The sequence below is a fragment of the Dicentrarchus labrax genome, unplaced genomic scaffold, assembly GCF_905237075.1.
Source record: "Dicentrarchus labrax unplaced genomic scaffold, dlabrax2021, whole genome shotgun sequence".
NCBI lineage: Eukaryota > Metazoa > Chordata > Actinopteri > Moronidae > Dicentrarchus > Dicentrarchus labrax.
The window spans coordinates 18,137,487-18,241,997 of NW_026136706.1; the positions used below are offsets into that span (position 1 = coordinate 18,137,487).

A 104,511-nucleotide genomic window follows, 5' to 3' on the forward strand; every position below is an offset into this window, starting at 1 on the left:
AGTATAATGTATCTGTATCTGTTGTGTGTATTTGAAACTAGTTTATTATAACCTTCCTGTTCATTTGTTGATTTGGTTTATGAGGCATAGGTGTAATAGTAACCCAATCATGGGAACATTTGTTTGTACTAAGCTATTTAGCCATTTAAGTATATCTGGTTACTTGAATTCATATACATTGCATCCGGAGAGTATTCACAGCGCTTCACCTTTTCCACATTTTGTTATGTTACAGCCTTATTCCAAAATGGATTAAATTCATTACTATACAATACTGTGCTGTTGTGTTAAGATAAAATCAGTAAAAAAAAAGTTAACTGTGCATCCCCATTATTCAGCCAACACTAAAGTCCAGAGTACTGAATATATAGAGTTTGACTGACATTTACATCATTATTAAAGTCGATATATTATGGCATCTGCATCACCATCACCAGTTTAGCTTTAAAGATTGAAAAGCAAATAGTGGTGTAAAAACTGACTAACATTTTTTGAAATATATTAACATTTATTAAGTTAACTAGAGTATAAGAGATATAATGATTCCACTGTTTCCACTATTTCTTCATATGTTGCATAAAGTTAAATACTGAAAGGTAGGTTCCAACTTACAATATACGTTACCTTTGCTGAACTTAACATCCTTGTTGTCCACCAGCAGAGTGCATCATTAGGGATCACTGGCAGTTGTCAGATGTTGAGACATTATTGTTATCAATGCTGCTTTGAATCTTAATTGGAAAAATGTCACAGCATACAAAAACACAACAGAGGAACAGATTATATGTCTGTATTTATTTTCATCAGAACACAATTTTAATCATTGTAGCAGTAGTTTTCATACTTTTCGAAAAGATCATGACTTGTGAGACTGTTTTATAAATCATTTCATCAAAGTTGTTTGTAAAAAAATTAAAGAAGTTACTTGAACTAAAGCATCTATAATATTACAATATACTGGTAGTATAATAGTAATCATAATAATCATAATCGCAATGATACTTCTATATGACTTTGAACCTTTTTCATTTCTATAATCATAAATCTTTCGCTTTCACACACACAGAACCACAACCTTTCACAATAAGGTTGCAAAGCTGAGGACAAGTCTATTGGTTAAACCTCACCACATTCTCTTTTAACATCAATGATTTCAGACGCTTAAAATAAAAAAAGAATTAGAAGAAGAAGAAGAAGGAAGTAACGGCATGACATCAACTCAAAATACACAAGAAAACCTGGACGCAAAGACATACATTGTTCAGCATACTAGGGAACGTATTTACAACCAAAAAAGGAATGGGCTTCTGCATAGATCCACAGGATAGAGAACGGAACTATTGTGAGAACAGAGAGAGGCTGAGAGGGAGTGAAAGAGGGCAATATTTGTGTACATACCATTTGGTGGTGGGTGCACAGGGGGTTAGGGGCAAGAGGCATACATAGTATATATGTGCAGGGGTAAAACACAAAATTAGTTTTTGTAGGTTGGTATGTTATGAAATGTGACAGACCATACCCTACGACTGCTACAGACCATTGTCGGGGATCTAGACTGAATCTAAAGGACCCTACACAATTTCTCAGTATAATGCAGTAAAAAATTAACAAACCAAAACACACAACAAATAGAATTATAACAGCAGAGTAACTGTTGCGTGCATGCCTGCATTACCAATAAAAGTCAAATCAGAGATTTACATCAGTCAAATGTAATTCTAGTATTGTTTGGGAGAAATCTTGCACACAAAAATGTCCATCCTTGGTGCAAGCATGTCTGAAAGGGGTATGAAGGACAACACATATGCACAGCATTCGTACCCATGCAACCATGGCGAGGATGCATTTCTGCATGTAAAGCATACATGGCCTTTGAATGACTTTTGAATGCAGGTTTACCATGTGAATACATGTCCAACAGTTGGTGTGTGATGGTACATCACAGCATGACCGCTGACATGATGAATGAAATCACATGTACAGAATGTCTTCCAGAGATCCCTTACATGTGTTTTAGGTGAGCGTTGTGCGAGGCTTATGAGGTGCAGTCCATATATTGGCTAACATGGCACATTTCTACGACACTGACAGACCCTGTTTTCCTCCTGTTGTCCCACTATGTTTGGTCATGAAAAACAGCATGTCATATCAGATTTGAATTCAGTTTATGTTACGCAATGCAAGGTTTGCTTTGGCACCAGTTTCAGGTCATTGTCCACTTCTGTGCACTGCCTCTGACATCTTCTATCTCATTTCAGACAAGGTTTGGGGGAATATTCAATTAGACAGATGCAGGGAAAACATAGATCTACCCCTATCCTAGTCTGTTTTGATTCTTGGGGCACTGACACAGTTATTACACATTGTACAGTACAATGGTTTCATCTTACAGTCCATGCAGCTTTGGGGCTGCAGTGAATAATGAGACCACTAATGCAGCAGGTCCCTGTGGGGCTTAAGGACAGTGGTGGTTTGCCACACTTGTCCTGCAGGCCCCAAGGTCGTGGCAATGCTAATGAGTTCTCCAGAGAACACACAGCAATTAGCGACAAACACACATCTCTGCATACGCAGACGTACGCAGACGCAGACATTACACACACACGCACGCACAACAGCACACTTTTTTCCGCCGGCCCATCACCTTGTCTTCCAGAACTTGGCTTTCCTGAATCCTGTGTATATGACAGTCCTTGTGTGGTAGGTCTTCAGCAGCAGTAGCAATATAAAAGAATAAAAATATCTCCATCTACTGGTCGCCAATAGAATAGCAGCATTTTTCTATCACTGGATGCGGTCATCCAAGATGGGCATGGGTGTGCTGTGCTGAATGACAATGAGCAGTTATGTATTTCATGCAAGCAGGAATGGTGAAGTCTAGAGTGGGGCAGGGTCTAAACAGCATAAGTGTCAAAAGAAGCCAACATTCTGGTTATATAGACATGGCGTGATTAATGATGAATTTTAAATCCCCATATAAGTTATATAATAAAATTGACATCAGATATTGGATTGGACATCTCATTTAAGTAATCAACATACTTGAGAGTGAAAAAAAATGCATTCAGCAACATCTGTTTATCTTCAAATACCTGATCTCACAGCCTTGTTCATCGAAGAGACCAAAGAAAATCTAAAAACTAAAAGAAGAAGTCAGCCCTTAAGGTCACACCATTCCTTTCTGTTCACATGCTGGTCAACATTTGTAAAATAAACAGTGTCAGCTGACTTAGACGATTATCAGATTAGGCCATTAGTGCTTACACAAACAGTGACGCGCTCCTCTCTCTGGATTTGTTTCTGTTCCTGCTCTCCACTGCTCTCCAGCTAACAGCCAGTGGAACACCTCTGTACTGCAGGTGTATAGGAAAAAAAAAAAAAAAAAACGGAAATGAGCCACGTTATTTTAACTTTTCTCTGCTAACAATTTGGATGTGCATGTTGTCAAGTGTGTCTGACCATGTTGATGGTAATGTCTGTACTGTATATCTTAATAAGCCCTTTACTCAATGAGACATTTGAAGAGAAAAGTACAAGACGGTGGGCGTGCTACAGGAGCTGATTTGGGATCAGATGTGGTGTGGATTGGGGCTGAGAACAAAAATCAACAAAAGAGACCGTGATAACCTTTCAGAGAGCCTCCACATGCAGTTCCTGAAAATGGATTACACATTTTGTTTCAACAGAAACAAACTGACCATTTTGAACAAATTGTGTCTGTTGGTGTGATGTAGAATGTCATTATTGTATAACCAGTCTAATATTAATGTTATGGGTTTTTTCCTTTATACTGCAGGTAGCATGCTACCTTTCCTAGCAAAATGTTGATATTAGCTTCATTATAACTGCATGGAAATTACAGTTCAGTTCAATCATAATAAAAAGTCCTTAAGTCATGTTTCCTGTGGATAAAAAGGCCTGAGGTTAAAATGACACCACTCATACAGACGTCAGCGTTGGTTCAAGGGCAAACAGTAAATTGAGTTATTTGCAGTAGTGGTGATAGAATAAAATGAAATATACTTGAACTGCTTTTTACATTTGATTATTAATCAAATGCCACCAGCAGGGAGACAGAAAATAACTGAGGCTTTTGAGGCAGAGAAGACAGAAGAACCTTCAGTAACCATCTTTTTTATGTTACAACATTATTTTGATTGGATTCTACCTTTAAACTCTAAAATAACAAAAGCTTTGTCATCTGCAGCTAAAATCCACTGCTAAAATCCTGATGTCAGTTAACTTTGCTCAGCAACGTTGCTGAAAAGTGACCAGAATCTGAATGAGGTTTTGGTAAAATGCCTGAAATCACATCTTTGGTTAAGACAAGCTTAACACAATTTCATGTTTTGTTCTGTGAGATAAAAATATTCTGTGTGCTTATTTAGCTTTCATGTGCACTAATTAGTGAGCTAGTGCCTTTAATAGTAATAGTAATAGCATTATTAAATGGTAGTGAATAAAATATTTACCAACACCAGCGTAGCGGTTCCCTGACCCTCCTATATTTGCTGATGTCACAATGTTTACTTCCAATTACTTTTTGTTAATTCAAAACACAGCAGAGTGCAACACGAGGAAGGCTAATGCTTTAGTTTAGCAGCGTTAAACCATGTTAATTCAACATATAATAATCAATCAATAATTATTTATGGTCAATTTGTAATGATTTTAAATTATTCTGATGCTTATTTTGTTTATATGACCCGGTCCTATCATAGTAATAGCCTGAAACTTAAAGGATCCTTCTGGTTTATTACAGCTTGCATCTTACTTTTGTAGTTATGGCCATCATTTCTTTTTTTTATAATAACATTTTTCTCAACAACTACTGATCAACATTGCTGCAATGAAATTTATTGGGGAAAGAATTCAGTTTAGCCAGATTATCTAAATAAGAGTGCACTGTGCAGATTGCACAGGATGTGTGCACACTCAGTCTTAAGTTGACTAACCAGAGGTTTGTTTAAACAGTGAATGCTAGTGTCTCTTCACTGTGAGATCTCATTTTATCACTGTCGTCCCACTTTCTGAAAGCAAGTGAATACAGTGCTGTGATAGGAATCAAGATATCCTTCGAGACACTGAGCATTGGTAACATTGGAAGTATGCATCCCATTTGTTCCCCATGTTTTTTCACAGTTTAGCCAGGTGTTAGCTTTTCACTAATGCTAATTATAGAAATGTTTTGATCCTCGAAAAGGGTGTTAATAGGTAAATATTATTATACTTCCTAGCAGTGCCCGATATGCCATTTTTTCTAGATAGTGAATTTATGACCTACTCTGACAAAGGGTTTGACCTAAGCCAGGCCATACAACAAAGATAGCAATCATACAGGTTAGTTAATAAATATTTACTGTATATCTATTTCAAAACGCGCATGTATCGGACTGATATTTGCTGTCAGCCGATACGCAAAATTCAGGTATCGGAATCAATGAGGAAAAAATAGTATAGGAACATCTATAAATATTATCTCACAAAACAAAGTGAGGGAAAACCATAAACCTGTGTTAAACACAGTGCTTATGATGGACATCCGAACCCCATTCAAAACCCAATGAAATCTTAATGGGATTGTGGCCAACAAACCAGCATGGCAGAGCTAAGTGACATCTGAGGAGGGGGGCGGTGGGGGCATCATCGCTGCACCAGCCTGTTAGGTAGACTTTTAGGGTCCATGTCAGCAACACATTCATCCTCTCTCTCTCTCTTACACACACACACACACACACACACACACACGTAAAGACATGCACACAAGCACACACACGCCCATGCATGCTCGTACACACACACAGCAAAATCTAGAGACAGAAACAATCACACACTCACCACTTGCAGCTAATTATTTTTTTTACACATTATCTGTCTTATTTAGAGAACACATTTTCTTCCTGTATGAGAGACCCCAAAACAAACACAAAGGATGAACATAAGAAAGAGAATATGATTGTGTTATTCCATAGTCAGCCAGTGCAACAGAAACCAATAATTGGAACACAGTGTAAAAAAGCGTAGTGAGAGAAACTCAGCCATGAGGAAGCCGACCTTCCCACTCAACAAAGGCTGTGGCATTGTCCCCTTTCTATCTAAGGGACTGGTTGAGTCCCTTAGTATGTCTGTTTGTTTACGTATTTGTTTATTTTGATTGATTTGTGTGTCTTTCGTCTCAAAGCGTCCCACATTTCCCATTTGCCAGAAAGCGTTGCAGAATGTCCACAGGCACACAGCTCCAGCCGTTAGCACAACTGTGGATGTATTTTTCCACACTTGGTTGCCATGGCGAGGGAATCCCCCACCCCAACAACCTCACCTCCTCCTGGCAGCTCTATCACTCCTCGTTGGCAGGGCTCTCCTCCAGAGGCGTGATGGCGGGGAGGCCCAGTCCTGTTGCATTGTGGGATGCAGTGAGGCTGGCAACAGTGTGTAGGAGGACGAGGACCAGCAGGCAGAGTTTGAGCCGGCTGTTACACAGTCTGCAGGCTGCCGAGGAGCTGAGGGAGGTACGGTGCTGGCATGGCGGGTGAGTTCTTTTCAGGGTACCCCGGGAACGGTTGTCCACTTTCAAGTCCCACCGCACGTCACAGCACTCTGCATCTGGGTCCACACCTGATGGATAGTCCTCCAGCAGCCCTGGGGGTTGTTTTGGGGGAAGGGGGTTGGTGGTGGTGGTGGAGATATAAACAGTTAGCTCACAGCTCACATGTTGCCTTAAAGATTTTTAAATCCTGTACTTGCTTCCTGTCAGTAAAAGAGTATTGCTGCTTGTCCTGCTTCCCCCACAAGCACTGCTTTGAGAATCAAAAGATATAAAAGACAATAACAACAACAGTCTTCAGTGAGAAGGAATTTCTATGAACTTGTTCATTTTCAAGTTGAAATTATGGTTGAAAAGCACCGCAGCCATACAGCTCAGAGCACTACAATGTAAGAAAACAAAACAAAACAAAAAAAACACACAGACACAAAGACATCCTCTGCAAATACAGGAAACACTGCAAGTCATACATAACAAATCGTAACTGAGTTAACAACACAAAAGAAGTTTTCAGGTAACTCTAAAAAATAAGGAATTATAGTAATTAGGAAAAGGCTGACTTTGACTCCTCTCTTTTCTGTTCTGCTCTGCAATTCAATTAAATAACTAAAGACAACTTTGACTTTGTGACTAAGCCTTTAGACACAATACAGAAGTGCTTTTTATGTATGGAGACTACCAAAATACCAAAAATGTAAAGCAACAAACAAGAAACATGGAAACACAAAGTACAGTACATACTAAAGATACATTCAACATAGCAACAAAAGCATTATGTATCAAAGTATGCTTCATCGACATAAGGACTGACATCACAAACACCTATCTGACACTGTCTTCACTGACATTATAAGCAAACAGGGTTGGTCACGGCCTGTGTGCATGCTAATGTGAGAATAGAAAGTTGAAGAACTGTGCGCCCACTCAGCACAGTTTGACTGTCAACAGCTTAAATGTGACAAGAGGAACCATGTAATTACTGCATGTTTCTGACAAATATGCATTTAGAGTGACCATGTTTGCAAAGTTATTGATATAAAAGTGCCAAAAACAATATCTTGTATTTTTCATCTTTTCAGAAAAACCCATGAAAAGACTAAAACCAATTAAAGGTCCAGTGTGTAACATTTAGGAGGATCTATTGGCAGAACTGGAATATATTATTCATAACTATTTTTTCATTAGTGTATATTTACCTGAATACAGGAAGGCCTTTTTTTAATCTACAGACACCACAGGTCGCCTTCTGCGGAGTCCGCCATGTAGAACCACCACCAGATGCCATTCAATTCTACACACTGAACCTATTAGTGATCCTACTAACAAGTATCTGTGTAGTCAAATCCTGATGTTTACTCTTACGCCTTTGACCTCACCTCCAATTGTCTAAAAATGATTAAAAATGCATCACTAAGCTACACCGTTGCACTGGATGACATGTTCCCTCATTAAGATGAACACGGGCACTGTAGTTTATTTTGAATTCCACATACAGTTACATACTGCTGCTGCTAACACTCACTAGTGTATTGATCTACAGCTGAAAACTCTAACAAATGTACCATTTACTCCTGCCAAGAACTACAGCACCCAGCTGTTTTAGAAAATGATTTTTAAATGTAAAAGTATCGATATGTGATGCATTTTTAAAGATTTCTTCAGATGGAACGAATTGACTTCAGCTACAAAACTATACAGCATTGCCAGCCTTTAATGTCAAATTCAAAGAGTGATAAAAGCAACCTTATTTAATATTCTTCATAAATACATACATTTTTTAACACAAATAACAAACATTTACATTGAATTTCTTCTGTCATACTGTACATGAATGTAACCTGATGCTCAACAAGACCACCAGAGGGCAGCATTAACATGTGAGTTAAGTGTTTGTCTTTGTTTTAATCATGTTTCAGGGACAAAAATCTGCTCACACAGTAATACTGTGGGTGTCTCAACTTACATGTACATGGAGACAAGGTTAACCATTTATTTAAGATTCAGATTTGTATGCGTGTGTGTGTGTGTGTGTGTGTGTGTGTGTGTGTGTGTGTGTGTGTGTGTGTGTGTGTGTGTGTGTGTGTGTGTGTGTGTGTGTGTGTGTGTGTGTGTGTGTCGGGTTGAAAGTAAGCATTGCATTCACTAACCAACACTGACCCACAGAGTGCTATATGCTGTTCAGTACAGACCGAGCAGACTTTCTGTCACAGTGCTCAACTGTTCTGCTGCCTCTTGGTGCTGTGAATAATTGGCAACAATTTCTTTCTTCTTTCGATGGTGTATCACCCTGTTAGTCCAGTGATTAGACAGAACATCCTGTAACTGTAAAGTCACAAGTGTTCACTGTGTGTCCATCAGAGATTTTGTGTCCTATTGAAGTATCATGAGCATGACGCTATGCTCCCTACTGTATGTGCTCACTCATTGAATAGTAAGTTACTTAAGGCAAGAGCATGATCTACAGTACATGAGGTGGATAGAGAAGCTTGTTACTGGTAGTTTCGAATCCAGGGATTAGGGGAAGTAATGCTCTTTTAACACTCAAATAGTCAACGAAGCTCTCCTCTACCCAGTCAAAGTTAGTTACACTAGGCAGCTATATGTAGGCCAATGCCTAGGAAAACAAACACAGGACATACAAACAAAAAGAAGAATGAATTGTAAGATGATTTCTTATACCTGTGCATATAAAACTGGGGCTGCCTCCATGAATGAGATCATCATTGTCGGGCAGGACGAAGGGGCACCGCTGCTGCACCTCCAGGCAGTACTGACCACAGGGGATTCGCTTACTGCAGTGCATCTGGGTGGTCTGGAAGTACTGAGAACACAGCCACGGCTTATACACCATCTAGGTGGGAGACACAGAGGTGAGGGCAGGGGAGAAAGCGAGAGAAAGATGGAGGGGGTGCAGAGAGAGGATATTGATGGGTTAGGGAGGGGTGCGTTGGATAGTATGCATACACACATGCACACTCTCACATGTACAGAAAATGCACCATCCATGACCTCTACAGCTATTGATTCACACAGGAATGAGCAGATATCCTGGTGATCCTAATACCCACTGGTTAATGAATGTGGCTGTTGCTGGGAAGTCATCAATTTGTCAGACAACATACAGTATTACCCAACCTCCCCTTCAGAATCACTGTGGACTGGATAAATCCTGTTTTTATATGCAATGATCTGAAGTGTTTAAAGTCACAATCTATACTGTAATCCTACTGTAAACATGTACACCCACCACCAAAAATCACATCAGTAACAAAAGATCTCAAAGTCCTCACTCTCACATTAATACATATATATACATTTAAGTTATTTAGGATTATATATATATACAGTCTAATAATTTATTACAATCCACAGAATCAAACATGACAGCTGTGCAAAAATCAACACTATCATCCGACAAAGTAATACTGATTTTATTCCTGAATTTAACAAAAAGTCCAGTATGTGCCTGCATTGGTTTCTCATAAACCCCCATGAGTATGCAATTTTATACCTACATGGGAGAGGTTAGAAACAATAAAAACTATAAAGAGAGACATTTACACTGTGCACATACAGTGAATGGCTATTGCTGAAAAAAAAAGCAGACCAGAACTAATCTTTAAAAAAATAAAAATAAAAAAGTATTATACCTTGAAAGGAACTAAATGTAAATTACAAACAGTGTTGATTGACAGCTCTTTAAATACAATATCAACAGCAGTAATGTTTGTAAACACAGCACAAAAAGTGTCGTCAGGTTACAAATATCCAATAACGCAAGCTACAGTATACGGTCAAAACAGGGCCATTACGTAATGTTGATGTCTGTGTGCGGTAATTTGGTAATATTTTCTCACCCATTTTCTCAACTCCACAAGTGCACAAGTGGGGACAAATGATTTACTTAGCACCTTATTTTTCTTTTCTCATGCGATAAGGTGGTCGCCTCATTGTGTGGCGTTATCACCTGCAGCAATTAGCTGGTATTTCCTGTGAAACACTCCAGGGGCTGTGAGGCAAACTAGCACCTGCTGTGAGCTAATCATCGCACCTAAAACAGTGCACTAAACCATAGATCGTATCACTCCTCCAAAGATATTTACATGTTCCTATTTTAGTTATGCATGTATGTATGTGTGCATATGTGTGTGTGCTAGAGAGAGAAGGGAGCAAGACAGTGTGTGTATGAATATATATTTTCTCAATGACGCACATAAATACCAATGAAATCCTTGAACACATCAAAGAAGAAATATACACAAGTGCAAAAAATGTAATAAAAAAACACAAAAGACAGCATGGATGTACAATATATAAAAGCTTGCTTTCTGAATGGATTTTTTAGATGCTACATGGAGTTGCTAACATGCTTCTTTTTGCGTGGCACACTTAATCCCCCTCTTTTTCTTCCATGCAAAGATGTTAGTTGTCCTTGACTGCTCTGTAATATGGCATAAAACGTTTGTCTCTCATTTTACAACTTAGCCTGCATATAAATAAGCAAAAAAGAAGGAAATAATTTATTTAAATGAGGAAAAAAATTATGCAAAATAGGAAACTATTCTTAGAAATCGTCTGTCTTTGATTCATGTAAATTACCGAGATTTTGAGTTGGGGAACATTACTGTAGTTTAAAATGTTGCTAGAATAACAAAGAGAAGTTTAACAGTCGTCTTTACTGAGACAATTACCTATTGTCTGGTACTCAAATATCTATTGTGCTTGTGATGGCCACTGTGAGGTGTCATTTTCTGAAATGTATTATATCATTATATCATTATATAAATATTGATTCAAAAAAACATCCTTACAGTTGGGCTGAATCATCTGTCATGCATATTGTAGAGTGAGATAAGAATGCGATGCATGACTGAACACGTGCACATGCAGACATTCTGCACACAGATGCCGTACTGTAAATTGCTGTGTGCTAATAATTAGATTTCCAGTCTAAGATAAGGTTGGTTACTGAGAACACCCAATACACACTCTCACACTCACACGCACACACACTGTCCTTCTCTCTAATTTATTACTGTGAATGTCACTAATTAAAATGTGGTCACATGACCTAAATTATGTATTGTACACACACATATTTATATTTCTGAATTATTAACAGTGATTCTGTGTATGTGTGAATATAAGTGTCCACGTGTGTGTGTGTGAGAGTTAGTACACGGTTGTCTTTTGCATTTTGCTTGTGCAACACATTTTCCATTTTTATGTCCTCCTGTTCCCAGTGCAGCTCATCCTGTAGCTGTCAGCATGCGGAGATAAAGACAAACTGAGCCAAATTCTACAACGTATCACATTACACTAACAATGTCATTGGCAATAAGCGTCAGTAGTGTCAAGTGTTTTGGTATCAGACATTTCCCCTACACAGCAGAATCTCAGAAAACCGTGTTAAAGCCAAGGTCTGTCTGGTCATTTGCACTGAGGCTCAGACACATATAAAAAATCAAAAGCTGAATAATCAATAACATCACAACTGAAGAGATTATCTTTAAACACCGCCTGAAGCAGCTCCTTGGCTTTCACCTGAGTATCATTTTTCGATCCGTTTCACATTTATTTATATCATAATAGTGTATAGTAATCAAGGTGTGACACTTGAGACCCCCTGAATGCCTCAACAGCACAATTTTTGGAGGGAAACCTTTAAAAATGTATTTGTTACTTGTCACCAATGTCTTTTTTAATCTATTTCCAGTATTCATTATTCAAATTGCAAAATATTGATTGCCAATAAATACCAGGTTGTTTCTAGTAAGGCCATGAGCACTGTTGCAAATGGGTTAGGGTTGAAATGCCTGAAATGCTTTTTTTTTCTGCCTCAACATTATGGTTACACTCAACTCGGTTAAAAACACAGACTCAGTACGCATCAAGTCGGAAAAACATGTCAAAGAGAAAGCAAAGTTCATTACTTACTAACTAAGTTGAAAAATTGTACAGTGACACACAAGTATGCGTGTGTTGGGTTTAGGTTGTGGCCGTGTGTACATGGGTTAGAGAGACAGAGGCAAGTGTGCTGTGTGGATTCTGTTAAAGGGCATAGTTGTGTGGTTGTGTGGTTGTGGCCTTATTGTTAACAATATTGTTAGTAGTTGATTGCCTTGTATTTTGCGTCTGTGCAACAGTGGAGCACCAGGTAGGGGGGGCCCCCTGATTACCAGCAGGTATTTCACAGACTGATAGTACTGCTTATCTGCAAGGACAAAGAACTACAGAAGGTTGGATCTAGGTGACACCCACACCAAGAGACTAGAACAAAAAAGGGCAAGTGTGCCCTTTGAGCCTGCCAGTCTGCAGAACATCTGTCTGAAATGAAACAGATGTGGCGAGAAACTATGGCTGTTTTTGGCCCTTTGCCACGCAGTCATGTCCTTTCGCACTCAGTCCTAGTTAGTGAAGCCCACTGCTGCTGCTGCATACAAGATCTCTACTCCCTCAATCATCAGTCTACTGTAGACGCATGACTGGTAGGTAGTTTATCATCCTGCTGTCAAATCTCACAGAGGGAGATAGAGACAACGAGTGAGAGAAATAGTGGAGAGCAGTGTCATGATAGAAATAGTGGTAGGATGGACTCTTTCTCTCCTTTATATAACTTTTTCCCAATCTGCTGTGTTCTCTTAACCCCCTTGGGGAGGGAGTAAAATACTGCCTTCTTCTCAATCACCGACTCAGTGAGTTAGAGGTCAGCCAGCTGGCTTTCAAGTTTTTACTCTCCTTTTTCTGTTACCTTTCACTTCCTTTTACATCTCCCATTCGACTTTGCTGTTTTAACTCTGTATCATCGTTCCCGTTGAGGGTGTGACTGCGATACACTCTCAGATGGTTTGATTTGCTAGTGATGCTGATTTACCGTAAATTCGGAGAGAAAAAATACTAAATTTATTTTCAAATAATGACGAAGTCTGAACTAAAAGCCTGAGTTACTAGCTGAATTTCTCTTCTAAACAGAACTGCTCTTCTCACTTATGAATTACTTACAATCGCTTCTACTTTGACGGTTTTTCTTTTCTATCGCTGTTAAGCTACTATCAATAAAACCAAAACCAGGAAGGGGAAGGATTATCCCATTTGAGTTGCTCGGAGACTTTAAATGTGAAACATCTATGCAGGACGTGTTAATATTAATAAACACCGATCAAAAAAATGGTAAGTTCAGTCAACTGGAATAAACAAATGACTGAGATGATTTCTCTTAAACAAAGAATTTTGGACCAAGGATGCAGTGACTATGATGTGACTGTGTTGTTGTGCTGATTAAATTAATGCTGTGTAATAGGCTTTATCCTAAATGTATTAAGATGTAACAGGTAAGCATGAAGGAGGTTTTGAGTTCAGAGCTCTTCATTAACACCAAAATACCATTTGTCTTAGTCAAAGCAATAAAGCTCTCTAATATAAGACTGTTTTATTTAAAGGCCTGGTTCTCTCAAATATGAAATCTTAAAAGGTAAGAAAAATAACCAGCAATCATCTTCAGTGGACACAGTGGATATAAATAGGCGTGCTCTAGGCACTGTGAAAAAAATCTTGGAGATGACAACAACAACTCATAGACTATATAAAGACCCATATCAGCAGCTAAGAGAGGGTCTTAGGGAAAATTAGAGAAACTGGAGCTCCTGGTTTATCTGAAAATGTGTCTGTTTGCTTTGAGCTATCATCACACAGAGTTGGTGCTTGTTGTCGCTGCAAAAAAAAACTTGCAACTCGCTTTCAAAACCCTTCAGTGGTCAAAGCGAGATGAAAGTTTGCTTTTGAAATGTTTAAATAAACCAGTTTAAAAGATATAGCTGACACTAACAGTTCACTCTCCAGCTCTCCATACAATCTGTATACTTTTTGAATTGCAAAAATATAATGCCACAATATTCTATTACACCTCACTCCCTCTCTGTTCTCCACTGGTTTTCTTGCCTGCTAGTGATCTGCAGAGTTGAGACTCAGCTGTCTCCTGGATTGGATTATTTCATAACGATTAGGCTAATAAGGTTGTAATTGATGGAGGGCCATACCCTGCCCTGTGGTATTGGTTTAAAGTGGCCCCGGATGGCCCTGCCTTGTCAGTGCCTCGTCTTTCATGGTTTATCTGGACTTGTGGTTGTGGCTAACCTGCTGACAGAGGCTGAGGGAGCTATAGCAACACACCGGATCACTGCAACTCATCGCTCGTCAACATGCAGACCAGTATGGCACCGCTACAGAGAGGCACAGACACACATAAACACACAAAGACTCTCATGAGCTGCCCTGTCAATTACAACTAACACAACCATTCATTGCTTCGCTGAATTTAGGCTATCATGTTTTCTTTTATCCTCTTTTCTGCTCTGTTTATTTAAATGATTCTTAAATAATGGTTCAGGACAAGTGTACAGTACAATAGCATGGTATTAGCATAAGTTTGAGTTGTGTCAGACTGGGGCATGGGTGTAAAACAACTGAAGGAACTGAAGTTAAGCCTCATCATCTCGGCTTTGTACAGATTTTTTTCTCCCCGCACCAAAACGTTGTTAGGTCTCCTGCTGATAAAAAAGTACTTTGCAGTCAAGTACAGCTAAGAAAATCTAAGAATGACCACCCAAATGCACCATATTCCCTGAGTATGTAAAATAACTAGAAATGGTTAAAGTAGAGAATGCTTTTAGATTATGTGACTTTTTCTGGTGAGTTTCACACTTTAAATATTGTACATAAATAGATAATTCTTTTTTATACTGAAATTAATGTATGGACCCCATGCACTGTATACTGTCCACAAATAAGATGTAATTTTCTATACCCTGTCCACAGAAGCACAGATTATTATTCTGCATGCTCTCCACAGAGTTGGACAAAATGAGCAGTCCATTCAAGCTGTGACACTAAGGCAGTTCGAGATGTAAGGGGTCAAATAGAGGGTGTTCTTTAGTAGGAGCCAGCCTGTAAACTATCATTTCAATTCCTACAGCAGCAGGCACAGCAATGCCCCATGGGAGCTCCACTACAAGATGGGCCTGAAGGGTCGAATAGCAAAGGTTACACCAACTCTAATCTGAAAAACAACATCCACATACGCAAACAAACGAGTGTGCATGGCTAAACATGTCGGTACTAAGTCAATGAATGTAATCAAGCGTGAATTCAAACACAAAGAAAAAACAAACCATTGGTCTTTGCAAGGGAAGTGCACGTATAATCAGCTCAGTATCAATGCAGAACTACCCTGCTAGCAGATAACATTTAATTGGCTGTGATGTACTTATGTGCATTTCCTTGTGTGTACAGTTCAAAAATGCATGCGTGTATATTGACTCGCCCGGGGCGCCAGCACCTGGCAAGCATACACACAGTGTCAACAGCATTTATGCAGAGAAAATGTAACATAGCTCTTAACAGAAAGACAGACATGAAAAATACAGGCAGGTTTAGCCAAGATGGTTAGATGAGCCAATGAGAGTGTAATAGTAAGACAAAAGGAGGAGCCAGGCTGAAGACACATCACAATACACTGATTGAAAGTGAAGTGACGCGGAAAGCACTCATGCAACTCCCTGAGAGGCACCTATTCAATTACATTCATGTTACATTTGAATAACTCTGTGGACACAGACAGCTCTGGTTTCTCAATAATGACCCACCTGCTGTTTGTGGCAGATGCACAACAAAAATATTCACACCTACAGCAAAGACATGCACGCAATCAACGTCAGCTAAACAGCACTTTTAATATGGCCTGCTCATTTGGCAAACAAAAGCCATGCTAATGTTATTACCACACTGCAAGGACATAGAGTATTAAACTGAGTGAGGTTATTAAAAGGAGAATATAGGCAAACAAATAGAGAGACAGAAGGGGACGTGTAAAAATAGAATAATGTCAGACTACAGACGGCTCAAAGTTCACCAGACTGTTATGCTGAGACGTTTGACAGACCATGTTTCCATGTAGTGTGATTCTCAGTGCAAAGGAAAAAATACCACAAGAATTATGAGTGCTGAATTGCAGAATAGCAGCGGTACAGGGTTACATGAAAATTGAATGAATGAAAGATGCGGTCATGGCAGTGTGTGAATTAATAATGAAAGGATGAATTTCCTCCATGCAGAAGGTGTTCACTGCCTATAAGAGTGTGTCAGGTGGTGCTCTGTGCCCCCCCTCTCTGAGCCTGCAAGACGATTCGTTTCAGGTCCTCATGTCAGGGTGTCATTCTGTCTGGACCACTTGATAATGTCATCATCCAGCACCCATCTCAGACACACACACACACACACACACGCACACACACACACATATACACACACATTTATGAACTGTGTGACAAAAAAGATGCCGTTTTCAAACACAGTGTCTTTCACTGTAATTCTATTAAGGTGATGATTGTACAGTATAACATGTCTCAGCGGTTCGTGTGACTTTCCTTCCCTTTCTATCTCTGCCTGCTGCCTGCGTGTGTGATTGGTGTGGAGTTCTGATTCGGGAGCCAATAAGCACAGTGCTGGAGGACATGAAGAAATGGTCATTCATTAATTTGGGCGACTGTTCTTGGGAAGCCATTAGGAAATCATCACTCATCCAGACACACCAACAGTTTAATGCTGATCTGATCCTTCCCTGCACATCTGGACCACTTCACATTGATATTAACAGGATATCTATGTCCTTCCTGGCCAATATACTCTTGGCACTCAGCAGCTCTGAGTTGCTCAGTAAGATGTCAGTATGACCTGCCAAAACAATATATTATGTGTGTTCAGCAGCTCTGTAATTTTTCCCCTGTAGTGTGCATGTTAGCATGTTGACGTTCGCATTTAACTCAAAGCATCGCTGTGTCCAAGTACAGCCTCGCAGAGCTGCTTCTGTCGCCTCCACCAGCTAGTCTGACATTCATCCACTCACTGCATCCATTACTGCCATTCCAACACATTATTCTGTTATAGTCTATTTTATCTTTAGGCACTAGGGGGCAGTGATAAACTCTGTAAACACAATATTGACATACTATTATATGCTAAGTTAATATAGTTTGTTTAGAGCTTTTCCAGTAAAAAAACAAATCAATTATGTTCCAGAATCTGAAGACACTAACCATTGATGAGAGTCTCAGGCTGTAAGAACAAAGAATGAGTCTAAAAAACAAAACAGAGGACATTTCTGACCCAGCTAAAGTTAACAGATTACAAACTATATCTCATCATACATCACCTGTCTCATAGAGTGAAAGAAAAACATGAATAAAATCATGTGGACGCTGTACTACTTCATCCTGGCTAGTTTACATCCACAGCTCACCATGTGCTGAGCCCACCTACTGTAGACAGACAACCTCACCTTCAGACTTGATAAGGTAAGAGGAACAAAACCTCCTCTAGGAGAATACAGAAAGCAGAGAGAAGTTATGGATGTGAGGATGGAGATGGATGAGGAAGACAGGGGACATTTCCTACAGGAAGCACATCCAAATGCACAAAACATTTGCCCTAAAACTCATTTTGTTGATTAATCAAGGTTATCTGGATGTAATTCATCGGCACTGTCATGCTGACACTTACACTGATAATTAATTTGACAAAGATAATTATCAGCAAGATGGGCCTACTGTGAGTGAGAGTGATGAATCAACACCCACTGCAGTCATACAGCCTGCTGTTAGCTCTACCAGACCATACTTGTATGCATGCGCGTGTACCTGCAGCTCAGTTATCAACTCTCTCTGCCTCTGTGGGGTCAAATTCCTGCATCCACAGCCATGCAAAGCTTCTAAATAATGTAAGTAATCCCAGCAACAGACAACTGTTCACCATAACTGCACAGGATCACAGAAAAATGCCTTTCTCTTCACATAACTGCTATCTCTCCTGCTGCTATCCATGCCACCACCCCCCCACCATCTCACCTTACCCCCACTCCACCACCCTGTCTCCCTCTGCAGTGTGTACTGCAGCAGTTGGATAAAAAATGGCCTGGAAGGGGGGGCTGGCGCAAGGTTGCCAGCAGAGACATAACAGATATACACACTCACCTTCAGACACACACACCGTGCTCTCTTTCTAACTTTGCTGTGCTATTTCTCTAGCTTGCTCTCTTTCTGTCTCTTTTACAGGTAAGTAACGCACACACACACACACACACACACACACACACAGAGAGAGAAGAACAAAAGTGAATAAGAGAAAGAGTTAGAGACAGACAAGGAGGGACGGTGGTGTCAGCAGGTTTTTACAGTATTAATAAGCCACAGTTGTCAGTAGCTTGTTATCAGGGGGTTTTCTTCCCACGAGTGCCACTGACCCAGCCAGGCCAGCCATGTCAGGCCGCTCAATATTAAGTCCATGTCCTAAATTGGCCTCGTAGTTTTTCAGTTGAATACCTTTTTTGCTTTAAAGGCACATAAAGCAAATGGGCACAGCGTGTATCTTTCGCAGCGTTAGTATCTACAGTTTAGAGATGTGAAATCCACACTGCAGATAATTGATTAAAAATGTACATATTCTATTTTATATATGCATATACAAATATAAACATGCATATTTGTGCAAACCTTTCCTTCAGTAATTTCCCTCCGATGTTTTTGCTATTTGCATCTTCATAAAAAGAAAATCGGTCCATCCATGTTCATCAGGCATAGGCATGAAAGATTGAAGTCAGAGAGAAAGGAGGCAGGAATCTACAAAGGGTGTCACTGAAGTTTATCTCTGCATTTGATTGGGGGAGCTTTCTTCAAAGCAGCGCAGAAGGGAAAAAGCTGCATCTTTTAATTAAAATCTAATGTAAAGGTGAGTGCCATGGAAAGAAGGTAGAGGGACAGGTAATGAACAAGTAAATTGAATGTCCACAAGACCTATAAGAACTCATGGCTATTACTCTACAGCACTGTTAATGATATGTAGACAAGCACATAAACACAGAAAGGAACGGAGGATCACAGAAATTTGTCACTCCTACAATTTGTAATTACGATGGCTCTAAAATTTAAATGAAAGCTAAATTCTGCCCTTAATATTCAGTGTTTAACTCACTCCAAAATACAGCAAATGCTCACTGAAGTCCTCCTGCTTCATGCTGGTGTTCATGTCAACCAGCCTGAGTCGTGCCAACATGTTTGGTCTTTCTGTATCCTGTGGACGCAGTGCACAGATCTCTGATAGAAGTTGATCACTGCTGCACAAGTCAAACACAGTCTGCTTAAATTGTAATCATGTTATATATAAACCAGTGTGTGTTACTGCTGATTTGAATTTCACTCAAAAATAAAAAAATATATAAAAAATAGTTGATTTGTCACTAAACTGTGAACCAAACAGGTTATCATTGTTGGTTTGGTGGCCAAAACACACACACACACACACACACACACTGTGTGTGTGTGTGTGTGTGTGTGAGGTCACATGACACAGCGAGTCAAAGCAGAGTTAGAGTGAATAAAAGTCCTCCCTTTATCTAAAAATGAACATATCCTGCTCCTGCTGTTAAATATGCCCATTATAGCACACATCTCCCATTGGACCTACAAAGCTACACAGAGAAACAGAAACTGAGAAAGACAAACATGCCGTCTGCTCTGCATGCCTACAAGTGCAGAAAAGAGCACTCTTCCATTTGGCAAGTTTAAAACCCATGAATTCCTAAATATAAGTGAAAAGATGTAGCAAAAATAGTCAGTGCTTCATGCTAAGAATGATTACATTATTAACGTTCTATCAGACAGATTTTGTTTTGTCAAAAATGAATTATTCATATCAAAGTTACTGATTACTTTATGTGAAGTGAACATTATTTTGCCTCTGGTACCTTAATTCACCTGTAATTTGAAAACAGATTCTATCTTCAAAGTCACCCTCTTACTTGGATCTTATGTACCTCTACTTGAAAAAAGCACCAATAAGCACCAGCTGATAACGAATGTCAAACAGGAATGCACTGATTGGGAAATTCGAGGTAGATATAATTTAAAATAACAATACAGCTGGTGGGTATTGTTGTTATTTATTCACCCCTTTGTGCCAGGGAAACAAAGAAAATCGAGAAATATAAGCATCTCTGTTAGTTGCAGCTCAGTATATTTCTCACTATTCTCTCTATTTCAAAATCTAAGAGTGTTGTCTTTACTCCCATCCCAACATTACTAATATGACCTTTAAAAGTCACCCTCTCACCCCAAATTACATTTAAGCTGATAAAATGCTGACAGGAATTAATGTAATAAAGAATACTAGAATCATATAAATACGTTTTCTATAACATTTTGTCTGTCCTGTTATAAATGACCTCCATATACACAAGCTTAACGGTTTTGCCAAATATATGGAAATATAATTACTGTGTGAATTATGTTCTGTATATTCACTTATCAAATGGCTCCAACGTTTATGCACACTATTAGTGTATGGAAGTTTAACAGTATTGCACATAATGTCCTTAAAAACAGTTTTAGAATGAGATGAATTGTATAATGAGTTAACTCGATTACTGCTGAGTGTGAGTAGATTTGGTTTTACATGAATTCAAGGTGCTGACAGTATAAAGCCTGAAACATGTGAAATACAAAAACTAAAACTGATGCTTGTTGAACAGCCATACAAAAGTACAAGTACATATATCCACGCACACGTATGTGCACAATCTCTTGGTACACAGCAGAAAATCAGCACTATAAGCTGTTTAATTATCAGATAAACAGCTATCAGAGGTATTGATAATGGAGGTCTTGTCTGGGCTGGTCCAACCATAGTCAGCTGTGAACCCAAGGCAGCTGCTAAAGTACACTGCATGCCCACACACACACACGCACACACACAAATACACACACTGTGTAGAGGCCAGCTCCACTGACAAGATGTTTGACTCTGAACTTCTCAGAGAATCCAGCTGGAATTAAATTAACTGTGAGTGAGTTAGTAAGTGAGTGATCAGGCATATAACCTGATTTTAAGTAAATATAATATAGTAGTTGAAGTAAAATTGCTGAGAAATGCTTTAGCCTTGGGTGGTATGATAAATTTGACACTGACTTAATTTGTGTTCTCATATTAAATGTTGAATCAAATCAAATGCAATTAAATTAAAAACTGAAGTGTTAGAACCAATTACCCAAATTATATGATTTCACTGTGATCAAATGAAATTGTCAAGGAATAATTTTCTGATTATATTTGATCAGCCTGACATTTATTTATCACGAAATTTAAACAAGTTGTTTACTTGCCACTGATTCTTTAAACTCATTGCTGCACTAACCCACTTCCATGCATTTCAAAATTAACATTATGTGCTATTGAAAATGTCATCCCAGAGGGACTGTGCAGATGCAGATTTACATCTTGCAAGGAACATAGCAGAGTGTGATGATTTCTGACAGAAATGATGGAATCAACATCATCTTTTTTGCTAGTTACATGACAAACACAAAGGACAAACCTGTGCAATTCAATGAGTGCATGTTGTATTTAAAGAAATTTGACTGAATATGATGGAGGTGCCATTGAGTTGAGTTAAATAATGTGACCTTGAAAGCAACCTTTAATTAAAGGTGGTAGAGATAGCAAAAATCAAATTAACCATGAATGCACCATATCATTTGATAGCTATCGATTCCACCCCTCATATCAGATTATAGGCTACTATGGTGCACTTAGTATTCACAGTGACTGTGCCTATTGGCTGTGTATAAAAATACGGAGCCTGTTTTTCCATTTTTATGCTGCCAAATGAACATCAAGGTAAAGGCTGAACAGAAAGGATCTGTTGGTCATATCCACATATTTTAATACAGTTTAAACTTCCTTTTCAAAGTTAAAGCACTGTATAAATCTTTTGTTTAGTTCTGAGAGAATTTGCATGCCAGATGCAGCTGTCACATAAATGAGCATTTTTTTCTACTGACACTGCAGGTCGCCTCCCATAAAGTCTGTCATGTTTAATCGCCATATTTCTACAGTAGCCCAAAACGGACAAATGAAACACTGGTTCTAGTTAGGGCCGTTCACGTTTGTCGGCCAATATATAACCAAGGGAGTTGCAATCTGCAACTACCCCACTAGATGCCACTAAATACTACACATTGGACCTTTAAAGTGACTGGTTTCAAAAATGAAACTACACATGAACACAGCAGAAGCATGGCTGGAATAAGGATGATATGCACATAGGTCTGAAATTTTTTCTTAGTCTTGTATCCAAACAGAGGATGATGCATTTGGACCACCAGTCTTACATTGATATACACGCTTGAAATGCTTTGTAAGTTCAGTCAGTTGGTGTTGCTTTCTACACAGACGCTATGGAGAGGTGTGTATGACTTATTTTATTATTACTTTATGGGAAACATTTCGTGATCAAAGGTAAAGTGAGAAGCTGCCATGACATAGCTTGTATCTGGGATGCTGTTCTTCTAACTAATATGTCTCAATATTTTCGGGTGGGTAAAAGGGGCAGGAAAAATATGTGTTTATTTAGGGTATTTCTGGAACAGCTCAGGTCAAGCAAAACATGCTTTGTCAGCAATGCTTCTGAGAAGATTAATTTCTAAAATGATTATCCCACAAAGAAGGAGCAAACTCAAGGGCAATGCTCTATGTTTATGTATTTATGTATGCACATGCACACACAGATATACAGTAGGTACACACACATGCATTCACGGACACTATGTGGAATGGGTCATTGCAGTGAACTCAAGCTCTTTGCTCTGCAGCTGTTGCAGTTTGAATCATCATATAACCTGGAGCTTACAAAGCATTGCGCTGATCAAGCTTTCCATTCCCACAGAGAAAAATGCCATGGTCCCTGTGGGAATCACTCCCAGTGGTGCAGGGTCTCCATGGAGCCAGAGAGGTCAGCAGAGCCTGTTTTGACCTCGATAAATCATTAACCTCAGTCACAACCCCCTCAATCCTTCCTTCCTTCTTTTCCTGTCACTCTGCCCACCTTTCCTCACATTCTCATCTTTACTAGTTTCTCTGGTTGGTGAGGCATCTCTTCTCTCTCACACATCCATCATCATCCAAAGCACACACCTATTGACTCATTCACTTGTACACAGAGACTGCATTTTTGACCTTTTCTAGCAACAGCACTATACTGTAGCATACTGCTAGTGTTTCGTCTCCATCAGTTTTGCCCAGCTCCCTCTCTATCACAGATTTCCATCTTTTCATGTTCTCTCTGAAGTTCTCTTTTTTATCACACATATGGAGGGGAAAGTGGGCCAGGATTGGCCAATGTTTGAAATGCAGGACAAAATTAGAAGGGAATGGTAGAATCCGATGGGGTCACATCGTCTGGGCCAAGCCTGAGACATAGCCGCTTTGCTGCTCCCAATTAGACTAAAAACTACAGGCAGAAAGTATGATATATTCAACCAGGCCACATTCCGCCCCTGTGCTTCTATCTGTCAGAGAAAGAAAGGAAGTGGGAGAGCAAGAGAGAAATGGGGAGATGCAAACATTAGAAGAGGAGGAAGGAGAGACTGAAGATAATTTGGTCAGCCCTCCCCCCGCCTCTCTCCCTCCCTCTGCCTCTCTCTCGGGACTGCTGTGTGCGAGACTGCAGATAGATTCTGATGTTCTCATTTATGTCTTAATGATTGGGTTAGTATGCAGCTTGTGCTCTGCAATGCTGCGCTTAGACAGAAAGCAAGATCACAGAGGCACACAAGCATACATGGACACTTATACACACATACACTGCAAGATGAAAGGATTAACACAGAGTTCTAATGCATGCAGTGGCATATACGTAGATGTATGTTTCGGTTGAACAACAGAGATGGCACTATATTTTGCAAAGCACACTTGGTGTATACATTTGATCAGCATTAAGCTGTGTATCCGTTGGTATTCTGCAGTACATTATTCTAAAATACACCACAACTGAAGGGAAAGTATGTGCATGTCGCACACACGACCTAAAAGTGCACTCGCATGCAAAGGGGCGATGGGGTGAGAGAGAGGGAGTCAGAGAGGGAGAGAGATGGTAATTGTAATGACATGTCATATCATCATGGGTGGTTAATGCTTGAAATTCCAGGATGAGTATCCTTTTAGTAAACAGCCGTATCATTTGAATATTTCATTGAGGACAATTACTAGCTTGTTTACTTATTAATCTGATTGCTGTTGCCAGAATAAGCTGCAGCTCTGTATCATGGAGAGAACGAGAGCTTCTGCAAGCAGAGGAGAACAGAACAGAGCAGCCCCCACACTGCTAGTAGGCCTACTGCAGGGAAAAACATCAAGTTTACACTGAATTATAATGATAGCTTGTGTTATTATGATCGAGTCAAGAATTCAAGGTCCCTTAAAGATATGCACCTAAAAGAGTGTATCCATGACCACCATAAACTTGTCAGCCTAGGTAGAGAACCTACTGCTATACAAAAACACTGAAAGCACAAACAGCAATGAATACAAAGTTGACATTTCAGAATTATAAGACTAACAGACCGTTTGCTGAAGCCCAGCAATTGTCCAATCATAGCTGAGCAACTAGGCACGGTAGGCTTCTCAAGCTTTTGATTTCTAATGATGTTGAAGCTGTGTGCGTGGGGCTCTATACCGGCTATTGAAAGAGGTTAAAAAGGTTTTTTTTAATTACTTTTCCAAAACTGAAAATATAAGAGCAAACCTTTAAGGAATGGAATAAACACGAAACACATTAAACCCTTTATCGGCTCTAATGCAAACCCCTAATGTTAACATCACTGGCTGACATTAGTAAGGTTTAGTAACTTTGGTATACTATCTGGCATAGATTCTTTGTGGTAGCTAACAGATGCTATTAGGACAGAGTTAGCAGCTCTGTCCTGCTCTGTATGGGGAAGTTGAGATGAGTTTGAAATCATTAGTTCTCAAAGCTTTTTCTCATGTGAAAGTGAAACATATTGTTTGAAAATACAATGAAGCATAATTCTAACCTTTGTGTTTGCATCTCTCAGTATCTTTGGTATTTCTGCAGTAGACCTGCAGCTTCTTTCCTATGTGTTTCTTAATACTGTAACTACTCGGGCTCTGCGATACAAGAACAATGCTTCTTCTTTATTTGCATGTCTTACACAGGGATCATCGCCTGGTGAAGATACGTTATAATAAAGAACCCTTTCAGCTTCTTTTGTATCATTACACATGCTGATTAGAATAGCCATCGGACACATATGAAGACCCTTTTCTATGGTTTTCATTGTCATACGAGTCAATAAAAAGTCAATTAGTGAAATCAAGGACCTTTTATTTAAAAAAATGTTTACCATGTCATCATGTAAACTTCATATTTGCAAAGGGAGAGTGGAAAGGCTGAATGTCACAGCAACCGCAACTAAAGGGGGGCAGGGCGTTACTACTGGTCAAAAATAGTGCATGCCTTAGTTCAGCGTATAATAATGAGTAATATTAATAATAACAGGCTGAGTGAAGTAGGACAAGATGCAAACTTTAAAGATTAGTCAGGATAAAACAAGATGTTTAGTGTTAATTAACTGCTTTCACACATCAGCAGGAAATTCTAAAACAAAAACTGAAAACATCTGCTTGAGTTTTTTTTTTGTTGTTGTTGTTGCTTAGCTGCTGAAAAATAGATTTGAACTGTACAGTATATGCACTAAAATTCAATAAATGTTCCTCAGGTAAATGCGGACCATATGTTCAGAGCAAGCAATGACAGGTCCATTAATCTAAGCCATATATCCCATTACAAGAGGCTGTGTAGGAACGTGGTTGTGTCCCATTACCTGCTGGCTTATTACAACTCAAGGGCCCACTCAAACCACCTCAACTGTCATCTCATATCATCGATCTACACCATGATATCACATGTAACAGAATGCATGTCATACATTCACATTTAGAGCTCACAAGAGGAAAACAGAGATAATGGGCAAGACTGGCAGAGAGGGGTGCACTACGGTATATTCCTTCAAGGCTTCCTTCCTCACATCCAATATTTATCCAGACAGGAACATGGCTATAATTCCATTGGGCTGTGATGACAAAATGGATCATCTAATAGCGTCATTGGCTGGAAGAGAGCTCGCCTCAGGGCCCAGCTCACCACTGCTTAGGGGAGTTGATATATGAGAGGATGAGAGGAGAGCAGAAGGGAGGAGAGGAGCTTAGGGGCAGCAGCAGCTTCCCATAATAGTAACACTGCAATACCTGCAATACCCATGATCATTATGTTGTGTGTATAGCGCAGGTGCACAGGCATAGCAGAGTTTTACATAAATGGGGTGAGTGGAGCATGTGTGTAGTGGTGTGTGTGTGTGTGTGTGTGTGTGTGTGTGTGTGTGTGTGTGTGTGTGTGTGTGTGTGTGTGTGTGTGTGCATGTGTGCATGTCCCTGGGTCAGGCTCTTCATAATCCAGAGATTTTACACTCTGCTGCCTCCATTGTGAGGAGGGGAGAACACAGGAACTCTTGGTGTACTCTGCTCCACTTGCAAACACACGCTCCATGTAACACAGGCTAATACTACACTTCAGCCTCATCAAGTATATGTGTCCTCTTCAGCACTAATCACTGTCACCCACTCATGGAGGGCTTGCTTAATGAGGAACATTCTCACCAACTGTCTGCTGTGATGAAAGTACAACACTCTTTTCTGTGCACAGCAATAATAGATAACCCATATCTCACTTCAATAATTGATAGCCTCTGTCTCCCTACAGTTCAAGGTCCACTCAGCAGGAAGTTAGAGCTCAGGGCTTTTCACATAAATCCTCCAAGAATAGGGGTTCGAGCCAGACTGTAGAAGGATCACAAGTCGGGTCACATGACCATATTAATTTCCGAATTAGCTGTAAATGATAATGCTGGCAATATTCTGTATCACATGAAGAGACCAAATCCAACAATCCCTTAGTCCATCTCTCAATGCTTTCTGACTTGCTGTGTCTGTTACTGTTAGCAACAAGTCCATTCATCTCTATTGAATAAATAACTCTTTAAATATGGGTCTGAACACTGTATATACATTTATTCTGTTACTGTTACTCAAACAGGAGTAAATAGAGCCATTGTTTGGGCCAATTTTAGTAGCAATTTTGATGTGCAAATTATGATTTACGGCAGCAGGATCATGCACATTCTCAAATTAGCCGCCTGCATTCTCGATAATGAAGGCGTCACCCAGTGCAACAGTGTGGCTCATCGATGTGTTCTAAATTGTTTTTGGACAACTATGGAGGTGTATTGCACAGGAGGAATAAACTGAACCAGGCTTTGGCTACAAAGACAACTTACAATTGTTGACAATAAGAAACCTTCTTTCTTTTCGTCTATGCACACAATTTGTATATGTCAGCATGTTCATTCCTTGAGGACAACCTTGAAAATGAGATGGTTCATCTCAAGGGGTTATTCCTAATAATAAAGAATTTCCAACATTCACATTGACCTGCCTTCAATTACTGCAAGCATTTGCTAAAAAATAGTCAAGAACCCAAAGTTTTCAAAGGAACAAAATATGTCAGGCAGGATTTGAAAGATATTTGTATGCGATTATGCAAAGATATCCCTGAATCGATATAAGTAAAACACCTTTTGAGTATGTGGCTCTCTGATCTATATAGATAATTTAATCAACATCTTTAATGGTCAATAAATTTGGTACGAAGTTTGGCCACAATGGTCTTCTACCCATGAGGTAATGATCATTCACTGTACTGTTCGAAATATCCCCCAGTGAAAAGAACCATCTGTGGGTAATAGACTGTACATTTGGCACTTAACCTACAATTATAAATTTCCATTCTGTTCCATTGATCTCCCAGTGTTGCACTCACCCACGTTTGTGTTTTTTCTTTTTTTTCCTGACCTCCACTATTACTAGCTGTCATCTTTTCCCAATGTCAGTTCCACCTTTTTTTTTTTTACCATTTTCCATCGCCTTCATGTTCTCTTATATTTCCTTTGCTCATTCTCTTCTTCTAATTTGCTATTCCTTACAATCCTACAAATAAAGGGGGGCGTAAGGATGATAAATTCTGTGTGGCAGAGTAGTATCTGAGTATGGAAACACAGCTTGCTGAGCCATGACAATGTGTTTTATGAAATTGAAATTTAGAGCATATTTCTGCAGAGTCACAATCCCCAATGAGCCTGTTCTATTCCATTATGTAAATGAGTCTGTAAGACTTACTCCTGGGAATTTAGGAAAGCGGGGCAGAAACTTATAAAGAGCATATATATGCTGACGGCCTCCGCTGGACTGACTGCAGAGGCCAGACTTGTAGCTAACAGAGTTAAGTGTGACATTATGAATAGACAGTAACCAAGAGCTTTTGAAAATATGACAAAGCTGCACGCTGTTGCTGGCACAAAGAGTATAGTGACCTTCTTCATGTCATTCTCTTCTGCAGCTATAATGATCCCACCAGGTCCTGCCCTTGGAGATCTTTACTCACAACAACCAAACCTGGGTAATATACTCAGGCCTTCAAACATCCCTGCACACTTTCCCCTCTTCTCTCTCTGCACTCTTATACAAGATCACACTCCCAATATTTGCATTGAAATTGGAAACAGAGTAAGTAATTCCTTAATTCCCTGAGTATCCACAGTCCCACATGACCCCACTCCACAGTGTCCTCCCACTCACATCTACAAGAACAGAACAATCTTTTCCTGGATACCACTGCGTGCTTGACACCTCCTCTTCCTCCCCCACATACTATGCACAAAAGGGTGTGCATACACGTGCGCGCATGCACATACATGAATAAACTGCATGAGCATCCTCGTATGCACACAAAGCCATGTCAGCCAGAAGAGGACGTGAGGATTTATGTTGTCATTAGGGGGAACACAATGACTCCGGCAATGCAGTGAGCTTTTTGCTTTCTTAGTGATGAGTCTATAATTTGGGCAGCAGGAGTGATCTGAGGACACCCTTTGTCTACTGAATCTGATCAACCAGCGAACTGATGCTGAAGAAGACACAATTAACTGACACAATATGTAGGGAGTCCCTTTCTACCATACTGACATAATTTTAAATGGATTCAATCACAGCACAAAATGAATATAGCCAGGCTACTGCTTTTGACAATCTGCTGAAACACATATATCTGTGTACCCCCTGCTTACACTCATCTTCTAGGCTTGATATCTGTTTGTAGATTGTAAAGCTCTCTAAGGGTTACATAAAAAAAATTATTTCATATTATTAAACTGACCCAAACGCCCCCTGGAAGCAAAACTTTTTTTGAAAGTGTCATTTCTTTAATATGGTGCACTGCAGACGGGAGATTTGAAGTGTCAGCAGTGTTGTCACCCGTGTTTCACCCCTGTGGTATGCAGGAATAAAATGTCAAGTTCAATGGTCTGTTCAGTAATCTGTCCCATATCTGGTGACTAGTTTGACGTATAGATAACTACTCATGTGTATAATGTTCATATGTCAGTCAGCTAACTCATATGGAATAGATTGTATGTGAATGTAGAACATGTTCGGCGTTAATGCTGGCACCTAGGCTCTGACCTTGTCACTAATCACAAGGGAACATCCAGCTCAGTGCAGTATGGATTGGGGAGCAACGATACTAACGTCCCCCTCTAGGGAAAGGTAGACTCAGAGAGTACAGGTGCATGCTGGGGTGGAGGTGGGGCTTTTGAAACACTGTATGAGCAGCTGCAGTGGAGGCAGTGGTAGCAGCCAGCAACAGAATGGCTTTTCAAAAGCAGCATGGCAGCAGGGATGCAGTAAAAGAGCACTAATGGGTACACTGCCATGATTAAAAGGGTGCATTGGACATACAGGATGTAGCATTGAGAGGAGTATGGCATGTGAGTGTAGCAGCAAAACGTTTTTTGTACATATATTTCAACAATTGCATCCTTACTAAATTACTGGTCACACTGAAGAATTCTCTCATGAAGGTCTTCTTTGCTTGTTTGTATTTTTGTAATTTCAACTTAACAAAGTCTGAGTGGATCTCGTGACATGATACATTCACTGCTCACTGGGCCACCAAAAACATTTAGGGTGTTTAAAAACACGTGCATCTGCTGTCTCTGGTGAAGCGTGGCCTTAAATGTTCCACAGTGTACAAGCAGTTACATAACACAGAAATGCCAGGATGTGTCTTGCCTCCCTTCCCGCTGGTCTTTGTAAGTGCCAGCTTTGTGGCATCACAGCGAATTGTGTCATCTGTACGTGACTGGCTCCCCACCACCACCACCGCTGTCTGCCTGCCTGGCAGCTCTGACCTGCCTGCAGATCTGCTGAACAGCATGCTGGAGCATAAACACCAGCAGGCTTCATTTCTCCTCTCATTTAACTCCATGATCACATCACATCTCATCCTCAGAATCGCTGTGATTTTTCACCACAGAAAAATATATGTGTAACTTAACAACTCAGACATATCAAAACAGAAACAAATCATTGAAGGTGTCTGCAAACCCTCCCAGCTCTTTCAATCTATTTTCAGCTTTACCTGTTTGACAGAGCACACAGAGAAGTGTATTTTTCAATACAAGCAGGGTGTGAAAGCCCTCTATCAACTTTAAAAAATAATACACAGCAGGCACTGGTATGGAGTTATTTTTCCTCTTAAATGGAGCTTATTCCTGGGACTGCCTCTGAAAATGATGCAGTGATGACAAATATGTATGATAATAGAGCAAACAAGCATGTCTCTTGGGGATTCACTCTACTTCTGCACATTATTCGGTTTGATATTATGACTTTGGTCTGCTAGCTTACAGCCACGTCTTAATGTCTCTATCATCTAAATAAGGTCCCCTGACTCCCTACTCCGCTAAATGTCATCAGCATGCGAATGCAGTAGCCACAAACCTCCCATAAGTGGCTTCTGCCTCTAAGCCTTGAAGGAAAAGGTTCCTGCCTTAATATGCTAAGTAAAGATGAGCGCCCCTGTGCTCTCCTGGCCCATATCAATTATTAATAAAACAGCTAAGAGGTCCACTCTCTGGGGTTCTGATCAATGCTGAATCGCTTAATGTAGTTTAGTGGACGTGTGTGTGTGTGTGTGTGTGTGTGTGTGTGTGTGTGTGTGTGTGTGTGTGTGTGTGTGTGTGTGTGTGTGTGTGTGTGAGCACATGAGCCTCTGTGCGTGTGTTTGTGTGTATGAGTGTGCTTGCATGCCAACATGTCTGTTTATGTGGTTCAGATTTGTTCTTAAGTGAACTTGATACCTGGGCTGTAATTAAGAAGTTTGACATGCAAAATGAGATGTTGCATACATAATTGTAGACTGACTCTATACTCAATGCAAACAATGTACATCTTCAGAATTGAATCAAATTACACCAAAACTTGGAAAAACAAATAAAGTAAAATCTCCTTGACTGAGGCTGTCTTGGTATCATGAGCACGCTTGAAATAAATTGCTCAATTCTCATTTTAGTTCTAGGCTCGTAATACATAATACAAGCCTTTGTAGGTTTGTAGCAAGTATATCAAAGGAGGGGTGTTGTGAGGTGGTATTTAGTTAAAAAGGGAAAAAATACTCTCCTCATCAGTAGTTGAGATGCCAACATTTGACAACTGTTGAGAGAAAAAGCGTGGATCAGAAGAGGATAAGGATGCACCATGGTCAAAATAAATAAACCCATGGGTGTTTTTAGCTGACAAAGAGACCAGCTGCCTCTAAGACTTCTCACCGCCAAACAACCCAACTCGGGTGAAATCTGCCCATTCATTTTCTCAGCTGCTCCTGGTGCTGTTTAGAAATGTTAGCTACAGTAGCAGGTTATCACTCCCTTGGCACACATAAACAAACCAACATCACAGGCCAGCGTGATACCAGTAAGCTACATTGCTTCCAGCTCCTGAAGGTGTGCAAATGTGTGTGCGGGTTTGTGTTTGCAAACTAGGTCTGTTTATACTATAAAGTGTGTGTAATGCGTATGAGTCCTACTTTCTATTTCAATCCTTTCCAATTCATATTTATTTATGTATTTAAATATTTATATTTTTCAGGTTATTTCAGATATTATTCTCTAGGAACAAAATACATTATTAACGAATTGTTTGAAATGATCCATTCCTGTTTTGTAAGTGTAATATATTTATACATTTATCTGCGTATCTTCCCTTAAAGCCCCCGTAGCTCTGAGGTAAACAAGCATCAGATGAGCCACAGCTGCTTGTCTCAGATGAAGACAAGTAAACACAGAGAGATCATAGTTCCTGGACCATTATTTGATCAAATTAGTTTTTCTGTTGTTTTGTGTCTTGGTCTGTCCCAATGCCCAGCTACAAAGAGTGTGACTGCAGTGTTTACTTTGGTTGGTAAAGCAATTGTTTATCTAGCAGCTCCTGAGCTGAGATACTGAGATCTAAATTAGCAGTGTGTGTATGTCCTTCTTCTTATAAAAACTGAAAAATCCTTGGTTTTCTTGATTTTGGCAACACCTTTGGTTATTCATTGCTTTGATGTTTTGCAGCAGCTCCCCATCCCCAACAAAACAACCACCAGTTGTACTAGTGAAGTGATGGGAAATGACATAATAGTAGCAAGTAAGGCAAATTATGTAATTAATTTGCCAAATGAGACTGTCCTCACAAAAGTAACGACAGTCAGTAGTTCCAACAAGTGCCCCAATGCAACATATGTTTAAATTCAAGTGACAAAACCCACTAGGAGCCATATATATTATGACTGAGAGGCAAAGTCCCCGTAAGGAAGGGGATGGACTTTAATAATTATGTTGTTTTTATTTTTAAAGCATGACCACAATCATTCCCTAACTTTAACCACATCTTTATTATTGTATCCATGATGACGAAGGTCCCCTAGTCTTCACAAATTGGTTATTTTAACCTATTTTATTATGAGGTTTCCTTGATCTGAACAAAGTACTACAATCTTTTCCTAAACCGAACTAAGTCATTTTGAGCCTGAACCTAAGCAGACCGATCATTAAACAGATTTCACTTGTCAACAGTGCTTTGTAAGTATTTTGGAAGGCAAGAAGAAATTATTTCGTCCTGCCGCTTCTATGTGGTGTTCGAGAGGATATGGACAAACAACGTACTTTGTTGAATTTGTAAGATTTGTAAACCCGCGTATTTTCTAAAGCAACTGTCAGTTGTCTCTCAAAAATGGCTAACAACCCATCCAAATCAAAGCACTAGAACTAGTGTTTGATGTTAGAGGGTATGGATCAATATGACCAAGTTTCAAGGTAAATCAAGGTTACTGTGGTAAAATACAATATATAGTTGTAGTATAAGTAGGATATACTATATCCTACAGGTATTGGTATCAGTTATAAACAGCAGCAATTAATTCTCAATCACAGAAATGCTTCAGTATGATTGCAGAATACCACCTGTTCCATTAACTATTCTTAAGTTGAAAAAAAAAATCCTGTGAAGCAACAACAGATTGTACCCACCATACACAGAGCTGAATCTCCAAAAATAAATTCACAACCAGAGTTTTTTGTTGTTTAACAAAATAAGTCAAACCTCTCAAGGGCATCCTTGTTTAATGACACTCATACAAGAACTTTTCCTAAACAAAATTATTATTTCTGATCAAAGTACTGGAGGAATATGTAAAAACATTTACTGCAAACTTTCAGTACTTGACATTTTTAGCCACGCTATAGCAGCATGGAATGGCAATTTTGGCCAGGTTCACCATTTTGGTCCAGACTTAGAAATCTCATGGATTGCCATGAAGATTGCTACACACATTCAAGTGGTCACCAGAAGCTTCATGCAGCACCACCATCAGGTAAAAACTCAGATTTGTCCCAAACTTTGTTTTATGTCCACATAAAAGCACAATGCTGGTAGCATGGCTGTAAACTAGAGTCTTGCTCAGTATACTCCATCTATATATATATATATATATATATATACACACATATAAAATCAGTACACTGGTCACATGAATAGGGTCACTAAATCAATGTATATTTCAAGTATTGTGTGTGTACAGTAACCACTGTTTGTGTACGTGTGTTTGCATGTGTGCCTGTTTTGATGTATGCGTTGTCTGTCTGTACTTCAAAGCTGAGTGTGAGAGAGAATAATAAGTCTGATGCTCTGTAGAGTGAGAGAGAGACACAGAGAAAGAGTGACAGTGAGAGAACATGTGTGAGAGGGAGAGATGGGGGGTTAGCTCTCACAGAATGCACAATGGAGCAAGCAATGAGACAGGAATGTCAATATACCCTGTGAGCGTTGCCTGGAATACCTAAACATGGTGCCAAGTAGAGACACAGTAGGACAGTCTCAGCCTTGAGGTGGTGTGTGTGTGTGAGTCTGTATTGCAGCATTGTACCCTCTCTGTGTGTACGTCAACAGCTACCAGCACTGACAGCACTTCCCTTACACACAGACCTTCCTGAAACCTGCACACACTAGACTGTGTGACATCCAAGATACTCTCTCAGTATCTTGCAAGGTCAAGCCACAATTTTCTTGTCATCCAAAATGTAATAGAGTCAAACTGTAAGACAGCAGTAGGACAAATAACCAGAAAACACAATCACACACACGCATACATACACCAAAACACGCATGTGCAGCGCTTGTGTAATGACTGAGTGAGGGAGACAGATGGTGACTCATACCCCACTTTAGATTGCCAAGCACTACATTTCCCATGAGGCCACTCGTAACGCCTGCTGTCAGAGGCAATGTTCTTCCTGTTTTTCTGTGATTGGAGTGCAGCCTCATGGGAAAAGGTCAGATGTCAGAGCAAGAGAGGGTGACCAGAAGCGGTACGTCACAGAGGAAGATTACAAATAGCATCAATTAGTTATGTTCAACGGAGTCCAGAAGTGATTTTCAAATTGAATGATCTAATTTATTCTTTCTGTCGTGCCTGTTTCATGTAGTTCTCCTGCTGTGCTTTCATTCCTTACATTTCCCAAATTGACTTTCAGTAACCTCTAAAGAGAATGGCTAAACATGTTCCACTTTGCTGTGTTTGACTTATCTATTTTCTGTACAATAATGCATATTTAACAATGGGTTTTTATTTGTTTAGAAGGTATTCATAATTAAGATTTACCTCATTATACATGGGGGTTTATGTGTTAGTGACTGTATAATAATAATGTGGCCAGTCCAGACTGAGTCAAAAGTATGTCTTGTTGATGTGTCCTCTGAGGCAGCTTCCAGTAGAAAGATTAGTATAACTTACTTTTTTATGATGAGTTTGTCACTGTTGAAACGTGCTAGAGAGTCTAGAAAGAAGTAAATAAAAGCTAATATTGATTATTTTCATCATGAATGAATCTGTTGATTATTATTTCCATTACCTGATGAATTGTAATCAATAATTTTTTGTCAATCCACAAATTGATCAACCTTCATCTAGCTCTTGTTCCTTGAGTTCCTCAGTTTGAAAACACGTATTACAAAAGCCTTCTTGTTCTCTGACTGCATACACACACCCAAATCCTTAGAGGTCTTAAGCAACTTACACTCAGCAGGTTCCCCATCCGTCTCACCACTGGGTGCAGGATACTTGTTACAAATATTATCTGGCTAAATTCATCATATTGGTTATTTACTGTAATACGTCACCAAACATAGCGTATTAACCATTATCTGCAAACCACTGCATCATCTCGTTGACTAAAAACATTAAGCAGCCTCTACATTAAAACATGTTAGCCTTTTTGCTCAGATGTGATTCCTGTATAAGACTGGACCTTCAAAAGTATGCACCAATACAATGGTTTAATATGTGCAGCTACAGTATTGAAATCAATCAAAATCAACCAATTCAAAAAACTGTTATGTCATACATTTTTCCTGTTATGCATGAGGATTAGACTGGCATGTTGGCTATGGAGAAGCATGAAGCAGGCTGAAAGGTCTTTCTAGCCACCTTGTAATGCCCTGAGGCTATCACTAAGAGCTTTTTTACATTTCCCTTGAAGGAAGAGTATGGTTGATGCACCAGGAGCACGTGGTTAGTGTGTGTGTGTGTGTGTGTGTGTGTGTGTGTGTGTGTGTGTGTGTGTGTGTGTGTGTGTGTGTGTGTGTGTGTGTGTCAAATATGTCTACAGGGACAGACAGAACCTCACCTTCAGAACTAAGAGCTGACAGCCGCTGGTCAGATACTGTGAGTGCTGAAGAAGACATCAGTCTACCTCCATAAAGGAAAGTGAGCCAGTTGAAGCAAAGAGAAACTATTTCAGCAGTGACAACTCATCCAGATGTGCATGCCCTCCACAGCTGCAGACGAAGAGCCCCCCCAAAAAAAGGATGTCTACATAAAATTTGTTGCTGTTTAAAGTTTGTGCTTGCTGTCAAACTTGTTTCATATTTTCATACTTGGCCTGGTTCCAGGTGATTAAACTGAAATGTCCGAGGGGAGAGCAAACAGGAAGCAATCGTACATCACCCGGCATGAATAGAGCGGTTTCCATGACAACTACAGACCTATATCTACCAACAGCACTTGTTAGGAAGTATGAGTGGTGAAAAGTATGACCATGTTTTCCATGGTTACACTTTTCTGAAAAAGACATAATTTATAATGTGTTAGAGTGTAGACATGAATATAGCACTATTTTCAGTTCCACTGTAATGTTTTATGAACTTTATAAACTACACTGAACCACAGTAAACCAATGTAAAGATTTATGTTACTAAATAATACTTATTTATTATATATTTTTAAATTTAGTTTTAAAAATGAGTTTAAATCAACCTATAACACAGCAGAGATAGCTTTAGATTTAAATATTCACAAGGTAGCTGCTGTGTTACATTACAGTGCAAACAGCTCTTCTACACCAATTGTGGAGTAATGAACCGTGATGTCACTTTACAGTATAAATATTAAATTTTTTTAAAGCAGCAACAAAATGGCAATGTGAAAACTGTATTTGAAAATGAAAAAAGGGGTCTTGAACCTACAGACAATAATTAATGAGTTTAAGCTCATTTTTTAGACTTGTTTTGGTTCACTCTCACCACTTTCCGAGTATCATTTTCAGCAAACATCTCTAAAAATCCATTGTACACTACCTGTTCAGTACCAAACAACAGGTACAGTAAGAGACTAGTCCAACATACTGGAGCATTAGCAGCTTAAGAGCCAGATATTTCCCTCAGGAGTTGGTTTGGACACTAAAAACAGCACAAAAAGTGAATGAAAATTATAATTATGATGTGGCCAGAAACCTGACTCCGAATGAATGATAATGTTGCTCTATAACTGCTAGATGTGTAAATAAGCAACTGTTTGCTAGCAAGTTTTCCATATTAATATCCGCTGCACCCACTGTAAGTGGCAAAAGAAATAGTTATTGCAGGTTTTGGAAATTTAAAGTCCAATAAACTCCCTCCTGACTCATTTTCTTGCACTGTTCATCAAACTCAGCAAACATTTGCTGGTTATGTGGTAGACTCAGCATATCCCAGCAAGCATATTCAGGTTTTTCATATTTGTGATATGGGCTTATGCCTCATATTGTAAACACAATATGGTGTTTACATGTGCCAAGTTAAATACAGAACATTTGAATATCCAGAAAGTAAATGTGTGTGCAAACACTCAATGGCAGTCATACGACTGAATCTTCCTGCAATCTGAGTGAAGTTTGGAGAGGATTAGGAAAAGAAAGGTTTCACTTGGCTCAGTCCTAAAAACAAACAACTATATCACAACTCAAGATTTTTTAACAGCTTCACAGAATACAGAACTGATTCCCAATTATATCTCATCTTTGTGCTGTTAATCAGACGTAGCCAGCTATGTGCCATGGAGAGCCAACAGTCTGCAGGTTTTCATTCCACCGCAGCTAATTTTACTGACAAGTTCTAACCCTAACCCATAAACAAACATTGATTTGGTATCAGTGCTGACACCAAATCACATCTGAAGGGAAAATAGTAACTGTTATAGGTGACTGTTGAGACTTGCTTGATTGCAAGCAGGCAAGCAAACAGACGCTTAGAGGTTCAATGTGTAGGACTTTGTGGCATCTAGCGGTGTTGTTGCAGGTTGCAACTCTGTCTCTCTACCTTCCCCTTCCAAGCATTAAGGAGAATCTTCGGTGGGAAGGAAAACGCACACAAAATGTGAATGAATCTAGAGCCAGTGTTTGGTTTGTACCTTCTGGGTTAATGTAGCAACATGGTAGTACAACATGGTGGACACTGTACGGTAGCATAAAACATAATGGTTCCCGGGCGCCCGGTTAGCTCCGTCTGTAAAGCTGGTGACCCATATACGCAGCGGCCCAGGTTCAAATCTGACCTGCGGCCCTTTGCTGCGTGTCATCCCTTCTCTCTCTGCCCCCCTTTCCTGTCTATCTCCAGCTGTTTCTCTATCAAATAAAGGCCAAAAAAATAAAATAAACAAAAAACATAATGATTCCTATATTCAAGTGATTTTACACTAATGAACACGTACCATAAAACAGCCACTATGATAGTTAACCAAACTGATATTTACCGCTAAAATTGTCCATGACTATTGGGTGGGCTAATGTCCCTAGCCTTCACACTATTTCACTTATGAAATGATAGTGGCAGTGAAGCTTCAAGAAACATATCAATTCACCAGCAAAAAGCCAAAGAGAAGACTGTTAGGTCAGGGTATTAAAGTATAATAATTTTTTTATGTAAACGTGGTTGTTAACAGTCCATGTTTCAAAATATTGGCCTGAAATGCATTCAGCAAGCTTGTTGGCCTCAAGGATACACACAATCTGTTCTGGTAAGAAATACTGAATGTAAGCACATTATAACTTTGCTTATTTACAAGAAAACTCTTGAAATCCCCACCAGAACACAAATAAAAAGGTGAAAGTCAAGATATGTGTGTGTAGTATTTAGGAGGTTCTTTTGGCAGAAATGTAATACAATATTCATAGGTAGTGTATAATCACCAGAAAAAAAGAATCAATATGTTTTTGTTGCCTTAGAATGAGCCGTTTTTATACGTTCTGCAAAACGCCTTCCATGGAGTCTGCATGTAGAACTACCATGTTTCTATAGTAGCTAAGAATGGACAAACCAAACACTGGCTCTTGACAGGGCCGTTCACTCAGTATCCAGGAAGAACAAATCAATACCACTAGTGAGAATGTGTGATACCAGTAAAGGGAAAGTAAATGAGGCACATTTGGCATTAAATATTAAAAATGAAAAAAGCCATTATGGCACCAGTGGTTTGCATAAAAATACTCCAGGGTTGTATTTATTTCACGCTGATAATTCATGTAAATTCATGATTTAACTGTAGCTCATACATGATGCATATTTGTTTTCCATAATATTACAATCGTAACTACTGACAACACCGAGAATATCTTTCAAAAGTTGCAATCTGCCATCAGGATGAGCTGTTTATAGGTGTAGAGGGAACATGTAAAAGGTTAAAAACAAATTTAATTACATCATATTTAATGATTTCACACTAACACTGTTCACAGATACATTTGCTAGTATTGCTTGACATTTTTTCAAGCATGTCACTAATTGTGCACTTTACTTACAGTAGCTGTCACTGATAGATGAGAAGAGGGATATTTATAAACATGTGATCAATCAGCTTATTAAGCTTATCTGATAACATGGTTCCTCTTAAACACAAGTACACACACAGACACGTAATGCTGGTCATGTTCTTTCCAGCAATCTCCTCTTAGATCAGTCTTGATTCGTGTACTGCAGTCTCTTTTAATACCAGTTAACAAACTGAACCCAAACAAACGCACTATACCGTTATCTAATTCCCCTGGGTGTGTGTGTGTGTGTGGTGTCTGTCTGTCTGTCTGTCTGTCTGAGAGAGACTCATGCTTATGTGCTGACATGAAACATTTATTTTCACACCATGTTTCTATGGCGGCAGATATGGAGAGAGGTGTGGATTTATCTTATTTTTCTGGACCAGTGTTGAATCCCATATTTTACCTTTTTTACATGCAGCATGACAGACGATAGCTTAAATCACCAGTTGACTGATGTCCACTCATGTCTTTATTCAAAATGTATGCAGTGACTATGTTGTAAGATTCATGTGAAAGTTAATTATTCATGTAAATACTGTTTTAGATTCATTTTAATAGCTTTTATTTATATATACATATATATACTTTATATAACCATAGACAATGCAGAGAGAGAAGAAACAAGGAAAGAAACAAAAGGCCAGAATCAAAATCAGGTCTATGGTAGGAGAAACAAAAGTTTTCTTGTTACAGAATTCTGGAAAAACACTGATTAGACCAGAGACACTTGTGTGATTTAAATGTTTTTTCTAAAAGTTTGTAGATCCTGAAAAATACATTATGGTCCCTGATTAAATGGATTCTTTTTAGTAAAAAAGAATCCACTATACACAGAACCAAGATTAACAAAATTTTGCTGCAAAGACCCAGAAATGTTTCTCAGGAGTTGGTGGAGCCCAATCCAGTACTAAAAGGACAGGGAATATTATTCACCAGGTGGTCAGAAACACTACTCCAAATGAATGCTAATGTTGCTCCGTGTCTGCTGGTTGTGTAAATAGGCAAATGTTAACTAGTTCGCCACATCAACTTTATAAGGCGATATTATGTCAGTGTTGTGTTCATAGCTTGTTTCCACCGTAGTGGGGCACCTTCTAGTTGTGAATGTGTGTGAGTAGAGTAGCTCCATCAGAAAAAGACCAATGTAAGTAGTATTCATTTACTTCAGCTGCAGGTAAAAGCTGCACAGAGTTTCAGACTCAAGCACTAACTCTTAGTGGGACTGGAAGTATAACCTACTCTGTCAAATAAACAGGAGCCCTTTGATTTGATGTGTACATAAAATAAAGGCTTAATTTAACTTTAAATTGAAAAAAGGTTTTCTAACAAAGGGAGGAAATAATTGCACTTGGGTCTGTTGTTGGTGAACAACGTAAGGCAGATCACAGAATTGAACATTCAATCGGATTTTTACATTTCCTAACACGCTAAGACAGACTGCTTGATTGAATTACTTCAGAAAATGTTTGGTTTGTTTAGTGCAGAAATACACAACCGCAGCTTCACACACAAACACATACTCACCCAAGCGCGCACAGGTGGTCTAACCGGTAACTGATTGAATTTACGGCAGCCTAAGCCTGGTGAGCGGAGCCCAGAGAGCATCCATGGCATGTGTTTAGAGGTCCCCTAGGACTATTAAATCAGCCCAGAGTGGATCAGGAAGTCATTGCCATAGCGACGAGGAAAAGCAGGGCTTTGATTTACAGTGGCCCCAGCAAATGCTGTAAACACATCCTAGTATCATGATTAATCACACACACTACTGTCACACGCACACGTAAAGACACATCCAGGTCTTCCTGCTCTTCCTCTCCTTAGCATTTAATCTTGGGGTTGAAGGTGTAAAGCTGGGTCCTGTTCCCCTAGGCAGAGCTCTTGAACAGCGGTCAGCAGCCTGTCATGGTTCAGTAGCTGAGAAGAGCACAGTCTACCCAGCCTGTAACAGCTCCAGGAGTAGGCCTCTGTTACAGAGGAGGCTGAACAACATTATGGTGCTAGAGGTTCTTGGCCATGTCTTCAATTTGTACTGTTTAACCAAAGAAGGTGTTGCACTGAACTTAACAACCTGTAACTTGATGTGTAGCCATTATCACCGGTTCTGTTGTTGTTTCCACTGTACTCTGGGACTTTGGCGTTGTGCTCCTAGAACTACATTTTTGCCAATGCTCAGGAAGTGACACTGAAGTTAAATTAACTCTAAGGGGGACAGAATGCAACAGCTTTTGCAACACATAAGTTAATAACTCAAGACATATGTTTAGCACTGCAGAAAAGTGTGTTTCAATATACAATGTCAATAGCCTGACTCTGAATATCGTTTTTTGGTCTGTGTAAACTGGAGATTGTGTGTACAGTTTTGAAGAGTATGTCAGAATGTCCTTGAGTGAGACACTGAACCCCAGATTGCTCCAGATGGGCAGGCCAACACCTTGCATTAGTGTGTGACTGTGAATGGGCAAACTGTGAAGCGCTTCATTGACATCAGCTTTTCTGTTTAGTGTTCACTCTCCTTCCAGAGCTGTTTTAAAGGATCAGTATGTAGGATTTAGTGGCATCTAATGGTGAAGTTGCAGATTGCAACTAACTGAACTCCTCTGACATCTGTATTCGACGACCTGGGAATGAGAAGGGGCTGTGAAGTGTGTTGGAGAATGAAACTCGCAAAAAATGCAACATAGCCAATGTTTGATCTGTCCGTCAATTCTGGGCGACTGTAGAAAACATGGCGGTTCAACATGGTGGTCTCATTCTAAAGTACCAAAATCACAATACTTCTTATTTTATAGTTTATTATACATTAATAAAAACATACTTCTAAATATTATATTCAATTTCTATAGTCTCGTATGATCCTAGATGTTACACACTAGACATCAGAATCAGAATCAGGTTTATTGCCAAGAAAGTTTTTACATACAGGGAATTTTCCTTGGTATATTGGTGCATGAGAATCACAGTCAATTTAAGTAATGCAAACTGATGACATTTTACATTAAAGGTATTCAAGTCAGAAATGCAGTGTATTTGTCATCAAAATTAATGCTGACCATGAGCATTTATCAAAAATGCATCTACAAAACAAGACTACAAAACAAATCCCTTCTGCAGTCTTTTTATAGCTGATCAGTTTTAAGCACTGCAACGTGAGTTTGTTTGTCTGCACTGTAAACAGATACACCAAGGTCTTGTATTTCTAACAAAGTAGCTGCTCAAGTAGCATTTGCTCTATAAACCTCACTTGCTGTTGGCACCTGTAACCACAGGTGTCTTTTATGACCAATCCAAAGCTGTCACCTTTTCAGTGACATTTATTGAAAACATTTCATTTTCTAAAACACAGTAAAAAGACAAGGCGGAACGTTTTTGGGAAGCTCCCTTGTTCTGGGTCATTAAGTTCCTGCAGTGGAAAAATGCCATTATTTCAGTCACGGTAGATGTCTGTATTTTAAAATCGTTGCTACAGTAACTGGAGGATTATCAGTCTTCATTTGCCCTGAAGTCAGCCCACACCTGAGCACACGTGAATGAAACCCTGCAGTGTTTACCAAGAGCGAGATAAAGGGACAGAGGGAGAGAGGCGGGAGGACTCCGGAGCACTGAATCTTTAGGACAGGAGGAGATGTTAAGTTGGAGGTGAGAAATAACTGGTGCAATGCAGGTGAGTGAAGAAGAGGTTTAGCGGGGAGTGTGAGGTGTGTGTGTGTGTGTGAGTGTGCGTGTGTGTGTGCTTGTTGGGGAGGGGGGGGGATTGTAGAGGGAATCGCCTCTGCAGTGCTTTGCTGTGGGAGAACATCAATCCAGAGCCCACTTAGCTGCCATCTCTGCCATCAGACTCCAATGGGACCCCATATTCAGAGAACAGGAAGGACATGAGCCGGCCCTGCACCACCGTACGCCACTAACTGCACTATGCAACATTATTCACTCTTATTATTGACCCCATGTGTGCATTGAAGTAAATACAATTATACTGTATTCAGTCCCTTAATCACCCTCCAGTTTTATGCAAGCAACTATTAAATTTACTGTGGTGTAACAATGATAAAGCTCAATTTCTCTATCAATATGTCACCATGCAGTTTTTAGACCATCCTGCTCTTTGGTTTTGTTCTTGAAGACATTTTGTTTATTCTCCACTTTTAACAGTTTCTGCTGTAATGACCCTCTAAATCCTGCCCTCCTCCTGTGGCCCAGCTGCAGCATTTATAATCACATTACAATTGATACAGCCTCTTAACACTGAAGCAATAATGCTGAAATGTGACACAAGGAAAAGTCCACTCCAGCTGTCCAATGCAGATCGCCTAAAACAGGATCCATTATCAGCATAACTCACAATGCTCCAATCTGAAAAACATTGGCCCAATATCCATTTATCTCTGTGTAGTTTGTGTATATTCTTGTCCCTTTCCCTCTGCGTTGTTTGGTTTGCCTCCCATTAGAGTGTTGACAGACAGTGGATGCTCCATGCTGTGGAGATGCAGAGAGCGTGGGAGTTGATGGCCAGGATTATGCCACACAGCGCAGTAGATGCCTGCTTCCACACATTTAACCATTATAGAGAATGCATCTCAAAGAATTTGTATGAAGCAAGATGTACTCTCTTTCAACACTATTTTTTTTAATTCAAATATGAGGTGGGTTTAAAAACCTTTAGCCATTTTATTTATCATGTTTGCATACTATTATTTCTATTTCCATCATTTGCTTTACCCAACATTTGAATGTTAGAATACAGAAGAAAAGCTTCCTTCTTTCCTAATTTATAATTGTTTTCAATTTTCATATTATATTTATTTTAAATGTAATGTTACATTTTAATGCAGTCACTTTTTTCACATTGTTCTGGATTTAAATTAAACATTCATTTCATTTTCACATTTCCTAACCTGCAGTATGATATAATGCTTGGATTTTTGTGTCAAAAACATCTGTGTGTTAATGCCTTACTTAGTTTAGCTTCACACCTACAGCGCATCTCTCCGTTTCTCTTCATCTCCCACTCTGCAGATTAACTGAAGCTGTTTTTCTTAACCTATGCATCCTCTCTTCTATGCATTCTCTCTGTTTCTGTTCTCCTTTTCTTTGTTTTGTTGTTTTTTTTATCTGATTCTCTTAAACAGCACTCAGAAAATATACAATATCAAACTGTTGACAAATCATATATTTCTTCACCAAAGGCTGTTCAACTGCAAATAGATGGCCTTCAATGATGCAGACTCTCTTCTACTCTCACAAAGAATATAACCTAATATAACCCAGACATGGACTCTGTAGCATTGCTGGCTTGATCTATCTGTTACCGTAATGACTTTTTGGCATTCAAACATAGGTCACTGTGGCTTCTGTATCAGATCCATTTTAAGCGTGACAGGACCACAACAGATAGAGTTGGAATACCCATGTAATATTTGGCATCTGGTGAGCGAGCTAGGTGGTGGATGTGCTGCTGGAGAACAGCGGTGGGCTGGAAAGTAATGATGTAATAGAAGAAGCATGTTCACAATTTTTAAAGCTTATTTAGCATTTTATTGTTTACTTATCTTCCTGGCTTACTATAAAGGGTGACTATGGAGTCATGTCTTCACAAGTCTGTCCTCGTTTTGTCACATGCTGGAGCATCAGTGATCAACAGTTGGTGGCATTAATGCACCAAAAAACATTTAATGCACCAACAAAGGCAGTGAAGAAGAAAAGAACAAGCTAGCAGAGGCTTGGACTTAAAAAGTGTAGGTTTGATTTGTTTGAATACACATTACATTTTGGCGAGTAACACTGTATTTCAACTTATTAGTTCAAGTGACGCTCTTCACCTCTTGTCAACCAACCCAGACCGCTATTTTTCTCTCGCTATATTCTGCCTACAATACGACAGAACCCAAGCACAGCTTAAAAAGACAAGATGTGATTTATCTAATTATTATTTGCTCATTTTGTAGCATTCTGCCAAACTCTAGTCTTCATCTTTAATGAAAGATAAAAGTTGGACTGATGGTCTGATAATTATTGAGGTTTTCTGAAGTTTTTTTTTATTCTTCTGTACAGCACCACAAAGAGGAAAATTAATAAAAACACAATTCTATAGCTTGATCTGACATGAGAGGAATCTCCATGACAAATTTAAACTGGCTCATTCACACTTTATTGTGGTATATTCAAATGACTTTATTTTCTTTGTGATCATAATATAAGTTAGTAACAGCATTCTTAGAAGGAGAGACATGGCTTACATTCAATCTCTGTTTATTTAACCTTGACAGCGTCAGACTTGAAGAAGTGGGACAATCAGAATCAGAAGGTTTACGGCCAGTAACGAAATACTGACAAGCCAACCGCAGCACCATGTTCAGTATTTGTTTTTTAAGAAGGGAAAGCATCCCAGAGCAGCTAGACCAAAGAAACTCTACACAGCAGAAACACAGTGCTACTCAGTATCCCTCAGTTCACAGCCCAGGAATACAATACCATACAGAGGGAAGTCATTTAGCCTCTGCCTCACTCATTGTGGAAAAACTCTGGAAACAACAGCAGTCTTGTAGTAGAAAACAGCAACTGGTCCACTAAATACTCCCAGGGAAGATGCAAGAAAGAATGAAAACAGTGCAGGTAAATAGTACTATATTATCCCTAATACCACATACCGAGCTGTTGAGCCACCCTAAATCATCCTCCACTGATATAGCCCTAAGTACCAAAAGAATTAATTTAATTTAAATATAAATGCACAATAATTATATGTATAATTTATATTAATAACATAAAAATCTGTACAGTTATTAAAACAAAGACAATGAAATGTTACCTGGTCTAGATAGATTGCCATCACAATTTCATGGCAAAGTAACTTGGAGGCTTATTCAAACATGAGACCAACATATCAAATTGCAATCACCTTTATGTAACAAGGTTTGTGTCTGACAGGTTTCAGAATACAGTGTGCTTTCTATCCTTCCTGCCTCAGCAGTACTGTAAGAAGATAGCTCATCTAACTGATGCCATCTTCTCATTGCCAAAAAACTGGCAGTTTTCCTTCTTCTAACTGGATTATCAGTAATCAATAGTGATTATGGGGTAGAGCTGCCCTGGCCTATAGATGGGTTGTGTGTGCCAGGAGCCAGGAGTCAGTAATCAGTACAGCGGAGGGTGGGAGAGGGCCAGAGTCTTTTCTCAGCCAAATAACACTACTGCCAGGTCATCACTATCTACTCCAAGAGCAGGAATCATCCCAGTTACGCTGCTGCACCCACCAATCCACACACACAAACACACACACACACACACACACACACACACACACACACACACACACACACACACACACACACACACTCTAATCACTATAATCACTTGTTTGGGGACATTTGATCAGTCTATTGCAGAGAAATGTGTATGTAACAATATCTGCACTCACACAGACACCTATACACACACACACTGTAGATCACATGATATACCTGGGAGCAAAGGGCTGATCTAAAAAAAGTATGAACGTGAGTTATCACTCAGAGTTATTTTCTGATACCCCTGAGGGATCCTTCATGCCATGAAGACAATTAGTAGTCCTGAGTCATAACTGGCTAGAACCTGGAGTGTAGGAGTGAAAGCTGCTAAAAACAGCAGCAACAACACCCTGATGTGAGGGTGAAAGCTACTGTAGAATGCAAATAATCCAACGTGAAATAAAAATTCTGCTCAGTGAAACATTTCAGGTAGAGACTGCAAACTTGCCAGCCTAGATCTGAGTGGAAATTCATTTGAAGTGCAAAGGGGGCTCAAGCTCATACAGTTGCAGCCGTTTAAAATGTTGAATGTGTGATGCATATGAAAGTGTTGCCTCGGATACTGTAACAGTACGGTGGCTTGGTTGCATAATGCCCTTAAACTTCTCACAGGAATCATGCCATGCATTTTCTTTGACTGCGTTACGCTTTAGGCTGTAACTGAATGCATGGATATTCACATAACAAATTCAGAAAATGGCTGGAGGCCAGTCAGACACTTACTCTCACATATATAAAAGCCATGTAAGGTTATATGAAGTCATTCACCCAATAGAACATTGAACATTGTTATAATGGAATCTGTTTTATAATTAATAATTTAAAAAATGTATCTGCCTTTTTCACAGCAGCTGTTTTGACATGAAATAGTAGGATAAACACTGGAGTTACCAAGGATACTAATTGAGGTTTTGTCCCATTTAGTGCAGCAGAGCCTTTTCCAGTGAGATAACTTGCACAATAACTACCATCCTGTTTGATCTGAAAAGAACTAAACCTCATCTATTATCTGTGGAAACACCCCTACTATTTCATGTCAAAATGGCTGCAGTGAAAAAGGTCCATTGTACAGTATATAGGCTGATAACTCGACATCTTTGCATGATATAAAAAGATGAAACTCTCTTAAAGCTACCAACATGCTCCATTTCCCTATTTTAGAGCATGACATCAATGAAAACTATTGTTCCACAGTGTATAAAGGTACGAGGGAAGAAATAAGCACAAGTGATAGCTTAGAAAACAAATAAACTAAGAAGTCTGACAGAATAAATTTTACAAGCCTTTTGTGATGTTTTTAAATTTCAGTGTTCTGAAGTTGAGCCTTCATTTTCTATGGTAAGAATAATTTAACTGTGGCACATATTTGGTCCTGACTCAAACAAGTCTGTAAAAAACATAAACTTAAGTGCAAAAAGGCTGAAATATCTATTACATTAACATCCCATAATGTGCTTTTTTTTTATCAAACAAGAGAACTACTTTAAACAATGTTGCCTTTACACTGTGGTAAAACAATAAAATAATTATGATGTATTACTTGATTCTTTTTAAGGCTGCAAACATGTGAGTCCTTTTATGATGAGACCTTTTTATTTTGAATGAATGACTTCCTTGGGCTTCAAGCCTCTAAATCTTCTAGTATTGTCGCTAATTATTGAGTACATACACACACACACACACACACAATTTACTCGGGTTATCTTAATCACTTCTAATTAACATGCAGACCTTGGTCCCTGCTCTCTTTGTTTTTTCCTCTGGTCTTCCGGTGAGAAGAGAAGAGTTGGAGAATTAGGTTTTCTTTTCCCCTGAGTTGATAAGCTCAATAAAGCATCAATCACAGCACATGTGTATCAGTCTCCCTCTGCTCTGCTCTCTGTGGAAAACTTTATTCATGGACTGGCAAGACACTATTGCACACGGGACTCGCAACACAAGACAAAGCTTTTCATGTGCGTTCCTGTATTTGCGTGTGTACTCGTGTTTGTGTGTAATCATTCGTTTCCAGAATGTTTTGTAGCCAAGTATGTGGACCAAAACACTCACCACCTGTAGAGAGACCTGGTCAGGATTTCCTGTCTCTGTACACCTGCTCACACACACCAAGAGCTATTTATTCTAACTACTCTCACATTCTCTCTATTGTGATATCTATGACTCATCATTAAGACATCTGTATCTTTTATTAGTCACAGAGTGACATTCTCATATCACAACATGCTTGTTAATAAGAGAAGACACATTCTCACCTCTGTTTTAACATCTATGCCTGAAATAGCAACAAGACTTAATTTAGAAATGGAAAATGTTCAACAGAGAAGATAGTTTATTGTCTTTTTCAACAACCAAGTGTCAAAAGCAAAATTTCTTTCTCTAAATGTTCCTCTCTGTGGATCTCTCTCTCTCTCTCTCTCACACACACACACACACACACACACACACACACACACACACACACACCTACACACACACACACACATGCGACACACACTTTCACTGCCTTCTCTCTCTCACTGCTGCTCCCCAGAAGCCTGAGGTAACTCATGGCATTTCTATGGTTTCTCTCTGAGGAAACCAATGCCTCCCACTGTTCTACCCAATGCTGCCCTTCTGTCCTTGATTGCCCTTACCTCATGTCCTCACTTTCCCACTCCTTGGGTCTCAAGGCCCTATTTTCTTTTCCTTATTTTTCCTTTCCTTACAGCCTATTCCCACTGAAGTTTGAAACTGAGTATATGTATTGATTATGCAATTAACCACACCCAGCTTATACATAGTGCAGTTGTACCTAACACACACAAATGTGTTTGTAAGTTTGATCTGCCCTCAAAGAAAAACTAGTAGAAGATGGTGTCACCCTGGTGTTGGTGTTACATCGCACCATGCTGCAACACTCTTTTTTTTTTTTTTTACTTTTCAACTCCTGTTTTTGGGCTCCCAAACTGTATTTTCTCCTCTCTGGCAAAGTATCACCAGAAGTTGTAATAGAGAGGGCCCTCGGCTGTGATAAACACCATGATGTGGCAGAAAAATAATCATGAAGGGACTTAGATTTGTTAAGATTTCAAAACAGCATTGGTCATTCTTCCTGCTGAGCTACTTTTTCTTGGATACATCAGTAGGGTCTGCAAAAGTCATAACTTTTCAAATTCTACACAAAGTGTTTTACTATGATCTACTATGATAAGTATCAGCTAAGACTACCAATTCAAAAAATGTGCTGCTCTTTTCCTAAGATGTAAAATCTGTGTATCTTTGTGTGAAATGTTTAATTTTTCAAGACACCGGGTATTGTTGTGGCACTAAGAACTCCTTGATCCTGTGGATCCAATTGTTGCACCCTCACTTAAAAAGAGATATAATCTGACCTTAAAGTAATAATTGTGGTGCAGCACATTCATAGTTAGCCTATTGTCCACACTGTGACTCTGAACCTCCTAACCGCTCTCTAGCACATCATCTGACAATGGTTAATAATAGATCACATGATATTACACTTGGTCCAAGTTTACCTGGGTGCACAGGACACCTCTGGCTACAAAGATATCAAAACACCACTGCCACACCGTCTGCACAGTGTTTGCCTGAGTGTACATTGCATGTTAAACTGCACCTTGTTGCCAAAAACCTTTAGCTTTACCTTTCGCCATCCACTTTACTTTGGTTTCTGGCAAAAGAACTACTCCAGTCCCGGTACTGTATTTGTTGTGAAGCGGAGGCCATCGGAAATAGGCTGGTACAGTAAGTGATGACTGTGCTGGCCACAATGACACCCAGGAGCCTAGAGCTACAGCACACTCACTCAGAACGTAGCACAGTCTCTAATTAACTAATGAAATATTAACCACCTCTTCATTCTCCTTCTATTCTGTCTGCCTCATTCTACACTTTTTTCTCCATGTTTCTCATTACCCATCCTCTTTACCCCCATTTTTCACAGATTTTCATGTTCTCATACGCTGTATAGATGAAGTCAAACCTCTGTAAAGATATAAGATGATGTGTATGCCTAATTCTCATTTGCCAAGATATTGATTCAACAGCACAATGTCATTATTTAGACGAAACACATCATGACATTTAAAAAATGAGAGGCAGGAGTGTAAATAAAAACTGATGGATTCAGAGCAAAGAAAATCTAACAACTCTTTTATTCACTTTACTTCACTTTCCAATGCAGAACAATCCCATGTTAGGCTCAGATTGTACAGATAAGTGTTTGAATGCATGTGTATGAAGGCATGGATGTTCACATTTCTCACATGTCAATAAAGGACTTTCTAACAAAGATGGAAAACAAAAACATAAAAAGAAGAAAGTACACACACAAAGGTACAGAAAGCAGCCCACACACACACAAACACTAAACAACAGCCACTAGGTCCATGTGCCGCTGTGATATTGGCAGCTTGGCCCTGTGCCTATCAATAAAGCTCTGAAACAGACCAGAGGGCCAGGACCCCACGCTGTTCTCCCAGGTGCCTAATCTATATTAAGGTGGGTTTCCAGACCAGCTGAGCCAGCAGGGGGTGCACAGCGAGGGGAGATGAAGCGGCCTGAACAGTAGTTGGCTACCTCCTGCCAGACTCTTTCAAAGGAAAGCACTTATTAACCACACAGACACAAAAGAGCAAGCAGGTTAACACATACGTTCTGAAAATTTCACTTCATGTGACAGTCGCTTGGGAGAGGAAGATAGCAGCACAAAGCAAGTCTGTTAATGAGTTGTAATTTTATTTCTTATTGGTTCGTTTATTTGGATTTACTGATGTGTATTCGCTGAAAATCAACTTGAACACAATTCTTTATATTATCACAATTATTTTCATTGGACATTTCTTTTGGCAATAATTATTTCAGTTATTGATGAGGGGCTGGCCGCTGTCAACCAGGAATCAATATTTTTCCGGCTGACACCTCACTCACCTTTTTCATGCTATTAGAATCAGCCAGTCTGATAGAGATCAGTGATTGGTTCCTGCTGTTAAATATTTACAAAGAATGTCTGCAAAGGCCACCACTTTGGTTCATTTCTGTTACTCCCTATTTTCAAAGAAGGACCCTTCACTCAACATTGCTATATTCCTTACATTCTCAAATAGTGGCTGGTCTTCCTGCCTGATTATCATTACATGACAGCATATTTATTTCTATCTTTCTACATGTATATGTGACGTTAGAAACTAACAGAATAGGGACACACAATACACAGGCTCCCTCTTGTTAGGACACTGGTTCTCTTTCCCAAAATACAGAGAGAACGTTAGGCATTAAGTTGAAAACGGGTTTATATTAGAGAGAAGTCCTCATGTTCTCTGAAACTTAACACTACCAGCTCAAATATTTCACATTAAAAATCTTCCAGTGGCTCAATAGTAGGCATAATCCTGCTCTTTCCTGATAGGCTTTTAATGTGAAACATCTGCAGGATGTGTTGAGTTTCACTGACAGTATCACACTGATTGAAAGATCAACATGGCAAAGATAATTGCATTCATTAGAGCTCAATATTAAACAGGGAATCTCAGTGACTATGACTGTTGTACTGGTGGAATTAATGTTTTGTACATGTACATTCAATGATATTTACCATTATGCCTCATGTAGCTACATTATGCTAAAGGTAGTCTATATTTACCATGTTAGTGGGAACCATTCAATGCTTTTACCCATATTTTTTACTTGTGCTTGACATGTTTATTTTTTTAGACTAGGCCATTATTTCTGTACTACTATTACATTAGTAATTTATTACAGGACATTATTACCCTCTGCCTTACTCAGTATAAAAAGAAAAGCAGTAGGTAAACAGCAATGTACATTCTAACTGAAAAAAATACTTGCTGTTTTTATTGACAAATAGCATGTCCAGGCACTACACTGTGACAGATGGTCCTTTTCTTCCTTACAGCTTTCTCATTTCAGGAATTATCCTTCCCAGTAGCAAGGCAGTATCACTGCAATATTCAGCAGGAGCTTTGTTACCTAATATAAACTCAGTGTCCTGAAAGGTAGCCGAGAGCCTGCGTATTGTGTTGTTCCCTGGCCTGCACAGACGTATTCAACGTCACACTTAGATGCAGCAAGATGTGGAAGAAACACACAAACATGCAGGTGTTCTAAGGATAAGAAGGGAAAGGAAGATGTTAAATCCTTTGAGGATAAGGAGAAGAAACACTGTTAGTTTGGCAAAAATGCATCTCGTATCAAAAGATACAAGTTGCTCTTCTGTTGTTTTTCTGACTGTGCAGTTGCTTAACGAGTGTTTTCTATCATAAATATGTGAAGCCCTTTCTAAGATTCTCATAGCTGACCTGGCTGACCATGGCTGATGTTGTTTTCTTGGGTCCACAGTTTGAAAACAGTGAACTGTGGTTTCAGTGCTGTCCTTTGCCAGCACTTTCCTTTGGGAAAATAGGTACTTGCTATATTTTATAAATTGTACCCCAGCATACATTTTTATATGCTTCTCTTTGAACACACTGTATGAAATCATACCAATATCCATAGTTACATAACTAAACAAACAACCATTGACTTGTTTTTAAAAAATATATATATATTTTGCATTATACTGAACAATTAATGTTTCAAATGATTTTTCCACACTAATTATACCAATGGTAGACTACATATTGAACAACCTCTACACTACCACAAACAACAGTAAGGAATGACCATAAACAAAATATGACCATTATAACCTTCATGAAGGTAGGATTTAGTACTATTATTAGACTGCATTAGTTTTAGCCTGGACTGTAATAAACCGACAACCGAGTGTATGTTCCACATGTTCCACCATTTAAACTGTGGTTACACATTCAATGTACAGTTTCAAAAGGTTGAAAGAAATGCCAAATAAGACTACATTACTCAATCTTCAGACACAAGGTACTTCATTATCATGGTGACTGTTCAAGGCACTTAGCCCTGTGAGAGATTATACAAAAGGATGATAATAAATCCAAAGGGATTTAACATTTGATTCATGTCTAGACTTGAAACTCAACTCACATTAGCATGAAATAGCTTAATAACCAGCCAATGATTAGTGTCCAGCAAGGTCCATGGAGGATTTGCAGAAACCCCTCTCTCCTCCTCTCCTCCTCGACCAGGGACACCTGGATACAGAATCTACCTTTCATCACCAGAGGTTGATAACATCAGGCCTCAGAGAGGCCACACTGACACAGGACATAACATACACAGGTGCACAGCTGACTCTCTCTCTCTCTCTCTCTCTCTCTCTCTCTCTCTCTCTCTGTATGTGTGTGTGTACAAAGCAACAAACACAAGCACACACACACACACACACACACACACACACACACACACACACACAGGCACTTACATGGGCACCTCTGACAGTTAAAGGGGACACCTTACAGCTGCAGGTGTGATATGTAACCACAGCTGCTCTAACATCATCTTTCACAGAAAACTCTGTATACACTGTAGGTCAGTATGACCTCTAATCTAATATTTGATTCGATTATCATATAATATTCTCAGGGCCAGGTTAACGTACATTAAAACCAAATCAGAGATGTGCAAAATGCTTTGCAAGTCTTTCCCTCAATATGTCCAGATAGATATGTTATTGTTGAAAAGCCAGAAAACGGTTAAACCATGCTTTCTTGGCACATTACAATAAAATATCAATATGCACTACTAAAACTGTCAAAGTGTCCAAATGGAAACATTCAGTATTGCTCAAAGACATTAGCACCATTCTCAGAACAGCGTTGCAACTGTCACTTGTTGAAATACTACCTGTTAGTTTGATCTCTATTTTGAGTACGGCAACAAGAACAGTTTGAAAGTAAATATAACAAACGAGAACAATTTGTCTGTTGAACAAAACAGCATGCATCAGTGTAGTTATTGTCAGTGAAATAGGTTTATACTACCGACTGTAGTGTGTAGTTTGGTTTGTCCTAGCAGTGGAAATCACTGCTAAATGGGGAGACCCTTTTTCTAAACTGTCACCTGCAGTTTATTTTCATACAAGGTTTGTCATGACTCACAAGACTACAGCTGATCTTGCTGGTTGTGCTGTATCTCCTATATATATATCTATATATATATATATATAGATATATATATATATACGCCATATACTTTTTTTATTCCTTCCCTCTCCACTCAAAAACACCCATCCACTAGGATTAAATTTGATTACCAATCTTTGTTTTTGTCCCATAATTTCTACCTTTTAATAGTTTCAACCACAGCAATGTTTGGAGTTGACAAGACTGCACATAAAATTAGGCTGGCGAAGGTTCAGTCAAGCTAATGCAAATTGAGGTGAAGATTAAGTGTTAAAATGTGTTGTCTGAGCTATGACTAACATCATGAAATACAGAGACAAGAGTAAAGGTCTGGAGGGATATAACAGAGAGAAATGTTTCTAATACGTTTCAAAAATCTGACTTAGCCAAAGCTGTATCCCACACATACAAGGACACAGACAAAATGTGTATTGTTAGCAAGGCAACGTTTGTTCTGTTAAAAAACATCCGAATACAAAAGAAAGTCCAATGGTCAAAATTGTTTTCAAAAAATTCATTTTAGCAATACTCAGACAGAAAGTCTTGTTTGAATGTATTGTTTAAATGTTTACAACAATACTGTCATTAATAATATGATGCTTGAATGAGTTTTGATCGTGCTATCTGCCACTTGATGCAGTGACAAATAAAAACTCAGGAGCAGACAACTAAATAGCCTTGAAAATACTAATATAATGGGGCTAGAACCTGCGTTATCTCGAAGATAAAATTAATAGTGCGTAAAGGTTTCCCTTCTTCACTCATGTGTCAGGTGCACATGGCCATGTGACATCATTATATATATATATATATATATATATATATGAATAAATTCAGTTAGTAGCTAAAATATGAACTTTATCCCCAACACATTTTGCTCAGAAAATAATAGAGAGACCGACAGAGTGAGAGAGAGTGGAGCTACATTATGAAGACCAGAACGTCAAACATACAGCACACCGCCAAGGACAGTGGTACACCTTCCTTGGAGCTACAGTTAGCAGACTATGTTTCAGGCTGCAGCAGAGCCATATTATATATTTTGTTTCCTTTGTGGTGAGAATCTTAATAAGACCACGTCAAATCTTTTTAGGGATGTTGCCTTGTGGAGAAATAGTGTTTGTTACTATTGAATCAGAGAGCCGTTTTACCACTTTCACCCATTGTGTTCACAGTGAGGAAATTAAGAAACTGGAGAGTAAACATCTGTCACATGCTCTCTATGTGCATGCTTGCATTACTAAGTAGCGGGGGATGAAGTACAAGATGCTTTATTCTGTTGAAGAATAGATTTGTTAAAGGCCCGGAAGGACCATTTAAAATTTTGCTTCATTTTCTACATTAAATATTGACGAAACTGATATTAAACATACTGAAAGTGAATGTTCAACCAAATGCCCTTGTATTGCAGGATTAAGTGTTCCATCTTGAATGCATTAACCTTTATTAATTAAGCAAAAGTTTTCAGTGGTCCATTTATAGAACCACTCTGACTGGATTAGCTTAAAGACAGCTGGTTAAAATTTAAAAAGGGAGAGAGAAAGCATACATTTAATGAACTAGTTCTACACTTCATGTAAAACATCTTCCTTCGTATGATAATAACACATCATGCTGCATACTTATACTTTAAGTATTATAACTAAGGTTCAGATTTTAGGACTAGACTTTGTTTTAATTCAAGTTTTCTATGTATACTGGCAGCAAGGGGGACACAGTGGTCATATGGGTTGGGCCTGGCCCCTAAATGCCCACCTACAGCGCTGGGTCTGCGGTCTGTGTGGTCTGTGTGTTGATTTATAGTGTTTAATAGTAAAAACAGACAAATGTTCGAATCTTCATTTGTGACATTTGCTGTCCTGGATCTGAGAAGCATTTCTGGAAGATGTGCGGAGGATCCCATTTCATGCAAAGTGTATAATATTTGAAGGGTAGCAAAAATTCCTACCATCTCAATTTTACAGTAGAAAAAAATTCAAACATGCAATTTGAAGAATACTACCTGTGTTATTTAAATTCCCAGTTTTGCAAGCAATATTAAGTTAGTGATTTAATTTAGTGGGTGGATTGCATACATACAGTACATGCACAGACTGCAACAAATTGCACACTGCAAGTTGCACCTGTATTTATCATAGCATCAACGTATAATCATCATAAAACATAAATGTGTATACAAATCTGCGTTACTGGGCTTTGATGGACAAGGGGAAAGGAGTAGTGGTTGACTGATATGGGTTTTGGTGATATTTAGAGAGCAGGACTGCTGATGGCAGATATATAATGTTGATATCGAAACAAAGAAAAGTCTATATATATATATAGTATATTTCTATTCTATAAGGAATTCAGTTGAAACCAACTTCATCCAACTCATCACCTTCCCAAAACTCACAGGGAGGAGCGAACATTGTTCCACAGCACAGAGCACAGACATCAGCCGATGCCAATTATCAAAAAATAGATAAATCAGATAAATCGGCCCGATTAATCAGGCGACCAGACAGGAACTCTTAAAGAGGTTGCACTGGGGAACTCTTGAGTTCAGAGAATTCACATAATGAACAGTTGTTATTTGCCATTAAAACTTGTGTCTGATGTTTACGCATGCATGTGATTAACTTATTAACAGAGGACAGTAGAAAAGAAATGCCTCATGTTTGGCAGATTATTCAGGGTAATTCAAATATATTCACAAGTGCTTTCACCTCATAAATCATGAGATATTTATCTCTCTTACAAGATAGTACATCAGCTGCTTTTAACAATAAAAACTATCTTTTGGTGCTGATATCAGTGATCTTTGCCCTACTTGGTTTGGAATATAAACCAAATTTTGTGGTGTTTCCCAGTACAATTCCTCTGAATACATTACATTTAGGAGATCCTGTTTATTCAGCTGTTTAGCTTGTTGTTTTTCCTTTGTGCAGTAAAAGTGGTAAGTGGTGAATTTACTAAGTTAAACTAAATATAAATATTACTGGATATTGTTGTCAGTGAAAGTGAGTCTGCATGTTTAAATGAAAGTGTATACATAACTGAAGTGGTAATATGCTGCTGTAACAAGTGCACCACTCAGCAGGTGAGCATAGTAAAAACACTTTTAGCTTGTCACTAAGCTAACTCTGCATGACTAAGTGAACCTGCTTGCTCCCTCATTTACCTCTACAACAGGAGAATACTATTATTTCATACCAGTAAGCTTCCATTTGGTGACTGTAATGTTGTTGTGTTTCATAGAGGGACCAATTGAGTATTACACAGGCTACATATCAGAAGACATCTGTTAAAGGTGTGTAGGATTTAGTGGCATCTAGCAGTATCCTTGAAGACCGCAACTCCCTCGCATCACCCTCTTCCTCAAAGTACGAAGGAGAAATTACACACAGAATACACAAAAAACGCGAACATCCTTGTGGAGGTGGAGGTAGTTTACATTCAGCTACAGGAGGGAGATGGCCTGTGAGAGCAGCTACAGGAGTTAATTGTCTCAGCTGGTGCTTGTTGAGTAATCGCTCTTTCTTTTTAAATGCAGTAGCATGCTGGACCTTGGATGGCTGCTGACACGCCAGTACATTTTGCATTGGGTGCTGGGAATATTCTTCGTGGGCTGTGGAGAAGGCCTACAGAAGCCGTGCAAAGAACTGAGAAGCTGAGTATTTATGTTGAATGTGTGTGTAGCCAAAAAAATAAAGAGTTTATGTTGGTGAACAGATCTGTTGTGCTTGGTTGTATGATAGGGGGAACCCACAGTGGCATAGAGGAGGTCAACATGGTGGAATCCATGGAAGGCGACCTGCAGCTTAGATATAAACTGATTCTAAGCTAACAAAAACATTCTTTCATTTTGCACTGATGAAAACATACCTATGAATATTATATTACATTCCATTTCTGCCCATTGAGCCTCACAAATGTTACACACTGGACCTTTTAATAAAGTTGAAGTAGGCCAGCACTTCACCTCACGTTTCCAACTTTATTAACTTGTGTCAGCTTTCTGCATTCATTCTTTAAAATCCCTAAATCTCATCTCCAAAACTGCAGCCCCCATTGCTTTTATTGCCTCCTCCTTTACACACAAACCATCAACAACAAAAACATGGGTTCAGCCCAAAGGCAAATAATAAATCTATTTCAACTCCAAGTCAAGCCAAGCTACTGAAAATAAATCTGCTGTTTGTCAACTTTGTAGCAGAACCGCCATTGCAGCTAGGATGCTGCATAATGCAAATCAGAGACCCCATTTCCTCCAGAAAAAAAACTACTGTCAGCAGCCAAGTCCCACTGCAGGTGCCGAATGTTCACTCCCTGAGCCTCAGTGTTTGTCTCAGCCCGTGACCCTCAAAATGTAGTCTTTCTCTCTGTGTCTCTCTCTCCCGAGCTGTTATTCCTACTGCAGAAAAACTGCAGATCTGCGTCACCAAGGACACAAGAGACAAGTCTGATGGATCTGCTATCATCTCACCATTCTTTTTCATGCTTTCACTTTTTGCTGCCTTTTTCACTAAACCTGCCTTTTGAAAAAGACAGCAACGTTCATTTAGGAAAAACCATCCTGAACCACAAAATCTAGTCTGTTTCAACTCAAACTGCAGCTAACAACAGAGAAACCTTGCTGACTTACACAAAAAGCAATACCATGCAGGATTGGCTCCACAGTATTCTCCAGGGGACATCATTTTGGGCACAACAGAGATGATTAGCTCTATGTTAACATGTTAGCATTATCCTCTACCCCAAGAACAACTATTAAGGCAGCTTGCTTGTGCGTTAGCATTCTAGAGAAAGTAGAGATGCTAAGTGTTAAAGGCTGATTAGCTGGGATGTGTGAAATCAGACAGAACTGTCCTGAGTGCAGACGCCCATATTCTCCCCTGACCCACTTCTCTCACTCGCTCTGGTTCTTTTGCTTAATATGCTCGCTGCAAACAACTCAGACTAACTTGGCGCAGAGCGCTCACAGCCATGCTTATTCAAACAGCATTCGGAGGTGGGTCAAGGGATGGAGATAGAAATAGGGAGCTGATATCTGGGTGATGAGAAAAAACAAAATGCATGCAGCTGCACAGCCAGCATCTCTGGTTACGATAGTGGTAGACCTTGTATTGTTGTGGTTGTCACCCAGTGAAACAGTCTACACCACATCTTTCATTCAATTCCAGCCCGTTTCCTGTTACCATGGCAACCTGTCTCTTCCTTCTTCCCAACTATTCCTTCTTTCCACCTCTTCTTGCTCATTCATCCTGCCTTACTTCAGCATAAGCTACATCAAATAGTGTGTCTATAAAGAGAACTGTTAAGTTATTTAATGAAAATGTGGTGCAGCCAAGACATGATTAATCTCATCCGGTAAATCACACAGCATTTCTTATTATTCCTCAACTTTTTAATAGTGCATGCTATTAAGCAAAGCACTCGTGTACTGTTTTATCTAATTTTGCCTACATGAGTAATGAAATCGACAGCACATTGAGGAGAATTGGCGCAAGAAATCATTTGAACTGTTAGCTCAAGAAGCTTTTCACTCTCTCACACACACACACACACACACACGCACACGTACACACACGCAGACGTGGTGGGTAGATTTTGCTGCAGTGGATGTGTCGTTGGTGTCTTCGCAGTGACATTGGTGCTGAGTTACAGTGCTAATGAGAACTTTAATGTCACCCACACACAGACTCCTGGCAGACAGATTAGAGCTGTGATTACACTGAGCCCCAAGAACACACAGGAACACAAGGATACACAGACACACACTCATTACACACCACACACATGCCCAGATCACACTCACACATGTCGTCAAACAAACATAAATGGGGTTGAAGTTTCACAAGCAAAGACTTGTAAAAGCATCATGTGCTCCACTTGTGATGTGACTTCTTTCTACTGTTGCTACTGTTCATGCAGCTTCGAGAGAGAGAGAGAGACAGAGAAAGAGAGAAATCCAGACAGACAGTGGAAAAGAGATGCACCACTTAGAAGTTTTGGATCTGTTTTTGGCACTGATACTGACCTTATTAAAGCAGCTACAAGGAACTTTCATTTTGTGTTGATTCTGGCGGCCCCCGTGGACAAAAGCGCTTCCACCGCCTTGTTTTATGGGTAATACGATGGACTGAATCCAACTATATAGAAATAGCAAGTTTCACGCTGATGGTCTCGTTTGTTTATGTGGGTCATATAGAGTCACCAGTGTTAAAGAGTAACTAAACCCTCAAACTGCTTTTTTCTGCTGAAAAGCTATGTATGTGGTAGGGCTGACCCTAATAGTCGAGTAAACTGTTAGTCTTAGTTGACGCATTTTCATGAGTCTCATATTCACAGAAGAACAAAAAAAGCGTCAAAGGGGAGCTGCACCTTATCAACAGGACGACTGTTGCAGCACGGACCTTTTCTTTCATAACACAGCGCTGCTGCATGTGCTAACTGCAAAATGTGGTGCTGTCACTAGAATAGGGGTCCGATCAGCTGACTGTACCCGGACTGCAAGCTCAAAGTACCGGGGGGAGGTTTGTTTACACCACAAACTTGGGACTGCTGGGGAGTGGGGCCGGAAACTGCTAGTTTAGCAAACGTTACAACCATCGACAATATATTTAAAAATGGACATAGTCTCCGTGACGTCACCCATAGCTTTCTAAAGAGCCGATGTGAAGCTCAGCGTGCAAATGAGTGGAACATAAGTGGAGCTGAGGCAGGCTGAATGAAGCCTGGTTACCGAAAACAGCCGCCTGTGACGGCACCCACCTCTTGCTTAAAGCGGCCATGGAGTATTTCGCTATAGAAACCAGAATGATTGAATGATTCCACATGATTAATTTAGAGTGGTAAGCTAATAATCGTATGACTAATGTTGATACTTTGCAACTTCCTGCATGTGTTTCACTATAAATGATGAAGTGGTAGGCCTTTCCTGTGAAACCGGAAGTGCTGACAATGACCGAGTAAGCTAACATAACCAAAGACTCCATACATCCATGTTTTTGTTGACATTTGCACTGCACTCTTTGTCTGGAAGTCATTTTGAAACACCGCGTGGATTTAACACATGCTTGACTTGATAAAGGAAAAACAAAGACTAACATTACATATAATTAACAACAAACTTTTAGCATGTCAGTTTTAGTCTAAGGTAAAAACCTGAGCCACTCACAGGTGAAGTGGTTTGCTGAAGAGATGTAGAAGCTGTAATTATGTAATTACACCAAGGGAAGCCTTTTCTGTGTGGACTCAGAAGACACTGAGCGTGGCACTGGCTCTGATCCCAGCAGTTATTCTAAAGCATTAACTGTGTGTGTGTGTGTGTGTGTGTGTGTGTGTGTATGTGTGAGTGAGTTAGACAAGAACTTGATGATATCTCAGCTCATCTCTAAATTATCTTTCCAAAACCAAAATCAAAAGAACAAAAGAGTAAGGAATGGATTAAACAGTGTGTTTTAATTTATCTGCCCAAGCATGAGCATCAAATGATAACTGGCTTACTACCATACAATAATTAACTTGACATTATTTCCAAAGGCAAGAAAACAAGGTGCTAGTATAGCAGAATTTTGTGTAACATTAGAACTACCCAGCAGTATATCGGCTAAAGTGCAGCTGAAACAAGGGGCTGAGAGGCTTAGCAAACAGCCAATGTCATAATCCTTCCAAACAATTTAAATAACAATTTCACAAGCCCTAAAAAGCATGTTGGTGTTACATTTTGAGAACAAAAGAGCGCTGATATTGGATAGGTATTCAAAATCAACAGATAACCTCAGACTGAGTATCAGCATGGGTAGTTTGGGCGAAAAATCCGATCACAAGAGAGAACCTGAGACAGAAAGAGGCCGAGTATGACGTTATGGTGGGCTGCGGGAGGTGAATAGAGGACTGATGGACACAGAGGAAGAGATGAAAGAGAGAGGCGAAGTAATTCTGTCAGTAACAGTCCTGCTGTCCTCTGTACAGGATATGACCCTCATCGTCCCCTATCAATCAGTCATCATCATTTCCTATGCCAGAGTTGTGCTGCCAGCATCTGTGTGCCTTGACTGAAATCATCAATCTTGGATGGGGAGGGAGGGAGTGGGTGTAAGACCAAGCCCCTAAACTCCCAATCACCAGCCCTCCCCCTGTTTGTCCCCTCTCTTTCTACATGTGTGTCCAGCCCCCTCCCTTTCCAAGCATCATCAATATTATTCTGTTGTCAATCTCAGAACCACCCCCCCCCCCTTCTCTTTCTTCCTTTTTCTTGATGACTCCACCTCCCAATCTGTCCCGTCCGAAACCTCACCCCTGCTTTCAAATGGGAAATCAATAAGTCAGTTTGTGAAAGTCGCCCTCGTTCTCTCTCACTCTGTTTTCGCTTACTCACTCACACACACACACACACACACACATACAAACGCAGCCACATATACAGTAATATGCCCACCCTCATATCCCACCAACACAGCTACTAACACAAGAACAAATCATTAAATCCTGAGTGTTAGATATTTAAAAAATCTGTCAGACAAATTCACATCTCCTCCTGTCCTATGCAAATACACTGCACTGCGGGAAGGAATTAACACACACACACACACACACACACACACACACACACACACACACACACACACACACACACACACACACACTGTATTAAACTGTAGGAATGACAGCACATTATGCAGGTGCTGCAATGCATACCACAACCAACTGACACCAAGGACAAGAGGACACTGAACAAAATGGGGGGCCCTCACGTCTATTTGCTAGAAAATCATTAAATTTTGAAAACCAACTAACCAGACCAATACCAAGTATAAACTCAAACTTTTCCTTGAAAAGTTATAAAATTAAATTTTGAAAACACCAGCAATAAAGTATAAATCTCCCCTTTGTGTGGCTTTTCGACTGGAGCATCCTCCTCCACCTCCACTAAAGAGCTGCTCAGAGACGTTTCCCTGAGCTTTTCAATGGGAACCATCTGGGAATGTCTCCTACACAGCGGGTGAGACAGTCCAGAACGGGACTCAGGAAGCCCCAAGATTCATTGTGAGAACAACAAATTCTGTTCAAACTATTAGCCACAAACAAATATAGTCTGTTACAGAGAGGTCTTTACTTGACAGCTGGTCAAAACATAAATGTACAACAGTGTGTCACAAAGCTAGCTTAGAATCAGAACTGTTTTCAATATGTTCTTCCATGACCTGCTTATTTTTAATTTCTGTTCAGTGCAGTAAGATTTTTTAAAGTTATAAATGAAAATTTTCAATTACATTTAACCCTTTCAAACTATGTTAAGTTGGTGTTTGTCAGAGACCTTCAGGGTCCTTCAGGGATTCCCTTCCATTGAGCAACTGAATTTTACGTTCTCCAAAGAGCACGCTGTGTGACAGTGGAAGCTACCGTAAGAGTGCTAAAAGGGGGATATGAAAGGGTACTGCTGTAAATCCTGCCATAAAGAGAAAGGATGGGAGACAGCTTTATCCAGCTAAGAGCCTGCACAGGAGGATTAGGGCTACAGGGAGCAAGATACGAAGAGAGAAGGAGGAGGAGGATGTGACGAACAGGGGCAGCGATTGTGTGACGGGTAACAACCTTGATAAAAATGGAAAGAGGAATAGAAAGGATGCAAAAAGGAAATTAATGGAGGATACAGGGAGACGATAGAGTGGAGAAAGTGTCAATATGGAGGTCAGACTCTGTAGCATTAGCGAAGAGGGGAACGATATCTACATCAAAACACATTCATGCCTTCCAGGTTAGAGCAACGCAAACAGGCACATACAGTGGCTGTCTGGACACCATAAAAAGCTTAATTTTATGTAAAGCTCATCCCTACTGTCTAAATACTCAATGACTGCTCTCTCAGCTGTCCTCTAGGATTCACATGGCAACACTTTGGTGTCTGGAGCATGAATTTTCACACATATAGCACACATATTTGTGATCAAATGGTCTCTGAAATGAGTCCCTGGAAGTTTCTGTTTCCATTACTTTTCTAAATTTGCAGTGATTAAAGGTCCAGTGTGTAACATTTAGGGAACTCGCAGAAATTTTATTTTTTCATTAGTGTATAATCACCTGAAAATGAGAATCGTGTTTTCGTTACCTTAGAATGAGCCGTTATTATCCACAGAGGGAGCAGGTCCTCTATCACAGTTGAACCACTGTTTCTACAGTAGCCCAGAACAGACAAACTGAACGCTGGCTCTATGGGGTCTTTCACGTTTTCACAGCTATTTCTCCTTCTCACTTGGTTGAGTCAAGGGGGCGAAACTAAAACCTGAGATACATTTCATGTATATACAGTTTATGGAAAAGTTCCTGAAATCAAACAGGCCAATAAGAACATGTACTAATATGAAACCCTCCATCCAACTATCTACATGTATACACCTTAGTGTGTATGTGTGTGTTTGTTGTCAAAAAAGTGAGGTACAGCAGAGTGTCACAGGGTTGTGGGAGCAAGGGAGAGGAGTGTCCCAGTTCCTCCTGACAGATGAATAATTTACAGTGAATCAGTCAGGGGCTGTCAATGCCACTGTAAAGCAAAACTGCAACAAAAGAGACAAAGCAGGACAGGACTAAAGCACCATTCATGTTGTACAGGCAGTTTCCAAGTGGGCAAAAGAAGGAAGAAAAGGAATAAAAAGAAGAATGAAGCATAACAGTGGGAAAGACGAAGTAAAAGGATGAAGAAAAGAGTAACACAGCTGCAGTTGACAAATGGCAGATGGGAGCTGAGGACAAATGGACAAAAGGGTTTTAGACAAAGAGGGAACATTCAGCAGGTGAAAAACCCCACTAACCCCTCCATCATCCATCCACTTCACACACACATACAAACACACAGCAGGGGAAAAACCATTACGAAGAGGTGCCGATAAGACCCTCATCATCAGGTCAAGCTCCCCTCCATTCCTATTCTGTCTTGCTTTGTTCCTTTGCCATGTTCTATCTGTACCCATCAATAACCTCTCTCTCTCTGCCCCTCCCCGCTCTGTCCACAATCAAATTACTGTGTCAGACTGGAGGAGGTGTCGGGGTAAGGATACTACTTGCTTCGCTTCAGCCCACTCACCAAATCTTCAATCTGACCACTAAACATACCACACACCAGGAAAGGTTCCACAGTGGTGAGGTGGTTGCTAGGTGCTCCTGGAGTAATGATGTGAATAATTAGCCTCTTTGGGTTCATAATGAGGGCTGTGAGGAGGACAGCACAAATTCATTTGCATCAGTTTGAATGGATGTGTTTAGCCTAAATGCTCTTTTGAAGGTTTTTCCACCCCACCTGGAAAACACTTTTTAGGAGAAACACAAGCGATCACACACTGTCTGTAAAAGTCTCTGTCACATGAGTGGTTGTTACCCTCCATCATGCAACACTCCATCATGCTGCCCCGGAAACAGCCATGAAGCAATGCAATATTGTTGTCTTGATTTCTATAATTATAAATATTCATCATGACAATTACTAAGAAGAACACTGACATCAACAACCCCCTTGTGCTTTTATTTCTGAATGTTACCACTGAAACAATTAATTGATTATTCAATTAGGCGATGGACAGGAAATTAATTGGTTACTACTTGTTTGATCAAGTAAAAATACTCTAGTTCCAGCCCCTCAAATCTGATGATTTGCTGCTTGTCTATGTCATATATGATGGTAAATTAAATATATTTAGGCTTGGATTCGTGGTCAAATAAAACAATTTAAATAGTCACCCTGAGCGTAATTATAATGAGCATTTTTCATTATTTTCTGACCATTTATCAATCAAATAATGAACTGGTTAATCGAGAATACAAAAAATTGGTCCCAGGTTGAAAAAAATGTTTTAGTAAACATAAAACTTCAAATGAATAGTTCAAGCTTTCTTGCTGAGAGTTAGATAAAAAAGATCAACCATTCTTGTGTCTGTGTAGTAAATATGAAGCTAGAACCATCAGCCAGTTAGCCTAGCTTAGCCTGGGTCTGTCTAAAGGTAACAAAAACCAAATTTTATACCGGATAAACAAACAAGATATAAGGTGCATGTAAAAAAACCAAAAAGAAAAAAGAGTAACCCCCCCACAAAACCACAACTGTTTCCCCCTACATTCAGTATGTTTGCTAAGCTAATCTAACTATATCCTGGCCAGTAGCTTCACATTTAACGGACAAACATGAGAGCGTTATCAACATCCTCATCTTACTAAATAAGTGCATTCCCCAAAAAGCTGTTCCTTTATTCCACATGACAAATAATGATGGAAACGACCACAGCATGCCACTATGCCACGCACTCATGCATGCAAACATACGCCCTCACTCAGCACATACACACACACACACACACACACACACTCATCCATTGACAGAAACACTAGCCTGATTAAAATGGGAAGGATTAGGACCAGGTGCTCAAATGAATTGTTCGTACAATACCCAGAGAAAATACAGTATGTCAAGGGATCTGACACGAGCCCATCATGCTGCACACATCACTGGGTATCCCCTCTAATCTAACCATTCATTTGTCTTCTTCTCTCTCCCTCTCCACCCCTCTTCTATTTGCTTCCATCACCTGATCGCTGTCAGCCTCTCTCCCCTTGTGAGGTGTTGCTGGTTATGCTACAGTATGCCGTGTGTAAGTTTATGGCATGTACGTGTGTCCGTCTTCTCTCGCTGTTCTGCTCTGCTCTCTCTGAATCAGGACATGCTGTGAGCGGCTGATGATGATGATGACTCAGTAATGTGAGAATGTCACCGAGGCTGGGAACTGTGACTGGTTTCTGTTTCCCTGCCAGTGATGCTCAAAATGTAGCTTTCTCAGCACCCTTCACTATTGCTGCTGTCAGTTTCTTTTTGTTCTTGTAGTTTTTGTTCTCATTTCAACTGACTTCAGAAAATCCAGATGTAATTTAATAAACTTTCCGTCAATAAGTCTCCGTTGGCCTGATCCCGAATCTGATTACAATCCCATGTTTTCCCCGGGCTGAATCAGGGTCAACACTACTTCCCACAAGTGAAGTTGCTTCTAAAAAGCACCAAGAATAGTTTGTGCACTTCAGTTCTGTAGTCACAACATTAGCAGCTTAGCTAGGTAGCTAGGTAACATGGACAACTCACTTGGATGGACTACCCTGACATCATTTTTGCTCGTCATTACAGGCTCTCACTCACGCCACCTCCTCACATAACAAATCAATGTTCTTTTACCCACACAGATCATCCAGTGGTTACATTGATCAGGGATCAGATAAACGCCACAACAGCAGTTATGTCTTCTGTATGACCTTATGTGCTAGAATCACTGTCCTGCTTTCTTCCTGTTGCTTTTAATGTGACAGGAACAATGATGGCTAATTTCACCATCACTTCAGTAGCCATTATCCCTGGGCCTGTAAGTAGCTACTTCCACTGACATAGTTACACTTTGAAAGCAATTACATTTGCTTCTTGAAGAGATGGACGCATTGATACCTTTTCAATATCTGGCTGGAATGCTTCTCGTTTCATTCTGTTTGTAGTGCTTTTTGCCTTTTTTTTGGGCTGAAATTAGATTTTTGATAGGCCACCTAATAGCTATCCGATTCAGTAGAAATACATGGAGTGGGTAAGTGTCAATGGAGTCCGTGTTCAACTCCCTTCTGGAGAATTTTATTAAGTTACTAATTTCCCTACTGTGGTATGGTTTTTTGAGTCTTAAACACCAACTACCTCCACCCTTTAAATGGTTGTAGGTTTAGCTTCAAGATACTTATGGTTGATATGATTTAGGTTAGATGCAGAGGACGTATGATTTGTGAACAACCAGAGAGGAAGTGCTGCCTCAGAAGTCGAGCACAGGGGAACAAAGTACCCTGCTCTTTGTGCATGTAAACAGAAAGTGAAGATTTGATAAAACAGGCTTGTTTAAGATGAGTCCCTTCTCGCCTGGTGGCTGCAGCCGAGGGAGGTGACAGAAAGCTTCAGTCAACTTGGACAGTTTCCAGCAGCAACAGTATATACAGGAAGTCATATAGACATGTATTAGATCCTGATTGAAAAACAAACATTTATCAGCCAAGTCTATTCAACATTTGCTTAATCACCAATAACCCTGATGTTCTGGCTGATGTGATAGATCATTCAGTACTGAACAAGTAGGCCTCCTCCACAGATTTAGCGTTGCACTCCTATGATGTTCTCAAAATCAGTGCAGCAGAACCAGAGATTTCATCTTTTTTATTTCACACATTCTTCATCCTTGTCTAAACCTGGCACCTACATTACCCATAATGCAACTCTGCTGACAGTAAGGTCAGGTGTGTTGCGTTATAGCAGCGAATGTAGCCTCAAGCCACTATAGCCTCAAGTGCAGATGAGGACCTCACTTTCTAACTCCACGCCCCCACATTTTGTTCTGGACATCATCTGGAGGTGATTTAACAGATTTTGTGCTCCTCCCTCTTGGAAGGCTTTATACTATTTCACTGTGCAGTACTCCCCAAGACCTGTAAACACACATTGATTTTCTGCTTTAAAATGTCATTTATCATTGTAATAATAATGACAGTGTTTATTGTTTAACCCTCATCCATTTAAAAGTTTTATGTAAAGACCCCGTTCCCCTCAAATGCATTCATAATTCAGATGCATTTATCCCTCAGAGAGATTGTAAATGAAATGTGATGTGCTGTTCCATTTCATTTCTCATCAAATATGAACACCATTAAACAGCTTACAGACACGTATTCCAAAAATAGTGTCTAAATAGCACCTACTTGCACTCTCTGCTTTATAAATGGCTGCTCAAATGAAGTTCTGATTAAGTGGATTCCATTTTTATCAATGATTCATTTCATTGACTAGCAATTTTCTATTCCTTTCACATAAACAATTCTGTAATGTCATGCTTGCGCACAAGAACTGAATTAGAATGCGCATCTCAACAGAAATGAGAATTTGAGACCAGAAATGTGAAACAGTGCTGGGCTGCCATGTTAAAGCTAGTATTATCTCAGATGGTCTCCACAAATTAGTGTTTTTATGAATCCAGTTGTCATTAGCTTAAACAAATAAATGGCTGATGTTTACAGATTTTATGTGAACAGTGTTTAATGCATTTTTTATGGAGTCAGTTATCAATAGCAGCCATTTCCGCTCTCTCTAGCCCCTTCTCTCTCTTCACTTTGTCACAGAAAATCAAACCTAACACATCACCCACTCATCAAATCATTCAACTAAGCATACCAGTGAGATGGAGGAGAGAAGAGACAGATAGCAAGTGTGCATTTGTAAAAGTCATAATTTGTTTATGTCATATATCTGATTGAATTAAATGCATTAACAGGACTCATTGCAACTTTTATCTCATTATGAGTGGAGATAGGTTCTAGCCTATACAGGAACTGGATGGATATATGCAGCTTGTTCTTGCACACAGTCATACACAAGTGCATGGACGAGCACATACTAGTGTTGACTTTTTCAGCTGACCTAAACAGTACCCACGCACCAGGCAAACAGGACAGTTCTCCTCGAAATATTAACCGAATGAGGGAAAGAACTTTTCAGAGTGGTGGCCTGCAGCAAAGAGGGAGGAAGATTATATGGAGAGTAAGAAATATATGGGTGTGGATGTGTCGATTGGAGCAAAGGCCCAAGGCAGCGAAGGAGGGAGCTGTACGGTCTCATTGTGCTCCGTAGACGGGGAATAAAGGACGACGAGGAGGCGTTTCCATGGGAGTGCTGCTGTGTTCTTCTCGAACAGACGCATTCCCTTATCTCCTGCCTGGGGAGAAACAAACACTGGCAGCTCATATGAAGGGGAGTTTCCCTGGATCTATTTGAGCTGTGTAGAGAAGCAACAGAGCCCTAATTGAATTTGAGGGAGAAAGAGAGAGAGAGGTGCCGGACTTGCAGTAAGGCCATGCTGTCTGTGTTGATAGCAGAGCAATCTGTACATTATGTGCTTTGTCAAAGCCTACTTTCATTTAATCTACATAAAAAAGATTTATATTAAAGCAAAATGTGTTAACAGAAGCACATGCTGAGTCAGTATGTTTTCTCATGGTGTTACTACCACTGAATGTTTAGTTGTCCCAAAGTTATAGAGTAGTGTATAATACAGATACAAATACTGTATATATTTTATATAGATCTACTTTATCACTTCAAGCTGAAATATATGCTACGTATATATGATTTACATTTATTTGCTATTTATATGTACACTTTTAGCTTTGCTAACAATGGAGCTCTAGGGACAATGTCAGTCTGCTGATTGGTTATCTCAAATATACACATATACGTATCCTATATACAAATATTAATAAATATATATGATATTTTTAAAAGGTTTTTAAAGTCCCCAGGTTATATATTCTATTGGCTTTGACTGAGACACTGACCACAATTGTTAGATGGACTGGCAAAATCAATCTCACTACACAGTTCCATAGTAGCTGTTCTGGAGCTTTCAATTATATCATACAATTTCCACTTTTATGCCAAGGTGGGCAAAGTGGTCCTTAAAGGACATGGAAAAATGGAAATTTAAACATCTACAATTCCATTACAACTTGACAATCCCCATCTGCTGAGGAAGAACATGCAATATGATTGATAGGTCTAGAACAGTTACTAATGAGATCATTCGTCAGGAATGAACTTTCAGAATAAAATAAAACCTGCTGTGAAAATTTAAAACACAGGTTGAATTTCAATCACTTTGTTGATGCCTTCATTTTTCCTCCAGTGCCAACATCAGGTCAAAATTAAAATTTGTTGCTAAATAGCTCATTTTAGCATGCTAACATGCCAAATGAGGATGCTGACCAAACACCTAAACATCAGCATGTTAGTAATATCATTGCATGTTAGCACGCTGGCATTCAAATTTAGGTTTTACCTCACAGAGCTGCGAAGACTGTAGACGTGCTTCACTGTAATTCTGTCCTGTTCCTCCCTACATCTCTGGTCTGCTTCTGGTGGCGTTGTAATGCTAAATATCCCTCCTGGGGAACAATAAAGTTTTATCTTAGCTTTTCAAAATGTTGCTTTGACACTGAGACTCCAGCAGGGACTTTTTGTAGTTCTGCTTTATTTAATGGAAAACACAATCAGCCTATCGTCACTCCAGAGTTAAAACATAAACCTAAACAGCTCAATTAAATAGGGGCTCCACTGAATAGTCTTAGAGAGTGATAGACGAGAAAAGGTGATTGAATAAGCAGAGGGGCCAGGGAGCCTGGGTGAAGGAGCACACAGTGAGATCTGTGTGGACAGGCCTGTAATTGAAGGAAAGGAAAGGGGCCTTAACCTAGATCAGTATCTATCACTCCAGCTGGAAAATAAAGCTCAACACCCACATACAGTCTTTCCAGAGAGGGAGAGGGATAGAGAAATCAGGGCCCCTGATGAGAAGTAAGTCTATAAGGAGGACAGAGAGAGGGGTGGAGGTGATGTAGAGACAAACACTGGACACGTGTGTATGTGTGATGTTCGTTTCTCAGAGCTCTGACACAGATGGGAGAAAGGCAAGGAGAGAGGATGTGAAAGTAAGCGAGAGACAATGACAGATAGAGGGAGAGAGGAGATCAACATGTTGAGATAGAGCCCTGGAGACGCAGCCACCAGAGAAGCAGAGAATTATGGGAGTGCAAATTAAATTACACCGGAAGGGACAGTCAGGTCTGGACCTGCAGGAAACACTGCACATGGGGCTCCTTGTGTGAGTGTGTGTGTGTGTGTGTGTGTGTGTGTGTGTGTGTGTGTGTGTGTGTGTGTGTGTGTGTGTGTGTGTTTGTGTGAAGAAAGAAAGAAAGAAAGAATGAACAAGAAGGAAAATGGAGAGACACACCAAATCTGCTTTTGCACATCCCTCTTCCATTATTACATTACTGCGCTGGTGCATTGTACAGTACGGTGTACTGTACAAATCACACTGCACCAAAAGTTCAAATTCTTTACATTTTTGTAGCAGAAAAGCTTTGTTTGATCACAATAATGTGATAATAATGTGAACTTCCTTTAATAAAGCATGCCTGCATGCATGTTTGTCCAGTTAATCTTATATTGCCATTCTTCCATCTCAAATGAAGAAGGTCTGGACAAATTATTGTCTGAAAACATCAGATATTAAGATATTAAGAACCTCAAGCTACTGTAAATGTGGTTGGTTGACTTTATTATTATTATCAATAATATTTAGAAGCTAAATGGAATTCAGCCATCATTCATTTTGTAATTTAAATTTACCTGTTGTGATATGTCAAAACATCGTATCAAATAATCTTGTTTAGGTTTAGAGTAAGTTAACAGGAGTGGTGACTATGGTGTGGGACTTTGGTTACTGGTTCGGTTACTTTAGTAAAGGAGTTGGGATTTGTACAGTCCCTTAATTTGGAGCAAGTTACACTTCTGTCTGTGGCATTCAGACCTAAGCCCATTTGTTCTTTCTGAAGATGTGCGTTGAAAGAAAAGGGGGAAAAAATGTCACAAAAATAGAGTTTGATTTTATTTAAAAAGGTCATAAAACAGGAGTGCACTGTTTAATCAAACGTTAATCAACAGAGGTAAATAGTGCATTTGTTGAGGACTATTTTCAGCTGTGAATTAATACAAATTTGGAGCACTAATGAATATTTACAGCAGCAAGGCTGGGTATGATTTGACTTAATAAACTACGGTGCCTATTTTAATAGTAATGAACTTACAGGGCAACACTGGCTCACTGATTTGAGTTTTTGGGAAACAATGGAGGTTAGTTATATCAGGCTTTAGCTACACAGGTAACACATGTTAGTAGGATCAAATCATTGTTGGTTTTTATCTTGGATTATCTCATGGATAAATCCACTTTGTTGACCATGAAAAAATCTATAACATTTCACAAGCCATGTCCTGTCAATAGTAGAAAAGTTAAGGACTTTTATAGCCAGTATAACTAAACAATTTATACGGCCACAGTGAAAACAAAACTTAGGCCAACATGATATTGACAGTGGGAGGTAAGGAAAGCACTTCTGAGCGCCAAGCCAAGCCTCTTTTGTATTTACTGTATTTTGAACATGATGGAGGTCTGACCATTGAAGCAGATCCTACATTGAATTGCATACATACACTGTACCATACATGCAGGTCATCAAGTGAGACTTAACTACTCTAAAAAAAAAAAAACAGACAGCCCCAGACATTTAGTTTGGTCATATTTTTATGCTAGCTTTCCTAAATGCTATGTTCATTTCACTTACTCCAACCAAATATGGAAATATATCTGTCTTGAGTCTAATGAATTTTGATTTCCTTTTTCTATAGCTAACTGGCAAACTGTTTCTGCTTTAAAGTCACATCATAATCTTGCACATTGCACAACACATTTTCCGTTATTCGTTTTCCTTTCTTCTAACCTCACTGCATATTTGTTCAACTTAACTTATACAACATTGACAACACACATCTACATCGTACACATGTGAACACCATGTGATGTTCCGGTTTCAGCTCATTCAAACCATTTAAAAAGAACCCTTGAGCAGCAGTTTAAAATGTGGAGAGTAGAGAGGTCTGACATGAGAGAAATAAAAGAGATAAGAACGAATAGCAATAATTGTTGTTTCAAGTTGTCTAATGTCTTTTTATTGTCCAGCAGAGTGGTTCTTCAAGAAGCAGTGGTTTGTGATGCAGGCCTGGGGTGCTGTGCTTTCACAAAGGTCATATGAACACTGAAGCAGATTAGCAATTCAGATTGGGCTAAAGGGGCTGCCTGAGTCTGATTACATTAGCAAAGAGTAGGAGTGCAAATGCACACAAGTGATTAGATGGCATAAGAAGGAAGCAGCTATAAGATGTTAGAGGAAACAGATTCATGCACATGCATATATGCATGTACACAGTTTCTGGCAAACAGGCATTACAATAAGGTATGACTCACAATAAACATATAAACAGCACATGATTCCATTGTGAAGGTTTATCCACAGTATATCCTCCCACTAACTATGCTTCCTCACACACACACACACACACACACACACACACACACACACACACACACACAAGGATTATCAACACTCACAGCCTGGCACCCTGACCATCTGCCCTTGTACAATATCCATCTTGTAGAAATGAGTTTGGGCTGCTGTATCATTATTAGGGCAGCTTTTAAGGGAAGACCTCCTGCTTTCCAAGTGCATTCCCTGACCTGTATTATAGTGCTGTTGTGGTGATGGTGATGCAGCTCTCCCAGCTTTGGACACATTTGAAAACAACTTTCATTACAATTACAAAGGTTAATTTCAAGGAAATTGGTCAAGCTGCATGAAACTTTTCAAATTTCTGCAATGTGGATATCTCCCACATCCCTAGTGTGTTAACCATATTCCACATCTCCCATACCAGCAATTCCCAATCCTGTTCATGAAAGACCTCCACGCTGCATATCTTCCATCTATCACATGGGCTCATGATATCCTGTTTGGCTGAATTTAGCTAATCAGGGTGAAAGTGGAAGAGATGGAGAACATGCAGTGGAGTGATATGCTTTGTTCAAGAAATAACGTTGGTGTTGGTCTTAGTGCCAATGAAGTGAACTATATAACCATACTTCACTGCCAGACAATGGAGTACACAGCTAAAAAAAAAACAAGCGTGTCCTCCTGAAAGGCCTTTTGCAGGGCCCCACGGACAGCAAGCACACAGGAGGATGCACAGCTGAAGGAGAGCTGTAGCCTCTGCAACAGTCCAGTGCCCAACAAATGAAATAGATTGTAGTGTAATTCCCCACCATGTTTCTATTTACAGGTAGGTTTTCATTGTTCAGCACAGCCGAGTGGGCCTTGACGCCTGAAGTAACAAGACAGTGTGTTAATCTGTGTATCTGTTTGTGTGTAGGTGATATAGACCTAGGTATGTCATGCTGTTGGCATACACGACATGCATCCCGCTGGCTGAGATATGTGCCGTAAGACCGTCATGTTATTGGAACAACAAGCAAACTGGGGACAATACAAAGCCTGGATTAGATGCAGAAATCACTCGTGTGCTATTAACGATATTGAAATGAGTACCACTCAACAGCCCTCTCTCCCTTCATTTCACAGAGCTGAGGTGCAAGCCTGGCCCTTACTACAAATGTCAAACTTCACTTCCAGAGTCACAGTTCACAAAGTAGTCCATATTAGAAAGATTGGAGTGCCAGAGAAAGAGAACGGAGGAAAAAGAGAACGGAGAGAGAGAATGATGAAGGACTGCAGACAGTTGACCTGTCTTCTAGCCCCCCCATGCCATTTTCATGTGGTGTAAATATGTGTTTGTGCAAAGCCTGAATGATGCAGTAAAGCACTGGTGGTCTGACTCTAAGAAATAAATACCAATATACTGACAGATATGCCCAACGGTTGCCATGACGACTGTAAACCCACCCCCTTTGCACTTGGCCGTGTGCGCGCGTGTGTGTGTGTGTGTGTGTGTGTGTGTGTGTGTGCGCGCGCGCGCGTGCGTGCGTGCGCTACCCGGCCTCGGTAGTCCTACCTTGCATTCCTCCATGCACGTCCTAACCGAGTATGCATCCGTCTCGTATTTCTGAACCAGCAGTTCAAACTCCCGGTAGTTCTCCTCCGCCAGCTGGTCAAGACTCTGATAAGCCTGCACACACTTTGTGCATCCCAGCAGATCAACCCCCATGGCCATATCCAGGGTGCAATTCAAATCGTCCGGACTCGTAAACCCGTAAAACAAATCCAAAAGTGAGTAGGAATTACAAAAAGAAAGGTATAAATCGCTCAGATTCACGTACGCCAACTGTGTCCCCTTTTCCCCTCCACCGGAGAGGCCCAGGCACACGGTCTCCGCGTCCGTGAAAGTAAAGCAGTCTTTGGACAGGCTGTCAGGGTGACAGGTGTCCATTCGCCACAGAGGTTTGGTAGAATTCCCTAGAAAAATAACATCTTGCTCTCTGGCGAGACGGTGGGGGTCAGGTGATGTTTGGATATGGTGTTGGTGTTGGGAGTTTGGGTACTCGCCCATGTCCGTAATTGCAAGCCCCTCGTCCGACCGCTTGTCTCGGGTTCGCGTCAGTTTCGCCTCGGCGCAGAACCACAAGTGATCAGAGAGCAGGACGGTGATGAACAGCAGAGAGGCCAGCGACAGTCGCCATCTCTGGGCCCGCTCCGACTCGGTAAATGGCTTCTCGTTCTCTCGGGGTGCAAACCAGAATTTTAAGCCTTCATCATGCTGCCGACGCATCCAAGCACCCCTGGTCATATTTTAGGAAAGTGCTGCCCTGGCCGACTCCACCGCGGGGGCTGCTCTGCCACAATACTCATTGACTTGGGGGGAGATGGACTCCGGTTGGTTCTCCTCTGTAACGGTGGGGTGCCGTGCCTCCGCCGGTCCAGGGCGCTCCTCAATCGCGCCCGCAACAATCGGTGCTATTCCGATCCAATTAGCGCGCCCGCACAGATTAAGCTTCGCGCTGCCGCATCCCGGTTCTCCATGGCTCTCCGGGGGGAAACGGCGTCCTCTTTGACCGCATGCCCCCTCTCCTTATCGTCCCTTCCCCGGGTTTGTTCTCTAGTCGGGGGCGCAGGGAGACCAGCTGTTGCGAGCCTCTCGGTACTGATGCTGCGCGTCTGCAGCCGTTCGCTTTGCAGATTCACTTAAAGGAGAGCAACGAGCCCTTTCGATGCACGCAGGCTGGTTTCTCTGTCCCGTACCTGGGCGGAAAGCCTAGAATCATTTCTCCCGTTGGCCATTGTCATCTTGGACCGCGGTTAAGTTGCCGCCATGTTCGTCTTGAAACACTTTTTCGGAGAGCTGGGTCTGTTTGCGTCATCTCCATCGTTGCGATAGCTCCATCGTTGCGCAGTGGCGGAGCAGCTTATTACCTATGTGCATACACACACACATACACACACACACACACACACACACACACACAGAGGGAGGGAGAGAGAGAGAGAGAGAGAGAGAGGGAGAGAGAGCACAGACACATTTAAAGGTGGTAAAGGATGTTTTGGGTATCCACTCTGCTCTTCATGAGTCCTAATAGTCGCCAAATATTGTCTTGGTGAAGCACAAACACACACTTTTGGCGACATCTTGCTTTTGGTGCAGGATAGACGGGATTTCATTCACAAGAACAACAATGCAGTTAAGACATCACACTCACTGTTTCCATATAGTAATTAAGATTCATTGATCCGGACCATTTCATACACGCAAGGTAGGCTGTAAATCCTCAAAATTACAGAGCTTTCTCTCTTACCCAGAGGAGACGGATGTGAAATTAAGATGTAGGAAATTAAGGCTTTGACAACACTAGTGAAAACTAGTCAGGCTTGAGCCACAGAACAAGCGGAAAGCAGCTGAACAAGCACAAGGTTTAACAATATCATATAGCTACGTGTTCCCTGCAAGTGGGTCCCCATCTTATCAGTTGTGTTGTGTTTGGTGAGGGGGTTGAAAACAAACACATGATTTACAGTATGGCCCTATATGTAATGTTACTGTTGTGGTGTGTGTGTGTGTGTGTGTGTGTGTGTGTGTGTGTGTGTGTGTGTGTGACTGAGAGGGAGGGAGAGATAGGTGGTAGTTGCTCTAGGGTGCTGAAAGTAAATTACAGTATTTATCCTCATCCTTAAAGCTACTAATCATTGTCAGTGTGCATGGCTTGGAGTGCTACCAAAGAGAGTGTTGCTTAATGTTAATGGGCTGTATATTGGGGATAAGACAAGAGATGATTACCTGATTAATTTGTGCTTAAGGCAGGGCGGGAGGCAGCTCTTTCTACAATTTGTTGTTGGGGAAATGTGCTCTTCTAACACCAATCCAATTAGTTTTAGTGCAGCCAGTATCCCTCTGCCAACAAAAAATTATGCAACAACACACTGAATAGTGCTGGGAATTAAATGAAAATGGTATATATTGAGTACTGAAGAACAGCACTGAATTTGAGCACCATGCATGGCTCTCCGCTTATTGTTATCTGGGTGAACGCTGTAGTTTACTGAACTATGTAAAACTGACCTCAAACACAACAAAAGTGTGTTTATTCTCTCTTGTTGTGTTGATGATGGCATTGCACCTTCAGTTGAGTGCACTCCAGAGCTGTTAAAGGAAAAAAATAAATAAAAAAGTCAGTAATGTAGGGCCATTTCTGTTAGGTTGTCCTGAGTTGAGGGAACAAGTCTTGTCAATAACATAATTTGTTTTATGTATTGCCAAATGTCAGTGGGTACGCACACAAGGAGATTCAATTTGCTTGATGTTTTCGAACCCTCTCGTCCCGTGATTCAACCGGTGACTGAAAGTTCAACACGCAGGGCCTGAATTTTGTTAAGAGCATTAACTGGATTCGAAGACGTGGAAGGTGTTATGGCAAACATCTGTTGTGTCAGTGCTAGGGGTGTTTGAATGCTAACCATTCATCACTCATTGCTCTCACATATTATGTCACTGCAGGATGCTGTGATCATGCCTCGCGGGGATAGATCCTACCCTGGCTGGGATTGTGTAGTCTGCCTTAAACTGTGGTTGCTCAATTTCATGTCTACCCTAACTGTGGTGTGTTTGTGCATGTATGTGTATGTCTGTGCCCTTCCCACGCCCTGGTCAGGAGTCTCATATAATGCCAGATCTGCAAATTCATTGTTTTCGAGCTGAAAGCAACTCCTGAGAGCAACTCCTGAGAGGTGGCCAATCAACAACATACGGAGTGTGTGTTTGGCACAGCGGAGAGTTGTCAGCTTCACACCACCCCAACGCTTTCCTACCTGTGTGTGTAGGAGACAGAAGTAGTGTGAGGAAAAGAGTGAGACAGGAGAGAGAGAAAGAGAGAAATATTATGTCTGTGAAATGAATGCAGATTGCTGACCCTTCAATCTGAAGCCATCACAGTAACAGTAAGGGCCGGCAGACGTGACTCATGCTGGGGAACGTGTGTGTGTGTGTGTGTGTGTGTGTGTGTGTGAGCGTCCTTTCAGAAACAACTGTACATACATGGGTACAATTGATTGTATTATCTCATTGTATTGATACATAGCTCTTGCTTAATCAAAGGTAATTTGCACAGTTCAAAAGCACACAATAAGTGCGTCATTCAATATCAAAACCCCTTTAATATCTATTTTTACATCATTGTCCTGTCTGGCTTGTCAACAGCCAGTGTCATTCAGATTAAACTCAACCATCTATTTATATGTGTCTATTTATAAATGTTTTGTAAACAAATCAAAAATAACCAAGTTGGAGGGTTCATTGCCCCTTTAAGTCACTGATTCTGATTCAATTCCAACCACAAAAAGTAAGCACATTCACTGATGTGTCTCCTGAGTCATACAAGAAACATAAACCTGGCTGTTTAAAAACAAATATTTCAGTATTTTTAAGTTTCTTTGTGCACCCCGATGTTCACTATCTCGTCACTGCAATGTGTTTCCCCGCTCATCAGCATTCCTGATGGAGGGAGACAGGGAGGAGGAGGAGGAGGAGACGTTGCTGCCGACAGTCAGAGGAGGAGGAGAAAAGAGACAGGTGACATCATCCAGCTGTGCCATTTGCCAAAACCTGTGTCAAATCCACAACCTTCACACCCGCGACGGTGGAAATTGACCTCTTTAGGTGGATCTGTCACTATATCTGTTTCCAGCTCTCGTTCGCTCTTTACAGCTGGCTTCAAAATGCATGCTCTTCTCTCTCTTCCTCTCCACTTCTATTTTCCCTTTTTCTCTTTTTCCTACCGCCACCATCTCTCTCCATCCTTCCTCTCCCACTCAGCTGACCCTATACGACTCTTCTGATTTGACTCTTCCTCAAGCTCTCGCTCACCATCACCCTATCTTCCTCTGTCTCTCAGTCTCACTCTCCTGATGCGCTTTCATCCGCCTGACGTCAGAGTGGAGAAGAAGACAGGCTCAGCCTCTCTGATTGGTCAGAGAAGACAACACCCTCAGCCCTGGCTTACTGAGCCTGAGTGGATGTTGGGGATGGATTTAAGGTTAGTGTATTATCCCACTCAAGAACTAGTATAATATGCACTTGCAAAGATGTGTTTGTGTTTATATGTGTGTGCATAGATGCATGTGTTTGTGTGTGTGTCTGTTTTGTTTGTCTGCTCTTATGTGGGGTTATTCTGCTGCTGTGAGTGTGTGCCACGGTGTTAATATATTATTATTATTTGAAGGAGAAAATTCATTCTTAGGAGTAGTAGTTTTCACAAATATACATCAGCTCAAGGTCGACTAGCTTTCAACTGCATCTAACTCCATCTCCATCGGCGAGTATGCTCGGTTATAATCCCCCAACATAAGTATGGAATTGTTTTTGAAGTATTTTTGCAAGTTTTAGCTCTTAACTGGAAACCATGTGTAATCTACAAATAACGAGTTTCCAAAATATTCTATCTAGGTTTTTTTTCCCCCCTGTATTAGACAGGATAGTTTGAGACATGGACACGCAGAGAAACACAGTAAGGGGCCACAGGTTTGATTCGAACCCATTTGATATTTTCCATTATTGTGTCTGATATGAACAGCAACTGTAATAGAACTTGACAAAAACAACAAAATGTGATGGATTACACAACAAAAGACTCTGGAGTCCACCCATTGATTTTCAACCATACAGAAATGAATGGGAACCAATGGCTGCCTGGAAGGTGAAAAAAATAAAATAATGTAAAAAATAATCTGCAGTGATGTAATGTATACATTATTTGCCATCAATGAGATTAAATATGCAGACTGGTATGGTCCGTGCTTGTATGTGAGGAGTGATTGGTGAAACAAATGTACATTGTTCACACTGTTACTGTTCAGTCACAAAGGGGATTAGGCCGATGATGGAGATACCATCATGCAGTTCAGCTCCCCAACCAGCACCACCTCCACTCAGCCTCAGGGTTTTACTCTCCTGATCGATTGACTCACCCCATTTCCATTCCAGGAATCCCTCAGCGGCTTATCAACACAGCTCACTTTCCCAAGGACACTGCCGATTCCCATATCCATGATCCTGGATTCCTGGCCTATATTTCCACCGTGGAATCTGGATCTCTGCATTCACCTAGCCTCAAGCTTCAAAGGAAATGTGCCTGTCAGGGAAGGCAACTTGTACCTCGCCAGGGAAACATACAGAATACAAACACATCCTAGAGAAGACTGGTTTGTGTTTGAATAAAATCTACTGATGGAAAGTCTCTTGCATTATTATGTGTATTATTGTTTAACTGGTAACTTAAACATTTTATTCACCACAACACTTCACAACAGTTAACTGAAACACTGCTGAAGATGTGCATAACGTGATTATGTGTGTGTGTGTGTGTGTGTGTGTGTGCGTGTGTGTGTGTGTGTGTGTGTGTGTGTGTGTGTGTGCGTGTGTGTGTGTGTGTGTGAGGGCGTGTTTGTTCTCTCTTACCTTGATATTACATCACTGATGGCCTAAGACTATATCCTGATGCTCTCACAGTCTTTACACAATGTCATGCATGGGCAATGATTGCCCTCTCTGGCAAAGTCCCAGAAGTTTGCAGAAATGCTAATCACATAGCAGGTTTAACTAGATAGATAGATAGATAGATAGATAGATAGATAGATAGATAGATAGATAGATAGATAGATAGATAGATAGATAGATAGATAGATAGATAGATAGATAGATAGATACTTTAGATACTTTAGATACTAGAAACTAGTCTATTTTCTAACAACATAACAATTTAAAATTAGTTTTTCTCTTTGGACAGCAAAGAAGATGCATTTTGCACATGATTTACTATTTGACACTACCGTAAAAACAGGTTTTGAATGGTTAAGAATTGATGAGGAGACATCTGTTGTTTTCTCATAATGTTTGAGACATGTTTGTACATTTATGGTTTCCATATGAGGTATACCCATGACTGTGGTGATCTCCTGACTTTTCATCTACTACCACCATCAGATCAAAATTCCAGTTTGTCTAACACTTTGCAAAGCAATGTAAAAATTATACACAATCTGGCTTTAAGGAAAGAGATTAAGCAATGCCTAATCAGACCAGAGATATACACACATTTCTAATGAGATCTTGAATGCAAGGAGTGTCTTGATCAGCACCAAAACTATGGGCCCGCTTCCTCCAGATGGAGGGAGCAAGCCCCTGTAACATCATCTTCAGCCCTAGAGTAAACAGCAGAAGGCAGGATTTACAGGGACTCCATGGCTGAGAGTGAGGCTCCACACTCCAGCTGAGAGAGCTGAGGCCCAGCCCAAAGGGTTTTTGTCACCAAGAATCCCTGCTGTCATCACCAACCTGAGGTGGACCTACAGTACCTTATTCCCTCCCTGTCTGTCTACCTAATCTCATCTCCTACTCCTCTGTCGTTACATTAAATTCTACTGACTTAAAAATAGAGATCAAACCGATTTCGAGTAGGTGTTCTTCTGCGCCTGCACAGAGCTGTTATCACTTGAACTTAGTATTCCTCGTGTGATGCGAGCATACATAAAAATTTAATTTGCTGAATTTAATGGGACAACACATAGAAGACTTTGGATGAACCATTTATTAATCCAAAGCATGGTAAAGTGCATGAGCAAGGAAAGGAACCTGGCGTTTCTAAATGCATTTGCCTCTCACTAATCTGTGCTGTCAGAGAAAAGCACCTCCTGATGAAAGGGATATGTCTGCCCCTGGATCCAACAGGAAAGTGGGAGAAAAAAATGCATATTGAAGCCTTTGAAGAACTGGGAGTGAAGTCAAATCCTGGCTAACATGGAACCTGAGCAGCATCCAGCACCGAAATCCAGTCACCTCTCATCCTGTAGGAGTGGTGTGTTCACAGCAATAAAGATACAGCTACTACCCAGATTGTGTTTGGGATGGGGCTGGAGAAAGGCCAGGGTAGCTCTGCTCCAATCCCCCAGCCTCATCTCTCCTTCCCTCTCCTCTTCTGCTTGTAGTGTTAGTATGCTGAGCCTTCGAACAACACCAAGCAGTCCTTTAAATCGACTGTAAGTCAGTGGTTAAAACACACCTCACAGGGCTAATCACACAGGTCCTAGCTAATTTATTTTCTTCAATCTGTGTCTCACTTATGTCATCACTGTCTTACTGTGTAATTGTAAAATCAGATCAGATGTAATATATCAGCAAAAGAGACTTATTTTACAATACATGTGCTATCGCTGCCTTTTTGGCAGCCTTATTGCTGCTCTTTTGGTGCTTGACCAGCTTAGTTATCATAGCCAGCAGTGCCTGTCTGTAAGCTGTCAGTCTGTCAGTCGGTTGGCAGGTCCACCACTTTGGTTCAGGCTGAAATAACTCAACAGCTATTCAATGGATCGCCATGGAGTTTTGTACAGACACATTCATGTTCCTCAGAGGATGAACGCTAATGACTTTTGTGATCCCCTGACATTTCCTCTAGCGCCACCAGCAGGTCATAGTTGTCACTTATGAAGGAAATATTTACAGTAACATTTGCTACATGAATTTGACCAAAATTTCATACGTACATTAATGGTTCCCAGACAATCAATCCCAAAGACTTTGATGATCCCCTCTAGCGCCACCATAAGGTTCACATTCAAGGTTTTAAGTGAAATGTCCCCACAACCACTGAATTAATTGCCAGTAAATTTAGTACATTCATTTCCTCACAGGATTAATTGTAATAACTTTGGTGATCCCCTGACTTTTCATCCAGTGCCATCACCAGGCCACAATTGTAATTCCTTTATGCAAGCCTAATGACATTCCCATCAGCCTCAGCTGTACATTGTGCTCATTAGAAAGTATAAGCACGCTAACATGCATGCTAAACTAAGATGGTAGACATTGAAGAGATTCCACTTGCTAATGTTAGCATTGTCATTGTGAGCATGTTAGCATGCTGACATTTGCACTGCGTCCCAAAACACCCTCACAAAACTGCTATTGGGCTGTAGACTCTTCTAGTCTTGTTATCATGTAGCTTAGTTCCTCACTCAGCATCTCTATGTGGCTTCTTTGTTTGCAAATAAAGCCAAGGTTCAATCGCTATCTAATCTAGTATGCAAGGTGGTGTGTTCTGAGTGTGAGCCCGGGCCTGTGTGGCACTGTGCTGTACTCGGCCTAAGCCCTTACTCTGCGTCATCCATCTCATCACACAGACGGGCCGACCTCAGATGACTTTGCAGACACACTCTGCAGTCTACCAGTCACGTGCGAATCTCTCCCTCTCTCCCTGTGGTGGCTTGCTCTACTTCTGGTCACAGCACACATCTGTGCTTCTCCTGGCAATCTAAAATCTACGCCTAAGTGAGACAATCAAAGGTGGAGTGCCATCCATTAGCGACTGTTCACAAGTTGCTTTTTAGATACAGCACTGTAAATTCAGTTAACCTGGGACCATGTTAAATGCAAAGATCGTGTCACTGTTAATTGTGTTAGTCGCCTATTTGCAGCTTGACTAACAGCGCCATAAAAAAGCTGCTTTGATGTGAAAGAGTCTTGCCTCCACTACAGCAACAAGTCACAGCACACACACTCATGACCCCTTCCTTCCTAAACAACCATCCTCTTTTCTCTCTTGGACACTTATCCTTTCTCTCCATCAGTCATGCTCCTCTCTGTGAGGCTCTGTAAATATCTACCACAGACAGAGTAAAGTTCAGGAAAAGGTCAAAAGTGATAAATTCTGCACTGGCTCTGTCTACTGTGTATCACTGTAAAGCCGGAGTTTGAGAAGGCACCCAGTGTTTCACCTCAGTGTATCCATGGTTTCATCAGCTGAGAAGACAGCAGCAACATGATCTGCCTTCATTTTTCTAACAGCTACTATCAAGCATGTAAACCATTGCTGCAACCATTAAAACAGACCCTCTCAGCAATGATCCGTGGAAAAACATCAATTCTTTTCACCGTGGTCCTCTGGGCTCGCTGGAGCTGTGATGCATTGCACCACAGAGATGCTCGATTTACAGAAAGGAGACTAGGGGAGAATAAATGATATGCTGAAATTATGGCTACAGTTAAATCAATCTGCCTGAGAAGATCGGCATCCTCTGATTTTGCGAGCTCCCGTCACACAGCAGCGCTAATTTATGGGGTCACATTGGGGTCATGGCTGTAGCTGCAGTGATACACTGTAATCAAGCTAGGGTCCAGAGAGCCGAGGCCTGGGGAACATAAATCAACCACATGCCACTATATATTGCTGGGTGGTGAACTAACACTCACTTGCACTCTCTCTCTCTCTCTCTCTCTCTCTCCACACACACACACACACACACACACACACACACACACACACACACACACACACAGCAGGACAAATAAGCTTTAACTCATTTATCCAGGTATCACACGGTCATCAGGATGCACACATTCACACACAGATACAGAACAACCAGCTCTCTGCTAATTCCTCCCATTAACAGTGACATTTAAAGATATCTCCCCCAGTGCACAGTCGCCAGTGTAAAGTACCTTTTCATTAAGCTCTTATTGTATGGGCCTCAGGGGTGAGGAGGGGAGGTGCCTGGGAGTGTGTGTCTCCCTGTGTGTGTGTGTGTGTGTGTGTGTGTGTGTGTGTGTGTGTGTGTGTGCATGCGTGTGTGTGAGGTAGAGAAAGATAGAGAGAGAGAGAGAGAGAGAGAGAGAGAGAGAGAGAGAGCTTGAAATAGACAACAACTAAGAGCCAAGTGTGGAGATAAAGAGTGGAAGATTTGGAGGGGAGGCAGTGATATATTGTCAGGATTCACAGGTTGAAACTCTTGTCTTTAAATCACAAGGTTCCCTGAGCAATGGCTATTACGCTGACTTACTACAGGGTCATATGACTGAATAGGGAGAGATATAGGAAGCCGGATACATATATCACTACATGGAGCTGTATGCTGGCCCTTTCTCTTAATTCCCCCCACTCCCCCTCTCTCTCACTCTAGTCTCTTTTCACACAACTGCCTGTGTACAGGTAAATATTACACATTTCGAAAATTGCATGTTGTCCTATAATAACCAGGTCATTTACTTTGATTTTATAGCAGCCATGGATGATAGCATTGGTCAGTGAGACCAGTATGTTCACAAAAGGTCTTGATTGGATGAATAATTGTTGAGCCTGTAGTGCCTACGAAGCAATGTGTTGGTGTTAGTAGACTTACTTGCCCCCAGCTGGGCAATTAGTCTTTATTTGTAGCACACTGCTTCAGGATCTGTTCAGGACATGGCCCACTGACACACACTGATGAATAAGTACCTTCCTCTCACACTTGCATCACATGAAGCACTACTTTCAAAGCAGTGATACCGTACAATAGTAAATTACAGTGTGTGTGTGTGTGTGTGTGTGTGTGTGTGTGTGTGTGTGTGTGTGTGTGTGTACACAACCCTTATTCTACTGCAGCGAAGGTACAGTAACATTCTTGTAGTGTGTATAAGCTTTTATTCCAGCGTGAATAAGCTTAAGTAATTCATTATCTAATTTAGATAAAGATCCATTTTGTAAGTGCTCTAAATTTGAGAACTTAAGACTCAGCTTCTATAATTTAAATATCAGTTTATTAAAAGTCAAAAGCCTAAATTTAGACAAATGTTGTTCACTCCTTCCTTTTAAACCTAGCTTTTTTGGTCATTCACATACCCATACAAACTCACACTCGCATGCACAAACACACACACTTAGTAAATGAGAAATGAAAGATGGCCTTTCCGTCCCCACAGGATAAAACAGTAACCTTTCAACTGGACCACAACCCTGCCTGTTTCTACTGGCGACCAGAGTCTACATGTCCTCTGGTATCAGCTCAGTCAGGAGTGATCTCCCAAAACAACTCAAACAATCACTTATTACTGGTCTGACTGACCTTCAAAGTGACCGAGCTTTCTCTAAATTGAGTGAATTTGCTCTTTAAGTGGATGGCAGTTACCAACATGACCCTATATGCACTCAAATTCCTACAGTTTACCCCACCTTTAGAAACCTCTTGACTTCACTCAGACAATGTGGCTGCATTTTTCAAGGACAGTGGGTTCTACTTCTCTGCAGAGACTGAGGTCTCCACAGGCTAAATTGAACACATTGTAATTACAGCATGCCCTTGATATTGCACTTTTTCAAATAGGGCTTGCTGCTGACACTATTTCATGGTTGCACCTCCTTCAAAAAGAAAATGTCCTTGACAGAGAAGCATGTTTTGGCTTATCCCGATGTGATGAGCTCTAGGCCCAAGGTAGCTGTTAATGTATTACTGTAACTGAGAATAATAACAATGCAAACGATGATGATGATGATGATGAGGATGAGGATGAGGATGATTACTTTGGTGATGGCAGCTGAAGTGGTTATTGCCTCAGAGGAATACTCATGAAACATGATTATTCACTTTCTTGCTAAAAGTTAGATGGGAAGATCAATAGCCCTTTAATGTGTAGCTGGAAACAGCAGGCGATTAGCTTAGCATAAAGGCTGGAGGGGGAAAGAGCGAGAACTTCAAAAGTTCAACAGTACGCAACACACTTCTGAAGCTCACTGATTAACATGGTTTATCTTGATTATTTGTGGTTTTACGATTTCTTGTCGAAAAGTGTCTGGTCGCACTGAGTTTTGTCGTCGCACTGAGGTTACCAGGCAACCAGCAGGTGACTCCAGGAAGTGGCTATGCCTGGTCACTCTCCACTTAGAAATACTTAAAGCACGTAACTCCTCATTAAAAACACAACATGTCATTTTAACATGTCTGTATGTGAATGGATTAAACAACTGGGAGCTTTAGAGGTGCTGGTTGGCTCTTTTAACAGCCAAAGCCAGCTGTTGTCCCCTGCTTCCAGTCCTAAGCTAGGCTAATGGCCATAATGGGAGTTGTATCAATCTTCTCATTTAATTCCTCGCAAGAAAGCAAATTACTAATCCTCAGCAAGAAAGAAAATACCCGTAACTATGTGACAGCAAGATCAAAAACAAAGATTGTCAAAGACAAAACACTGGCATTTCTGGACGGACTGCATTGATAAACAACCTGATTTAGCAGCTCTGGCAAGTGATGTTACCACTGTGGAGGTTGTTCAAGTCTCTGAAGAGCCAAAGAAAGCCTTCTTGGAAATTCATCTTTTCATCTTTATTTTTGGCACAATGACCAAATGTGCTAATTATCTATCTCCACCATCAGAGGAGGTTGGGCAAAGACCGGGAGTTTAATGATTGCTTAGATAAGATCATTCACACTCTAAAGATGCTGCAGATATGACAGACGCATTTTAGGGAAAATGGTGACCACTCTTCATTAATGTCCTGCTTATCATGGTGACTATATCAAACATAGCGAGGAATATGACCAGAAGTGGCTACAAGTCCTACGTGGTTCATCATTGCACAAAACCCAGCACCTTCAAATCCAATGCACGGAAACCATGTCCAGTCAACATATAATTACCCTCTGTGTTGCTGTTTATTAACTCACTGAATGGCTTTGGTTCTTTCTTTAACCTAATCCTTTACTACGGTGGCCCAGAGGTGTCAGGCCGAATACAAAAGCCACAACGCACCCACATAGACACGTGTTCGCATAAACCTACAGTATATCTGCAGGTTAATTAGAGTGATAGATATCATCATAGGTGTGACAGGAGGTTTATTTGCAAAGGAAATGTAGCCTTTATTAAACATCTGCCTCTTCCCCACAGGAGGCCTCCTAATTGCTGCCTGAGACATACAGCAGTTTCCACCCAATTTATTCCTGGCAGGCATAGGGTATGGGGTACTCTTTGCTGCACATCCACAATGCAAGGTAGGTCTGTCTATCTCACTTAGCTGATTAGGCCATCACTGTACAATGTACAATCTCATTAAACCATGTTGACTGGCACTAAAATAGAGCCATAGGAGCTACAGCAGCTCTCACTTTGTTAATTATAAATTAGCTTGCGAGCAAAAAAAGCCAGTGTAATGTTGTGCTGAGCTGACAGGTAACTTGTGGCTGCATTTACCCCCTCCTCTGCAATGTGTTTAAAATAAAGAGATGCCATTATGTAGCTGTCCCTCTCTGACTCAAAGCAATGCTCTGTCTCCAAGGTGACAACACATTTACATTGTAGCCATGGACACTACATCTATCACCTTGTGCATGGCATTCAGTGACTTGCAAATCAAAGAGGCATCACTCATGATGATGTCAGACGAGCTCAACGACGTCTTTCACAAACCCAGCAAAAATGCAATAGTAGCAACTCTTACACATGAAGGGATTAAGTCACAGCAGCCAGTCATAAAAGATGTTGACTGACAGAAAAATCAATAGCGTATCAATAGCTTGGCCACTGGGTGCATGCCATGAGGTGAATGATAAGTATGTCCCTTGGCCTGATGATATGATATTCCCAGCCAGGTCATCACAGTCACTCCTCGTCCTGTTGCAGCTCTGACTTTGTATTATTGAGCTCCGGCCCTCCAGCTGTTTGGAGTGTTATATATCAAGTAATTGAGTCGTGGGAATACGAGAGCAGAGACACAGAGTGTGCCACTATAAGTGTGTATGAGAGTTTGAGTGTGTGTATGTAATAGATGTTTTGACTGACATGTCAAAGGTAATTGAGTCGTATAGGGAAGAGTGAACTTGCCAGCTGTCAGTCTCTTATAAGCTGAACCCATCAGAATGCAGCACTCCCTATAACCTAAAGAGACAAGGGTGTGTGTGTGTGTGTGTGTGTGTGTGTGTGTGTGTGTGTGTGTGTGTGTGTGTGTGTGTCATACATTGCATTGCCACTTCACTATGATTCTATGTTATTAGCTTTTCTCTTTTATTTATTTATTTAGAGTCCAAATAATGAATGGAACGTTGACATAATCTTAAGGTCAATCTGTTTTCTCCAATTTAGTTCAAAGAAACCATTTTCCTTTTAAAGGCCTTTTTCAAACGTGGATTCTTACATTAAATGTAGTTCTGTGAGTGTTTTACCAGCAAAAAACATTAAAAAGACTCAACATCTTTTGCCCTACAAAGGCAAAAGAAGATAACTGAGAAAAATGACCTCCTAGTTTTTGTGTTGTCCATTTTAATGAATTGTTGCAGAATACTGGGAAAAAAAATCTCTAGACCTTTGACACTTTTTTTGGAAGTTAAGCTAGTCTGCATTTGAATTGTCTGCATAATAATACGGTGTCCTGCCAAGTCAAAAGGCATTAACATCCATTTAATAACTCACTTGGTTAACTGATCACTATATAAAATCAGTATATGATAATAATGAAATCTACATAAAATAGAGTCATCAAAACACAGTTAGGCTAACAGTCTGGTTTTGTTTGTCAAGTAGTTAGCCTGAGCTAGCTAACAAGTACATTTAGTAGATTGCAAATGTATCTATAGCTTTCTTGTAGCCTAACATAATCTCTCTCAACTTGATTTTGGTGTATTACCTCAACAGCTGGAGCTCTAGTTCTTAAAAACTAGCTGTAACACCATTCGCTTTAAAACTTTCTTCAAGCTACCGTGTGTGTGTGTGTGTGTGTGTGTGTGTGTGTGTGTGTGTGTGCTGTGTCAAAAATGCTTAGATGAATATCAAATCCTACAGTTTCCCAGGTAAATTGTCTGCATGCAACTGGTCGAGGCAGACGACCACCCACCTAGAGCCGAAGGGTCTGTCCAAGGTTTCTGCCTCGTAACAGGCAGTTTTTCCTTGCCTCTGTCGCCAAGTGCTTGCTCATGGTGGTACTGTTGGGTCTCTGTAAATGTTATAAGGAGTTCGGTCTAGACCTGCTCTATTTGAAAAGTGTCCTGAGATAACTTCTGTTATGAACTGGTGCTATACAAATAAAATTGAATTGAATTGAATTGAATGCTAACCACAATATCATCTACACATTTCTGATAAGATAACAATTTGTGCATCTACCTACTTTACATGGGCGGTTATGACATAGTATACAATGGTCCCATCATTTTATACGTGTGGTCACATCAACAATCACCTCCTCCAAAGTAGTGTATAACAAACCTCCCAATTATAGCCAGTGTCAGCACTTCTGCCCCAACAATAATTCATGTTTTCATACGCCAATTATATTTTAGGTTCATACTGACTTAATTTTGGTAGCCTGTTTTATCTTACAGAATAGAGGCATGCTCCAGCTAGGGTTTTGATGCTGACTTCGACACCACAGAGTCAAATGAACTTCAAGGACAGAGCTGAACGGCCAACAGCTGTGCTAGTTTACACATAATCTGTCTGTCTCCTCCAAGGTCACACTAAGTATGAGCAAGATGTTAAATACAGCAATACCAATAAACTACCTCGGAAGAGAGGAAAAATATCAACGTATAATATTCTATTGTGTATTTTACAAGCCTTTTGCTTCATATTCGGCATGTGATGATTGTATTTTCTGTTTCGTTTGAGAGATAATCATAAAGCAATTACCCGTACGAGCACATACAGTCACAGTCTGCTCAAATCCTTACTCATCCCACCTTTGCTGTTGTTTTGACCTCAGATGCCCTGAGATGATCGTTGTGTGCACGTTAACACAAGGCTTTCTGCCTTTGCTGTTCTTTCATCAAGGGACATTTCATTCAAGGACATTTCTCTCAGTACTACCTGTCAGCAGCCCAGTGTGTTACGGCTGTCACATCTACAATTTGACCCACTTTTGTAAGCTGAGATGTGTCAACTCTGACTCCACCAACAGTTAAAAAGCATGTTTTTTATAGCCTGCTGTGTAGATCACAGCAGCAGGCTGACATAACTAAGTTATACTTTATATTAGGATCATGATTTAGGAAATGGATGGATGACAACAGTCTTTACCTCTGAGACCCTCTATTCCAGGAACAGGGCTTTGTAGAGGTCAGTGCTGATTCTTGTAGGCCTAAATCAACATCAAAAACACAACAGGGAAAACAAACGTCCTGTTTTGGCTATATGTCATGCATGAGTGATAGCTACAGTTCCCTATCTATTTGTACATTATAGCATAGCATTATTGATTATTCATGAAGCATCCCAGTGACTTTAATTTAAATACACTTTCTGTTAACATACAATCAACCTTCACTTTGTGAATTATCCTGATTATATTCTTTCTAAGAGCAGCACCTGGTGGGCAAAAATCAAATAGCACATGCAATGGTGATTGCTCAACTTTAGATCAGACCACTATTTTTAATACCCAGTGTGCTGTGTTGTGTATGACATGACTTTTTATGATTCACATGAGATATTGGTAGTGGTTCTCTGTTACAGTATTTCAACACATTGCATGACCTGCAGGTGTGGTACATACATTTTCAACAAAACTACAGAAATAATTTAAACGGTTGAGGCATATTGGATTTTATATTTTGAATGAAGGTTATCATGGAGAAGGAAACATTTAAAATATTGTATTGAAGTTATAGATAGGATCAGATGCCTTTAGTCTGGCCAGAGAGCCGATATTGCATCCTTGATATTTATGTGTTTGTAGGATTCAGTGGGATTTCAACTCCCTCGCTTCATCTTCCTTGAAGGAGAAACAACGGCGGTGGCCACAAAATGTGCACAAAACATGAACTCCCCCATCTAGAGCCAGTGTTTGGTTTGTCCCTTCAGGGCTACGGTAGAAATGTGGCTGTTTAACATGGCCGCCTCCATGGAAGGCAGCCTGCAGTGTCTGTAGATATAAACAGCTCATTCTAAGGTAACAAAATCATAATGATTCCTATATAGAGATGATTATACACTAATGAAAACATACCTATGCATAATATATTCCACTTCTCTCAATAGACTGTCTCTATCGATTAAAGGCAATAAAAGCCCACCCCGAAAAGTGCAGTTTACGGCTCTGTATAAAAACCTTAACTTGAAAGATTAGATGTGATCCAGGCCCAGGCTTTTAGATTATAGGAGAAATAAGAAGTTCACCTGAGTGTGCCCTGTTGAGACAGGACAAGTTTGTTTAGAAGAGAAGTTTCTTAAGTGTGTACTGCTGAGTTGCACAATATGATGGCTTTAGAATCAACAAATCAACCCAAACAAAGCTCTAGTCTGCAGTGGTTTAGTGTCTATTCGGTCCATTCTTGAATCAGGTGCACCCAGTTATCTCTGCACTGTAAGACATTGCAACTCAGTTTAAAGATTTAGTATCTGAAATAATGGCAGTACATTTAATTGACATTTAACAGTTCTGGGTTCAGGAAATAAGCAGAATATATTTACATTCAATTCAAAATAGAGTGCGGTGCACTTCACACCAGAATAGGAAAAGCAATTACATTTAATTCAGTACGCTTTGTCGGCATGAGTGTAACAAAGACAATATTGTTAAAGCATCAAGTAATGAGATTTAAAAGAAAAAGAAACTCCAGAAGATGGCAGTAAATCCACACAGCCAGCTTTTCCTTAAACGTCGAAGAAGATAGGTTTGTTTGTCCCGCGGAACCTTGCGTCTTGTGCCGACTCCAACACGGAACTCATGAAGGTTACACCAGAAATGCTAACCAGCTGTGTGGCTAGCCTTGTAGCTAGCCTCGCCGGTTCGTGCTGACAGTTAACTCACCTTGCGTTCTCAATAGTTAACTTTCATTGTTAATTCAACTAGTCAGCCGCTGACAACAGAGCTGTATGACAGTGACTGTGCTGCCACAGTGTTACTGGCTTCTTAATTTCACACAGCTGAGGCGCTTAAAATGAGAGAAGGGTGAGTATGTGTCTGCCTTATGGAGGAGATAACGTTATTCACGTTGCTAATAGCACTAGCAGCGATGGCAGCAAAGGATAGCTTGATAGTTAGCACGCCTGTTTTTGTTTGGAGCTAACTCGCAGTTAACTAAGGTTTATTTTAATAGGGTTAGTTCGGTTTTATGGTGTGCACCTTCAAAGCGTGGTGCATCACCGTGTCTGGGTTGGCAGCTCGTTTAGACAGTCCAGAAATACATTGCCTAGTGACAGTTAGCAGCCGGAAACATTAAACGCTAACTGTTACCAGTCCTCTCGGTGTTTGACGTGGTTAGTTAAGTGCTTTTCACCGGGTTGACAGCAGCTGTCACAGTCTCTTCTCTGTGGGTGGGGTCAGGACACGGTTCAGTCTTGTAATGTTTGTATCCTCAGTTTGTTCCCAGCAACAGTGTACGTGGGTTGAACGTATTCCCTTCAGTGACGGTCATTCTGGTGCTGGAGAGCCCCACCACTGCATCTGGGTTACCTGTCTGTTTCTACACCTTATTTGGCAAGTTATGGTTTCCAGTTGATCAAGAGTTCACCAGCCCTTGAATTGGCTGAACACACCTGATCCGCCCAATCAGGTAGAAGTCCAGTAGGAGAAGATGAAAAGTATGCTTTGCTGGGGTCTTTAAGGACCCTTGCAACAGACAAGTGATTGTTGGGACTGATTGCTATTGCACTTGTAGCTGGCACGTAGGTGGTGGACATGGTGTCCCCTGCTGTTTTCCCCGAACACAGGATTGAAATGGACTGTGCTGTTCCCAGTAAGCTGTGACAGAATTGGTAGCACAAATGACTTTTTGGCTATGAGGGTGTTAATCAGTTTATAGTTGTCAGGGGTATAATGGCCTTAGTGTAAGGCAGTCGGCTTTAAAGGATCATATTTTACCTCAGTATAAAATGTATTTACACTGCTTAATTTAATGCTTTTATTGTCAACTCCTGAAGTTAGCCTCACACATCTGTTTAGATATCTTTAACATTTTCAGAATAGAAGTGACTCTGCAAAATAAATGTACATACATTTTGTTGGTGTTACCAAAGATAAGCTTACATACACTCAGAAGTATTAAATGAGCTTTAATAAATGTAAATGTAAAATGTAAAGAAATAAAAGTAAGTACTTGTAGCATTTCCATTTCCATATATATCTAATGTAATGTAATGTACTGCCAGTGACTCCTTAAATAGAATTTATATAACATACAGAAATGGCACAGACTGTTCCTGAGCTAACTCCCCATAAAAATACCAGATACGTAACAGTTTTTTGCTTTTATTGAAGTCATTGTACTCTCAGATTGTTAGATTCATTTAGCAATTTGTAACCATCACTTCGAGCTCTGGTAACATATCATAGGTACAGATGCTGGACAGATGTTCTGTATCTAATGTATTTCTTCATATTTTAGGTTGTTTGTTAGACCATTTCTTTATAGATACTCTAAAACTTGTCTTGCTCATGTCCATTTATATTCAACCACTTTCCCTTCTCTCCCTCGTTCTCTTCTTTTTGCTCTCTCTGTATTTACAGAGTGTGTGTCGTGTGACTCAGCTCTTGTGTAGCCATGGAGAAGCCGTGGAGGCTGTGGGGGGCAGTGGAGCGTTGTACCCTGACTGTGGCCTCCTGGTCCTGGGGTGCTTGTCGAGTCTCCCTTTTGGCCCTCATCCTCACCTTCCACCTGTATGGAGGATTCTTTCTCCTAGCTCTTATCCTAGCCTCTGTAGCGGGCATCCTCTACAAATTTCAGGACGTGCTCCTCTACTTCCCCGACCAGCCCTCCTCCTCTCGCCTTTACGTTCCCATGCCAACAGGAATCCCACACGAGAACGTGTACATTCGTACCAAGGACGGTGTGAAGCTTAACCTCATCCTGCTTCGCTACACGGGAGGGGACACGCCTTCAGGAGTCACCCCGGGCAACCAAAGCAGCCCCGCTTCCTCTGCTCCACCTACCATCCTTTATTTCCACGGCAACGCTGGTAACATCGGTCACAGGGTGCCAAATGCTCTGCTGATGCTGGTCAATCTGAAAGCCAACGTGGTGCTGGTGGACTACCGCGGCTATGGAAAGAGTGAGGGTGAGCCCAGTGAGGATGGGCTGTACCTGGATGCCGAGGCCACACTGGACTATGTCATGACCCGTCCTGATCTGGATAAAACAAAGGTGGTACTATTTGGCCGCTCACTGGGGGGCGCCGTGGCCGTGCGCTTGGCGTCAGTCAACCCTCACCGCGTAGCAGCCATTATTGTTGAAAACACCTTCCTCAGCATCCCCCACATGGCAGCGACACTCTTCTCCTTCTTGCCCATGCGCCTGCTGCCCTTGTGGTGCTATAGGAATCAGTTCCTGTCCTATCGGCAGGTGGTGCTGTGCCGCATGCCCTCACTGTTTGTGTCCGGTCTGTCGGACCAGCTCATCCCGCCAGTCATGATGAAACAACTGTATGAGCTGTCCCCTGCGCGGACTAAACGCCTGGCTATCTTTCCAGAGGGCACACACAACGACACGTGGCAGTGTCAGGGCTACTTCGCTGCTTTGGAGCAGTTCATGAAAGACCTGCTGAAGAGCCACGCCCATGAGGAGAGTGCTCAGCCCTCAGCTAGTGTCACCATTATCTGAAATCTGTCACAGAAATTGACGGGAAGGACCTTTGGAAAGAATGTAAATTTTTTTATGCTTTTTTGTCTGGGCTCCTACTTTATTTCACTCTTTTTACCTATCTATAAATGTAACATTTGTTAAGATGATTTGACTATTTCAAGGATTTGAGAGAGGGTAACAAAGCCCTTGTGGTTTCTTTTTTGTGTTGCAGCTATGAATGCATGTATTTATGACCTTTTTATGAATGAAGCCAGAGCATACATGCCCACACTGCAGGACATGTCACAAACCTCAAAAGAATTAGCTGGAATGGGTCTACTGAAATGAATATAAATCATCAATCGTATAATGACCATATTAGGACCGTCAATATTTCAGTGAAAACTGATGACTACTGGAATTAAAATTACACTTCTCCTAATATACAAAAAGTCACAGATAATATGTAGGCCTATATTGTATATATATACACATCTTTGTTAATCCATTGCACTTTTTTTGTTCAGACTTACCCAAGTGTTGAGTTATGTAGGCTAACATCTTCTGAGCAATACTTTGAGTGGCATAAGGATGTTTTGTTTTTGTCGTTTGTTTTTCTCTCCCGTTTTGGTCAGGAACATTAATATTTAGACTCCTTGCAGCAGCTTGGCATGAAATGACATTGTAGTGATCAATATTTATATATACCCTTGACAAAGTTTGTCTGGCACAATAGCATAAAAAAACTGTTGTTGAATAATTATATTCAGCCACAAAAAGTGTTGGCTGAGATAAAGTGGTCAGTAAGCTAACGTTGACATGTTTGTTACTTCCGCCTATCAAAAATAAGTTCTTATTTCCTGTCAAACTACTTCTGTTTCAGTGCGACTGGGATACGCCGCTGTCACTGTGCTCTGTTCAAACACAGCTAGCACACAGCAGTCTTTCCTCTTAAATGAGCTCAAGTTGCTGTTGAGAAAATGTGCGCCTGTAGTTTGGTAAGAAGCATTTGCTCTGTGTGTGGTTTGTTATTAAAGGATGGGTTTCAGATTTCTTCAAGTCTTAGTCAGCACTATAATGCCTGTCCATATGTACAATGCAGTTATGAGTTATTGGTCTCTGTAATCCTCCTGTCCATACTGACTGCGAAGAGATGCATTTCTTATGTAAATCTAGTGGAAGAGCTGCGGGACAAAATACACTGGGGTCTCTTTATGTAAAAACGTATTCCAAAGTTGAGCAGAAACTAATTTGAGTTTGAGCAGTATGACTTAAGGCAAATCAAATGTAAGGTATTTTCCAAATATTTAGAACATTTCCTTTTTACCTTACTAATCCTCCACTCAGATCAACAAATTCCAGAAGAGACATTTAGTGTGAAAAAGACTCTCACACCATTCCTTAATGGCCAGTACAGACAGGAGGATTTATTACAGCCATGACTCTTATAACATACCTTTTATATGGGCCTGTGGGAACAGTATGGTATTAAGAAAGTCCAAACCTGTCCTTTAAGAACCAAAAATAAAGTGTGAGCATTTGTAATCAAATGTTGTGGTTATTTGTACGCTATTATCATCAGCGTCACAATTGTTAACTCTGGGTTCCTCGTCTCACCCCATGCTTATGTGGCAAGATGGCTTTACTCACTTGGGGGGCTTTTAATGAGCTGATTAACCTTTCCTGCATGTCTTCCAGGGGGTGGAGCAGAGCTTGACAACACTGTTATCTGCTCTTGCTTTCCAAATGCAGCATGCTGCACTGCAGTGGTATCAAATCCATTTGAATACCAATCTCCTTAGCCATATTTGATACTGTTTGTAAACAGTATGATAAACAAAATTTAACAAACATCAGAAGACCAAATTTGTTTGTGTCATGTGATAACAACTTGAAAAAACGGTCTAGAGGCTTCTATGAATGTAAATTGTGGTTGTAAAACAAGTGTGCTTTATAAGAACTAATGTATAAATAGTCTTTTCTCCCTTTTGTGTGACTTTTTGCCGCCAGTGGCACAGAACAGTTTCTGACATTTTTGTATTATATCAAATCCATAAGCTGAGTTGGATGAATTGTATGGTTTTTATCCTATTACATATTGGTAGAGCACATTGTACAATTAAACCATGTGACAATACTATACATTTAGTTCCATATGCTTTGTTTTACACACTTCTGCTATTCATTTTGTTTTGCATTGCATCCATCTCTTCATTCAAAAAAAAAACATGTAGAAACCTGTCATCATTCACGTGATTTATTCTTTTGGTGGCTGGCCTAAAAATAATCATAACTAGAATACTGGCTTTTTAATCCAAGCCAAATGTGTTATTACTGTTGATGAAGAAGTGGAATACAATTGAATGTCTGTTCATTTTTTTTCTATGAAGAAAATCATTTGCCAGGTATTGTGCACATGCACTATGGGACATATTGTATGTGTCCATATGATTGTGAATAGGGTGGGATGAATGCTGATGAAGGTGTTGGCATAATTTTGAAATTTGCATTTGAAAGCTGGCATGTGATTACTGTAATGAACCTGCACAGTGTTGACATGATTTGTGTACATCTACCGTGACTTGCAGTGACTCCACGTTGAAGAAACACTGATGGGATATCTGAACAGTCAGATATCTGAATTATTCATCTTTATCTTTAGTATGAAGCAGTCAGTTTGAGGGATTTTCCATTTAGAGTAATGTTTCTTTTCTATTTCAAACAAATGTTGACAACTTCTTTTGTAAGCACACATTTTCACTTTCTATTTTCTGTACTGTAACATGCAATAAATTGATACATTAAAATTGCTCTTCTCGTTTGATTTTGTTGTTGTTTTTAATGTATCTGCTTCCAAATTTAATTTATGAAACTTGGCATCACTTCACTTTTTATATTCTCGGAATTAGTTTGTTTTGCTGTGTTATGTTGGTGTAATTTTTGCACTTCCTTCTTTCAGTACGTGTTGGCTCCTCTAGCTGTCAAATTCAAATGTACTGATGTCATTAATTATATCTATTCCTCCTTCTTAGTCTGACACCTCTCCCCTATTTCCATTGTCACCTCATCTAACTGCCAAGGCTGTTTTTCCTGTTTCCGCTCTGCAGTGCAGGCTGTTTGCTAGAATGTGGTAAAGCTGAGATGTATTTTTTATCATTTTACGAGGGAGGAAGATGAAGAGAAAAGGAGAGAGATTTGTCAGGGCCACTGGTCAGGCAGGAAGCTGTGAGTGTGGTTAGCTGAGCGGAACAGTAGAGAGGAAGCGGTGTTGCCCTTTTTTGTACTGTATTTGTTCTGCGTAGTCCCTCAGACTGAACTGGAACTGGCTACTGGACGGACAAAAGCGAGAATTAAAGAAATCAGGAGCACATTTAGACAGGAATTAAGGTAAAGCTGAAGAGAAAACATTGATGACAAACGCAAACATCCACTCACCCAGCACAAGTCAGCAGCATAGTTGAGGCGTGAGACGAGTCATGCTGTGAGCTCTCTGGGCATTGCATGGCCCCCACGATGGCAGTTTTGGCAGGTGTGGAAGCTGGGACTGGACAAAGGGCAGGTGAAGGGAGGCTGTCCTGGCCAGTTTTCCTGCTGACCCTAGCGGCTATCACCTCCTCCTCTCTTTCAGCGTTGTCCCTGTACCAGCTGGTGGCTCTCAGAGCTGAGGTGGAGGGACTCAAATCTGAGGTCTGTCGCAGGAGAGAAGAGGGACGAGAGGCCAAGCATGGACACCAGGTGAGAGACTACTTACTGGCTGTTAACAACAAGCACCCCATGAGACAAGCATTTTACCAGCATGTATTGTTTTTTCTTAGGACTTTATTGTGTCTGTTCAGACTGATAATATCAGTAGCAGGAGAAGCAGCCAAGAGCCCCTTCACCAACCTGGGTCTCAACATGGTTATACCCTGATGAGGAGGAAAAGATCTGGAACAGAGACATTAGGTAAGACACGGCAGGCTGGACCTGAGTTCAGCAGTTCAGTTCATGTATGAGAGTAGCGCCTTCCATTTTCCTGCAGTGGTTTTACAAATGCATTAGTTCACTTGCATAAAAGTACAGTAATATAGTAGTGTATAATATAAAGAGTGACAGATTCCATTTCTATGGTGCATAAGGTCTTCAATATATTCTTTATTGTTATGATATCCCCTACTCCATTTTCAAGTCAAGTTAATTTATATAGCTTAAATCATAAAAAATGTCTCTTTACAATCTGTACGCACATTCTATCCTTAGACACTTTTTCAGAGCACACTGTCCACCTATAATAAGTGTGAATCACTCGCCAGTTTTGACGAATGACTCATCAGCATTGGTGATAACCACAGTGAAAAACAAGATGCACCGTCAACTAATGCTGTGAATATGCTCACTATCAGGTCGAGCTATTTAACAATCCCTAGGGTGCAATAATTATATTTTTATTTACATATATTTTTCTGCTGAGTGAGTCAGTGGAATTTCACCCTAAAAGGACACAGGCAAAGAGCAGAAGGAAAAAAGAAAGACAGCCGTGGTGTAAGCTGTGTGCAGATTGTTATGAAACTACTGACCAGTTGTAACATGTTTAAATTTCTCCTTTTGTCATTCACAGTTTCTCAACCTTGCTTGCAGCTGTTGGCAAACCGTAGCAGGAAAACCTTCAGCAAAGGTACAGTATGTCTGGCCTGGGCTATGATTCTGAAATAGATGTTGTTTTTTATTTACATTTCACCATTTTATATCCATTTTTAATTGGATTTTACAGCATGACATTAAAATGCCCATTGTTATAGTAGTGAAAATATATTTTACACTAAAAGTACTAAATAAAATATAATATATAAACAAATATGCAGAAACCCCAACCAGCAACTCCTGTAACTGATTTGAAACAGTCTTGGGGACAGCACTGTTGGGATGCATTTTTAGGTGCTTTGACATGTTTTCTAATATATTCTTATTTATTGAATCAGAATATTCATCAGAGCTGTGCACAGGTATCCCCTGGCAGTCTGGGCTGAGGAGAGGCACTGCCCTGGAGGTAGACGGGGACACCATGTTAGTCAGAGAGGAGGGCTTCTACTTTGTGTACAGTCAGGTCGGTCTGTTTGCTGTCATTTCAAAGTTTTTTCACAAGGGGGCGCTGCTAGTCTGTTTACCAATCACCGGATTTAACATAGGAGGTGAACAGTCTACATACAAAGCAGAAAAAAAAAGGGTGTGCTCAATGTAGGCATGCACTTGGTTAACAGACCTTGAAGGAAGGTCAAATAAAGAAGAGCAAATGCAAATGATGCATGCATAATAAATGAAGTAGCAAATGCTTTACCAACCACTTGACTGTTAAAACAAATTCCTGCGCCGTATCTCATAGAGTTAACCCAGTTTTTCTGCTCAGGTCTACTACATGGACAGCACTTTTGCAATGGGTCACGTGGTGATCCGGAGGAAGAGGAACGTGGTGGGGAATGAGTATCCCAACCCGGTCCTGTTCCGCTGCATCCAGAATATGAACCCCATCACCCCTTTCAACACCTGCTACACAGGAGGTGAGCCTGTGTTATTGTTTATGTCCAGCTATGTTCAACCTTTTATAACAGCTGTTATGGAAGGTCAACCAGCCTGTGTGTGTGTATGAGCTTGTCTGTGGAAGGGCTGCAAATGCATATTAGTAGATGGGTATGGGTGATAGCGGTGTGTGGCAAGAAAAAAGGAAAATCTGAAGGTCTGAAGTATACATTTCCATTCCCTCAGGTATTGTGAAGCTGGAGACTGGGGACCACGTGGAGCTGCTGATCCCTCGTTCCAGTGCCAACGTGTCCCTGGAGGGTGACTCCACCTTCCTGGGTGCCATCAAACTGGCTTAAAGTGCGTCACCTCACTTTGGACCGGAGGGACGCTTTTGTGGAACTAACTGTGCAACGAGGCACAGTTCTGGTGATCTTGTCTGAAGCAGACACCTCTGTACCAGCTGAATGACTGATTGTGTTGGCTTGTTCAGCCTGAGGGAACATGAAGGGGACTATGAGTTGATGGCATGATCTTTGGTCTTCAGAATACATACACGCACCCTATAGCTGCAGCTGTATTATACTCATTTCAAGCACAGAATATTGTAAAAACTGTATGCCTGTCTGAATCAAATACATTTTCTTCAAATAATCACAAGCACATGGCTTGTGGGAGATGTGTAAAATCTTTCTTCTACTGTTTAGATCAATAGTCTTTCCTCCTGTTGCAGCAGCAGTTCTTCTCGTATGCTTTAATATTTTAGATATTTGAACATCATCGGTCTGATTGATCATCTCAATGCCGTGATTTCATTCTAGTTCACTTGTACTTTATGTTTGATTGAAAATTCAAGATGCAATAAAGTGCCAGTTGCACAAGAGATGACATCATCTGGAATCCGGGTGGAGGTTGTTGTTCCTTTATTGGCCACAAGAAGGAAAGATTTGTCAGTGTGGCAGAACATCCTGCCAGGCAGTGGAGAGTAAGATCGAGCTACAGTAAGGTTAAACAGGAACAGTAGAAATCTGTTAGAAGTGCCTATTTTTAGAGTGAGGCAAAACTGAACATGCAGATGATGTCTAAGCATTCAAAGCAACTGCTGCTGAATGAATTTGTATTACCTGAGCACCCTGGAGGAAACAGTGAAATATCCTCAATGGATGATTCTTTACTTTATATCGTGTTAAGCTGGAGGCAGAGGGAGAGTTACACTTGGGGAACATTTTCATGACCGATCATTCTGTGTATACATATATATATATGTGGTGTCCAAATGAACCTCCATAATAGCCAAAGTACAATATATAGTAGGACTGGGTGATAATTCAATCTTTAATCATTTTCAGTGGAATTGTATTGTGGTGTTTATAGTAAGTTTTTATTGTATGAACCTCTGAAAAGCTACAAACTTTTTTTTTTTTTTTTTTTTTTGCATTTACCTGATGAAAAGCATAGTAGGACACAGT

General features: G+C 40.3%; 3 protein-coding genes and 1 long non-coding RNA gene across 7 annotated transcripts; 3 read left to right on the forward strand and 1 right to left on the reverse strand.

The window, feature by feature from the left end:
* Window positions 1-780: 780 nt before the first annotated feature.
* Window positions 781-78,197, reverse strand: LOC127365437 (NALCN channel auxiliary factor 1). Its single transcript, XM_051403494.1, has 3 exons — window positions 76,833-78,197; window positions 9,224-9,395; window positions 781-6,639 (listed from the first exon to the last, which is right to left on the reverse strand). The coding sequence occupies exons 1-3, from the start codon at window positions 77,562-77,564 to the stop codon at window positions 6,338-6,340; spliced, it is 1,206 nt and encodes a 401-aa protein (XP_051259454.1). The 5' UTR covers window positions 77,565-78,197; the 3' UTR covers window positions 781-6,337.
* A 2,651-nt stretch (window positions 78,198-80,848) lies between these two features.
* LOC127365449 (uncharacterized) lies at window positions 80,849-82,497 on the forward strand. Its single transcript, XR_007885210.1, has 2 exons — window positions 80,849-81,297; window positions 82,245-82,497. It is a non-coding gene; the product is annotated as an uncharacterized LOC127365449 (long non-coding RNA).
* A 12,224-nt stretch (window positions 82,498-94,721) lies between these two features.
* abhd13 (abhydrolase domain containing 13) lies at window positions 94,722-100,356 on the forward strand. The gene is made up of 2 exons (XM_051403497.1): window positions 94,722-94,941; window positions 96,499-100,356. The coding sequence occupies exon 2, from the start codon at window positions 96,533-96,535 to the stop codon at window positions 97,586-97,588; it is 1,056 nt and encodes a 351-aa protein (XP_051259457.1). The 5' UTR covers window positions 94,722-94,941; window positions 96,499-96,532; the 3' UTR covers window positions 97,589-100,356.
* A 201-nt stretch (window positions 100,357-100,557) lies between these two features.
* Window positions 100,558-103,942, forward strand: tnfsf13b (TNF superfamily member 13b). 4 transcript variants are annotated; one of them, XM_051403513.1, is made up of 6 exons: window positions 100,558-101,284; window positions 101,386-101,494; window positions 102,147-102,203; window positions 102,508-102,632; window positions 102,933-103,083; window positions 103,289-103,942. In XM_051403513.1, the coding sequence occupies exons 1-6, from the start codon at window positions 101,051-101,053 to the stop codon at window positions 103,399-103,401; spliced, it is 789 nt and encodes a 262-aa protein (XP_051259473.1). In that variant the 5' UTR covers window positions 100,558-101,050; the 3' UTR covers window positions 103,402-103,942. The 4 variants fall into 4 exon arrangements, with proteins under 4 accessions (XP_051259473.1, XP_051259475.1, XP_051259476.1 ...); XM_051403515.1 differs by having other exon boundaries at window positions 100,609-101,284; window positions 101,365-101,494; window positions 102,532-102,632; XM_051403516.1 differs by having other exon boundaries at window positions 100,609-101,284; window positions 102,532-102,632.
* Window positions 103,943-104,511: the final 569 nt, after the last annotated feature.

Coding starts and splice junctions, on each gene's coding strand:
- LOC127365437 (XM_051403494.1), bottom strand. CDS start 77,564: ATGACCAGGGGTGCTTGGATGCGTCGGCAGCATGATGAAGGCTTAAAA. Junction 9,396..76,832: donor CGTGCATGGAGGAATGCAAG/GTAGGACTACCG, acceptor TCTCCCACCTAG/ATGGTGTATAAGCCGTGGCT. Junction 6,640..9,223: donor CCCCAGTTTTATATGCACAG/GTATAAGAAATC, acceptor AACAACCCCCAG/GGCTGCTGGAGGACTATCCA.
- abhd13 (XM_051403497.1), top strand. CDS start 96,533: ATGGAGAAGCCGTGGAGGCTGTGGGGGGCAGTGGAGCGTTGTACCCTG.
- tnfsf13b (XM_051403512.1), top strand. CDS start 101,051: ATGGCCCCCACGATGGCAGTTTTGGCAGGTGTGGAAGCTGGGACTGGA. Junction 102,204..102,507: donor CAGGAAAACCTTCAGCAAAG/GTACAGTATGTC, acceptor TTATTGAATCAG/AATATTCATCAGAGCTGTGC. Junction 102,633..102,932: donor TCTACTTTGTGTACAGTCAG/GTCGGTCTGTTT, acceptor TTTTCTGCTCAG/GTCTACTACATGGACAGCAC.